This window comes from Gorilla gorilla, chromosome 7 (assembly GCF_029281585.2).
Source record: "Gorilla gorilla gorilla isolate KB3781 chromosome 7, NHGRI_mGorGor1-v2.1_pri, whole genome shotgun sequence".
Classification (NCBI taxonomy): domain Eukaryota; kingdom Metazoa; phylum Chordata; class Mammalia; order Primates; family Hominidae; genus Gorilla; species Gorilla gorilla.
In genome coordinates, this window is record NC_073231.2 from 100,477,581 (window position 1) to 100,621,759 (window position 144,179).

Consider the following 144,179-nt stretch of genomic DNA (forward strand, 5'->3'; position numbering starts at 1 on the left):
TTTTTTTTTCTTTTCTTTTGCATTGGGGACTCACCCTGTTACCCAGGCTGCAGTGCAGTGGTGCAGTCATGGCTCACTGCAGCCTCAAGTTCCTGGGCTCAAGCAATCCTCCTATCTCAACCTCCTGAACAGCTGGGAGTACAGGCATGCATCACCGTGCCTTGCTAAGTATTTCTATTTTTGGTAGAGACTGAGTCTCACTATGTTGGCTAGGCTGACCAGGTTATTTTTAACCTCTGATTTTCTCCGTCGTAAGTGGGGCAAAAAACAGTACTTCTACCTCATTTGGTTATGAGAATTAAATGAGATAAGAGCTTAGAATGGTGCTTGGTACACAGTGTCTGCTTAACAAATAAAAGCAATCTTATTGTTTATGATATGTAAAGATCTCCTTCTCCTTTCTGCTGTCACTCCCGTCAACTCCATGGCCTACTCCTCAGAGAGAATCAGTACTAATGGCTTTTTTCTTTTTCTTTTCTTTTCTTTTTTTTTTTTTTTTTGAGACGGAGTTTCACTCTGTTGCTAGATTGGAGTGCAGTGGCGTGACCTTGGCTCACTGCAACCTCTGCCTCCCTGGTTCAAGCGATTCTCCTGCCTCAGCCTCCCGAGTAGCTGGGACTACAGGCGTGTGCCACCACGCCCAGCTAATTTTTGTAGTTTTAGCAGAGATGGGGTTTCACTATGTTGGCCAGGATGGTCTCAATCTCTTGACCTCATGATCCGCCCACCTCGGCCTCCCAAAGTGCTGGGATTACAGGTGTGAGCCACCGTGCCAGGCCAGTACTAACGACTTTCTATATTGCCCTCTAGAATGTTTATCTGATTCAAAATATTATTTGAAGAAATGAATTCTGGATACAATATGATACTTTCTCAACTAGCTAAAGCAAGGATACACATTTGGACAAGAAAGGGATGTGCTATTACTGGGAGCAGTTCTTTGATTTCAGAAGTGTTTATTCTTTCCTCTAAGGACAGCAGAATTGATGGAAACCCCAGGCAAATCCTTTTTCCACTAAGTTCTAAGCAGGAGCAAGTTCTACTGCTTGTATACATAAAAAGAAGAATTTAACAATAGGCGTGAAACAGGCCATGAGAAACATGATTGTTAATTGAGGGAGCCTAGATTTTTTTTTTTTTTTTTTTTTTGAGATGGAGTCTCGCTCTGTCCCCCAGGCTGGAGTGCAGTGGCGCTATCTTGGCTCACTGCAAGCTCTGCCTCCCGGGTTCACGCCATTCTCCTGCCTCAGCCTCCAGAGTAGCTGGGACCACAGGGGCCCACCACCACGCCCGGCTAATTTTTTGTATTTTTAGTAGAGATGGGGTTTCACCATGTTGGCCAGGCTGGTCTTGAACTGACCTCAGGTGATCCGCCCGCCTTGGCCTCCCAAAGTGCTGAGATTACAGGCATGAGCCACCACACCTGGCCATTTCACACACTTCAAACAGACATAAAACAGGGCGACAACTATTTCCTGGTTTTTAGGTTACATTTTGCCAGAATAATAAAATTGGCCCTTTATCAGCCAAATGGATAGGTGAGTAGGCAGGCTACAGGGATGCACAGGGCCTTAGGAAAGAAGAGAAACAAAACTTCCTTTCCTTCTTTAAACATTCACCCTTGTCAACCCCACCTTGACTTAAAAGATAAGGCGTGCTGCTGTGCTTTCCTCTCTTTGGGCTTTGGAAGAGGCAGGGACTTACTCCTGGGCAAGGGGCTTGGGGACAGGGGTAACTGATACCTTGATGGCAAAAGGCCAGCAGTAAGGAGGGAGGAATTCTCTTGGTGGCATCTCTTTTTACCTGGATGCCCAGTTAAATGGGATCAGTTTTGTGATCCCCAAGGATCAGAGGGATCTTATAAGCCATGCTGTGCAGATTAATGGCGCATTTCCCTATCTGTATTTTTCTGTGTATTTCCCTATGACATAGCAGTCAGTAAAGTCTTGCTCAAATGCCTCAATGGTGTCTTTTGTCTATGCTAAGGCCAGAGAATCATCAGCCTTTGTGGTTGTCTGGAAAGAACCCTCCTCACTTGGAGATTCCTCTTCAGTAGTAACCTTCCTGGTTCTCAGGTTTGTTTTCCTTAGGAAGCTTTTGTACACAAAAATCTCTCTCCTTAAAACCTATGAAGTGTACATCATCAACGTCCCCATTTTTACAGGTAAAACTGAGTTCTTGTGAAGTTAAGGAACATGCCCAAGGCCACAAGGTAGCAAATGGCAGAGCCAACTATTAAACCCATACTTTTCCTCATGATCTGTAATAATCGCTATAATAAAGGTTCAGGCCAGTAATTTCTTTAAATGTGTAATGCACAGAGAAATGGATAATTATAATTTATTTATTTATCTTGACCATCACTTCTCCTTGCCTCTCCACTTCAGAGGCTAGACTCGTCCAGGGAGTATAAAATGTGGTGTCTTTTACAAATGCATCTAGTATGAATAACTAAGAGTATCAGTGGCTTTTGGTAGCCTCAGAACACAGGTTTCTACTTTGATTTGCTTTTTAAAAATTGAAATATAATTCTCACATACCATAATATTCACCCTTTTAAAGTATATAATTCAGTGGTTTTTAGTACATAAAAAGATTTGTTCAAGCATTGCCGCTATATAATTTGAGAATATTTTCATGCTTTGATTCACCATAGAAGATTTTGTTTTGTTTTTTGAGATGGAGTCTTGCTCTGTTGCCCAGGCTGGAGTGCAGTGGCCCGATCTCAACTCGCTGCAACCTCTGCCTCCCAGGTTCAAGTGATTCTCATGCCTCAGCCTCCTGAGTAGCTGGAATTACAGGTGTCTGCAACCATGCCCATCTAATTTTTGTGTTTTAGTAAAGACGGGGTTTCACCATGTTGGCCAGGCTGGTCTCCAACTCCTGAACTCAAGTGATCTGCCCACCTCAGCGTCCCAAAGTGCTAGGATTACAAGTGTGAGCCACCACGCCCAGCTTAGATTTTCTTATAAGTACAAGAGAATAACTAAGTATGTGCAATTAAAACACTAACAAAGATCTAGAGGGCTGAGCGCAGTGGCTCACGGCTGTAATCCCAGCACTTTGGGAGGCCGAGGCAGGCGGATCACCTGAGGTTGGGAGTTCGAGACCAGCCTGACCAACACAGAGAAACTCCGTCTCTACTAAAAATACAAAATTAGCGGGCCATGGTGGCGCATGCCTGTAATCCCAGCTACTGGGGGGCTGAGGCAGGAGAATTGCTTGAATCCGGGAGGCGGAGGTTGTGGTGAGCCATGATTGTGCCATTGCACTCCAGCCTGGGCAACAAGAATGAAACTCTGTCTCAAAAAAAAAAAAAAAAAGAAAGAAAGATCTAGAGATCTCAAATGAACCTTGAGTCAGTAAATGTAGTGCTGCTACGTAGTCTTAAAAGGGGAACTGCACTGCAAGTAATAAGATTATGACATATATCGTGATGGAGCTTTGCGTGGTCATATGGCCATCAGGATAAACACATGAGTAACAGAAGGCTGTGTTCTGAAAGCATGAGTCTTATAATTCCATTACAGCTTGGTCCAATACTTAAGAAAGAAAAGTGCTAAACTATTAAATAAATTCCATTAAGAACTGCTGAAGAAAATTACAACTACTGGTTTCCTATTTTGTGTGTGTTGACATGATGGGAAAAAAAAAACACTGCAGTTCAATATGATAATCACATATTAAGACAAGAAAACCAGAAAAGCTAATGTAATCTTACAAATTAGGTGATGTATGTAAAATCATTTTGGGAGTTCCAAAGGATTTACAAACATGAGCTAGTGTTACCAGGTAAACAAATTCAAAAGATATCATAGCTATATAATAGGAGCTATTGACCACACACTTAACTTATAATTTTATGGAAATAAAGATTTATAGTAAAAATAGTTGCACTTATACGGCATTTCTCATTCTTTTTAAAAAGTTATACATGTACAAGGAAAAATATTCAAATACCACAATAGTATAAACTATGCAAAGTATTCTTTTTTTTTTTTTTTTTTTTTTTTTGAGACGGAGTCTTGCTCCGTTGCCCAGGCTGGAGTGCAGTGGTGCGGCCTTGGCTCACTGCAAGCTCCGCCTCCCAGGTTCATGCCATTCTCCTACCTCAGCCGCGGGAGTAGCTGGGACTACAGGTGCCCACCACCACACCCGGCTAATTTTTTGTATTTTTAGTAGAGATGGGGTTTCACTGTGTTAGCCAGGATGGTCTCAATCTGACCTCGTGATCCGCCTGCCTCAGAGTCCCCAAGTGTTGGGATTACAGGCGTGAGCCACCGCGCACGGCCTAACTGTGCAAAGTATTCTTGACACATAGGCCCTCAATTCTTATCCTCAAAGGCAACCTGAGTTTCTAGTTTTTAATATACCCATATGTTTTATGAATTTTATGTCAATGTATCTGTTCACTTTTTTTTTTTTTTTTTTGAGATGGAGTCTCCGCCTGTCGCCAGGCTGGAGTGCAGTGGCGCCATCTTGGCTCACTGCAACCTCTGCCTCCCGGATTCAAGCAATTTTCCTGCCTCAGCCTCCCGAGTAGCTGGGACTACAGGTGCGCGCCACCATGCCCGGCTATTTTTTGTGTTTTTAGTAGAGACGGGGTTTCACCATGTTGGCCAGGATGGTTTCGATCTCTTGACCTCGTGATCCAACCACCTCGGCCTCCCAAAGTGTTGGGATTACAGGCGTGAGCCACCACACCTGGCCTACCTTTTTTTTTTTTTTTTTTTTTTTTTTTTGGAGATGGAGTCTACCTTTGTTGCCCAGGCTGGAGTGCAGTGGCGCAATCTTGGCTCACTGCAACCTCTGCTTCCTGGGTTCAAGTGATTCTCCTGCCTCAGCCTCCCCGAGTAGCTGGGACTACAGGCGTGCACCACCATGCCCAGCTGATTTTTTTTGTATTTTTAGTAGAGACGAGGTTTCACCATGTTGGCCAGACTGGTCTCGAACTCTTGACCTCAGGTGATCTGCCCGCCTTGGCCTCCCAAAGTGCAGGTGTGAGCCACCATGCCCGGCCTTACATTTTTACTTATATCTTTGGAATAAAAATAATTGAATCTCAAAAAAATAAAAAAAGATTATGACATATAGGTACCACTGTGTCAACAGTGAAGCCCCAGCAGACACATTTGTATTCTGTCCAGTTCAAGAGCTGCTCTCCAAAAGTGATGAGAAAAAGGGTCAAAGGAGGGTAATGAAGATAATTAAAGAGCAGGAAAGTAAGATTCACAATGAAAACTTTAAAGAGTTACCAGTTATTTAGTCTAGGAAAGGTGAGTTAAGAACAACCTTAAAGTATATGAAAGGATTACTATACAGAAAATGGTGACCTTTTCTTTCACCCTCTTTCATTCACTAAGGAAAAAACAAAGAAAATGGGTTTATTTTACAGTACAAGTAGTTAGATTAGCAGAAAAAAAAAGTCATGACACAGAGCCTTGTCAACCACCAGCAAGGCGGTGGCAGCAAAATGTCCTCTGAGGCTTAAAAAAATTATTTTTAATTTGAAATAATTTTAGACTTACAGAAAAGTTAAGAATTCCCTTATACAGATTCCCCAATGTTAACATTTTATTGCATTTGCTTTATCATTCCCTTTACATATATTTTGTCTGAACCTTTTGAGCATAAGTTACAGACATGATTCCTCTTTACCCCTAAATACTTCAGTAGATACTTCCACCAACAAAGACACTCTCTTGCCCAACCACAGTAATATTACAACAAATGGGAAATTAACGTGGATATAATACTATTATTTAATCTACAGATCTTTTTATTGTTTTATTTTTTACTTTTTCTGGTTCAGGATCATGTCTCTTAAAGTCCTTTAATCTACAAAAGTTCTTCTTCGGTCTTTGTCTTTGATGGCTTTAATGTATGTAAGAGTACAGGCCAGTTATTTTATAGGCTGTTCCTCAACCTGGGTCTCTGGTGCTTAAAAACAAAACAACAGAATCTCAACGTTTTGAGAGTTTTAGGTGTGGTCCTGAGCCAATACTTAAATAAGCCTCTCTCCTCAAGGTTCTTTCCAGCCACCTTACACAGATTATCCTTAGTGAATTAGATTTATAGATGGTGGTGATAGACAGTGAAACATTTTTGTATTCAGAACTGTCTTGAATTACATATATTCCAACCCCTCCACCACATTTTACAATTTTAATTTAACAAAAGTAAGTTTGTTGAAGAACGAGCACCTACTCTTTAAACATTTAAGTCTTAAATTACCTGTAGACTCCCATTTTGACAATCTCACCCCTGCAGTGATGACCTATGCCCTAGGCTCAGAAGACAAAGATCTGCAAAAATGGGTGTTACTCATTACAATCATTCAACAAATATTTGTTGAGTGCCTAGTATATGTCAGGCTCTGTTCCAAGCCCTGGGAATACATTTGAGAACAACAACAACAACAACAAAATCCTCATCCTTGAAAATCTAGTTGGAAAGATTAACCTTTTTTTTTGAGATGGAGTCTCACTCTGTCGCCCACGCTGGAGTGCAATGGCCAGATCTCGGCTCACTACAACCCCCCGCCTCCCAGGTTCAAGCGATTCTCCTGCCTCAGCCTCCCGAGCAGCTGGGATTACAGGTGCGCGCCACCCCGCCCGGCTAATTTTTGTGTTTTTAGTAGAGACGGGGTTTCACCATGTTGGTCAGGCTGGTCTCGAACTCCTGACCTCGTGATCCGCCTCGGCCTCCCAAAGTGCTGGGATTACAGGCGTGAGCCACCGCCCCCGGCCCAGAAAGATTAACTTTTAAATTTAAAAAAAAAAAAAATCAGAAACCGGGATTAGACTTCCTTAAGCCATTCATGCCGGAGGTTGCAAATTCTTTTTGTGAAAAATCACACCTTAGCGATGACCTTGAGCAGTAGGATGTAAACAACTCCCACAAGCTTAGCGTTCCAATAACGGAACACAAGGCATAAACTAAACAGGAAGAAGGCAAGTCTGTGTGAATATGGTCAACTCCAAGACTCAAGATTCTAATGTGGATACTACTGCGGAATTCCTGGTAAACGCGCTGATTTAATAAAGTCTTCGGTTTATCCAAACGGGCTACACAAATGATTAATCCAAACTCCAAAGACCTAGAAAGAACAGGCGGGGCCGGGTTTCCTCAAGTGTTCCAACCACTTTTTCAGCAAGAGTCACCTGCTTGGCGACGAGCCTCCGGACCGCCCCGCGCTACCTGGTCCACCCGGCGGGGGCCACGCACGGGGTTCCGCGTCCCTGTGAGGCGGCACCTCCTGGGCCCAGCAGAGCTGAGCACCTGGGAACCGCGCACCGAGAGCCCCACGGGGAGGTGGTTAGGGGGAACCGGCTCCTCCAGGCGGCCTCGCCCACTGCAATGCAATCTGGGTGGTTTTTCCAGGTCCCTCCCTGCCTTGTTCCGCGCCCAGTCCCTGCCCCCGCGACGCCCGAGGGCCTGGACGGGTAGCTCGGAGTTACCGGGGCTGGGAAGGAGCGAGGCTACTGCAGTAAGCCAGCCGGAACCCATTTATGACTCCGCACTCTGAAGTTCAGGACAGGGAAGCACCCACCTCTGGAACTCAAGCAGCGGACGAGGGAGGTCCCGAGCGCCGTCGCAGCGCTGCGAGTGTGGGACCCTGGCCTTCGCCCGCTCTCAGGGGACGCAAGCTGCCACCTGTATCACGGGAGGCCCCGCCTCCGCCTGCACCTTCTCCTACCAGGAAACGAGACGGCGCGGGCCTCGGGCTCCTCTCCCCCCTCCCGGGAGCCTGAACCCCCACTGGGAAAGCCAGGCCTCCAGCTTCCCTTGACACGCGTCCTGAAAGGTTACCGGATTTGTACCCGGAGTGGGTTCTGCAGGGATAGGTCCATGGTTGCCCGTTTCACGTCATGAATATGAACGGGGCTGGACACCTAGAGCCGAATTATTAATACTTCAGACAGAATTCTGTTCCCAAGAACAAATCGCTTTGAGATATAAAACCCGAGAAAACTTCACCTCTAGCGCTTTTCTCTCTAAAATGTCAACAAGACCCGACAACATACTGCCACCGATCTGGTGGCTGGGGGTGATGGTTGGGGCACGAGCCTCTGGGCAGACCAAGCTGAGGTGGAGCAGGGAGGTTGTTTGGGAGCTTGGTCAAGTCAACACACTCCAATAAAATGCCAAAAGCATGAGCAGAGAGAATGGGGTCAGGGCGCAGAACCTGGGAAAAAACCTGCGTGGCCAGATTTAAGAAAATTTTTATTAGGCATGCGGATAGATGCTTTTCATTTGGAGCCCAAGGCAAATAAAAGGAAATGGGCCCCAGCTCTGGAGGATGTTCCAGCTTCGAACTAGCAGCCAGGACCAAACCAGACATAGCATTCAGAGTTGACAGAAAAAGAAGCGGGCTCCATTGTGCCTGAGTTTCCTTGCGGGGTCCCCCAGCTGCTTTGCGCGCGATAACTGCGTCCTGGGTAGTGACTAGGTGGTTGGGCGTCCAGCCCCTGGCGTCCGGCTCTGCAGTGAGCGGGGTTCCTCTCCGGAAGGTGGGCAGCGCGGCGGGTTTGGGACGAGCGTGCACCCGGGCTCCGGCCCGGAGAAGGGGGGGCTCGCAGGATTTCTCCTGCTGTTTGCACTGAAAGTTGTGTTGGCTCAGGAGCTGCTTTTCCGGGGATCTGCAGTTGCCCCCGCCACCTCCTGGCTGCGGTTGGCAGGTCCCTCCCTCAGCAGTTCGTCCTCCGCCTGCGCCGCGCCCTGGGCAGCTCCGCGCCCCGGGCCTCACCTCTGGCCTCCTTTCGCCTCCCTGCACCTGGCCTTTTGGCTTGACCGTTCAGAACCTTCGGCTTCGTTCCCCGCAGCCGGTATTCTCCGAGCCCCCCTGCACCTCTCAGTTACCTCCAGTGGGAACCCCTCCCCCCAGCGACTCCGAGCCCTTTACCTCTCTGAGCCCTTTCCCGGTCTGGCCTCGTCTACCCTCTGGGTGGCAACCGCCTCTTCCCCGCCCCTCACGTCTCCCCCTCCTCCTCCCCTGCCCTCGCCTCTCCATTCATCCAGCCATTGTCTCCCGCCCCTTCCTCCCCCTCCCCAAGCGGCCTCCTCCCCCACCGCTGCCACGTCGTGGTTTGAAGGAGCCAATGGGCCGGCGCCGCCAGGTGTCTCTTACCTGCACCACGTGGGGGAGGGGGAAGGGGCGGGCAGGTAGAGCCACATCCCAAAACAGAAAAGCTTTCAGCCATTGCGTGCCTCCCGGCGGGGCAGCCTTGCTCCAGGCTTTTTGCATAGACGCCCGGGCAACTGAATACAAAAAGGGCAGGCCTCCTGCGCCCTCCTTCCCACCCCCCTTCCTGCCCTGGGCGTGGAGCACCGACCAGGTGTGGGCTTGGGTGGTTGGTTACCGCCTTTTGCACTAGCAGTAGCAAGGAAGGGGGGTGGGCGCTCTTTCTTTTTCTCTTAGAAGAGGGTTTAGCACAGGTTTTTTCGTTCTCACTTCCACACCACCTTACCGCCTCCCGACCCCCCCTCTCCCCCTCCCCACCTAACGTCATGACGGCCTCTCCGGATTACTTGGTGGTGCTTTTTGGGATCACTGCTGGGGCCACCGGGGCCAGGCTAGGCTCGGATGAGAAGGAGTTGATCCTGCTGTTCTGGAAAGTCGTGGATCTGGCCAACAAGAAGGTATTTCTCCACATTTTCGTCTAAATGCAAGGAATGGGGCAAGAAGTTTGTGGTAGAGGTTTGGGCGGGGAGGGGGGTGGAGGTAAGTAAATAAGTGCTCTTGTTTGCCCACTTGTGAGTCTGGACCCGAGGCCTAGGGAAGCTAGAGTAAAACCAAACTTATTGGCCAACTGCCTTGGAGCCATTTCAGTCCTCCGCAACTTGGCTCAGGTGGAGAGGCCGGCGCTACCGAGCCGGGTTCTTTGCCCGTCGGGGGACGCTCCGCCGAGACGAGGTGGGGTCTCGGAGGCCCCGGAGTCCACTTCCAGGGCTTTTCGGACCTATCGGGTGGGGGGTGGGGCGGGGGGCAGGAACGCACCGGAACCGATGGCGAGTCGAGAGCTTTGATTCTGCGTCCGGACCCCAAGAGAGGCGCGGGCCGCCCCAGCAGGGGAGCGAGGGAGGAGGGTGCAGAAAGAGGCTCCGAAATTGGGGGAAACTGACCTGTGCTTCTCTACCTTTGGAGGTGGGACAGTTGCACGAAGTACTAGTTAGACCGGATCAGTTGGAACTGACGGAGGACTGCAAAGAAGAAACTAAAATAGACGTCGAAAGCCTGTCCTCGGCGTCGCAGCTGGACCAAGCCCTCCGACAGGTGACAACCCTGGGTCACGCCACCCACCCCAGCCTGGGCCCAACCCCACCGCACCCTACGCCCTCTCAGGGCGGCCCACGCGTGTTCCCGGAGCAGGGTGGCGAGACGCCTGCCCGGCCGCGTGGGTGGGAGCCCAGCCTGAGGGCCGGGGCGCACCGTTTGGGCGGGGGTCGCTGCTTCTCTTCACCTCCCAGCCCCCAGGGTTTGGGACCGACATTCACTAGTTTTCGAGTTGCTTCCTGAGTAGTTACTGGAGCTGGAGCGTCAGCTCCATTTTGCCAATTGATTGACGTGCGGAGTTTGAATCCTAGCGCCCCTATCTCCAGGTCCAGACCCCAGAGGCGCCGCTCCCCTGCGGGGTTTGGGCCCACAGCCTTCGGGCAGGGGGCGCTGTGGCGTAGACGTGCAGGCGGGCCCGGCGGGTGTGCAAGAAGTAGCACAGTTTGGGTTGGAACCTGAAGGTGCCTGCCTGGTTTCAGGCTTCTGAACTCCCAACGAAAGGCTCGGTCCGTCATTATTTCTTTAGTGGCCTTGGTCACAGTGCCAGGGAGGTTTTTCAGGTCCGAACGTGCAAGTCTGCCCGTTGGGTCACTGCGGAACTGATGGAATCCCCTTAGTAGGACTGAGGTGACCTAAAAACCGGCTATTCCGGGGTGCTGACGGGTGCCGGATCGGGTAGGGCGGGGCGCTAAACACCTGTGCACAGATGAATGCTCTGCGTTCTCACGACCTCTGCCCTAGCACACGAGCTTCGAGTTATAGGAGAAAGCTATCCTTTCTGGGGTGTATTCATCCAAGACTTTCCAGATCTGTATACCCAATACCCGTATTTGTTTATTAGAAGCTGGCATCTTTCTTAAGCCTGGCACATCCAAACATATAAAAAGTAACACTAGGGAATGATGTAATCTGCAGGCAACCTGCTGATGAAATGAGACATCTGACTTAAGTCTTGAATGAATTTTTTTTTGTAAAAACAGAGGGGAGAATGCATTGACAAGTTTCTCCTGGGCGCGAACTGCGGATTGATTGGAAAGCTTCCCTACCTCGAGGAAGCTAGACGGTTCGTGGGAAAGGAGTCTGTCCAAGGTTGCCCCAGCACCGGTGTCACCCATCAGGGCCCTTATTGCGGTTTTCTCCGGCTATCACCAAGGGGAGCTACTTTGCAGAGTTTGTAAATCGTGCATCAGTTGCATCCCTATGTGTATCTTGTTCTTGCAGTTTAACCAGTCAGTGAGCAATGAACTGAATATTGGAGTAGGGACTTCCTTCTGTCTCTGTACTGACGGGCAGCTTCATGTCAGGCAAATCCTGCATCCTGAGGCTTCCAAGAAGGTAAGAGTGCTGGCTTCTGGGAAAAAAATGGTTGGAGCTTTGGGGTGACTGGAGGTTTTTAAAAATTTTTGGTTTATTCAAGTTTCTCTGTTCTTAAAAAGATGCATATAGGGAGTTATTTAATGAGTACAGAATTTCAGTTTGGGAAGATGAAAAAGCTCTGGAAATGGATGGTGTTTATGGTTGCAAAATATGTTAATGTACTTAATGTTTTACTGAACCATACTCTTAAAAATTATTAAAATGGTAAATTTGGTGTTATGTATATACAAAGATACTCTTTGGTGACTTAAAATAGTCTCTTTGTTTACGTCCAATTTTCAAGATGCATGACACTCTTCCCTTTTCCGAAGCTAATACAGAGTGTGAATTTTTGACATTTAAAATAACTACAAAGAGAGGAAAGAGCTATTCTTTAGTATGTCATAATATCCCCATTTGTGTTGGAAATGCTATATCCTAGAAAGGAAGGAAAAAATTAAACATTTAAAGTTGTATTTCTAATCATTTCATTACAAAGGCTACTTAAATAAGACAACCTTATATCTAGTGAAACCACAATCGTAGCACTCTTTTTGTCTGATTTTAAGTAAATGTTCAAAACGTTCTTGCATCAAAACAAAAGGGTCAGCCTCATCTTTTACCTTTGCTCATTTTTCTGACAGAGAGAGGATTACAGAGTGAGAGAAATACAGTCTTACTATAGGTAAAATGTGATTTCTCTCCCTGGGATAAATACTGAGGGGCTGTAGGAAAAGGAACAGCAGAGACAACCCACCCAGTGTAGCCAATCATTGTTAATACACTGTCTCTTAACAACTTAAATTAGTTTGAGCTGTAACTTTTTATTGTGGTAGGCAGGCACTGAGCTTGAAAAGTTGGAAGTAGAATATATTTAGGTACCTGTATAAGGCAAGGCTTGCAATGAAAGATGTAGACTGACAAATGACAACCCAGGCAAGTAAGTGCAGATTTTATTTCGTTTAATATATTATGACAATTCAAAAAGTTTGAAGGAGTAACTCAAGTTGTTATGTCTTCAGAAAATCACTCCTTTTATACGAGTCTTAGTAATTATTTGACAAAAGGGGAAGAATTTTTTTTAAAAATTAAATGCTACATCCTTACCAGAAATAGTAATATGTAAGGATTACTTTTTTACTCCCAAACTCACATGACAGAAGGACAAGACTTAATCTTTTCCCTGTTGGGCCAGAGGAAAATAGCTGTTTTCATTATTTAGGTGGACTGCTTTGGGTGTAGGAAAACATCTGGAGAAAAATTAAGACTTTTTCCTCAGCCACTGCTATTAGAATTTTGATTAAATACAGAAACTAAAACAATTAATGTTATAGTGAAAGTAATTCTGTATATTCATTAAAGAAAAGGGAAAATGGCAAAACATGAAATAATCCTGCCACTCAGTATATTAAAATGTTTTTCTCTAACATGAATGTATTTGGATATATTCTTCCAGATTTCTGTAGACAAGCATTATTTACAAAGAGCATTCATACTGCATAAGCCTTTTAGCCTACATTATTTAATAGAACATCAACATTGTTATAACCACTAAATAAAATACTCAGTATTTTAAATGGACACAACAATTTAAACTGATTATTGTTGAACATGTGAGTTATTGTCCTTACAAATAGCTTTTAAATGAGCATTTTTGTAGGTAATAGGGAGGTTTCATGGTTCTTTTAGTTGTTAACTTTTTTAAAAGCTGTGACCATGATGCAGCAATACTGATTTCAAAATTCAGCATGAACAGATCACATCTAGTAAAATCCAATAGAAGGAACTTGGAGAGGAGATATTTTGCATGAACATTTAACATTTAAAAGTCTTAATTTCCTTGATGTTCTAATGTAAAAATGGGTAAAAATTCCCAGCAAATTAACACAATTTCAAAATTTTAAGAAAAATCTAAATTGAGTTTTTAAAAGGATTACCTTTAAAAGTTATCCAATGCTGGGTTATTTTGTTAAGAAAAAAAAAACGAAAGAAACAATAATGTGATATTTGTCCAGACAGTTGAGCTTTGCTTCGTAGCCACGGTAGTGGTCCTAATAGCTAAGAACAGCAGGTAACCATTTCTCCTTTGCCTTTGGGATTTGTGAGTTTGTTTTTGTTTCTGTTTGAAGTCTAATTTGAGTTCACAGGTACAGCTACAATATTGTTCAAGAAGACTAATGTGGGACTATTATTTGGCACAGAAATAAGCCTTTTCAGTTAATCAGGAATTTACTATTCTAATCTCACTTATTACTGAAAATATGCATTATTAGAACCCAATAGTTAGAACTACCCAGTTTTACAATCTAATCCCACACCTGTGTGAAAACTGAAAGGGCTGCTAGTGCTGCCTGAAAATACAGATGTTCTAAAATGGTTATGGCTGGAAAAAAGTAGTATTAACAGCCAGAAAATATGAAGTATAACAGCACAAATGTATCACAGCTTCAGAATTATTTTGAATGGAATGCATACTGGAGCACAAACATTGTAATCCACTGCCTTAAAACAAGAGGAATTTTTTTCATGAGACTTGTACATAGGATCTAATATAGAAACAGGACCAACTTTTAAAAATAAATCCACTCTTACATTAAATTTTAAATTTTTTCCATTGTAAAATATGATTATATTCAATTTTTAGGTTCCTAATTGTGAAAGAAACATTGAACCAAATTCACCTAGTTAACATTATCTACCTTGTCCTTCCTCAGAATGTACTATTACCTGAATGCTTCTATTCCTTTTTTGATCTTCGAAAAGAATTCAAGAAGTGTTGCCCTGGTTCACCTGATATTGACAAACTGGACGTTGCCACAATGACAGAGTGTATCCTTTAAATCATTACTCAAGAATCATTTGAAAAGATAGTTCCAGAAAAAAATGGTAATTCAAGAAACTTTCAAACATTTTAAATTTTGTCAGCATATGGGTAAAATTGGCCTATCCAAAATTTGTTTACTCTGCTGAGAAACTAAAATACAATTATAGACATCTTTGAAAGTGGTTATAATTAATCAGATGGTTGGATGGATTTGGAAATGGATTTTTTGGTGGGGTGATCACATGTCGAATAGGATTCAGTTTCAGCTATGTGATGTGTGTGTGTGCTGCAGAAAGAACATGAAGACTTTAGTGCAGATTCTAAGGCCACTTTTTCTTGGTTACTGTGATTTTAGGGTTTATTTTGGCTTCTTTGGAATGAAGTCAATAATTTTTTTAATTGGTGGATATATCCCCTTTACAAACTGCTGTTCATTGGTCCGGCTTTTAGCCTCCCCTGAGTTTTTCAAATACAAGATTATGCTGATTATAATAAGCCATCTTTGGAGATGATAAAATGGGGTCTGGATTGTCCCCCACATTCTTTAGTTACCAAAATAATATATTTGATGCATGATATATTGTAAAAGTAATTTTATAACTACAAATCTATAATCATGAATGACCCGTCATCTTACATTCATTAAGTCTTTCAAATGCTAACTAATAAGCAGGCGTGTGCTAATATATCAGATGTAAAGTTGAGTAATTGTTACCTTGAGTGGCTTCCCAAAAGCCACTGTGAGAGTCATCATGAAGTTAAAACTAAGTTACCTTCAGTAGCTTGTGGGTTGTAGATGCTTATTCCCAAACTTTCTCATTCATTTTCAGGAACTAAAGTCTGGTTTTTGTGTTACTTCAGGATTTTTTTTCCTGATTGAAGTTTGCTCGCATATATTTCATAACTACTTGTAAACAGGTCAAATCCGTTTTCATTTGCCTTCTTCTTGGAGTCAGTTAGCTGGAATTTTGGCTTAGCATGACCAGTAGTGTTGGGAAGAGGGTGGAATAAGTTCATTGTGACAATTCTTACAAGAATTTTGTTAAAAAGGTTAGTACACCAGAAAAATTCTCACTGGTTTTTCTGTTGGTTTGAATGTTGTATTAGACAGCTCAAGCTTCCATAACAAATACCATAGACCAGGGAGCTTAAACAAGAGAAATTTACTTTCTCACAGTTCTGGAGGCTGGGATGTCCAAGATCAGGGTGTCAGCATGGTCAGGTTCTGGTGATGGCTCTTCCTGGCTTGCAGGTAGCCAGCCACCTTTTCTGGGGGGATAGCAGGAGGAGTTATCTTCTTACAAGGTCACTGCCCTATCTAATTAGACGCCTCCACCCTTTGACCTCATTTAAAGTTAACTTCTAAAGACCCTCTCTCCAGATAGTTACCTTGGGGGTTGGGCTTCAACATAGGACTTTGGGGGAGGTGGAGGACACAATTCAGTTCTTAAGTATATATTAAACTTTTTAATGTGGATAGTTGGTCTTCCACAAAATAGAGAACCAGAGTACCTACTGAAAAATTAGAAGACAGTGGAGGAAAAATCTAATAAGCTATCTTAATTTAGAAAAAGACAACTTCTGGCTGGACATCGTGGCTTATGTCTGTAATACCAGCACTTTGGGAGGCTGAGGAGGGAGGATGGGTTGAGACCAGGAGTGCTGACACCAGCCTGGGCATTATTGTGAGAACCCATCTCTACAAAAAGTAAAATGAAATAAAAATATTTAAAAAAACGAAAAAGATAACTTCAGTAGGAAAGGAAGTATATTAAGGATTGTTGTGCCAGGGCAATATAGAGAAACCCCATGTCAACAAAAAATAAAAAAATTAGCTGGACGTGGTTGCATGAGACTGTAGTCCTAGCTACTTAGGAGGCTGAGGTGCAAGGATTGCTTGAGCCCAGGAAGTCGAGGCTGCAGTGAGCTATGATTGTGCCACTACACTCCAGCCTGGGTAACAGAGCAAGACCCTGTCTCAAAAAAAGTGGATTTTATTCTTAAATGTTTTAATATTTAATATCGTACTTGTACATGTCTTTCTCATTTAACAAGTTAGAAATGCTAATAAGCTTTCTTAGCAACGGTTTTTGTGTTATATTGCTGCTGTGGTCAGTTATTTTATGACTACTATTCAGAGGAATACTTATTTCCCTGACTAGGCTACCAGACCAATTTCTGAGGCTAAAAGCAATTATGTCCAATCTGAATATCAACTTGTGCTCATCTATGCAAAGTATTTCTACAATGTCTGAATTGAATTGTTCTGTTCTTTCAGAGCATTAAACATTTTCCTTGCCAATATGGAAGTGACGCTGAATTGGGAGATCTGTAGTCATTAAACATTCTTGATGGTTTTGTCAAGTGGACAGAAGGTCATTTGCTCTTGAGGAATTACCTGTTTCACCTGGTAAACCAGTGGGGGAGGGAAAGGGGCTTCTGTAAACACCTGGAGAAGAGCAGCTAAGAGAATGTGCAGGTTGAAGTGTTTAATTTTTTTTGTCGTGAAATACTTGTATCCTTGGTTGGTTGTTTTAAACGAGGATACAGAAATATCAATTTGGACCCTCAGTGATGTCACAATATTCTAAGTGTTTTGGAAACATGCTTTATTAACTTTACATCCAAGTAAATTTAAAATTCTTAATAAAAATCCATTTTTGGCTGGGCACGGTGGCTCATGCCTGTAATCCCAGCACTTTGGGAGGCCGAGGCAGGTGGATCACTTGAGTTCAAGAGTTCAAGATCAGCCTTGCCAACATGGCGAAACCCCGTCTCTGCTAAAAATAGAAAAATTAGCCGGGCATGATGACGCACATCTGTAATCCCAGCTACTCAGTAGGCTGAGGCAGAAGAATCACTTGAACCCAAGAGGCAGTGAGCCGAGATCATACCATTATACTCCAGCCCAGGTGACAGAGTGAGATTTAAAAAAAATTATTTTTCATTTTTTGGAGATGGGTCCTCATATTTTGCCCTGGCTTCTCTCAAACTCCTGGCCTCAAGCTATCCTCCTGTCTTGGCCTCCCAAAATGCAGGGATTATAGGTGTTTGCCACCATATCCTGGCCTCATTTATTTTTTAATTAGTAGGCTTTATTTTTTTGAGATGTAGTCGTGCTATGTTACCCAGCCTGGTCTCAGACTCCTGAACTCAAGCAATTCTCCTGCCTCAGCCTCCTGAGAAGTTTGGATTACAGGTGCATCTGCTGTACCTGTAATCTCAACTTTTTTTTATTATTATTATTTCTTTTTTTGAGACAGAGCCTCCCTCTGTTACCCAGGCTGGAGTGAAATGGCGTGATCTTGGCTCACTGCAACCTTCGCCTCCTGGGTTCAAGCGATTCTTCTGCCTCAGCCGCCCAGGTAGCTGGTATTACATGCGCCCGCCACTATGCCTGGCTAATTTTTGTATTATTAGTAGAGATGGGGTTTCACCGTGTTGGCCAGGCTGGTCGCCAACTCTTGAGCTCAAGTTATCCACCCATCGCGGCCTCCCAAAGTGCTGGGATTGCAGGCGTGAGCCACTGCACCCAACCCCAACTTTATTTTTTAGACCAGTTTTAGGTTTAGAGCAAAATTGGGCAGAAAGTATAGAGTGTTCCTATATAACCCTTGTTACACACATACACACTCTCACTCACTCCCCCACTGTCAACATGCTGCACCATTGAGCAGAAAGTATATTGTTCCTATAGAACCCTTGTTATTCTCTCCCTCTTCCTCTCCCTGCTCCTTCCCTTCCTCTCCTTCTCTCCCCGTGCCCCCTCACTGTCAAAGTGCTGTACCAGAGTGGTACATTTATTACACCTGATGAACCTACATTGACATGTCATTATTACCCAAAGTTCATAGTTTACATTGGGGTTTACTTTTGGTCTTGTACATTCTATGGATTTTGACAAACGTGTAATGACATCTATCTACCATTGTGGTATCAAAATACATTGTAGCAATAGCATAGTATTTTTTTGTTTGTTTGTTTGTTTGTTTTACCTGCTACCTTAAAGTCTTTTATCCCTAATAGAATAGTTTTATTGCCTTAAGAATCCTCTGCACTTTGGCCAATCATTCCTCCCTTTCCCTTAACCCCTGACAACCACCAATCTTTACTGTCTCTGTTGTCTTGCCTTTTCCAGGAGGTCATATAGTTGGAATCATGTAGTATGTAATCTTTTCAGATTGTCTTTTTAGCTGGTAATATGCATTTAAGATTACTCCATGTCTTTTTGTGGCTTTATAGTTCCTTTTTAGCACTGAATTCCATTGTTTGGATGTATGGTTTGTTTATCCATACATGGTTTGTTTATCCAAACATGGTTTGTTTATTCGCCTACCGAAGGACATCTTGGTTGCTCTCAAGTTCTTGCAAATATGAATAGTGCTGTTATAAACATCACGTGCAGGTTTTCATATGGACATAGGTTTTTTTAATCATTTTTATTTTTTTTTGAGACAGAGTCTTGCTCTATTGCCCAGGCTGGAGTGCAGGGGTGCGATCTTGGCTAACTGCAAGCACCGCCTCCCAGGTTCACACCATTCTCCTGCCTCAGCCTCCCGAGTAGCTGGGACTACAGGCGCCCGCCCATGGCTAATTTTTTGTATTTTTAGTAGAGACGGAGTTTCACCATGTTAGCCAGGATGGTCTCGATCTCCTGACCTCGTGATCCGCCCGCCTTGGCCTCTCAAAGTGCTGAGATTATAGGCGTGAGCCACCACTCCCAGCCTAGGTTTTTTATTTATTTTGGTAAGTACCAAGGAGTGTGACTGCTGGATCATACGGGAAGAGTGTCATTTTTTATATCTCACTGCAATTTTTGTGTTTAAGGCAGACTTTTTTCCAGGGGGAACGGTGAGGGAAAGCAATGAGGCCTTGCATTTAAAAGAACAGTATGTGGAGCTTGAATAATATGCAGTATTTCAAGGCATTTATGGAAGATGAAAGAAAATTATAGTGTGGTCTTTTTTTTGGCAAAGTCTCACTTTTGCTCAGGCTGGAGTGCATTGGTGCTGTAATGCTATCGTGGCTCACTGGCCTCAAACTCCTGCACCCTAGGCTCAAGTAGTTGGGACTGCAGGCCTGCACCACTGTGCCAGGCCAATGTTGTGTATTTCTAATGGAAGAGGACACTAAAACCCAAGTTGTAGAGTCACGAAGTCTGAGCTGAGTATACCCTGCTACACAGCAGCTTTGCTTTCCTGGGAGTTACTTGTGTCTACCGAGCCAAACTTTAATCTTGAGTATTCCAAAATGAAAGCTTTGTAAGTGAAGTGCTATGTAAATGAAAAAGTAGGACCATTTTGATGACGAAAGGGTTTAGGAATTTTTTTTCTTTTTTTTGAGATTGAGTCTTACTCTGTTGCCCAGGCTGGAGTACAATGATGCAATCTTGGCTCACTGCAACTTCCACCTCCCAGATTCAAGCGATTTTCCTGCCTCAGCCTCCCAAGTAGCTGGGACTATAGGAGCCCTCCACCTCGCCTGGCTGATTTTTGTATTTTTAGTAGTATTTAACCATATTAAACAGGCTGGTCTTGAACTCCTGACCTCAGGTTATCCACCCACCTCAGCCTCCCAAAGTTCTGGTTTTATAGGCGTGAGCCGACTTGACCAGGAATTGAGTGTAGTTCTGGTTCTTACTTTTGGCACTTCTTTCCCTCTTTTGTCTTTGTATTTGTTCTAAAACGCTTTTTTTTTTTTTTTTTTTTGAGACAGAGTTTCTGTCTTGCCCATGCTGGAGTGCAGTGCGCAATCTTGGTTCACTGCAACCTTCACCTTCTGGGTTCAAGCAATTCTCCTGTCTCAGCCTCCCAAATAGGTGAGATTACAGGCATGCGTCACCATGCCCAGCTAATTTTTGTATTTTTAGTAGGTACGGGGTTTCACCATGTTGGCCAGGCTGGTCTGGAACTCCTGACCTCAGGTGATCTGCCCTCCTCGGCTTCTCAAAGTGCTGGGATTACAGGCGTGAGCCACTGCGCCTGGCCCTAAACACATTTCTGATGTTGGTGTTAGGCCTTTGAGTTATTCCAGTTGCATTGTTGTCTGCTTTTGAATTATGTGATGCTAGCTGAGAAGACCTCATCTAGCAGGTCAACTGGATTGCATGTTGTAAGCTTTTTACTTAATCAAGTGAGGATGGTGAGGGTGTGAGATGATAGGGACTGGGGCTTCTGTGGTTTTTTTTTTTTTTTTTTTTTTGAAATTATCTTAGATCCCTTACGGAAATTAATACTAGTTGTCTCCTGCTGAAAGGACATTTGTGTAAATGGCTTCTTTTATTCATTTTCTTTTAAACCCATTTTTTTCCCCACTAATGTTGGATGGAATTACTTCCTGATTTCTTAACCTGCTTTTTGTTAGCTGTTTGTCAGGAACTTACTTATTCTCACTAATCAAGACTTCTAATATTGTATTTACTTCCCTTTGCCAAGCATTTATTAAGATCTTATTTTTCTGAAAGTATGGTAAGGAGGACAGGTGAAAAAAACTATCAATTGACTTCTTACTACATGTGCCATGAACGGCTCAGTGGAGAGCTTTCATCGCCATTTTATCACTAGGGAAACTGAGGCTTAGAGGCTTTGTCTTTAAGTTCTATGCTCTAGCATCCAACAATATACAAGGTGACATATTTTAGAATGTATACAATCATTTGAGGCACGTGGGCTACCTCAAATAGGTTATCTCCCTTTTAAGTTAATATCCTGTGTTTCCTCGGCACATATCAAATCATTAAAGCAGTAAAGTTAATTTTGTAAAATATGTATTCCATGATAGGGTATTGCATTTGTATGTGCTGTTTGATGTGATTACGATTGCCATTTCACTAGGGCAAATTTCCATTATCAGGAAAAAAAAAATCACTAAACTGCTCATGCCTACCCATTCAAAGGTTATTAGGGTGTGTATGTTTCATCACTTCTTGGGGGGTGTAAAGGATTTGGGTGTGTGTGCACATATGTGTGCTCTATTATCAGTGTGTGACATTAGCCTGTTTTTCCTATAGGTTACAATTGGGGATAATAGGATAGTAGTTAAGAACGTGAACACTGGGGGCAACTTATTTGAATCCTCAGCCTCAGATTCCCCATCTTAAAATGGGTAAGACTATTGTATAAGGATTAATGAGATAATGTGTGCTGCCACTTAGCTGGTGGTTGGCCTGCCCCACACTCTGCAATGTTGACTGATCCTGTGGACCCCACCAGGTTGTCGGGTGTCTCAGAACAGGAAAAAACAGCTGGCAAGGGACTTTGAAAAGGACTTCCTTATTGTTTTAAAACCTTATGTAAACCATTTTACACATATAAATTTTTTTAACCTTATGTGAGACTAGATGTAGACCTTTCAAAGCATCAGCTACATGTTAGTACAGGTAAACTTGAAGGTTAGGAGTTTATTCTAACAGTGAAATGAGCTGGGGCTTTATAATTGTACAGACCTTCCCTGCCCTGCTGTAAAGGTGAAGGCAAACACCGAATCCTCATTGGTACTTTTCTGTGTATGAAAGGGTTATATATATATATATATATATATACACACACACATATATATATACACACATATATATACATATATATATATATATATATATATATATATATATATATATAAAATCAAGTATACAGTTAAGCTGGGCCAGTAGTTGACCTTGTTAGCTGGAGATGGAAGGAATTATCTCTGGCATCACATTGGCATAACATGAGCCAAATCGGCACTGACACTGGCCTGTCACCTGCAGTGAGTGAAGTGACTAGAAATACTGCATATTCCTTGCCAGCCCTCAGACTGATGTTAATTATGTGTGGTTTGTTTTAATTATAAAATATTTTGGCCTGGTACAGTGGCTCACGCCTGTAATCCCAGCACTTTGGGAGGCGGAGGCAGGTGGATAACGTGAGGTCAGGAGTTTGAGAACAGCCTGGCCAACATGGCGGAACCCCGTCTCTACTAAAAATATAAAAATTATCTGGGTGTGGTGGTGGGTACCTGTAATCTCAGCTACTCAGGAGGCTGAGGCATGAGAATCGCTTGAACCTGGGTGGCGGAGGTTGCAGTGAGTCAAGATCGCGCCACTTTACCCTAGCCTGGGCGACAGAGTGAGACTCCATCTCAAAAAAATAAAATATTTTACTTTTAAAATGGGAGTTTGGAAATTCCAAGTTAATCCTTTTGTTTTAGAAAGCTTCGGAAGACTTGTTATCAAGGAGTCTCCTTTTCCTAATTTGTTTATCCCATATAAATGTCTTTTTCCAAAGTAAAGTTTTTCATCTCCTTTGTTGAATGAGACCCTGTCTCCATCTTCTTTCTTCTAGGGTATAATTGACTTACTAGGTTTGTTGGAAATCCTTCTGTGTGACTCTTCAGTACAATAATATCTCCAAGAAGTAATATTTGTTAGGTAGGGATCTTATTTTTTACCCTCTAAGAGTAAGAGGCTGGGTGCAGTGGCTCATGCCTGTAATCTCACCACTTTGGGAAACTAAGGCAAGAGGATCACTGGAGCCCAGAAGTTCAGGACCAGCCTAAGCAACACAGGGAGACCCTGTCTCTACAAAAATAAATCTAAAAATTAGCTAGGTGCTTAAAAATAAGCACACTCCTGTAGTCCATGCTACTTGGGAGGCTGAGGTGGGAGGATCACTTGAGCCCAGGATGTCAAAGCTATAGTGAGCCGTAATCACGCCACTGCATTCAAGCCTGAAGATCCTGCCTCAAAAAAAAAAAAAAAAAGTAAGCTGAGAAGTAAGGTTTAAAACTAAGGTTGTATTCAACCTGAGAAAGCTGGTTGGGAGAAGACAAAACTAGGGTTTTAAGTATGTGTGTATCTGTCTGTGAGGTTTTTTGGTTTTTTGTGTGTGTGTGTGTGTGTTTTTGTTTGTTTGTTTGTTTTTTTTTGATACGGCATCTCACCCAGGCTGGGGTGCAGTGGTGCGATCTCAGCTCATTGTGACCTCTGCCTCCTGGGTTCAAAGGATTCTTATACCTCAGCCTCCCAAGTAACTGCTGGAATTACAGATGTGCATCACCACACCTGGTTAATTTCTGTATTTTACTTTTAGTTTCACCATGTTGGCCAGGCTGGTCTCAAACTCCTGGTGTCAAGTGATCCACCCGCCTCGGCCTCCCTAAATACTGGGATTACAGGGGTGAGCCACCACACTTGGCGTCTCTCTCTTTTTTTTTTTTTTTTATTTTTATATTTTTTCACTCCTCTCAGCTCATACCTAGGTTTTAGATTTTTTTTCCCCCAGCATTTTATTGCTGGTGTTAAATAGTTTTGGTTGTCTTGACTTCTCATTGTATTTTCTTATGGTGACATTTTTTTGTTTCCTTCAAAGCTCACTTTAAAATATATCAGGTTATATGTAGAACTTACACTTAAAATTATGCAACCAAACTGGGCACGGTGGCTCAGGCCTGTAATCCCAGCATTTTGGGAGGCTCAGGCGGGCAGATCACTTGAGCTCAGGAGTTTGAGACCAGCCTGACCATCTGGTGAAACCCTGTCTCTACAAAAAATACAAAAATTAGCCAGGCATAGTGGCATTCGTCTGTAATCCCAGCTACTTGGGAGGTCGAGGTTGGACAATCATTTGAACCCAGGAAGCGGAGGTTGCAGTAAGCCGAGATCACGCCACTTCACTCCAGCTTGGGCAACAGTGAGACCCTGTCTCGAAAAAATAAATTAAGCAAACAGCTAGGTTTGGTGGCACACTCTTGTAATGCCAGCTACTCCAGAGGCTGAAGCGGGAGGGTCGCTTGAATCCCAGGAGTTCTGGGCTGCAGTGCGGTATGCCCATCCAGTATCCAGAGTAGGTTCATCATCAATATGGCGACCTCCGGGAGTGGAGTGGAGGGTTGCCTAAGGTGGGGTGAACTGTCCCAGAAACAGAGCAGGTTAAAACTCATGCTCATGTGCTGATCAGCAGCGGGATCGCACCTATGAATAGCCACCGCACTCCAGCCTAGGCTACATAGCAGGACCCTAGTCTCAAAAAAAAAAAAAAAAAAAAAAAAATTTATTTATTTTATTTTTTTTTTTGAGACGGAGTCGTTGTCTGTCGTCCAGGCTGGAGTACAGTGGCGCAATCCCGGCTCACTGCAAGCTCCGCTTCCCGGGTTCAAGCCATTCTCCTGCCTCAGCCTCCCGAGTAGCTGGGACTACAGGCGCGTGCCACCACGCCCGGCTAATTTTTTGTATTTTTTTAGTAGAGACGGGGGTTTCACCATGTTAGCCAGGATGGTCTCGATCTCCTGACCTTGTGGTCCGCCCACCTCGGCCTCTCAAAGTGCTGGGATTACAGGCGTGGGCCACCGCGCCCGGCCTATAAAGGCAACTCTTTTAAGAGTAACATCTCTATCACATGATTTTAGAAAATTCAGTTTTTAGATAGAAGACTAATCAACTTTTCTCTTTTTTTCTTGCTGTATTTTATCAGCTACTCCTTTGTTCATTAGCATAGGTATTATAAGTCTGGCAGCATGAAATTGTGTTACTATACAATAAATGAAAGTAAACAAAAGGAATGGATTTAACATCTTGTGAGGATTCTATGGCAAGGAAAAATGGCTTTCAGATGACACTTCAAATTGGAGTAATTATAAAATAGTTTAAACTTGTCTGAGTTAATGTATTATCTTATTAAAAACTTAGTTTAAAAAGATATTTACAAGTACAAATTGGATGTTCTGAAACCAGATGTGACCATTTTTAGGTAGTTGGGAAGGATAACTTTTTAAAGTAGATAAGCTAATATTGATAAACCATAAAATTTCTCTCTGAATTATATCCTCAGCTAATGTAAGTGTGGATTAAATCCTCAAGCCTGTTTCACTAGTGGTGGTCATAAGGAAAGTGTCCCTCCTGTTAATATATAGACCAAGTCTCTCTAGACTCCTCTAACATGCATATAAAGTTTTACTTGCTCAGTTGCAGCCTGAAATGATGAGTTTTGTTCCCACTGCCTCTGCCTGTACCCTTCCTCATTTCCTTGAGGCATTTCTCATTTGTGAAGCTGGCTAAGCCTGTTTGTACTGTTGTGACTGCCTTGAGGGCAGAATGAGTAAGTTGCATGAGGAGCTATAAATCAGGAGGCACAGACTCATCTTTCCTTTCCTCAAGATCAGACGTGCAGCAAGTAATCCAATATATACTTATAAATTGATAGGGGAAAGAATTGCTACTAAAACTTTTTTTCTCATTCCTCTCTGTTACTCGTTTTCAGTGATGCTAAGGATCATAGATGGAAGAAACTGGCCTATTGAGGCTGTGTGTGTGTGTGTGTGTGTGTGTGTGTGTGTGTGTGTGTGTGTGTGTATGTAAGTAAGGAGATGGCTTGGGCATTCAGGAGGTTGGGTGACTTTTACAAGTTGTTACACAGCTTAGCGCCGCTGATCCTGGTGTGTGACGCTGATCCTGGTGTGTGATGGCTCAAAGGGAGACATGTTGGGACGTGTTATGTGGCACCAAGGTAGTAGCCAAATGTCAAGAACATTTTCTGAGTTAAAAAGTAGAATTCATTAAAATGATTCTTCAGCTACAAGTCTATTTCTAACCAGGCAGGAATGCTTTACATTTTTACTTTTGATCTCTGTCTTCTTCAGTTGGCTTTTATCTATGAATTTATAAAACTTCTCACACACTATTGCTCAATAGTCAAATCATAGCTGTCGTGTAATCCCACCTCCATTACCCATCAGCCAGGTGACTGGATGAACTACTGAACATCACTCAATCCCAGTGGTTTGTTTGAGATGGAGTCTTGCTCTGTTACCCAGGCTGGAGTGCAGCGGCCATGATCTCGGTTCACTGCAACCTCTGCCTCCGGGTTCAAGTGATTTTTGTGCCTCAGCCTCCTGAGTAGCTGGGATTATAGGCGTCCGCCACCACATCCGGCTAATTTTTGTATTTTTAGTCAAGACAGGAGTTCACCATGTTGGCTAGGCTGATCTCGAACTCCTGACCTCCAAGTGATCCACCCACCTCGGCCTCCCAAAGTGCTGGGATTACAGGCGTGAGCCACCATGCCTAGCCTCACTAAATCTTAGTTCTACAGCTGTTTGGTTTTGCTGTAATTTATCTGTCAGTGTTATTATGAGAATTGGAAGAAATAGGGAGTGGTTGGCACAACATGGTGTCCAGTAAATGCCACCATTTAAGTCAGTAGATCCTTGGAAGCTATAGAGATGTTGATAGGTGGAAAGAGATCAGAGGAAGATGGGGGCCTACACCCAGGAAATGTTACGACAGTCGAGAAAATAGCATAACATTTTAGGAATAGTATCTAATGAACTCTTAAATTGATGATTGTGGCCTAGAACAGTTTTGGTGGGTCATTTGTGGCCTAATTTGGTTAGGGGATTAAGATAAGTGTGCTTTCCTTATAGGGTGGTACCTGAGCAATGTTGAGAAGGCTAGGTAATCCTGCCATTAATAGATGAGAGGAAAGCTTAATTTGAATGGAATATACTTTTATACTCCTTTCAAGTCTAAATTTTCCCCATATTCTTTTTTGAGATCGATTGACAAACATTCCTGTGGCATCCTTTGTATCTGGCCATCTTTTTGCAATCTCCATTCCTCTGTAATAGGTCACAGGTCAATAACATTTTGCTATAAGGGGCTAGAAAGTCAATGTTAGGTTTTGCGGAGCACATTAGGGTCTGCTCACCCAGGTGCACCTTGTTTTAGTGCGCTTCACTTTATTGTGCTTCACAGTTGTTGTATTTTGTCTTTTTTTTTATTTTTATCTTTTATTTTTGAGACAGGATCTTGCTCTGTCACCCAGGCTGGAGTGCAGTGGTGTACTTATCGACCTCCCAGGCTCAAGCAATCCTCCCACCTCAGCCTCCTGAGTAGATGCAATGACAGGCCAATTTGTTATTTTGTAGAGATGGGGACTCGCTATCTCAGGCTGGTCTTGAATTCCTGGGTACAAATGATCCTCCCACCTCGGCCTCCCAAAGTGCCAGGATTACAGGCGTGAGCCACCGTGTCTGGCCAGTTTTGTTTTGTTTAAAAAAAAAAAAAAGAAAATGGAAGGTTTGTAGCAACTCTGCATTCAGCAAGTCTATTGACACCATTTTTCCAACAACATTTGCTCACTTGTCTCTCTGTCACTTCTCAAATGTTTTCATTATTCTGTTGTGGCGATCTGTAATCAGTGATCTTTGTTACTGGTGTAATTGTTTTGGGGCATCATAAAGCAGGGCCATATTAGGTGGCAAACTTAATTGGTCTGTTGTGTGTGTTCGGCTGCTCCAACTGGTGGTTACCCCATCTCTCTCCCTCTCCCTGGGACTCCCTATTCCCTGAAACACAATATTGAAATTAAGCCAATTAACCCTACAATAGCATCTAACCATTCAAGTGAAAGTAAGAGTTTCATATCTCTCACTTTAAATCAAAAGCTAGACATGATTAAGCTTAGTCAGGAAGGCATGTCAAAAGCTAAGGGAGGCCAAAAGCCAGGCCTTATGCACCAAATGATTTGTCAAGTTGCATAAAGGAAAATTTCTTGAATATTCCAGTGAATATATGAATGATAAGAAAGCAAAACATCATAGGGTGTTACCTGAGCAAAGATGAGAAGGCTGGGTACCACTTGTCATTTATAGAAGAGAGGAAAGCGTAATTTGAATGGAATATACTTATTGCTATGATATGGAGAGAGTGTGAGTGGTTTGGATAGATCAAACTAGCTACAACATTTCCTTAAGCCAAAGTGCAATCTGGAGCAAGGCTTTAAGTCTCTTCAATTCTATGAAGGCTGAGAGAAGTGAGGAAGCTGCAGAAGAAAAGCTAGCAGAGATTGGTTTATGAGATTCAAGGAAATAAGTCAGCTCTACGACATAATTCAAAGTGAAGCAGAAAGTGCTTATGGAGAAGTTGTAGTGAGTTACCCAGAAGATTTAGCTAACTGATGAAGACAGCTACACTAAACAGATTTTCAATGTACTAGAAACAGCCTTCTCTTAGAAGATGATGCCATCCTGGACTAACATAGCTAGAGAGGATAAATCAATGCTTTGCTTCAAAAGCTGGTTCTCTTGTTATAGGCTAATGTAGCTGGTGACTTTTAAGTTAAAGCTAATGCTCATTAACCGTTCTAAAAATCCTAGCGTTCTAAAGAATTATGCTAAATTGGCCAGGGGTGGTGACTCATGGCTGTAATCCCAGCACTTTGGCAGGCCGAGGTAGGTAGATCATTTGAGGCCAGGAGTTCAAGACCAGCCTGGCCAACATGGTGAAACCCCATCTCTACTAAAAAATACAAAAATGAGGTCGGGTGCAGTGGCTCACGCCTATAATCCCAGCACTTTAGGATGCTGAGGCAGGTGGATCAGCTGAGGTCAGGAGTTCGAGACCAGCCTGGCCAACATGGTGAAACCCCGTCTCTATAAAAATACAAAAATTAGCTGGGTATGGTGGCGCGTGCCTGTAATTCCACCTGCTCGGGAGGCTGAGGTAGAGGTTGCAGTGAGCTGAGGTTGTGCCACTGCACTCCAGCCTGGGCAACAGAGCGAGACTGTCTCAAAAAAAAAACCAAAACAAACAAACAAAAAACCAAAGAAAACCAAGAATTACACTAAGTCAACTCTGCCTGTGCCCTCAAACAGCATCACAGGCTACCGAATCTTTGATGAAAGGAAGAGGCAATTGATGTGGCAAACTTCATTGTTGTCTTATTTTCAGAAATTGCAACAGCCATCCCAACGTTTAGCAACCATCACCCTGATCTATGAGTGGCCATCAACATCTAGGTAAGATCCTCCACCAACAAAAAGATTGACTCACTGAGGGCTCAGATGATTAACATGTTTTAGCAACAAAGTTGTTCTGTTGTTTTTTATTTTTGGAGACAGAGTCTACCTCTCGCCCAGGCTGGAGTGCAGTGGGGTGTTCTCAGCTCACTACAACCTCCACCTCCCGGGTTCAAGCAATTCTCTTGCCTCAGCCTCCTGAGTAGCTGAGATTACAGGCATGCACCACCACGCCTGGATAATTTTGGTATTTTTAGTAGAGATGGGGTTTCACCATATTGGCCATGCTTGGTCTCGAACTCCTGGTCTCAAGCGATCCTCCTGCCTCAGCATCCCAAAGTGCTGGGATTACAGGTGTGAGTCACTGTGCCCGTCTGCAACAAAGTATTTTTGAATTAAGGCATGTACATTTTTTAAAAGACATAATGCTATTGAATACTTAGTACAGTCAAAACATAACTTTTGTATGTAGTGGGAAACCCAAAAAATTGTGTGACTTGCTTTATTGTGATATTCACTTTAATGCAGTGGTGTAGAACCAAGCCTACCATATTTTCAAGGTATGCCTCTATTTGATGGAAATACATCCTTATTTTAGAGAGAGTCGCAAAACTTCATGTGAATTGCTGGTTTCACCCTCAAACCAAGTTTGAGCTATGTGTTTCAAAGAGTATACTTTTGGTAAAGAAGCACATTGGCCTGTGTTGGCTCTGAGTGCTTGAATTGTTTCCAGAATTTGCTGTCTAGAACTAGCATCTGCTGTCATCAAAGGTGGACTATCCTACAGGGCTCCAAAAGTGTTCTATAATAGAATTTCTAAGCAAAAGTGGCATTGTGGAAGTAATGTCACATCAATAATCTGTGGTGTCCATTTCAAACATTAGGCCAAAGAAAAAGTCATTTAATACCTTGTAGTGTTGATAATGTCACCATATCATGAAGTCGGCATGGTCATTGCCTTGTGTGTGCTGTAAAGATTCAGAGGATGAAATATTCTAATTAACTTTGTTGCATACTTTGATTCAAAACGAAATGAAAATGCTCAGTATTCATTTGCTACAACTGGGTAAATAAAAGTTGTATTCCTGGTAATATCTCAGCACTGGATTGATTTGGCTCTTTTACCCAAAAGGGCAGTTGGAGCCTAAGTTGAATGACTGACTGATGGGAGGCAGCCATTCTGAGATTTCTAAAGGAAGCTCAGCTAGATCCATCTTCCTTCTCTTGGCTTGGTATAGGTTTAATTTTGATTTAGAAGTAACCTGATTTTACCTTTCCAAAGTGTTTCCTTAATTTAATCTCACAGATTTAAATTTTGAGAAGAGTAGTTCAGTCTCTCGATATGGAGCCTCTCAAGTTGAAGATATGGGGAATATAATTTTAGCAATGATTTCAGAGCCTTATAGTAAGTATTGCTTTTATAGTAGTGCAGTCCCAGAATTCGTACTATTTTTCTCTTACCTATACTCAAATTTCCTCCTACAACTTTGTCTCCCTAATCACTAAAATGATGACTTTTGTGTTCTCATTTTTAGATCACAGGTTTTCAGATCCAGAGAGAGTGAATTACAAGTTTGAAAGTGGGACTTGGTAAGTGCTTGAGTACTATTTATTTGAGCTTTTTAACTTGTTTTTTTTTTTTGTTTGTTTGTTTGTTTTTGAGACAGAGTCTTGCTCTGTCGTCCAGGCTGCAGTGCAGTGGCACGTTCTCAGCTCACTGCAAGCTCCGCCTCCCGGGTTCATGCCATTCTCCTGCCTCAGCCTCCCGAGTAGCTGGGACTACAGGCGCCCGCTACCATGCCTGGCTAATTTTTTTGTAGTTTTAGTAGAGATGGGGTTTCACCATATTAGCCAGGATGGTCTCAATCTCCTGACCTCGTGATCTGCCCGCCTCGGCCTCCCAGAGTGCTGGGATTACAGGCGTGAGCCACCTCACCCGGCCTTTAACTTGTTTTTGTTCATATTGTGCCTCTTAATTCTTGTTATATTTGAGAAACTTTACTAATCCTTTTAGCTATCCTTTCTTGCTGTTTGGTCATCTGTAAAAGAAGGTTGTATTACTTAGAGCTTGATATTGGGAATAAAATGTAATGACTTACTGGCATCTTTAGTCACCCTGACCTTAAGTATATTATATGCTCATATCTGTGATTGTTATTTTGGTCTCCCCAAACTATCCAATCTTTCACTTAGAAAATTTCCAAAGGAGAAATTGTAGGCTTTAATACAGTTCACAATTTTTACTGAGATAAAATTTTACATACATTCTATAAATACATTTATTTATTTATTTATTTATTTTTGAGACACTTGCTCTGTTGCCCAGGCTGGAATATTGCGGTGTGATCTCTGCTCACTGCAACCTCCGCCTCCCGGGTTCAAGCGATTCTTGTGCCTCAGCCTCCCCAGTAGCTGGGATTACAGATGTGTACCATCATGCCTGGCTAAGTTTTGTATTTTTAGTAGAGATGGGGTTTTGCCGTGTTGACCAGGCTGGTCTCAAACTCCTGACCTCATGTGATCCACCCACCTTGACATCCCAAAGTGCTGGGATTACAGGTGTGAGCCACTGTGCCTGGCTATATAGGTTTCTACTTTAAAGCCAAGGAAATAGCTGGGGAGAAGTATGAAGTGGTGTCTGTTAGTGATCACAGGTAGACCTGTTTGTTTGTAAATCACTCTAATGAATTGAGTGTGTGCTTGGTCTCTGAAGTGAATAGAAACTTCTGACAGCTTTGCCCATAGAGAGAGACTTTGAGGCCGATTAGTTGTGGAGAAAGTGACTTATTAAGAAAATGTCCTAGGAGAACTGAAAATGTGAACGTGGGAGGGATAAGACATCAAAAGGTGTCAAAATATATAATAAGTGATTTGCAAATGAGTCATTAAGGTGTAGGGACTCACAGGCATTTCTATGGACATTCTCTGGGATGGCTCCCTGGTTTGATCTGGGGGATATTTTAATGGCAGACTTCCTACCGTGCACACACATTCCTCATGTGGGTTAATTGTCAGCTTTATTCTAATCCTAAATTCGGCTGCTAAACTGGATTTAAACCCCACATGTATACTGTCTAGATTTGAGAATGAATTCAAACCTATCTTTTGGGGTTCTAGGAACTTTCAGGACATGAGGGTGCCAAGCAAACATTTCCTCAGCTTTTTTTTTTTTTTTTTTTTTTTTTTTGAGATGGAGTCTTGCTCTATTGCCCAGGCTGGAGTGCAGTGGCACAATCTCAGCTCACTGCAGCCTCCACCTCCCAGGTTCAAGTGATTCTCCTGCCTCGGCCTCCCAAGTAACTGGGATTATAAGCGTACACCACCATGCCCGGCTAATTTCTGTAATTTTAGTAGAGATGGGGTTTTACCATGTTGGCCAGGCTGGTCGCAAACTCCTGACCTCGGGTGATCCACCTACCTCAGCCTCCCAAAGTACTGGGATTACAGACATAAGCCACCACGCCTGGCCTTCCTCAGCTTTGATAGATAGATGGTTTGCTGAGTGAGCTAGCTGTGTTGGGCCTGCACAGGCAGCCATGTTTCTATAATGAACCACCTAAACAGTACTTTGAGTTGTACCCACATAATTTTTTAGGTTATAAGGAAAATCAAGTAGTATTGCTAGTCTGTCTGAACACCAAATAATACATCGTGTGTAACTAGGCAGTTGTCTTGCAGGGGGTAATAGGTGTCTGACTTGCTAGCATTTATCATGCAACCTGAAGTTTTGCTTCATCCACAGCAGCAAGATGGAACTTATTGATGATAACACCGTAGTCAGGGCACGAGGTTTACCATGGCAGTCTTCAGATCAAGATATTGCAAGATTCTTCAAAGGACTCAATATTGCCAAGTTGGTTTTCTTAAATATCTATTTTACTTAACAATCCCAAGGGGATAATGGATTTTCTATCTTTTTTTTCCTCACTGTATTTTTTTTTTCTACCTGCCATCTGTTTTATTATTCTCAAAGGGGAGGTGCAGCACTTTGTCTGAATGCTCAGGGTCGAAGGAATGGAGAAGCTCTGGTTAGGTTTGTAAGTGAGGAGCACCGAGACCTAGCACTACAGAGGCACAAACATCACATGGGGACCCGGTATATTGAGGTATGTCCTCAAAACCTGAACCCCTGGACATCGTGAATGAGAATTAACATAGGACGGAAGGCTCAGAAACATTAACTTCTCTGTCTTTTCTCAGGTTTACAAAGCAACAGGTGAAGATTTCCTTAAAATTGCTGGTGGTAAGTGCCTTTTACATAACATGGCTTTAGTTAATAAGAATCTAAAAATTTTGCATACTTAAATTTAGCAAGAGTAGATGAATAGGGTCATGAATGGTTTTTATTTTCTAATGGAACATGGGAATAGATTTTCTTCCCCAGAGGTAGAAGCTTCCAATAATAACAGTGAGCTTAATGTATAACACGTGTCCTAAGGCTTGAGCCAACTTACTATAGTTAAATAGCCATTAAAAATAGTACTATATGAAGGTGAAAAGGTGATATGAAGTTGTATGCATATGGAAAGGCTAGGTTTTTTTGTTTTGTTTTTTTTGGAGACAGAGTTTCGCTCTGTCACCCAAACTGGAGTGCGGTGGCACAATCTCAGCTCATTGCAACCTCTGCCTCCCAGGCTCAAGCAATTCTTGTGCCTCCGCCTCCGTAGTGGCTGGGTTTACAGGTGTGTGCCACCATGCCTGGCTAACTTTTTGTATTTTTAATAGAGACGGGGTTTCACCATGTTGGCCAAGCTGGTCTGGAACCCCTGGCTTCAAATCGATCCTCCTGCCTCAGCCTCCCAAAGTGCTGGGATTACAGGCCTGAGCCCCTGTGCCCGGCCAGGAAATGATATTCTTGAAAAGAGTCAGAAAACTGCTTTCAAACGGCCACGCTGCAATACCTGGGATTGTTGCACATGTGCTTCTAATTTTTCTCTAAACTTAACACATGAGTCACCAGAAACATGGTAGTTTTGGGTCTCATAGTATTTTTGGATGTGTGTTTACAGTAATATGGTTAAAAACAGGGTGGAACAGGTGTGGTTTTTATCCAGTTATTTAGTGATTAATAACTTTAAAGGAAGTAACATGCATAAAACGTTGACTGCTTTTTGTCTGTTTTTTTCTATACATATATCTACTTTGTAAGTTTCTGTTGCTCATTGATATTGTTTTATAATTTCCTTTTAATGTATATTAACATCATCCTACATTACTCAATTTTCTTAAATGTTAATTGCTACATAGTATTATATGTACCATAATATAAACATCTCTGTTGGAGCTGGGCACATGGCTTGTGCCTGTAATTCCAGCTACTTGGGAGGCTGAGACAGGGAGGATTGCTTGAGCCTTGGTGTATTTTGAGAATGGCCTGAGCAACATAGTGAGATTCTGTCTGTAATAAATAAAATATCCCTGTTGAGCATTTAGAACTCATTTCCAACTTTTGACTTTAATATGTTGTAAATATTTTAAAATCTCTGTATGCGCCACTCATTGGGATAAATCTCTAAAAGCAGGATAGCTGAATCAAAGAATTTTGGACCTTTTCAACAGCCATTTGACACCTATTGCCAAATTATATGAAGATGACTTTCACTGTGTAAAAGAACATTTGTATTCCTACATTACAGAGCCTGGGTGAAAATTTTGCAGCTTTAGAACTTACAGGAACAGCATCCTATTAACACAATCTGCTGGTATATTTTTGCTCCAGTTCATCTTTAGATAAACTCTAAGGCTTCAAAATTCAGGACTTTAAATTTAGGAGCATTTCCAGAGTTCCCAAGCAATGTTTGATATTGTTTGGGGTCAAATATATTTGGGGTTGCTGTGGTTTTACCTAAATCCTGACATTTCATGATAGATGCATTGCAACTTGGAGATGGCAAAGTCAATTAATGTTTATATCGTTTCTGGGATTTCATTGTACATGGGCACTGCGATAAGAATTTGCTATTAGGGGCTGGGCTTGGTGGCTCATGCCTTTAATCCCAGCACTTTGGAAGGCCAAGGCAGGCGGATCACTTGTGGTCAAGAGTTCGAGGCCAGCCTGGCCAATATGGTAAAACTCCATCTCTACTAATAATACACAAATTAGCCAGGAGAGGTGTGTATATGTGTGTGTGTGTGTGTGTGTGTAATCCCAGCTACTCCGGGAGGCCGAGGCAGGAGAATCAACTTGAATCTCTGCGGCGGTGTTTGCAGTGAGCCGAGACCGTGCCACTGCACTCCAGCCTAGGAGACAGAGTGAAACTGTGTCTCAAAAAAAAAAAAAAAAAAAAAAAGAAGCAAAAAGAAGAACTTGCTATTAGGGAAAATGTTACTAGTTTAGTGTATGAGTTTCAAAGATATGCATTTAAGTATTTGCTATATGACAACACTGTACAAAATGTTTTATGTTGGGCAGAATGTTGATCAATATTGAAAGTAGGTACCCCATATATTCATTATACTATTCTTTTTACTGAGAATGAACCTTTCTTAATTTAAAAAAAAAAAAGTAATTGAGTTACTTGCAGATGGTTTTCTTGGGAGCAAAAGAGTAATCAGGAAAAGTTTTTTTAACCCAAAGTGCTTTATATCTATTACCCTACTTAATTTTCATAATTTATGACATAGGCAATCTTACAGACAAGAAAAGTAAGGCACGGAGTTGAACTTGACTAAGATTATGCCCTAGTAAACAGTAAAGCCAAGATTGGACCCAGGCATTCTGGCTTCAGGACCTGTGCCTTTAACTACCACAATGACTTACTAGTGATTGGCCCATGATTTAATTGTCTTGCCAGCTTCCTAAATTAAGAAGGATGTTTTATGAAAAAGGGGAGGAGTTTCAAATTTAGAAAATTCTGATTTCTAGGATGTTATTTTGCGTTCAGTAGGAGTATGGGTCTTCATTATGAACTCAAGACATTGGCAGGACTTTTATCACTTTAAAATCGGTAAAGTTGATGTCTTAACTATTTCTCTCCCTGCTTCCTAATATTTGTTTTCCCTAGGTACTTCCAATGAGGTAGCCCAGTTTCTCTCCAAGGAAAATCAAGTCATTGTCCGCATGCGGGGGCTCCCTTTCACGGCCACAGCTGAAGAAGTGGTGGCCTTCTTTGGACAGCATTGCCCTATTACTGGGGGAAAGGAAGGCATCCTCTTTGTCACCTACCCAGATGGTAGGCCAACAGGGGATGCTTTTGTCCTCTTTGCCTGTGAGGAATATGCACAGAATGCGTTGAGGAAGCATAAAGACTTGTTGGGTAAAAGATACATTGAACTCTTCAGGAGCACAGCAGCTGAAGTTCAGCAGGTTGGTTTTAAAAACAAGTATGTTGTACCTTTGCATTAATTTCTATTCTTTATCTCTGAAAATAGTCCTACATTGCTCATTATGTTAAAATAAAACTGGCAAAATACTAAAAGTGTAACTGCATGAAAATAGTTTTGATTCTATAACCAAGAGATAGCCGCTGTTATCCTGCTGTACACACACACAACACATACTACGTATTTTTACAGAAATGGGATACTGCTATAGCTGGATTTTTGTATTCTGTTTTAAAACTATGAAAGCTTACCTATGTCTGAAAAGTTTCATCTTTAAATATCTCATGGAAGTGCATACTTTATCTAGAAATTCCTCTAGTGTACACTTAGATTGATTTTTTTCTACCAGAAGAAATTTCTATGTAAAATGCTTAAAAACCTTTCATCAATCTGATTTCTGTAGCATTGGATATAGAGCGTGAGCTTTTAAGGTTTTTAATGTGTTGCCAAATGTTATTTCCCAAAAGGCTTCATCGGTTTCATACCCTGCTGGTGAGCTCTGTCCTGTTTTACTAGCTTTCAGTGTGTGTGTGTGTGTGTGTTTGAGATGGGGTCTTGCTCTGTCACCCAGCCTGGAGTGCAGTGGCGCAATCTCGGCTCACTGCTACTTCCGCCTACCCCAGTTGAAGCAATTGTCCTGCCTCAGCCTCTGAGTAGCTGGGATTACAGCTGCCTGCCACCACACCCAGCTAAGTTTTGAATTTTTAATGAAGATGGGGTTTCGCCATGTTGGCCAGGCTGTTCTCGAACTCCTGACCTCAGATGATCGCCCACCTCGGGCTCCCAAACTGCTGGAATTACAGGCATGAGCCACCACGCCTGGCAACTTTCAGCATTTTTGAGGCACAAAATGAGGCAATCACTTCCTCAAAATGTACTAAGATCTAGGCATTAAACCATTTATAGAATCTCAAGCTTTTCAACTGTTCTTGACTTACCAGCTACCAGTTGAACATGTCTTCAGGGGTCAGTTTGCCTTTGTAGCATAAATGGTATAGACTGGTTTTCCAACTTGCTCTATTTGTGTCCCATAGTAGAATAGTGATTCATATGATTCCACAGATCTGCTTTGTAAGTATTTAGGATACTTACTTAATTATTTCTGTGAGTTCATCAGTTTTGTGTAGCTTCTGCATCCCATTATATGTTGTGATTTTAAATAATTATGCAAAGTTAAGAACCTTTTTACCTACTACAATGCCAAAATTATTTTTGTACTTTAAATAAATATAGTTGAAATTCTAAATTATTTTTGTGTTACATTGTGCTGGTGCTTTTGAACCCTAAACTAGCTACATTCTTACAATTTAAAATTTAAATCTGGCCAGGTGCAGTGTCTCACGCCTGTAATCCTAGCACTTTGGGAGTCCAAGACGGGCGGATTGCCTGAGCTCAGGAGTTCAAAACCAGCTTGGGCAACAAGGTGAAACTCCATCTCTGCTGAAAATACAAAAAAAATTAGGCAGTCATGGCAGTGTGCGCCTTTAGTCCCAGCTACTCGGGAGGCTGAGGCAGGAGAATCGCTTGAACCCGGGAGGTGGAGGTTGCAGTGAACCGAGATCACGCTGCACTCTAGCCTGGGCGACCAAGCAAGACTTTGTCTCCCGCTACCAAAAAAAAAAAAAAAATTATACCTTTTTGAAAATGTCATAAGTGCTGAATCTCTAAAATGTGCTTGAATTTTCAAACATGACACACATTTTTCCCAAACCAGGAGAAAAAACTCGATGTGGTTGCAGATCTTTATTTGGAAAGAGAGTTTGTCTTATGAAATCATGGCCTAGAATAAGCTACTGCAGAGCCTGGGCTACTGTGTTGGTTTGGAAATAGAGTAGGCTGCCTCTCTATGATTCTACTATGAGTTGCTTTTGGGTGTGCATTTTCTCTACTTCTCCATCCTTCTTGATTTATTTAATAAGTTTTGAACTAGTCATAGGTTCTTCCACTGTCTTTTCTTCATTACTAGTCATTTTATTCAATAAATATTTGAGCACCTCTTAATTGTCAGGTATTATGAGATGCTTCACCATTTCCTGTCCTGAGTTTATCTATTACTACACTAATTTTCTATTCTTGTTCTTCTAATGTTTTTGCTGTGTCTGGATTGTTTATATAACTTCTTATTAAAGTCTTCTTGTCTCTTTTTCATGCCATTTCTCTGGTGGTGTGGTTTGATTTTTGTCCCCTCTTACTCAGATAGCAACTGAGCAGGGTGTGAGTGCGGAAATTAGTGCATGTTTTGGGGAAGGGTTCATTGATTCTTCTATATTGTCAATTTATGGGATGTTAAAGGCTAGAGTGATTAAGTTGTTCAGAAAACCTGGAGATGCCACAGATGGCATTTGCCTAAGGACTTCTAGTATTATGAACTAGTTGGCATGCTCTGAGACAAAAGTGGAGAAGAGCCTTGTAATATGAGTGTTGCCTAAGGGCAGTCTTTTGTCTAAAATTCACCTAACCTATCATCATCCATTTCCAAGACAGCTGAATTCCATGAATCTTGAAGATATTCAAGATCTTTTGTCTTAACACTGTCTCAAATTCACAGGGAAACTAAACTACTATTCATCTTTATGATCAACAAATGATTCTTTTCAGGTCTTTATACCCACCCATTCTGTCTTGTGCTATTATTTAGCATTATACTTTAATATAATCCAAAGTGATTGTTTGGCCTGTGATTCTTTTACTGGGTCATTCTCTATTTCTTGGGTTTGGAGGTGGAGTATGAAGGTAATGAGGGGAATACTGTGTACTTAGTGAAATGATACATTTCTACTTTTGCTACAAAAGTCCACATTTAGTGATATGTTCAGAATTGTATAAAAGTGGCAGCTTTAGGGATAATAGTCCCTCACAGATAGTGATACATTGTTACAGGTAGACACTAACTGTTTAAGTGTTTTGTGTTGTGTGTGGTGTACACCTCACAGTGTATTTGACAAAAATGAGTATCATGCTTTCCCTGCTGGAATGCATGAATCCCTTTCTCCATTACTTCTCAAAATTGCATGTACTTCTGAATCACTTGAAGATTTAGTTCAGATGAAGATTCATATTTATTAGGTCTGGGGTGAGCTGGATTCTGCATTTCTAACGAGCTTCCCAGTGATGCCATTGCTGATCTGCAGAAAGCAGGGGAGTAGCACAGCTCTAAATTACTTCTGTTTTGCTTTGAGTACAGGTGCTGAATCGATTCTCCTCGGCCCCTCTCATTCCACTTCCAACCCCTCCCATTATTCCAGTACTACCTCAGCAATTTGTGCCCCCTACAAATGTTAGAGACTGTATACGCCTTCGAGGTCTTCCCTATGCAGCCACAATTGAGGACATCCTGGATTTCCTGGGGGAGTTCGCCACAGATATTCGTACTCATGGGGTTCACATGGTTTTGAATCACCAGGTAAGAAAGATACTTAGTGGAAAACTTATTCACTTTTTCTCACTACATATGAGAAATATCTAATATTAGATATTAGTCTTTGATAAATAAAATTAGTCTGAGATAAATTTAGATGAAATTAGCCTTTGATAAATAAAATTAGTCTCACTTACATCTAATTAAAAAGTACGTAATCCTCAGTTACACACTAAGTCTTTAAGGAAAGACTTAACTGTAAATACAAGAGGTCTTTAGAATGAACTGAAAATAATGCTGTCATTAGTATAATAATTCAAATTCAGCTTTGATTTCTTCATCACATATATCCATCACATTATCAATAGCGTCAAGTAGGCATGACATATATTATCAGTCTTGACACAATTTTTCTTATTTTGGCTGTTCAACTCTGCAGCTCTGCTGTAGTGTTACAGCAATCATGGATGCTGTTTATTTTAACAAATAATCATATCTGTTCCAGAATATTTTGTATCCATAGACTATTTAGAAATGGCTTATTTCATATTTAATATATACATGTTAGACATCAAATTACATTCAATAGAAACCAAACTCAGTGAGGACTTGAATCCATACCACCTAGAAAGAACAGTATGTGTGGATCATAACAGGCTCTCAAATGTATTAATGAATGAGTTGCTGAGAAGCCTGTATAAAAATCTGACTGAATTCTTCCATATGCAAATGTAAAGTATTTCCTAGCTTATTGTCACCTAATTTTTGGTTAAAGAAAATTATATTTGCTGGAAAATTTAACAGTATTTTGTGCTGTCATAAGCAAGATACAATTCTACAAACCCATAAGCCAGGTGGTTCTAGTTGAAACTTTGGAACTTTTTTTTTTTTTTTGAGACAGAGTCTCACTCTGTCGTCCAGGCTGGATTGCAGTGGAGCAATCTCAGCTCACTGTAATCTCTGCCTCCTGAGTTCAAGCAATTCTCCTGCCTCAGCTTCCCGAGTAGCTGGGATTACAGGTGCCCACCACCATTCCCGGCTAATTTTGGTATTTTTAGTAGAGACAGGATTTCACCATGTTGGCCAGGCTGGTCTCAAACTCCTGACCTCGGGCAATCTACCCGCCTTGGCCTCCCAAAGTGCTGGGATTACAGGCGTAAGCCGCCGCACCTGGCCTGGGACTCTTAATTAAATGCAAAGCTGTATTAATTTTTGAAAATGTTTTCTGAGGATTAAGGGTTGAATGTAGGCTTATATTGAAAATACTGAATTTTTTTTTCCCCTAAATTGCTAATTTCTCACCTTTTCACTTGGAGATTTGGTCACTTTCATAACTGTAATCTTGTCTCACTGGAAAGCCTGTACCATTGGATTCAAGGAATCAGAAACCATCCTGAGCCCTTGCCTTCTATACCAGTTTTCTGCATCAGCACATGCTCATTCTAAATCTTCAGTCAATATTGATATTAAATTATACAACTTGTTATCTGACCCTCTCAGCATGCTTCACTGGTAGCAGTTCTTTTGAATAAAATTGCCCACATTTAAGCATCACCAGGGAATTATTTGGTTTCTTATTGAGTCACCACTTCTAATAACCCAGAGGCCATTACTCTTTGATTAACAACAGTATTTGTCTCTCTTTGCCTCGTGTGACCTATTGTGATTACACTTGGGAAAAGGTTCTTAGATGATGCACAAACTCTTAGGTGCCTTGAGGATGTTAGGTTTCCATCTTGGACTGGGTTTGTTGCTAGTTTCCCTGGTGTGGTAACTCTAATGGTAACTTGCATGGTAATAATTTCACAGTCCTTAAGAGACTTACTGAGGAAACCATAAAATAAGAAAGTAGTCCTATAAGCTGATCATGTCTTTTTCTCCCCCATAAAACATTCATGCTCAATAAAACTAAGGCGTTCTGCCTCTGTGGAACACAAATCTACAGGCTTGGTTTGAAATAGGGGGTTTTAGCAAGCTATTACTAATAGAAAATGTCTATTAGTAATACCTGTTTGACCAAGGTAGAGCTGTAAGGAGTGAGAGAAGGGCTCCCAAGCAAGGCTGATGATACACACAGTTCTCACAAATCATCACTGGGCCTTGCACCTCCCAAATCATCACTGGGCCTTGCACCTCCCAAATTCCTTGCCCCCAAGCCACATTCCAACCTAGGTCTCAGGGATGAGGGAAGATTGAAAGGGATATGGCAGGTCAGTGATGGACTGGAACTGAGAGCCAAAAAAGAATACCGGTTCAGTTTCCTGTAGGAGGGTACCTAAAGCTCCAGTGCTGGTTCTGTTACTAGCTTTTCTCAATTGAATGAGATTTAATCGAATTTTTCAGAAGAGAAAAAAACTAGTATACGATCCTATATTTTGAAACAGCAGTCACAAGGAGACCCTTTCAAACCCTTGTAAATTTGATACTAATTAACAGAAGTGAAAAGGGCTCATTTTCAGCTATGAGCTCTCAAAACTGTTTCTTAAAGGTTTTGTTGGCCATTCTGGTGATCAGGTAATGAAATGCAAGTCAGGTTCCAGCAGATCACACCATCACCCGGATTTTGTGGCTAAAATATCTGTATTATGGGTGATTGTCACTTTGCATGTTTTGTAAGCAACCATTTCCTTGTTGAAGGAGACAGTCTCCTTTTGTTTTTATTCTTCCCCCACACACTCAGGGCCGCCCATCAGGAGATGCCTTTATCCAGATGAAGTCTGCGGACAGAGCATTTATGGCTGCACAGAAGTGTCATAAAAAAAACATGAAGGACAGATATGTTGAAGTCTTTCAGTGTTCAGCTGAGGAGATGAACTTTGTGTTAATGGGGGGCACTTTAAATCGAAATGGCTTATCCCCACCGCCATGTAAGTTACCATGTAAGTTTATCTTGGGTCTTGGCGCTATTCTACGCTATATGCTGGTAGGTGCTTAAGCTGCTTTCGTAACTTTCTGTGCCCCTGGTTCTTTCTGAGGCAGGTGAGGTGGTTATATAAGGCTCTCCCATCTGTAATCAGTAGTACCTGGTAATCATTTAAGACCTTGGTTGTGGACACCCATAATTAGAGATGCTACAAATACCTGCTTTCAAATTATATTCCTGCTTTTCCAGTGATAAGCACTTGATTTCTGAAGCTTAGTGTGCTCCAGATAAGCACTGACTCTGGGAGGCAACCTGGCTATATAGATAATTTTAGTACGCATTTAAAGGCAAAATAAAAGTATGGCTGGATTCTTTTTCTTATTTTTTAAAACGTATTAACCTTTAAGAAGGGCAGTTTGATGCACATGTTGCATTTAACTTTTTGAGCATCAAGTATTTTTTTAACATTTTTGAGCATTTCTGTTGCTCTCCAGGATATCTGGAATGAGCAAGTTAGCAAAAACAAAAAACAAAAACAAAAAAAACCACATAGATTAATTAGCCAAAGTTTCCATTGGATCACAGGATCAGTGCTTAATTTCAAGCCATGCTCTTGCTCATTGGCACCTGGGTGCAAGCCATCTGGAATCCTATTTGAGGGGAATAAGCCCTGTAGTCTACGAAGTTCTAGTTAGTGAATAAGGAACATATGGGGATCTGATGTTAAAATTTGAGTCTTTTTTACACAATTTCTCCTTTAAATAAGATGTACCTTCTTAGGCCTGTTGGGTATGTTTAAAGAATATAGTATTTGCAGTACAGTTCAAAGATAACTAAGAAAGTAAACTGGATTATGTGCTTGATTCCAATAAAGCGGGGGATTTGGGCACCTCACTTTCTAATAAGATGGACCTATACTAATAATCTTGTTTGGTAAAGTATTATTTGTAGAACATTCAGTGGGGCTTAATCCTTTTTATCTTTTAGCATTTTGAATTTCTAAATGCTAATATTCCATTTACCTGCTGCTTGCTGTTGGTGAATATCTTAGAGTTGATCATTAATAAGTATGAAGTTTTGGAAATTTATAATTGGGTTAAGAGATCTTACAGTAATCTCAGTTGTATGTCTTCAGTATATAAACCACTGGTAATGTCAGTAGCTTTTACGATATCCTTCAGTGATAATCTTTCAAACATTGTAAGATAAAGCATCATGTGTGACCCAAATTCTGCTTTTGGAATATCCTTTCACTTGTCCCTCCTCCTGGTCATTACAGATTTTTCCTCTGAAGACTTTCATTTTTACCCATTTTTCCTCACAAGCCCCCAAATAAAAAAGATTTAAAATCCATGTGTCAGCCAGGTACAGTGACTCACACCTGTAATCTCAGCACTTTGGGAAGCCAAGGTGGGAGGATCACTTGAGGCCAAGGGCTCAAGACCAGCTTGAGCAACATAACGAGCTTATGTTGCATTTAACTTTTATGCAACTTCTTAAAGTTTGTTAACTTACTTTCTTAAGAAGGAACGTTTTATGGTTAACTTCATTTTTGTAGTCAGTGCATATACACTACTTTAGATATATAAGATTAGCTATCCTAGGCTGGGCATGGTGGCTTACACCTGTAATCCCAGCACTTTAGGAGGCTGAGGCAGGTGGATCACGTAAGGTCAGGAGTGGCCAACACGGTGAAACCCCGTCTCTACTGAAAATACAAAAAATTGCCAGGAGTGGTGGCGCACATCTGTGATACCAGCTACTGAGGCAGGAGAATCGCTTGATCATGGGAGGCGGAGGTTGCAGTGAGCTGAGATTGTGCCACTGTACTTCAGCCTGGACTGTCTCAAAAAAAAAAAAAAAAAGCTATCCTTTTGTTTGAGGAATGCCCAAAACATTGCAGCCCAATCTATTTGCTTATCGAAAATTTCTACCTTTGTTTTGAAGCTGAACAGACTTACACCTACTATGTGTGTGTGTGTTTATGCGTGTGTGTTTTTTTGAGTTTTTTTTGGTTTTTTTTTTGAGACGGAGTCTTGCTTTTCTGCCAGGCTGGCATGCAGTGGCTCAGTCTCGGCTCACTGCAACCTCTGACTCCCAGGTTGAAGTGATTCTCCTGCCTCAACCTCCTGAGTAGCTGGGACTACAGGAGTGTGCCACTATGCCCAGCTAATTTTTTGTATTTTAGTAGAGATGGGGTCTCACCATGTTGGCCAGGATGGTCTGGATCTCTTGCCCTTGTGATCTGCCCACCTCGGCCTCCCAAAGTGCTGAGATTACAGGCGTGAGCCACCACACCCAGCCATGTGTGTTTGTCTTATTGGTGTGAGGCACTGTCCTGTAATGAACTGCTTGATAGTTTTGAAATCAGAATATGAACCGGGCGCGGTGGCTTACGCCTGTAATCCCAGCACTTTGGGAGGCCAAGGCAGGCGGATCACCCGAAGTCAGGAGTTCGAGACCAGCCTGACCAACATGGCGAAACCCTGTCTCTACTAAAAAAAATACAAGAAATCAGAATATGAGCACAGGCTGTATAACTTTCTGTGAGACTTAGGTGCCTCAATTTGTATTGTTGGTCTTTCTTTTGCACAGTTTTTGATGAGTATGAAAGAGGCACTCAAGTTAAATATGAGATCAGTATGTTGGTCTTTTTTCTATATGCCCATATTTAGCTTGCTGTCTTATTCATCTCCATGGAAATGTAGAAACTCATAAGAACAAAAGACAATTTGAAGTCAGCTTGGAGATTTTTATGGGAAAAAGTTATTTCTTGGGCCTCTGCTGATTGCAAAATGTGGTGGTTCTAGGTATGAAGCTTAAAGTCAGGGACCCCATATTCATTCAGCATCTCAACTTAACTCTTCTATTGGGTATAAATGGCCCGGATAGTTGTGTTCATTCCACAAGTGAAAGCTAGTGACCAGCCGCTGGTCTTCTGTTTCTAAACCTAGAAGATGCTGGATAACCAGAAGACAATGGAGTTTGGGCCCATTTTTTAATTTAATCTGTGCCAGCTTTTTATTAGTTGATTCCCAGGAAGACTTAGGCATCAATTCCTTTGGGACTATTTCCCAGGTTGGATTTTTTTCTTTTTAAAGGTCTGAAAATATAAATTAGCTTCAAAGCCCATCATGTGGCTAGCCTTTAGGTGAGAATAATGCAGAGTTGATCTGCTTGTTTCTTTTAGGTCAGTTCCTTCTGGCACCGTCTATGCTTTGACCTAATATGTGGTAGTGGCCAAGAGAGGTTTATCATAACACTTCTCATTTGATGCTGTACTGACGGGTAGATAGCAAGAGGGAGTAGAAGCATAGCTTAAAATTTAAAATATTTAGTAGCCTCTAGTATGAAACTTAAACGTCAGTTCCTTGTTTCTTTCCTCTGAGAGTTGGTTTGTAGTAACTGGCACTCAGGAACATGAGGGAAAAAAATTACATATTGTGAAATGGTTGAGAAGACATGAAAATCCACTTGATTTTGGTGTTTCCGAATTTCAGGCTAAGAACTGTTTTTTAGGTTGACAGGGTGGAATTCAGATACTTCTATGTATTAACTATATAATCAAAAGGAAATTGCTTGGGATAGGATAAAGAACTGTGGTCTCTTTCTTTAAAATGTGTAGATGGAACAGTGACTCTATGTTTTTAGTGCTAGCACGTGCATGTCAGCTGTTACAAATATGTCTCAAAGAATCTCTCTTTGCATATCTAGGCCTGTCTCCTCCCTCCTACACATTTCCAGCTCCTGCTGCAGTTATTCCTACAGAAGCTGCCATTTACCAGCCCTCTGTGATTTTGAATCCACGAGCACTGCAGCCCTCCACAGCGTACTACCCAGCAGGCACTCAGCTCTTCATGAACTACACAGCGTACTATCCCAGGTAAGGCTCTGACAGAAGTGGAAATGAGGGGCAGAAACAAAGGACTCCTTTGATAGCCAGTGCCTGAGCTCACAAAAGAATATTGTCTGCCATGTTGAAGGTTAGCGTGGCAGGCCACAGCCTCTAGTCATATCTCTGACCAAGAAGATTGTTTCAAGACAAAGCAAAAGCAGTATAGTTTTTAACCATATACTGACAGCATGATCTTTTAGGTCACCTATGTCTACAGCTTTCCTTTTTTACCTCTCCTGTCATAGGAACCCAAGTGAGTAGTGATGTAATCACTGCAATAGGATGGCAATATCAGATGAATGAATCATAAAACAGGAAAATTCATAACAGGAACAATGCTATTTTGAAGTAGTATGAGTTCATGTTATGGCACAGTGAATAAAAACTGTTGCTTTAAATATTCCAGGGCTTATATTCTTTTCCTCCTAAATCTTTAAACAAATCTATAAACCAATCCAGAATTAGATTATTTAGTGTTTTCTTAGAGTCTGTATATTTTAAGTCTGTCTTTTTAGTTGTGTTCAATTTCTCGGACATAGCATACTAGCATATAATGGAGAGAATGTTGTCAGTCTGGGAGTTGGGAGACTGAACGTTAGCTTCTTTCCAAGCTATTTAGACGAAATATTTGGAGTACATGCACGAGCATGTAAATGAGGCTTATAATAAGTGTCTTGGACCTAACCTGTCTGATCCTACAGCTATGTTGCATTGTATTTTCCTTCCCTGTCCAATACAGAATTTTCCACTAGGGAGTAAGAGTTAGGGGTCTCATAATAACAGGCAAGTTTGTAGCCACTTTTAGTTATATTTTTTATTTCGTTAGAAGTTTTTAAAACATTCATGCTATTGAAAATATTTTTTATTCCACTGGAGAAGAAAAATAAGAAAAAGGCTATGACAGTTGTCAGCTAGCTGTCTTCTGAAGGTTTGAAAAGGCTAAGAAGCATGAGTAACTGTTCATGATGGAATACTGTGCCAGACATGTAGCCCAGCCCCAATCTGCCACCCTCTCTGGACCCTGTGATAATTGCTTATGTCATCAGAATGTCAGGAATGGAATCCTTGGTGTCTCCGAATGTCTGCCAGTGTTCTTGTTCCTATAGTGTAATTGTAGAATATCCACTTCCATCACTACTTGCCACCTGAGTAGTGGTACAGGAAGGAGTTTCTTGGAAATGAGACCATGAATCTTGAAGCCCCAAAGGCAGAAGGAACTGACATTTATGGCTTAATAGCTCCTGTAATGTTGGATGTGGGCCTGTAGGTCAATTTTTTTTTTTCTACCAGTAGTTTTAAAATTTGTATTGTGCTCATTATTAAGTCTGAGTATAGGAGTGTAGTGAGTAAAAGTAAAGACTCCCATTTTATACACCTCCGAGTCTAGAAGTAACTGTTATTATCAGTTTGGTAATACACGTGTATGCTTCTAAATAATGTGACATCTTAATGAGTACTGTCTAATCGTTCCTTCTTTCTTTTTTTAAAACTTGAAAATGTGTCAGTGACTTCTTCTGTGTATATTTACCTCATTCTTGTAAATTCCTCAAAATGTCCAAAGAGTAAAAATATAATTTATTTGTAGATATCTGTACTTTTAATTTTTCTCTGTTAAAGCTCATGTTGATCTTTAAATACTTGATTTTATCTCTCTTTCTCAAACTTTTTTTCCCTGACTAAAGATGGGATTTTGCCATTTTGCCTAGGCTGGTCTCAAGCTCCTGGGCTCAAGTGATCCACTGCCTCAGCGTCCCAAAGTGCTGGGGTTACAGGGGACATGCTTGTATTTCTGTAGGACAGTTTTACAGAAGTGGAATTTTAAAAACGAAGGTCAGGTGCATTATATATAAGCTAATACTTCCAAATTAACCCCTAGAGTGTGTTATTTTATTTTACATTTCCCCACTTTTAGTGAAATTACCTACATAACAACATGAAAGCATTCAAACATGGGAATTATATGCTCTTATTTATGCTGCAAATCTGGTATGATTTAAAAAGCATATGCCAAAGATGTTTTATAATTTTGATAGAAAAACATCAATTTCTGTTTTTTGAGTCGGAGTTTCACTCTTGTTGCCCAGGCTGGAGTGCAATGGAGTGATCTTGGCTCACCACACCCTCCGCCTCCCGGGTTCAAGCTATTCTCCTGCTTCAGCCTCCTGAGTAGCTGGCATTACAGGCATGCGCCACCATGCCTGGCTAATTTTATGTTTTTAGTAGAGAAGGGGTTTCTCCATGTTGGTCAGGCTGGTCTCAAACTCCCGACCTCAGGTGATCTGCCCGTCTCAGCCTCCCAAAGTGCTGGGATTACAGGTGTGAGCCACCACGCCCGGTGAAAAACATTAATTTCTAACCTGGCATAACTACTGGGCATTTGAGGCCATTAAAAAACTTTGTTATGTAAATGCTCAAGTATGTTTTGGCCTCCACTCTGATAAGTGGGAAATCTGAAACAGCATATTCTAGGGATATTATTAATCAGAAGCTCTTGTGTTTTTCTTTATTTTTAAATTTCTTCCATTAAAAAAAAGCCACAAGTGGTGGGTCATGCCTGTAATCCCAGCACTTTGGGAGGCAAAGGTGGGAGGATCACTGGAAGCCAGTAGTTAGACACCAGCCTGAGTCTCAAAGTGAGACTCTATCTCTACTAAAAATAAAAAACTGTGGCTCACGCCTGTAATCCCAGCACTTTGGGAGGCCGAGGCAGGCAGATCACGAGGTCAGGAGATAGAGACCATCCTGGCTAACATAGTGAAACCCCGTCTCTACTAAAAAATACAAAAAATTAGCCGGGCGTGGTGGTGGGTGCCTATAGTCCCAGCTACTTGGGAGGCTGAGGCAGGAGAATGGCGTGAACCCGGGAGAAGGAGCTTGCAGTGAGCCAAGATCATGTCACTGCACTCCAGCCTGAGCGACAGAGCAAGACTCCATCTCAAAAAAAAAAAAAAAAAAAAAAACAAAAACTGGCTTGGCATGGTGGCTCGCTCCTGTAATCCCAGCACTTTATGAGGCTGAGATGGGCAAATCGCTTGAGGTTAGGAGTTCGAGACCAGCCTGGCCAACATGGTGAAACTCCATCTACTAGAAAATACAAAAAGTAGCTGGGTGTGGTGGTCAGTATCTGTAATCCCAGCTACTAGGGAGGCTAAGGCAAGAGAGTTGCTTGAACCCAGGAGACGGAGGCTGCAGTGAGCCAAGATTGTGCCACTGCACTCCAGCCTGGGCGTCACAGCAAGACTCCGTCTCAAAAAATAAATAATAAAAATGGCTGGGTGTGGTGGCTCACCCCTGTAATCCCAACACTTCGGGAGGCCAAGGCAGGCAGATCACGAGGTCAGGGGTTCGAGACCAGCCTGGCCAATATGGTGAAACCCCATCTCTACTAATACCAAAATTGGCAGGGCATGGTGGTGGGCACCTATAGTTCCAGCTACTCGGGAGGCCAAGGCAGAAGAATCGCTTGAACCTGGGAGGCGGTGGTTGCAGTGAGCCAAGATCATGCCACTGCACTCCAGTCTGGGTGACAGAGCGAGACTCAGTCTCAAAAAATAAAAATAAATGACGCTGTCACAACAGCATCTGGAAGAGCAGGTGAAATGAAAGCATGTATGCCTCATGTGGTTTGTTTTCTCTTTTTGGGCTTTTCACCCCCTTCTCTACCTCAGAAGAGGGTTTCAGTTACCCAGTGACTCATACCTTAGCCTAGGGCAGAAAAATATTTAGAAGGGCTTTCTATTTGGGTCCCCTCTGATTATCAATGCAAAATCAGTTACCTCACATCTTTTCTCTTTCATTACATCAAGCTCTACTTTTTCTTCTGACCTCTCATTTTTCTCAGAAAAGAATATTCTCCTTTGCATCAAAGCTGTTGCATAGGTGGGAGACATGCTGATTCTTCAAAGACTGAATGACATACATACCTTCTATGCATCTCTTGCCTTTCGTACAACACTATAAATTACAAGTAACATCATCTTTTTTGTCTTTGTTTTTTGAGATGTAGTCTGGCTCTGTCACCCAGGGCAGAGTGCAGTGGCGCTACCATGGCTCACTGCAGCCTTGATCTCCCAGGCTCAAGCGATCCTCACGCCTCAGTCTCCCAAGTAGCTGAGACTATAGGCATGCACCACCTCACTTGGCTAATTTTTTGACTTTTTGTGGAGACGGGGTCTCACTTTGTTGCCCACGCTGGTCTCAAAGTACTGAGCTCAAGCAATCTTCCCATGTCAGCCTCCCAATGTGCTGGGATTACAGGTGTAAGCCACCATGCCCAGCCAAGTAACAACATTTTGCGCCAACAAAGGAAGCACAGGAAGTTTTACTTTTTTTAATGAGTGATGTAGTCACAAGTAAACTGTGCATGCTTGTATAAAAGCTTTATGGTGAGGAATAACCATTGTCTTTCTTGGGGTAACCATTTGTTTTAAAACCAACTTTTGTTATAACCTAATGAATGAATATATATATGTGTATATATACATATATATATTCATTATTCAATATATTCATTATTCTATATATATATATATATTTTTTTTTTTTTTTTGAGACGGAGTTTCATTCTTGTTGCCCAGGCTGGAATGCAGTGGCACAATCTCAGCTCACTGCAGCCTCCGCCTCCTGGGTTCAAGCAATTCTCCTGCCTCAGGCTCCCAAGTAGCTGAGTTTACAGGCATGTGACACCACGCCCAGCTAATTTTGTATTTTTAGTAGAGACAGGGTTTCTCCATGTTGGTCAGGCTAGTCTCCAACTCCAGACCTCAAGTGATCCGCCCACCTCGGCCTCCCAAAGTGCTGGGATTACAGGCGTACCACCGCGCCTGGCCTATGAATATGTATATTTAGTAATATGTATGTGTTACTAAACACATCGATCTTTGGTTTGTTGTGTTACTGTGTTCTATCCTGGAGTTCTTTGTAGTTGAACCAGAAGAATACCAAGCCTCTGAGAGATGCTTACATTTCCTATTTTGAACTTGCTCTTCTTATTCCAGTTTATTTTTTTACTTGAAATTTTTATTGAGATTCACATGCAGTTGTAACAAATAATACATGGAGATCCCTTGTACACTTCGCCTAGTTTATCCCAATGGTAACATATGGGAATCAGTTTGCTTTCTAATTTGCTTGTTGTTGCAAGTGTTCTCATAGGACCAAGAAAAAAGAATTCTTGATTTAAAAGTTTTCTTACAAGTTAAATATTTAGTATCACAAATGCAAACAAGAATTTAGCATCCAATGAAATGATGCTAGAAATAATAGTAATAGTGATGCAATATGAAGCAATATTATAATATGAGAGAAGTGCCAGGTAATTTTTGTGGGTGGTCATGATTATGATTATCAGGTTTTTTAGTTTGGATTAGGTTTCTAAATGATGTAAGGAAGAACAACTGCCATGGGCAACTCACTCTCTACTACTAGTCAGCGAGAGTTCAGTATGGCTTTCAGGGAGGAAATGACCCTTTGCTAATGTAAAAACTTTAATGGCGCAATCTCAGCTCACCACAACCTCCACCTCCCAGGTTCAAGCGATTCTCCTGCCTCAGCCTCCCGAGTAGCTGGGATTACAGGCACGCACCACCATGCCCAGCTAATTTTGTATTTTTAGTAGAGATGGAGTTTGTCCATGTTGGTCAAGCTGATCTCGAACTCCCAACCTCAGGTGCTCTACCCGCCTCGGCCTCCCTAAGTGCTGGGATTACAGGCGTGAGCCACTGCGCCCGGCCTTGGGGTAGATTTAAGTTTAGTTACCAAACTTTTTTGACAGCACATAAATTTGCCGGGTATTTGGGTGAGATAGAGTCTTGGAAGATTTATTTATTTGTGCCAAAGTGTTTTCCTATTTATTTGTTTGGTTCCTTAGACTTTCTCTGAGTGGTAGAAGCGCAGGCCTGGAGAAGCCTGTATGGACTTTTAGGAGCACTAACAGAAATCCAGCGTCCAGAGGTAGTCATCAGTCCATAGACTGCTGTAGTTATTAAATCCATGAAGAATCTCGAAAAGTTAACCTTGTTAATTTCAGATGAAAATTAAAGTCAGTTTAAAGGTTTCCTACATGAAAACTGACTTTAGGTTTTACACTGGCAAGGATTGAAACAGTATGTCTCCAGTTACTCCCAAATATGTGGTATTTGTAACACTAGGGATGTTAATGTTGGTAAAATGGTTCTGTGCGGTCATTTTACAAAGCAGTGATGATTAGATTTTTCTGCAGGGTTTCTCAAAAATGTGAAACAATATGTAGTCACTCATTCAGAGGGGAGACTGTAAGGGAGACTGTAATTCTCTAATCTTCCACTTAATCAATTTCTCTAACCATACATATGATACTTTGGCCTCTCTTTTTTAGTGAAATTATAGCAAGTCCACAGGGCGTGGTGGCTCACGCCTGTAATCCCAGAAATTTAGGAGGCCGAGGTAGGAGGTTCGCTGGAGCCCAGGAGTTCGAGACCATCCTGGGCATACAAAAAATTTAAGTTGGGATGGTGGCACCCATTTGTAGTCCCAGCTACCTGGGAGGCTGAGGCTAGAGGATTGCTTGAGCCTGGAGATTGAAGCTGCAATGAGCTGTGATCGTGCTCATTGTGGTGTGGGAGACAGCACAAGCCTGTCTTTAAAAAAAAAAAAAAAAAAGAGCCATATATATCTATATATGGCAAATCCTCAAATTGTGAATATTATCAATACTCTCATACTTCTGACTACCTTTATTTTAGAAATCACCTGATAATATTAATTAGTATTACCAATGTTTGTATTTTGTGATTATTAAATGGAGGAAGAGTATTATAAGTCTTGTTATCAACATAGCATATATTATGAGTATGTTGATGTGGGCATCTTGGCATCCAGTATGTTCATATCTTGTTTTACATATAATTTTATATGATTTATTAGGCTACACTGTATATTATAAAACTAGACAATATATGTCAGGGTCTGGAAAATATAGCGTAGGGAGAAATTTGTGGATAGTCCAATAACAGAATCTTGGCCAATTAAATTGATATTGGCATACCAGTGGGCTGTGCGGGAGCTTGAGGCTGCAGTGAGCTGTGATTGTGCCACTGCACTCTAGTCTGGTTGACAGTGAGACCCTGTCTCAGAAAACAAAACAGTAGGGTTGGGCATGGTGGCTTTCTAATCCCAGCACTTTGGGAGGCTGAGGAGAGCAAATCAACTGAGGTTAGGAGTTCGAGACCATCCTGGCCAACGTGGCAAAACTCCATCCTGAAAAAATAAAAAAATTAGCCAGGCATGGTGGCAGATGCCTATAATCCCAGCTATTTGGGAGGCTGAGACATGAGAATGGCATGAATATGAAAGATGGAGGTTACAGATTGTGCCACTGCACTCCAGCCGGGGTGACAGGGAGACAGAGTCTCAAAAAAAAGCCAACAAAAACAAAACAATGGGCTGGGAGCAGGTAGTCAAAGCAAAGGAAGATTGAATGGTAAAATTCATAATTTTAAAGGAAAGGATATCATAACTAATCAGGGAAATGGAATTTTTATTTACATTGTGCTTGGAAAAACTTAATAATACCTATATATGTTGTTTTGTTTGAGACAGAGTCTCCCTCTGTCACCCAGGCTGGAGTGCAGTGGTGCAATCTCAGCTCACTGCAACCTCTGCCCCCTGGGTTCAAGCGATTCTCTTGCCTCAGTCTCCTGAGGCACCCGCTACCCTGGCTAATTTTTGTATTTTTAGTAGAAACAGAGTTTTGCCATGTTGGCCAGAGTGGTCTCGAATTCCTGACCTCCAGCGATCCACCCGCCTCGGCCTCCCAAAGTGCTGGGATTACAGGCATGAGCCACCAGGGCTGGCCTACGTTACCTATATATGTACAGAGGATATTAAGTGCTGCAGTGGAGGAAGTCTTCAGCAACTTTATAATATATTAACTCATGTATTTCATTCAGTAATTTCCTAACATGATCTTGGTGCAGCTTACTGAAGGAGCCTTGGCTGTGATCCTAAGTAATTAATGTCTTTGCAACTGTGATGCTCTAGCAGTTTTCTGGATACAAGCCTTTGGAACAGCCCCTCTAGTATTAATTTCTTTCCCTTCATTTCCTCTCACATCCCTTCAGCTCTTTGTTCAGGTAACCCTAAGGTTGCTTATCCAGCTCAAGGACAGTCTCCTTGTTAGTTTATTTGATGTGGTACAGTCTCCAAAACTGTAGGACCTTTGAATACACTGTTACATTGACTTGGTCATTTGTCCCTAATCCTTCGGTTCCTCTGTGGTCGTATCAATTTTTGAACTTTTATATCTTTTGAGTACAAGTTACATTATTGACACAATGTATATATGATATGTTAATAAATACTGGCACTTGAGAATCTGAAATGTAAAGGTATAATGGAGGTAAAAATCTAAAACAGTGACATTATTGAACATAACTTCAGATGAGTTACTAATTGGCATAGCTCTTTTTTAAGAACTTTTTATTCTTATTTGGCGTGCAATTAGAAAATTTCATGCTTAATCCTTACATTTCTCTAAACTACTGCCATAAAGCCTATACACATGATTTTTATTACAGCTTTGAGATAATTTGATAAAATTTACCTATTTTAGGTGTTCGGTCATTTTTAGTATATTTACAGAGTTCCAAAATTTACAATTGTAGAATAATTTTACAATCTAATCTTTACGTAATCATGTAACAGTCTAATTTTAGAATATTATGTCACTCCAAAAAGAAACCTTATGCCCATTAGTTAGAAACTCCCATTTGCCTGTCCTCTATCTCTTCACTGACCCCTCTCCCCACCCCTAAACAACTATCAATCCATTTTCTATTTCTATAGATTTTCCTATTCCAGATAATATTTCAGTTTCATTCATATTGTGACATATATCATCCCTTTCATGGTGAAATAATCCATTGTAGAGCCATACCACATTTGGTTTATCCATTCATCAGTTGATGGCTATTTAGAGTTGTTTACACTTTTCGGCTATTAAGAATAATGCTACTTGAAACATACGCATTCATGTTTCTGTGTGGACATAGGTTCTCAGTTTTCTAGGGTATATACCTAGAAGTGGAATTGCTGGATAATATAGTAACTATTTAGCTTTCAAGAAACTGCCAACCAAGCTGTTTTCCAAAGTGGCTTCACCATCTGACATTCCCACTGACAATATATAAAGGTTCTAATTTCTGTAATTGCTTTCCAGTTCTTACTGTCTTTAATTTTACCCATTTTCTTGGGTGTGGGTTTGCTATCTCATTATGATTTTGATTTGCATTTCCTTAATGAGCATTGGTTTTGAGAATCTTTTTATGTGATTCTTAGCTATTTGCGCATCTTTGGAGAAATGTCTACTCAAATCCTTTGCACATTTTTAAATTGGATTATTTTCACTTGTAAATTTTTTTCATATATTCTAAATATGAGATCTTATAAGACATCATTTACAAATATTTTCTCCAATTCTGTAGGTTGTCTTTTCATTTTCTTGATAGTGTCTTTTAAAGTATAAGTTTTTAATTTTGATTGTTAATTTATTCTTTTTTCCCTTACACTTTTGGTGTGATGTCTAACCCAGGGTCACAAAGATTTACTACTATGTTTTGTAAGTGTTTTGTAGTTTTAGCTCTTAGATTTAGGTATAATTCGATCTGAGTTAATTTTTTGTATGGTGTGAGGTAGGGGTCTAAAATCATCCCTTTAGAGAAAAACAAAGTCATCCTTTTACGTGTTGATAGTCCATTGTTCCAGCACCATTTATTGAAAACACCTCTTTCCCATCAAATTGCGTTCTAATAACTCTTATCAAAAATCTATGACCAGCTGTTTTTGTGCCATCAAAATGGTGCACATGAATGTCCTGACCATTGCTCTTAAGAGCATCAACAATGTCAAAACAAGAGGCAAACATCAGGTTCTTAGAAGGCTGTGCCCAGTGTTATTGTCCAGTTTCTGACTGATGATGAAGCATGGTTACAATGGCGAATTTGAAGTCATTTGCGATCACAGAGCTGGGGAAATTGTTGTGAACCTCACAGGCAAGTTAAAAAAAATGTGATCATCCTCAGATTTCATGTGCAACTCAAAGATCTAGAAAAGTGGCAGAATTATCTGCTTCCATGTCATCAGTTTGGTTTCATTATACTGACAACTTCGGCTGGCATCACAGACCATGAAGAAGCAAGATGAAAACACACAGGAGGGAAAACCCTGGGATTCATGTTCTTGGGGATATAATACATGCAAATAAAATGCCTCAACAGACAAAAACAAAACCAATTGATAATAAGTGTAAAGGTTTATTTCTGTTCTCTCAGTTACATTCCATGGGTCTATATGCCTCTCCTTATGCTAGTACTATACTGTAATGATTGCTGTAGCTTTGTAGTACGTTTTGAATTTGTGAAGAAAAAGTCGTCCTACTTTTTCTTTGTTGACTATTCTGGATCCTTTTTATTTCCATATACATTTTAGGTTCAGTTTTGTCAATTTCTGTACAAAAGGCAGCTGGAATTTTGATAGCTATTGCATTGCACCTGTAGATCAATTTGGTGGTATGGCCATTTTAGCAATATTAATTCTTACCCAGGCATGGTGGCTTACGCCTGTAATCCCAACACTTTGGGAGGCCGAGGTGGGCAGATCACTTGAAGCCAGTAGTTTGAGACCAGCCTGGCCAACATGGTGAAATCCTGTCTCTACTAAAAATACAAAAATTAGCCAGATGTGTTGGCACATGCTTGTAATCCCAGGTACTTGGGAGGCTGAGGCACGAGAATTGCTTGAACCTGGGAGGCAGATATTGTAGTGAGCTGAGATCGAACCACTGCACTCCAGCCTGGGTGATAGCGAGACTCAGTCTCCAAAAAAAAAAAATCATATTTATGAACATGGGCTGCCTTTCCATTTATTTAGATGATCTTTTTTCTTTTAACAATGTTTTGTAGTTTTCAGTGTGCAACTCTTGCACTTTTAAATGTTTCTCTAAGTCTATTATTTTTGATGCTATAGTGAATGGAATTGTTTTATTTTTGGTTGTTGTAGTGCATAGAAATGCAGTTGATTTATTTTGTGTATTGATCTTATGTAACCTTGCTGAACTGGCTTATTAGATCTAGTAGTTTTTTAGTAAATTCTTTTTTATTTTTCTACATATAAGTTCATAGTTGTCTTTATCTTGCCATTTTTATAATGTAAATTATTTTTGCTGATTCTTAGTAATCCACAAAAGACCTTAAAATTTAGAATTTGGGGTTTTTTTGTTTTGAGACAGAGCCTCACTTTGTTGCCCAGGCTGGAGTGCAGCCGATCTTGGCCCACTGCAACCTCTGCCTCCTGGGTTCAAGTGATTCTTGTGCCTCAGCCTCCCAAGCAACTGGAATCACAGGCATGTGCTATGATGCCTGGCATTTTTTTTTTTTTTTGACGGAGTCTTGCTCTGTCGCCCAGGCTGGAGTGCAGTGGCGCCATCTCAGCTCACTGCAAGCTCAGTCTCCCAGGTTCATGCCATTCTCCTGCCTCAGCTTCCTGAGTAGCTGGGACTACAGGCGCCCACCACCATGCTCGGCTAATTTTTTTGTATTTTTTAGTAGAGATGGGGTTTCACCGTGTTAGCCAGGATGGTCTTGATCTCTTGACCTCATGATCCACCCACCTTGGCCTCCCAAAATGCTGGGATTACAGGCGTGAGCCACTGTGCCCAGCCTAATTTTTTTTGTTTGTTTGTTTGTTTGTTTTTTGTTTTTTAGAGACAGGATTTCACTGTGTTGGCCAGGCTGGTGTCAAATTCCTGGCCTAAAGTGATCACCCACTTTCATCTCCCAAAGTGCTAGGATTACAGGCATGAGCTACAATGCCTGGCTAATTTTTTTTGTTTTTTTGTTTTTTTGTATTTTTAGTGGAGATGGGATTTCACCATGTTGGCTAGGCTGGTCTCAAACTCCTGGCCTCAAGTGATCTGCCCACTTTGGCCTCCCAAAGTGCTGGGATCACAGGTATGAGCCACTGCACCCGGCCTAGAATTTAGGTTGATGAAAAATTCTTACTTTCATGTCCTGTCAGGTAGATATATGACTTTTTAAATTTTTCTTACGATTCCTTGTATACAGCAGGTAATCATAGCTGTGAAAAATAAGGATAAGAATCCAAATTGTGTTGTATTTAAGCTTCATCAGAACAGACGGTACCTTAGATGCAGAATATAATTGTCATTTATAAGCTTAAATTTCTAGTTGTGCAACATTTACTTTGGCTAGTTTTATCTGGATTATATTTTGAGAGTACTAGAGACCTCGGGCTTAATTTATAGAAGATCTTTAGGCAAGCGGAATAGAATATGGCAGGATAAAGCTGTGAAAGTAAGTTGTATGCTGTGAAAATGACCTTTTATATCTAGTCTGGAAAAGTCTAAGTAATCAAATATGTGCAGAAGTCCCGATGGTCCTTGAGTATTAGACTTGCTATCTTTCTGAGCAAACACCATCTTTGAGTGAATGCTAGTTGTATAGGAGGAAAGCAATGAACCAGAAGTCAAGAGTTTGGGTGATTCTTGTAGTTTGGCAAGAGGTAACTTATGTGACCTGTTGAGAAATTATCTAACTCTTAGTTTATGTTTCCACCTCTGCAAAAATGAAGAGGTATGGCTGAATAGTGGCTAATGTCCTACTCAGACCAAAAGTTTAGCATTTCTTCTTTCTCTAGTCTCACAGTTGCCCATAAATTGACTTGAAATCTCACATTGTGATCACATAGTAGCCTTTAAAATATATTTATATCAATGTCTGGGTTTGGCTCTCTTGAGTTTCTAATTTTTAGTTTGTTGGGGTAGTATCTCATAATGGAGAGTTGTTTAAAAAACAAACAAACAAACACAAAAACTCCCCTGCTGATTCTTACTTGCAAATTAGTTAAAGACCACTGCTTTAGCAACATAGAAGGTTAAGGGCAGCTTAATGTAAAGTAATAGTTCAGGCTCCCATTATTTTTAAAATGATGAAATATGATGGTGACGGAAGTAGCAAGAATGAAGTAATGTTACAGCATTTTTATGGTTTATGAAGTAATTTGGTATGTTAAGTCACTGAAGCTGAAGAGCAGTTCTGTGAAACTAGGAAAGTGCTGATCACCCCCCAGTAAGCAAATGAAGGAATTAAGTGATTTAAGCTTGCTGTGCTAATTAGAGACAGAGTCTGGGACTGGAGGCACATCTGACTCCATTCCTATTAAGCTATCTGTTAGGATTATGTATGATAGATAATCTCAAAGACTTTTAGTCCCTTCTATTATGTGTTTAATTATCCTTGAAATGGGACAATTACCAACTCAGAAAGGTGAATAAAGGTTAATAATCCAAAGTTGCAAGTCTATATTACTCTTTAGGCTGATGACTTTTTAAAAATTCCCTATATATTTTCAATTATGAGTTTTAATTATATTAAACTATATATTATGTAAAATGAATTGTGTAATAAAGATTTTTAATAATGGCCACCAATTGAGGTAGAAAACAGACTGGGTGGGAACAGGGTGAAACTAATTGCATAATATGGTAATGACTCAAGTTGTCACATAAAGTTGGGTGTTTACTTGGCTGGTGTTCCTTGGAGGTTATGGTTGCAGATATACCGGAAGACCCACTCATTAATTTTCTCCATTGTGTTAATGGTGATTGATTTAATTTTTATGTATCTCTTCCAACGTCTGCCACCCCCATTTTTTAAAAGGCAGGAAAATATAACCCATGGGCACTCTAGTACTTTGATTTGCTGTAGTACTGCTGTGCTATTCCTCATGCTCCTATATATAGGTAGAACAGTCTATTCTTCGGTGCAATCACTTTGGATACTTCTGGTCTCTGTGGCTGTGGTTCCCTTTAGTTCTTTGTATACGTGCCTCTTCATGCCTTAGTGTTCTTGGTAGCTAGCCGGTGAATCGTCAGAGAGCTGGGCCTCGGAAGTGGTGCTTTGCGGTGGAATTGACATGAGGCTTACTTCTGTCCTTCTCTTAAGAATCTCAGGGATGTGAGGAAGCCCTGTATGTAATTCTGCACTACTCTCACTGCCTTTCAACTTTTGGCTTTCGTGGAAATGTGAGACAGAACTGCTGTGGTGTTTTCACCTGTCTTAGGAAAGACAGCTCTGAGAAGTATAAGAAAGGTTGCCTTGAGAAATTCTGTTTCCTTAAGTAACTAATGTTTTTGTAGTAAGTATTCAACATTGTCTATTCCTATTGGTTCACTGTGCTTTCTCTCCCTTTAGCCCCCCAGGTTCGCCTAATAGTCTTGGCTACTTCCCTACAGCTGCTAATCTTAGCGGTGTCCCTCCACAGCCTGGCACGGTGGTCAGAATGCAGGGCCTGGCCTACAATACTGGAGTTAAGGAAATTCTTAACTTCTTCCAAGGTTACCAGGTCAGTAGCTTGAAGGAGAATAATCCTCAGTGCCCTTATTACTTAAGTTGATTTGCCTACAGAATGCAGCCAGGAAAGAAACAGATTCTATGAAACTCGTGTGTGTATGTATGCTAATGGATTTGCTTATGGAAACAAATAGATCTGGAGTCACTGTGGGGACCAACTTCAGACTCATCCCCTTGTCAAAAATTAAGGCTTTTCCATGCTGTCTTAAGTCTTCCAACTTAATCTGTTGGTTATTTTTTGAAAAGTGAGCTACTTTGGGAAAGCTCTTTAAGACATGCAGCAGTATGAGTGTTTACATCTAGAATAGGATTGGCTAAGGGGTTTTATTCAAAGTCAAGTGTCAAATCCTTGACTAAACCAATAAGTACTTAAACATGGGTTTTAAAGGTGAGTATTTAAACATGGCCAGAGGCCTCTGGATAACCTGAAAAAAAAAAAAATTGCCTAACTCCTAGGACACTCATGAGTCTTTAGGTGGTAACACCTTAGAATGAGCTCTCAGGTGTTGGGCGAGCCTTTCATGTTTATTCTTGTGACTAATGTTTGCTCTTGGCAGTTTTTTTCTACCCCAGTCTGTGTCCATCAGCTGTTTTCTCACATATGCTAAAGAATGAGATGATTTTTAGTAAGAGTTCTTTAACAGTGAACATTGCCATTCCATCTAAGCAGATAGCTTTCTTTCCTCAAGTCACATAATTACCTAAGTCTTGAATTCCTTCTTTCCTGCCATTTCTAAAAAATAAGTAACTTACAGTCTTTTTATTGTACTAATAGCAAAAATTGTTCTCTTTCCTCCTGGATCTGAACGTTGCTTGAGTCTTTGGAGTGGAGAAGCTGTTTTCGGAATAATAGTCACATTCTAAAATAGCCCTTGAGCACTTTCAGTACAGCATTACAAGGGTTGTGTCTGTAGAGGCTATTTGGTGATTAGCATGGGTTTACGAGCTTGGCATCTGTGAGTCATGGAGGACTGTGATCTCAGCTAAAATTATCTCAGGGGCGATGCTACCAGCCCAAACCTACCAAGTGGCTGTCATTTTCTCAGGGGCTTTTAAACATATGAAGGACACTTTCTGACAAAATCTATGGCTGATAGTGAAAAGCTGAAGGAAGGTGGAGGTCAGTAGATACTCACTCCTCCCTAAGCAATTTTGCTGCCTTTGGAAGACTTTGAAAGGGGTTAAAAAAGTTACTTTTTAAACTTCCTATCTGATTCATTAGATTATAAAGGAAGATTTTACTAAAAGCTTATTAAAAAGGTTGCTTATTATGGAGAAAACATTTTGACTTGTGTATTTTATTTTTTCCATTGTTTTCCAAGTGAAGAAAGTTCAAAGAAAGTTTCAGGTTTTAGTACTCAGCTGAATTAATTTCTTTTTCATTTGTTTGACTAACAAACTTTTACATTCACACTGAATAGAATTAGGTTGCCTTACATATAAATTAGTAATGAGATTAAGCAAAATTGCTCTTTATTATTAAGAGTGTCGGCCAGGCATGGTGGCTCACGCCTGTAATCCCAACACTTTGGGAGACCGAGGTGGGTGGATCACTTGAAGTCAGGAGTTCAAGACCAGCCTGACCAACATGAAACCCCGTCTGTACTAAAAATACAAAAACTAGCCAGGCGTGGTGGCATTCGCCTGTAGTCGCAGCTACTCAGGAGGCTGAGGCAGGAGAATCGCTTCAACCCAGGAGGCTGAGGTTACAGTGAGCCAAGATCACGGCACTGCACTCCAGCCTGGGTGACAGAACGAGACTCTGTTTCAGAAAAAAAGTGTCATGCCTGGCATTTGTGGGTATTTATTTTACCACAACCATGCAATCGGGATTATTTCTATGTTTATGACTAAAAGATTCACATTCTTCAAAATTGAGATAACATAACTTCAGTCTGTAGCAGTTTTTCTTTGTAGTAACTACTTAGAACCATTCAGGGTTGGAATAGAGTTGTCTAGTATAACCAGAAACATAACGATTGTGCAATATTATTTCATCTCAAGGCATTTGGCCTTGATTTCTGAAGTGCCTGGAATTTATGAACTGGAACAGTGAGTTAGGATTACATAGGAACTTCGGTTATCTAATTCAACGTATCAAATTATTCTGATATCTTCTTCAGTAATTTGAGCTTTGAGGCAGTCATAATGCATTCACTCAAAAATCTTTACACCTAACCCAAGTTTGTATCATTCTTACATAAAACGTGTATTTTCTACTGTCTTGAAGAGTACATGCCTTCTTGTTTCGTGTTCTCAGTTAAATTCACTACAGGGTTCCATCTTCTTTAGATTTGGCAACCAAGATGATAAAATCAGTGGATGACACTCTTTGAAAACTGTTCACTTAAGTGTAATCTGTGTTTGCCTAGAGTGCATGTATTGGCTGTTGCCAGTTTAATGGGAGGTTTTAATTTTACTTCTAGTTATTTTATATATAATTATATAATAACTACATAACTAAGCAAATATCCAGGCAATAATTGGTTGAGTAAATAAAATTTCTTTTTCTCTTTTTTTTTTTTTTTTTGAGACGGAGTCTCACTCTGTCACCCAGGCTGGAGTGCAGTGGTGCAATCTCGGCTCACTGCAACCTCCACCTCCTGGGTTCAAGCAATTCTCCTGCCTCAGCCTCTCAAGTAGCTGGGATTACACACGTGCCACCAAGCCTGGCTAATATTTTGTATTTTTTTGGTAGAGATGGGGTTTTACCATGCTGGCCAGGCTGGTCTCAAACTCCTGACCTCGTGACCCGCCTGCGTTGGCATCCCAAAGTGCTAGGATTACAGGCATGAGCCACCGCAGCTAGCCTATTTTTCTTTTCTATCTGTTCTGAAGCTGAAGAGATTTGATGGTTTCTGATTCTGTCTGTTAAAAACACATATCTTGATGTAATAATGGCATATATAATTTTATAAATTGTCTTTAAATATAATTTTTTTATGTATTTTCCCCCAACCTTTAACAAAATTTCTTACATAAAACTACTCTAGGCCAGGTGCAGTGGCTCACACCTGTAATCCCAGCAGTTTGGGAGGCTGAGGCAGGTGGATCACCTGAGGCCAGGAGTTCAAGACCAGCCTGGCCAACATGGTGAAACCCTGTCTGTACTAAAAATACAAAAAGTAGCCACGCATGGTGGTGCATGCCTGTAGTCTCAGCTACTCAGGAGGCTGAGGCAGGAGAAGTGCTTGAACCCAGGAGGTGGAAGTTGCAGTGAGCTGAGAATGTGACATTGCACTCCAGCCTGGGTGACAGAGCAAGACTCTGTCTCAAAACAAACAAACAAAAAACTACTCTTTGTGTCTTCCATACTTCATCTGGGGTGGAGGTAAAGCCACAAAGACCAAGGATTTACAAACTACCATGAAAATACTTGGTAATGAGGATGTCGTTCTGGTCCATAAATGTGTGTATATTTTAGATGATGTGTTTTCATACTGAATGGACTCTCAGGTATCCTTACATAAGTCCTTTAACATTTTCATTTGCTCTTTGTACTACCCTTTACCATCAATGCCTTTTACATTTTCAATAGATGCTAGTTTTTGTTTCTCTTCAAGTACTGATTATTGTTTCTTTGGACCTCTCACTACTTGCTGCCCTGCTGAGAGAATTAGACTGATATTACAATACATCTAACACTATCTAAAATTCACTGCATTGTTTGGAGATACTGGGTATTGGGCTTATTGTACAATCCCTTGCAAATAACTAGTGCTCAAATACTTGATATGTAATCATACTTGCAGTAGCATGAAAACAGTACTAGGCAAGATCTGAAGAAATTGGCCTCCTAAGTTCTTGTGGTATGGTGTTTTGTATGTGTGTGTAATCCATGTTTTCAATCTAATGTCCATCCTAGAAGGGACTTTTATGGTATTTAAACATGTTAAGAAATAAAGATTTGGGTTAGTAGATATGTATATGGCTTGTACCTGTGTTTGTTTCCTCCTATCTAAATGTCCTATACTTTTGTTGGTAGATCTATTTAGCTGAAATATTATCCATAGTGACAGTTTGTCCGTCTTTTGATCTTGTTTGTTTTAACTTGCATTTTAGTATGCAACCGAGGATGGACTTATACACACAAATGACCAGGCCAGGACTCTACCCAAAGAATGGGTTTGTATTTAAGGGCCCCAGCAGTTAGAACATCCTCAGAAAAGAAGGTAAGGCTTTATGATGTGCAAGTTAAATTATAAAGGGCCAAACAAATAGAGATCAAGATTCTGAAGGCATTTAGAAATCAACTGAGAGAATCCTTTTCTTTAGTGTAATGTAAAATATCAGATATCCTGGAAGGAATGGAGACTAGAATTAAATTTGTCATCTAGGTACATAGAATCTAAGCAACATTAATGGATGAGAGTTATTTGTTACTGTGGGGCGAGGGGAAACTTTTCCCTTTGGACATGAATTTACTATCTCTCATGTGGAGTACAAGTTGGGTATTCTTTTTTTTAATTGAGGTAAAAATTACATAACATAAAATTAACCATTTTAAACTCATTTACAACTCAGTGGTTTTTAGTATATTCACAAAATCGTGCAACTACTACTTCAATTTAGTTCTAAAACATTTTTGTCACTCCCTGTTTTCTCTCCCAATAGCTCCTGGCAACTAATCTGCTTTCTGTCTCTATGGATTTGGCTATTCTGGATATTTCATATAAATGGAATCATACATGTGACCTTTTCTGTGTTTGTCTTTTTAGGTTCACCCTTGTAGGACATGTTAATGCTTCATTTGTTTTTATGACTGAATAATATTTCATTGTATGGACATACGACATTTTATTTATCCACTGATGGACATTTTAATTGTTTGCACTTTCTGGCTATTGTGAATGGTGCTGATGTGAGCACTCATGTATAATTATTTGAATATCTGTTTTTAATTATCTTTGGTGTGTACCCAGGAGTATAATCACTGAGTCATGTAGTGATTCTTTTGGATTGGGTATACTTTTTCCTGTTTCCTCTTTTATGTTTTATTTTTATTTTTTTTGAGACAGAGTCTTACACTGTTGCCCGGGCTGGAGTGCAATGGCATAATCTCAGCTTACTGCAACCTCTGCTCCCGGGTTCAGGTGATTCTCCTGCCTCAGCCTCCCGAGTAGCTGGGATTACAGGTGCCTGCCACCATGCCTGGCTTATTTTTTTGTATTTTTTAGTAGAGACAGGGTTTCACTATGTTGGCCAGGCTGGTCTTGAACTCCTGACCCTGTGATCTGCCCACCTCAGCCTTCCAAAGTGCTGGGATTATAGGCGTGAGCCACCGCACCCAGCCTGTTTCCTCTTTTAAAAAGATTGTTGTAAAATATACACAACAAAACTTAACAATTTTAAAGTGTCCAGTAGCATTAAGTGTACATTCACATTATTGTGCAACCAGGTACCGCCGTCCAGCTCCAGAACTTTCTCATTTTCTCAAACTAACATTCTGTATACATGAAACAAGAATTCTCCATTCCTCCTTCTCCCCAGCCTATGGTAACTACCATTCTACTTTGTCTCTGTGAATGTGACTATTCTAGGTAGTCCTTCCTAAGCAGACTGATTTGTCCTTCGGTAACTGGCTTCGTTATTTCACTTAGCATTATGTGTTTAAGTAGATTTGGGCATACGTTTAAATGTGCTTTAATCCAAAATGATTGGAAAGTTTTTGTTGCATGTCTTTTTCCTTTTCTAGAACTAAATGTAGACAAAAGGAACCGTGATAATTTTCTTTGAAAATAGTCTTCTAGATTAATGTTTTCTCCTCAGTCCCCATTAATCCACAATCTTTTCTTAAAGGATACTGGCATTCTTTGAGGCTTCTTGGGAGATGTAGTTGTAGGGATGTGTTTGGGAATTGATACTGGTTTTTCATCATTTTTGAGTTGTTTTCTGAAGCTGGCATGCTGGCATGTCATTTTCCAATTCTATTAACATTTTCATGGCTGAGGACCCTGTGGGTTTTAACCATGTGGATTCTGAACTGGAAATGAGGTTGCCAATACTTTGTCATCATTGAGAAATAAGAATTTGCATCTTAGCCCTTTGCTCTGAAGTGTGGAAACCCCAGTTCTAAGTTGGAAGTGAAGATTTTTTTCAGATCTGTCATTTTCAGTGAGATTTCAGTATATCTTGGTCCTATCAAGGAGTGTCACGTCCGAATGCTTTGCGGTGGTAATGGGTGTTCTCTAGTCTTTGTCTCAGTGGTGAGAACCCATTTTTCTAGCCTGTTGATATCCATTTTGGTCCATATTTTCTTTTCACATGTTCATTGTTGAACACCATGTTGTTTATGAATTTGATTAACACATAGTCTATATTTTTAAATGAGTATACTGAATAAGAAATGACTGGAAATGGAAGCTTTTGACATTACACCAGAAATGTCCTAAACTGACTACGAACCATTACTCACCACCTCTAGTTTTCTACCCTGTGTTTATATATTTGGAGTCATGACAGAATAACAGATCAGGCGCTGTGTTCAAATCCAGATGTCTGCATCTTTTCATCATAATAAAGTCAGGTTAATGTGCCTCTCTATTGCAAATTTTTAAAAATACAGATCTGGCTAAGAGCAGTGGCTCATGCCTGTAATCACAGCACCTGGGGAGACTCAGGTGGGCAGATCACTTAAGCCCTAGGAATTTGAGAACAGCCTGGGCAACATGGCAAAACCCTATCACTACGAAAAAAATACAGAAAATTACCTAGGTGTGGTGGCATTTACCTCTGGCTACTCCGGAGGCTGAGGTAGGAGGGTCAATTGAGTCCAGGAGGTCAAGGTTGCAGTGAGCCATGATTGTACCACTGCAGTCCAGCCTGGGTGACAAAGAGCAAGACCCTGTCTCAAAACAAAAAAAGCATAGATTACTGTGTGAAATACTTGGTATAATTTATCTTATTTAATTATCTTACCAACTCTAGGAGATAGGATTATAAAAGTATTGGGTGCTCATTGCAAAGAATTTGGAACAGAGAGACAGGTATAAAGAAGTCACTAATAATCTCACCACCCAGAAACAAGCATAATAAATACTTCCTTTCATCCTCTCATACCCTCATGCAATTTTGAACCTTGTTTCTTTCCCCTTAACCTTGTATTGTTATATATATATTTTTCACTGCCTCCTTATCAATATCAAATTCATTATCATAACCGAGTGGCTCATGTTCTTATAAGTACTTATATCCACAGTTTCATTTGAGACCCACCATAACCCTGCAAGGAGGCATCATGGGCCCATTTGACAGATGAGGAAATGAAACCCAGAGAGGTTAGGCAACTTACACAAGTCATACAGCTAATGATCAAGCTAACAAAAAGATCCAGGCCTTCTGCCTTCACTCTGAGGACGCTTTTCTGTTAACCAAACTGTAGCATGGCAAAGTGCTTCCAGTGGACTGCATGGTGGCCACCGAGATACGTCCACATCCTGATCCCTGGAACCTGTGACTATTACCTTCTATGGAAAAAGCTGTAATGAGGCTCTTGAGAGGAAAATAGATCATGAATTATGTGGGTGGTCCCTAGATACAATCACTCGTGTAAGAAAGAGGCAGAGGGAAATCAGACAGACACATACAGAAGAGGAGGCAGCAATGTGACGAGGGAGGCAGAGATGAGAGAGCTATTGACACAGCCCAGGAGTGTTCCCAGCTACCAGCAGCTGGAAGAGGCAAGGACCTGACTGCTCCCTGGAGCCTCCAGAGGACGCGCAGCCCCACCGACACAGTTTCTCATTCCTGGCCTCCAGAATTGTTAGAGAATGAATACCTCTTATTTTATGCCACCCAATTTATGGTAACAGCAGTGACAGTAAACTAACAGTATTTTTAAAAATATGTTAAGAGGGCCGGGTGTAGTGGCTCACGCCTGTAATCCCAGCACTTTGGGAGGCTGAGGCGGGCGGATCACGAGGTCAGGAGATCGAGACCGTCCTGGCTAACACGGTGAAACCCCGTCTCTACTAAAAATACAAAAAATTAGCCGGGGCGTGGTGGCGGGTGCCTGTAGTCCCAGCTACTCGGGAGGCTGGGGCATGAGAATGGGGTGAACCCGGGAGGCAGAGCTTGTAGTGAGCCGAGATTGCGCCACTGCACTCCAGCCTGGGCAACAGAGCAAGACTCCGACTCAAAAAAAAATGTGTGTGTGTGTGTGTGTGTGTGTGTGTGTGTGTGTGTGAAGAGGGCCGGGTGCGGTTGCTCATGCCGGTAATCCCAGCATTTTGGTAGGCTGAAGCAGGTGGATCATCTGAGGTCAGGAGTTTGAGACCAGTCTGGCCAACATGGCGAAACCCTGTCTTTACTAAAAATAGAAAAAAATTAGCTGGGTGTGGTGGTGTGTGCCTATAATCCCAGCTACTCAGAAGGCTGAGGCAGGGGAATTGCTTGAACCTGGGAGGTGGAGGTTGCAGTGAGCTGAGATCACGCCACTGCACTCCAGCCTGGGCTACAGAGCAAGACTCCATCTCAAAAAAAAAAAAAAAAAAAATTGAGCGAATGATCTCATGGCTGGCTATAGGATCAGGTAAAGAAAGCTAACACCCACAGCGAGGTCTGGTAAAGAAGTCACACTATTCTGTCTTCTCTTGCCTTGTCCCATCAACCCAGCCAACACACGTTGACTATCCCACTGAATCAGTGGAGATATGCCTCATTTAACCATTCAAGATGCCCACGAGCCTTTCTGGGAAGGAGATTGGGTGTCTGGCTGGAAGAAATTCTTCCTCAGATCGCCAGAAAGGGGGTGTTTTTCTCCAGTTACTGTTACATTCCAAGTTGCCTTCTTCTTTTTCTTTTTCTTTTTTTTTTTTTTTTTTTTTTTTTGGTCCCCATAGAGACAAGGTCTCACTATGTTGCCCCAGTCTGGTCTTGAACTTCTGGGTTCAAGCTGTCTGCCTGCCACAGCCTTCCAAAGTGCTGGGATACAGGCATGAGCCACTGTGCCTGGCCAAGTTCAAAGTTTCGTATCTGTTAGGTCTCAAAGGCAATGTCAGCCCCCAAATTTAAATCTATTAATGATATTTTGGCTTGTACATGGTAGCTTATGCCTGTGCATGGAAGATTGCTTGAGCCTGGAAGTTCAAGAATAGCCTGGACAATGTGGTGAGACCTTGTCTCTACAAAAAATTAAAAGATAGCCAGGTGTTGTCATGCACGCCTGTAGTCTAAGTTACTCGGGAGGCTGAGGTGGAAGGATGGCTTGAGCCCAGGAGGTCGAGGTTGCGGTGAGCTGTCATCGTGCCACTGCCCTCCAGCCTGGATGACACAGCGAGAGTTGATGAATGAAAACAAGTTTTACAAACTAAAGTTTTATATTAATACATAACTTTTGCTGTTATGATTATAATAATCATAGGGACATAGGGTTTTTTTGTGTTTTTCTGAGATGGAATCTCACTCTGTCACCCAGGCTGGAGTGTAGTACTTAGATCAGTGTTATCTTTCCCCTTTTTGTTATTGGACTGTCAGCCTTAAGCAACAGGGCTTTGCTTTTTTGATAGGTGTGTTTTCTAGGCCTTCCATAGGATCTGTTCTAAAGAGTTCAGATTACATAAACTTTCTAAATAACGAGAAATTCCTACTGAGAAATTTTATGCAAAAATAACACAGTATTTACCTCTGTCTGGACGGTTACCAGTTAATTACATGAAAATATATAAAAACTGTATTTGATCATTTTGTAACTTTATGTTGCAAGTTCTTGTGTAAGATGATTAAAAAGAACAAACTTTTTATAAGATCTTATTTTTTCCATTTAGATAATCTGAGTCTAGAATAACGGTAAAAACACATAGGAAGTACTTATAGTTTCCTGAGTAGCTGGGACTACAGGCGCCCACCACCATGCCTAGCTAATTTTTTCTGTTTTTAGTAGAGATGGGGTTTCACCATGTTAGCCAGGATGGTCTCAATCTCCTGACCTCATGATCCACCTGCCTCGGCCTCCCAAAGTGCTGGGATTACAGGTGTGAGCCGCCACGCCCAGCCTTCAAGTGAGCCTTTTACCTTAGCCTCCCTGGTAGCTGAGATTATAGGTGTTCTCCACCATGCCTGGCTGTAGAATTGCAGGGTTTTTAAGGGATTATAGGTTCATTCTGTAGCATATAGCACCAGTGGTGAAATCCAGATATCTTTAAAGACTTCTTTATATATAATACTTTAATGACAGTGTATTACAAAATAAAAACATGTTTTAACACAGATCTTATTTGAAAGGGAAATCAGATTTGTAAATGTCTGCAGTTGTAATTCTCAACTTCGCTATAGCTAAACGGGAAGAGGAAACATTTTCTCTATCTCCTTCTGAGATTGATTGTTTTTTTTTTTTTTTTGCTAGCAGTTAGGAGTCTGCAGTTTCTCTTTGTTGTTGTTTTGTTGTTGTTGCTGTTGTTGAGACAGAGTCTTGCTCTATCAACAGGCTGAAGTACAGTGGTGCAATCTCAGCTCACTGCAACCTCCACCTCCCGGGTTCAAGCGATTCTCCTGCCTCAGCCTCCCGAGTAGCTGGGACTACAGGCACACACCGCTACTCCCAGCTTATTTATTATTTTTAGTAGAGACAGGGTTTCACCATGTTGGCCAGGATGGTCTCCATCTCGACCTCATGATCTGCCCGCCTCACCTTCCCAAAGTGCTGGGATTACAGGCATAAACCACCGCTCCTGGCCTCAGTTTCATTGTTACGCAGTCAAACTCCACTGGCATTAAAAAGCGGTTCGAGAAGGCTAAACGTTTAACTTTAACTTTTCCTGGCATTTCCACATTTTATCAGAATATGAAGGCTTAATTTTCAGCATCTACAAAAATGCTATTTCCTAGTATAAATGTGATAGGAATGAAGAAGTTGGTACTCATTGACTCTAATAACTGACAGTCCCAGGGTTGACTGATGTAGCTGGATCCAAGGGTTTGCTCATCCAAACTCACTCTCTGAAATACCCCTAGCAACGCTTGGCCTTCACTGGCCTGGCTTACGTCCATCCTAAAACCACAGTGACCTGGGATATGCAGGGCTCTAACTGGCCATGCCTGGGCCCCTTGTTTGGCTCAGTGGTAAAACTGCCTCTTAGGGGCTTGAGATTAGGTGATGGGGCAGTTGTTTTCAATTCAGGTGCTACTGCCAAAAGAGGGGTAAAATAGATACTGATCAATAGTGTTGGGTCATTGATTTTCTTATCTGAATTTAGTGTCAAAGGAGAAGCCTTTCAGCATGTGGTATTTTAAACTGAGTGCCAAATTGTGGTCACTTTGGAAACCACATTTAAAAGATGCATCCTAACCAGTGTTTCTGTGTTTTTTAAATACCTGATTTTAGATTTGTACCATTTGTAGAATCTGTGTTATTAAGGCAGATTTAATCTTGAAATAAATTAATTTTCATGTCCTTCTGAGACTTTTTTTTTTTTTTTGCTAGCAGTTAGGAGTCTTCAGTTTCATTGTTAAGCAGTAAAACTCCATTAGACATTTCATACTGGCCATATGAGATAAGACTGAAGTCTAAAACATTCCTGTTTTTCATTTACATGTCAAAGTATGCATAATGGCCATGTGTGGTGGCTCACACATGTAATCTCAGCACTTTACAGTACTTTAGAATGCCAGGCAAGAGGAACACTTGAGGCTGAGTTTGAGACTAGCCTGGACAACATAGGGAGACCCCATCTCTAAAATATATATATATCTCTTTTATTTAGCCTAGGGCCAGGTGTTTTGACTCACACCTACAATCTCAGCACTTTGAGAGGTCAAGGCAGGAGGATTGCTCGAGGCCTGGAGTTTGAGACCAGACTGGTCAGGATGGTGAGAATCTGTCTTTACAAACAATTTGAAAATTAGCTGAATATAGTGGTGTGCCTGTAGTCCCAGCTGTTCAGGAGGCCGAGGTGGAGGATACCTTGAGCCCAGGAATTTGGGGCAGCAACGAGCTCTGATCTCACCACTGTACTCCAGCCTGGGTGACAATGCAAGGTACCATCTCTTTTTGGAAAAATAAAATAAAATAAAATAACTGCAGTGAGCTATGATTGGATCGTACCACTCCATACTCCATCCTGGGTGATGGAGCTAGACCCTGTTTCAAAACAATATATAATGCCTACTAAAAGTTCTTATTTTAAGGTTGTATGGTATATAAGTAAAATAACATAGTGGGACCAATCTGTATTAGTTTAAATCCTGCATCTGCCCATTACTAACTTAATCATTCTGTGCTTCAGTTTTTCCTTCTCTAAAATGGGGATAACAAGGTAATCTAAAAGGTTGTATGTGGGGATGAAATAAATTTATCCATGATCCATATAAAGGTGCTAATCATCAACTAGTCACAGGCATATAGAGCCCATATGTTTGCTGTTATGTCATGCCTTATTGCCTTTTTTTTTTTTTTTTTTGGAGACAGAGTCTCCCTCTGTTGCCCAGGCTGGAGTGCAATGGCATGACCTTGGCTCACTGTAACCTCCACCTCCCAGGTTAAAGCAATTCTCCTGCCTCAGCCTCCCAAGTAGCTGGGAATATAGGCACGCACCACTACGCCCAGCTAATTTTTGTATTTTTAGTAGAGATGGGGTTTCACCATGTTGGCCAGGCTGATCTCAGACTCTTGACTTCATGTGATCTGCCTGCCTCAGCCTCCCAAAGTGCTGGGATTACAGGCATGAGCCACCATGCCCGGCCCCTTATTGCTTCTTATTAAGTGTCTTAGAAATTATTTGGAATTTCTTATACTAGAATTTAACTTTAAAATTTTGTCTAAATAGTTTTGTTTATTTTGGTAATGATATTGAACCTCTAAGGAATGAATGAAATAGTCTCTCCAGAAAGGAGCTGAGCCGAGCAGGGAGTCGGAAACCATACATGTTAAACTAAACACATGATACTACAAAGGGTAGGAGTGGTGCAGAACGCCAACTACTGTGTAAACCATGGAAACTTCCTTGGCTAGTGCTGTACTCCCAAAGCCCTTGCCATGTAAATGCCAACTATGTCTGTGTGAAATAATAACTTGGACCATCTTAAGGCTTTTTTTCCACAAAGTCCTTGTGGAATTTGAAATCATTTTTGTGGCTGCTGAGAATGACATTTAGAGACTATAACATTTCCTTTTATTCACTGTTTTTTTTTTTTTTTCAGTGTTTGAAAGATGTATGGTGATCTTGAAACCGCCAGACACAAGAAAACTTCTAGCAAATTCAGGGGAAGTTTGTCTACACTCAGGCTGCAGTATTTTCAGCAAACTTGATTGGACAAACGGGCCTGTGCCTTATCTTTTGGTGGAGTGAAAAAATTTGAGCCAGTGAAGCCAAATCGTAACTTACAGCAAGCAGCATGCAGCATACCTGGCTCTTTGCTGATTGCAAATAGGCATTTAAAATGTGAATTTGGAATCAGATGTCTCCATTACTTCCAGTTAAAGTGGCATCATAGGTGTTTCCTAAGTTTTAAGTCTTGGATAAAAACTCCACCAGTGTCTACCATCTCCACCATGAACTCTGTTAAGGAACCTTCATTTTTGTATATTCCCGCTCTTTTCTCTTCATTTCCCTGTCTTCTGCATAATCATGCCTTCTTGCTAAGTAATTCAAGCATAAGGTCTTGGAATAATAAAATCACAATCTTAGGAGAAAGAATAAAATTGTTATTTTCCCAGTCTCTTGGCCATGATGATATCTTATGATTAAAAACAAATTAAATTTTAAAACACCTGAAGATAAATTAGAAGAAATTGTGCACCCTCCACAAAACATACAAAGTTTAAAAGTTTGGATCTTTTTCTCAGCAGGTATCAGTTGTAAATAATGAATTAGGGGCCAAAATGCAAAACGAAAAATGAAGCAGCTACATGTAGTTAGTAATTTCTAGTTTGAACTGTAATTGAATATTGTGGCTTCATATGTATTATTTTATATTGTACTTTTTTCATTATTGATGGTTTGGACTTTAATAAGAGAAATTCCATAGTTTTTAATATCCCAGAAGTGAGACAATTTGAACAGTGTATTCTAGAAAACAATACACTAACTGAACAGAAGTGAATGCTTATATATATTATGATAGCCTTAAACCTTTTTCCTCTAATGCCTTAACTGTCAAATAATTATAACCTTTTAAAGCATAGGACTATAGTCAGCATGCTAGACTGAGAGGTAAACACTGATGCAGTTAGAACAGGTAATGATGCTGTCGGTGTTTAACACTATGTTTAGCTGTGTTTATGCTATAAAAGTGCAATATTAGACACTAGCTAGTACTGCTGCCTCATGTAACTCCAAAGAAAACAGGATTTCATTAAGTGCATTGAATGTGGATATTTCTCTAAGTTACTCATATTGTCCTTTGCTTGAATGCAATGCCGTGCAGATTTATGTGGCTGCTATTTTTATTTTCTGTGCATTACTTTAACACCTTAAAGGGAGAAGCAAACATTTCCTTCTTCAGCTGACTGGCAATGGCCCTTTAACTGCAATAGGAAGAAAAAAAAAGGTTTGTGTGAAAATTGGTGATAACTGGCACTTAAGATCAAAAATAAATTTCTGTATACTTGATGCCTTAAGATGCCCAAAGCTGCCCAAAGCTCTGAAAGACTTTAAGATAGGCAGTAATGCTTACTACAATACTACTGAGTTTTTGTAGAGTTAACATTTGATAATAAAACTTGCCTGTTTAATCTCAATGTTTGCGATTTTTTTTTTGTTTTGTTATTAGAAGAATTGTGCTGATGGAAGTACATAGATAAGCCATCTCTTCCTAAGATGGTGGTAGGGTTTTTCTCTAAACTTATGTATAAAAGCTACCAGTGATATCTACTCAAGATGGCCTGGCATGGTGGCTCACACCTGTAATCCTAGCACTTTGGGAGGCCGAGGCGGGTGGATCACGAGGTCAGGAGTTCAAGACCAGCCTGGCCAAAGATGATGAAACCCCATCTCTACTAAAACTACAAAAATTAGCCGGGTGCGGTGGTAGGTACCTGTAGTCCGAGCTACTTGGGAGGCTGAGGCAGGAGAATCGCTTGAACCCGGGAGGCAGAGGTTGCAGTGAGCCGAGATCATGCCACTGCACTCTGGCCTGGGTGATACAGCAAGACTCCATCTCAAAAAAAAAAAATTTCTAACATTTTATAGCAACATATATTATCAGTATCACTTGACATGCAAACTCTGTTGTTAGTGTGTTTCAGTTCTGAAATTAGATTATAACCCCAAGGGCAGGGATTATGCTGTACCTTTATTTCCCTCAATGTCTAGCACTTTTTTTTCTTTTTACTTCATAACATTTACATCAAATGTCTGTATTTCTGTTCACCCAGTATGTTCTTCATAAGCATTCATTGAGTGTAGCTTAGTTAACCCAGGAAAGTCTTTCAGCCCTAGTCCTTGCCAACATCACCTTATAAGAATGAAGCCATTTTATATTAATACTTTTGGTCTTTGCCGTCACGTATGGTAAAGTTCTCTAGATAAGCTGGAGTCCTCACCCAAGTTTTCCTTGCTCTAATATCTCTGGTAGGCATTTCATGTTTTTCAGGCTGTTACCTACCTTAAGTAGAATCAAAGTTTCCTGAGCAAAGCTAGTGTTATTCATCTTGGTACAGCACCTGGTACAGCTGCTCTCTTCATGCAGAAAAGAAAATTGGCAGAAGGAAGTGGAGTAAGGGTGATGAGGAAGGATGGGAGAATGAGGGAAAAGAGGACTGGGATATGTGGAAGAATCTTAAAGTTCCACCTCTTATGTGTATAGTCTTCCTCTCCCTGCATTCTCCAGCTCTCGAGGAAAACGAAAGTAGACAGAATGAACATCCATGTACTTTTTTTTTTTTTTTTTTTTTTTTGAGATGGAGTCTTGCTCTCTCGCCCAGGCTGGAGTGCAGTGGTGTGGTCTCGGCTCACTGCAAGCTCGCCTCCCAGGTTCATGCCATTCTCCTGCCTCAGCCTCCAAGTAGCTGGGACTACAGGCACCCGCCACCACGCCGGGCTAATTTTTTGTATTTTTAGTAGAGATGGGGTTTCACCATGTTAGCCAGGATGGTCTTGATCTCCTGACCTTGTGATCCGCCCGCCTCGACCTCCCAAAGTACTGGGATTACAGGCGTGAGCCACCGCTCCCAGTCGACGTCCCACTTTTTTACATCTGTTACTATAATGCCATGAATTCATAGGTTCCAGGAGCCCAGGCTTTTTTCCATTGGTTCTCACACAGTGTGCTGCTCTGGGTGGAGTGGGCTAGCGCTTCAGTTGAACCCAGGTACCTTTCTCTTTGGCTTCCTTTTCTGATCATTTTCCTTCATGCATTGCGGGAGGCTATCTCAGCTCTTAGAGTGATTAATATGCTCAATACACACACTGATTCTATTGGCAAGAATCTTATCCTTGTTTACAACAATGCCAACAGCATGTTGGGTAACATTACAGACTCATCCAGTTTTGCCATGGTAGCTTTCATGTGGCATTCCTTTTGTTTTGTTTTGTTTTGTTTGTTTTAGAAAGGGTTGCTCTGTTGCCCATGCGAAAGTGCAGTGGCGCAATCATGGCTCACTGTAGCCTCAATTTCCCAGGCTGAGATGATTCTCCCACCTCAGCATCCCAAGTAGCTGGGAGACTACAGGCACGTGCCACCATCCCAGCTTTATTTATTTATTTATTTATTTAGAGAAGGAGTTTCACTCGTTGCCCAGGCTGGAGTGCAATGGCACAATCTCGGCTCACCGCAACCTCCACCTCCTGGGTTCAAGCGATTCTCCTGCCTCAGCCTCCCAAGTACATGGAATTACAGGCATGAGCCACCACGCCTGGCTAATTTTTTTTTTTTTGTATTTTTAGTAGAGACGGAGTTTCTCCATGTTGGTCAGGCTGGTCTCAAACTCCCGACCTCAGGTGATCCACCCGCCTCAGCCTCCCAAAGTGCTGGGATTACAGGCGTGAGCCACCGTGCCCAGCCATTTTTTTTTTGTTTGTTTGTGTTTTAAGAGATCGGGTTTTGCCATGTTTCTCAGGCTGGTCTTGAACTTCTGAGTTCCAGCGATCTTCCCACCTCAGCCTCTGAAAGTGCTGGGATTACAGACATGAGCCACCTTGCCCAGCCCCAGACTCTTAACCAGATCTCAAGTGAACTGAGAACTCACTTATCACCAACGGGATGGTACCAAATCATTCAGGAGGCATCTGCTCCCATGATCCAATCACCCCCCACCAGGCCCTACCTCCAACATTGGGAATCACATTTCAACGTGACATCTGGAAGGGACAAACATCCACACAGGCAGTGGCTCATGCCTGTAATCCCAACACTTTGGGAGGCTGAGGCAGGTGGATCACCTGAGGTCAGCAGTTTGAGACCAGCCTGACCAACATGGTGAAACCCTGTCTCTACTAAAAATATAAAAATTAGCCAGGCGTGGCAGCACACGCCTGTAATCCCAGCTACTCGGGAGGCTGAGGCAGGAGAATCGCTTGAACCCAGGAGGCAGAGGTTGCAGTGAGCCGAGATTATGCCACTGCACTCCAGCCTGGGCAACGAGAGTGAGACTCCATCTCAAAAACAACAACAACAACAACAACAAAATGAAGGGATCTGGAAGAGAAGTAGACTTGAAGACTGGTCAATGTAGTTAGTACTCTCCTAGGTGCTCCTTCGTCTACTCTGGCTCTTTTCCTAACATTGCATAAATACAGCTCATTTGTTTACAGCATCAGAGTAGGGCTTCTAGTGCTCCTTTGGTCTGCCTTTTTACTTTATATCCAGCTTGCCATTAATTTGGCAGTTGCTTTATATTGTTGCTATTCTAAAAGTGAATGCTGATACATGGATAATAAATCTGCCTGTTTTACACTTGAATTTGAGCTAGTGTCTTATAACTGAAACCCTTTTGAAACTTAGCAGAGTCAACACTACAAACACATTTTTAAAGATCAATGTAAAATACTCAACTTGTTCTGGTTCTCAGCCTCCTTTGTGATTCATTCTTTCCTACATGATTGGTGTTAATCATGGTTCTATCCTCAGTCATCTTCATCTATTCATTCTCTCTGGGCAAATTCATTCATTTATTACCACGCTCCTCTGTGGATCTATAGACTCCTCTACCCAGCACTGTAATGGACATTTCCATCTGGATGTGTCCCACGCATTTCAAACCCAACATGCTTAAAATGGAACTTATCTTGCTACATCCAAAATCCTGCTGCTTTCTGGGTTCTTTTTACTTCACTAACCAGCACCATATACTGCCAGGTCTTAAGGAGATCTTTTTTTTTTTTTTTTTTTTGAGACGGAGTCTCCATCTGTAGCCCAGGCTGTAGTACGGTGCTGCGATCTCGGCTCACTGCACCCTCTGCCTACCAGGTTCAAGTGATTCTCCTGCCTCAGCCTCCGGAGTAGCTGGGATTACAGGTGCATGCCACCATGTCTAGCTAATTTTTGTATTTTTAGTAGAGATGGGCTTTCACCATGTTGGCCAGGCTGGTCTCAAACTCCTGACCATAGGTGATTCACCCGCCTCAGCCTCCCAAAGTGCTGAGATTACAGGCATGAACCACTGCACCTGGCCCAGGAGGTGATTCTTTATTATTATTATTATTATTATTATTATTATTATTATTATTATTATTATTTGAGACAGAGTCTTGCTCTGTCACCCAGGCTGGAGTGCAGTGGTGCTACTTCAGCTCACTGCAACCTCTGCCTCCTGGGTTCAAGCGATTCTCCTGCCTCAGCCTCCTGAGTAGCTGGGATTACAGGCGCCTGCCACCACACTCGGCTGGTTTTTGTATTTTTAGTAGAGACGGGGTTTCATCATGTTGGCCAGGCTGGTCTCGAACTCCTTACCTCAGGTGATCCACCCCTCTCTACCTCCCAAAGTGCTAGGATTACAGGCGTGAGCCACAGCGCCCAGCCCAGGAGGTCATTCTTAACCTCCTCTCCTTCATCATCCTAGACAATAGCATCTCACCCATGTTTTGCCTTAATATTGAACTCCATGCATCAAATTTTGTTCCTGTCTATTGGCAGTATGTTTTAAATAATTTTTAAAATTAAAAACACATATCTGATCATGTGCTCTTGGAACCTTTTAATAGCTTCCCATTTGCTGTGGGAAAAAGCCATACATGTACATCCTGCATGACATTGCATAAGCTGATTTCAGCCTTCTTCTGTTGCTTTCTTGCAAGGCACTTTTTCCCCTCATGCTCTATATTCTGTGATACATTTTCCAATTGTTTGTGTGGGAGTGATACACCTTTGTCTGTTTCCTCTACCTGAAACATTTTTTTCTGCTATCTCTCTCTTAACTGTTGCCCACTTAGAAATCTTATCTTCCTGGGCAGACGCAGTGGCTCATCCCTGTAATCCCAGCACTTTGGGAGGCCGAGGCAGGAGGATCACTTGATGTCAGGAGTTCGAGACCATCTTGGCCAAATAGTGAAACCCTGTCTCTACTAAAAATAGAAAAATTATCTGTGCATGGTGGTGAGCGCCTGTAATCCCAGCTACCCTGGAGGCTGAGGCAGGAGAATTTCTTGAACCTGGGAGCTGGAGGTTGCAGTGAACCAAGATCGTGACACTGCACTCCAGCCTGGGCAACAGAGCAAGACTCCGTCTCAAAACAAACAAACAAACAAATAAACAAACAAACAAAAAGAAATCTTCCTAAGGAAGACATTTCCTGATGAAATAGGCTCACAGTAAGATCTCCCTGTAACCAGCTTTCCATATTGTTAATGGCAGTGTGTTTCTTGTTCCTCACTAGTGACTAGTCAGTGCTTAAGATATATACAATATTTGCTGAATTAATAAATTTATATTTATTCCTTCATGTGGAAACTAATGTGATTATATATATATATATATATATATATATATATATATATATTTTTTTTTTTTTTTTTTTCCTTTAGACAGAGTCTCACTCTGTTGCCCAGGCTGGAGTGCAGTGGCCCAATCTCGGCTCACTGCAACCTCTGCCTCCCAGGTTCAAGCCATTTATCCTGCCTTAGCCTCCTGGGTAGCTGGGACTACAGGCATGTGCCACCAAGCCCAGCTAATTTTTGTATTTTTAGTAGAGACAAGGTTTCACTATGTTGGCCAGGCTGGTCTCGAACTCCTGACCTCCTGATCCATTTGCCCCAGCCTCCCAAAGTGCTGGGATTACAGGCGTGAGCCACCACACCCGGCCGATTCTATATGTTTTTTTTTTTTTTTTTAAACCGCACCTGGCCGATTCTATATTTTTTTTAAAGAATTTTTATAAATGTAAATGTTGCTAAATAGCAAATACTATGTTTCTGTCTTTTTTTTTTTTTTTTTTTTTGAGAGGGAGTTTCATTCTTGTTGCCCAGGCTGGAGTGCAATGGCATGATCTCAGCTCACTGCAACCTCTGCCTCCCGGCTTCAAGCAATTCTGCCTCAGCCTCCAGAGTAGCTGGGATTACAGGCGCCCACCACCACGCCTGGCTAATTTTTTGTACTCTTAGTGGAGAGGGGGTTTTACCATTTTGGCCAGGCTGGTCCCGAACTCCTGAACTCAGGTGATCCAACTGCCTCAGCCTCCCAAAGTGATGGGATTACAGGCATGAGCCACCGCACCCGGCCAATATTATGTTTCTTTAGCACCATTTTGTCAATTTTTAAAATGTTAGTGGTAATCTAATTATTAATGGTATGCTTTTACATGGGAATATAAATTCAAAGAGTCACTTTTTCACTGAAGTGCACAAAGAAGACAGTTTGGTATGAAATGTACTTCTACATTATGATTTGGGCTGCATCTGCCATCTACTGGACACATCATGCTGTTGGCTTTTCAGGTTTCTATTCTCAGCCAAGGTGCCATCCAGGATTCTAACAGGATTTAAAATTTGTTCTGTTTTTAAATCATATTATAATTGATGGGAAATTGATGTTTTTTAACTGTGTTTATTTTAGACTGGTCAAGTGAAGCAGTGTGAATGGAGAAGAAACAAATTTGTAACTGGTTGTGATCAATTAGTTGTGAACACCATGGCACTTGAGCCAGCCTTTACTGTACTTAAAAAAAGAAAAAGAAATGTCATAGTAGTTTCCATGTTACACATACTTTTTTTAACTTTTAAGTTCAGGGGTACATGTGCAGGTTTGTAACACAGGTAAACTTGTGTCATGGGGGTTTCTTGTACAGATTATTTCATCACCCAGGTATTTATCTTAGTACCCATTAGTTATTTTTCCTGATCCTCTCCCTCCTCCCACCCTCCGCCCTCTGAAAGGCCCCAGTGTGTGTTGTTCCCCTCTATACACATACATTTTTATAGTGATGTCACAAATTTGGTAGAAAACTTTTTTTCCCAAAAATCATTGTGCTCCTTTGCTTTTAAGATACCTACAATTTGGAATGTGATGCATCCTCGATGCATCAGTCTGGACATGCCTAGTAAATGATCTGCAGTGGCTGTCTGGCTGAAGAGTACTTCAGGGACAGCTCCAGGACTGCACTGGATCTGGCCTGAGCATCCAGGTCTGGCCTAAGCTCTTTGTAGGGTGGAAAAACAGCAGAAACAACTTCATCTGTCAGGGCTTTAGGAATAGCAGATTTTTTTGTGAATTAACTGAATTGAGGTACTCAGAGTCCACCTGCTATCCAATTGCATCCCTTTTTCAAAATAAGAAAGTATTTAATCCACCATTTACACATACCAAGAAGGCCTAAGTGCAATTAATAGCAGGTGTCTTCTAATGTGGCAGTCTCAATCTCTATAAATAGGGTTGTTTGAGTTAGCAAAAACAAAATACCAAACCAAAACAAAACCCAGGATATTCAATTACATAGAAATTTCAGATAAATAACAAATCATTTTTGGTATAAGCATGTCCCAAATATTGCATGGGACATGCTCATACTAAAGTGTCCTGAATTTTTTATCTGGAAACCCTAATATAATTCACAAATATTTAAAGGGCTTACTATCTGAAAGAAGAGAGGCAAGAGTCTTGGTACAAAGTCAGCAACCTATGTTTTCTTTGCCTGGGACAAACTTGATAACAGGCCACTTAGTTCCAATGATGTTTTGCTTTATGAGTATTGCTTCATATACCAAGTTGATCAAAAATCTCTACCTAGAGTAGTTTTCAACTATAAGAAAATTTGTTTTTCAAAAAAACGTCCTGACCAGGTGCAGTGGCTCATGCCTCTAATTCCAGCACTTTGGGAGGCCAAGGAGGGTGGATTGCTTGAGCCCAAGAGTTCAAAACCAGCCTGGGCAACATGGTGAAACCACATCTCTACAGAAAAAAATATATATATAATGTATATACGTATATTTTATATATGTATATATGTATATTTTATATATACACACACATAATATATCTATATTCAGAAAAATACACACACACACACACACACACAGAAAAATTAGCTGGGCGTGGTGGCGTGTGTCTGTAGTCCCAGCTACTTGGGAGGCTGAGGTGGGAGGATCATCTGAGCCTGGGAGGTCAAGGCTACAGTGAGCCATGATTGCACATGTGCACTCCAGCCTTGACAACAAAATGAGACCCTATTTTAAAAAAAAAAAGAAATAAAGAAAATGTCCTAAAACATCTAATATATCCAATTCAAGAATATTTAAATAGAATGCTTTTTTTTTTTTTTTTTTTTTGAGATGGAGTCTCGCTCTGTTACCCAGGCTGGAGTGCAGTGGCATATTTTGGTTCACTGTAACCTCCGCCTCCCAGGTTCAAGAGATTCTCCTGCCTCAGTTTCCTGAGCAGCGGGGACTACAGGCACTCACACCATGCCCAGGTAATTCTTGTGTTTTTTTGTAGAGACAGGGTTACACCATGTTGGCCAGGCTGGTCTTGAACTCCTGACCTCAGGTGATCTGCCCACCTCGGCCTCCCAAAGTTCTAGGATTACAGGTGTGAGCCACCGTGCTTGGCATTTTTTTTTTTTTTTTTTTTTTGAGACAGAGTCTCGCTCTGTCACCCAGGCTGGAGTGCAGTGGTACGATCTTGGCTCACAGAAGCCTCCGCCTCCCGGGTTCAAGCGATTCTCCTGTCTCAGCATCCCAAGTAGCTGGGACTACAAGCGTCTGCCATGACGCCCAGCTAATTTTTTTATTTTTAGTAGGGACAGGGTTTTGCCATGTTGGCTAGGCTGGTCTTGAACTCCTGACCTCAGGTGATCCGCCCGCCTCCGCCTCCCAAAATGCTGGTATTACAGGCATGAGCCACCGGGATTACAGGCAGGAGCCACTTGGGAGCCCAAGGTGGGCGGATCACCTGAGGTCAGGAGTTCGAGACAAGCCTGACCAACGTGGTGAACCCCATCTCTACTAAAAATAGAAAAAACTTAGCTGGGCGTGGTGACAGGCACCTGTAGTCCCAGCTACTCAGGAGGCTGGGACAGGTGAACCCCATCTCTACTAAAAATAGAAAAAACTTGGCTGGGCGTGGTGACAGGCACCTGTAGTCCCAGCTACTCGGAAGGCTGGGACAGGAGAATTGCTTGAACCCGGGAGGCAGAGGTTGCAGTGAGCCGAGATCGAACCACTGCACTCCAACCTAGATGACAGAGTGAGACTCCGTCTCAAAAAAAAAAAAAAAGATTTTAATCAACGGATAATTAATATTTTATTACATAATAAAGATGAAACACAATTCCATACCTTTCATAGAAGCTGAACCGACATAAGGATTTCTAACTAATTATGTTCTTTTACTACTAATGAGGTGAAGCATGTGCCAGAATAATGTTTCTTGTTTTTTGTTTTTTTGCTGTTGTTTTTTTGACAGGGTCTCATTCTCAGCCAGGCTTGAGTGCAGTGGCTTGATCACAGCTCACTGCAGCCTCAACCTCTTTGGCTCAGGTGATCCTCCCACCTCAGCCTCCCAGGTAGCTGTAACTACAGGTGCACGCCACCATGCCCAGCTATTTTTTGTATTTTTTAGTAGTGGCGGGGCTTCACCATGTTGCCAAGGCTGGTCTTGAACTCCTGGGCTCAAGCAATCTGCCGGCCTTGGCCTCCCAAAAAGCTGGGATTACAGGCATGAGCCACCTCGATCAGCCTCAGAAGAATGTTTTAAAAATAGGCTGCAAGTATTTTTTTGGTTTCAAGTAGAGAAGTTTTAAGGCCTTTTGTTTTATATTGTTCTTATATCTTGGCAGCACTTTTTCCTGGGCACATAGAAAGCACATGATTAATTTCAAGATGGAAATATCAGAAATCATGTTCGACTCATCATTTATCACATCCAATTTGTCATCAGGCCCTGTAGATTTCATTTCCAGCATCTTTTGAATTCATTCTCTTTGAACATTTTTATTTTCATTGCCTCATACCAGGCCTTTATTTTCTTACTCAGTTTACTATAAAAGCCTCCCAAACTACATTTGCTAAAGACTTAACTTTTTAAAACAAAGAACATTTCACATTATGTCCTTAAAATATCCATTGCATAGAGAAGAGGTCCTCAAACTTCTAGAGAAGGCAGAAAATCACACTGCTCTTTGAATAGCTCATAAGTAAAAGACAATTTGGGAAAATTTGGGTTCTTTAGGATTGGTCAGGGTGAGGCAAAATGTAATGAAATGCTCCTTCACATCTTGCATAAGAAACTAGCAGCCCATGGTTTTGCAGTGATAAAACAATCAGAGTATCGTCTGAAATCATCTTACGACCATGTGTCCACTAGCTATCTGGAAACAGCTGGCCTTAGGAATTAGGAAATGGCCTACTGAAAACTCAGCTGTAATGCCTGCTGCAAGGCAACATCCTGAGTAGTTCAGGTTCTATTCTTCTTGAATGAAATATAGATTTTTAATAAAAACAGCCTATTTTTCTCACAGTAAGATTACACTGGTTTGAGAATAAGATGCTCCACTCTCATTATCCTTATGTGTTTTTTGTTTGTTTGTTTTGTGTGATGGAGTTTCGCTCTTGTTGCCCAGGCTGGAATGCAATGGCATGATCTTGGCTCACCGCAAACTCCACCTCCCAGGTTCAAGCGATTCTCCTGCCTCAGCCTCCCGAGTAGCTGGGATTACAGGCATGCGCCACCACGCCCGGCTAATTTTGTATTTTTAGCAGAGATGGGGTTTCTCCATGTTGGTCAGGCTGTTCTCGAACTCCTGACCTCAGGTGATCCACCTGCCTCAGCCTCCCAAAGTGTTGGGATTACAGGCATGAGCCACCGTGCCCAGCCCTAATGTGGGTTTTTAGGGTTCAAGAGAAGAATGTTTCTACTAGGGCATAATTATCTCTATCTTATCTTATATTTCCATTTGTTATTTTAAGAAGCTATTTTTTTTTCTATCATTTTTCTTTCCCCTGTTATTGTAGAGGTCAGGCAAACTTAAAATTTAGTCCATTAGTCAACTTGAGGTGACCGTGAAGGAACAATAGGATATTAAGACTCTAGACTTAGAAAACAGCAGACCTCAATAGCCACTATATGTTTTCCAAGAGGTGCAGCTCTTTCAGTCAGCTGATCTGATAAGCAGGATACTCAGGTACTGTTGCTCAAGTCCAGGGACCCTACCATATCCTGTGGTTTTCAGGGTCCTTATATTCTGTGCTCTCTTGGCTCTGGCACCAGGCCTTTTCTGGTCCACTGTTTCTAACTCCTGGTAAAATGTTGTTTTAAGGCAAAAAAACATCTTTGCAGGGAACCAGACATAAAAAGAGTTCCTGGAGGCCCCGCGTGGTAGCTCATGCCTGTAATCCCAGCACTTTGTGGGGCTGAGGCCGGTGGATCACTTGAGGTCAGGATTTCAAGACCAGCCTGGGCAACATGGTGAAACCACACCCCTCCACTTCTCTACTAAAAATACAAAAAATTATCCGGGCGTGGTGGTGCGCACCTGTAAACCCAGCACTCTGGGGGGCCAAGGTGGGCGGATCACTTGAGGCCAGGAGTTGGAGACTAGCCTGGCCAACCAACATGGTGAAATCCCATCTCTACTAAAAATATGAAAATTAAGTGGTGGCTTGCGCCTGCAGTCCCAGCTACTGGGAAGGCCGAGGCACGAAAATCGCTTTAACCTGGGAGGCGGAGGTTGCAGTGAACCTAGATCGAGTCATTGCATTCCAGCCTGGGCGACAGAGCGAGACTCTGTCTCAAACAAACAAACAAACAAAAGTTCCTGGAACCGTTTCTGCACATCACTGAAAAATGATAGCTTCTCCCCAAATATCCTAACTTAAAGGTGCTATTAGGAGAATCTTGCTGCTTGCTAATAATGGGGTGTCCATAATTACCCCATGACTTCAGTGAATTCTCGTGCCTGTTTCTCCCGATCTAAAATGGGTATATTTCATTTACTAAATTTACTTCTGAGTACTGTTGGGGAAAAGATCCCGGTGTTTGTTGAAGAATGCTAGATATAATGCAAGTTAAACACAGTTTAACAAATTAAAATTATTCCCTATTGCTGTGTAATATCTAATTGCACACTGCTCTACCCCAGACCATTGTATTATCTCTCCCCGCCCCCGCCCCCGCCCCCCCCCCCCCGCCCAGAATATCATGAAATGCAACATATTTTCTAAACCAGTTTTGGTGATTTAAAACAAGTTCCAATCACAAGCTTCTTTCTTGTAATGGTCAAGTGGCCTACGAAACCAAAGCGCCAACTGAGAACGTTTTGCTGCTGCACTCTGAAATCCCAGCGAGAACGCAGGCAGCGATGGCAGTTCTGGAGCACCAGGTTCCACTTCTGCCTCTGACCGGCTTTGTGATTTCCACCACATTAGATCTGAGTTTCCTCCATGTAAAATGGGGCGGGAATGGAGGCTGGACCTGGGAGGTGTCGCTGATGATCGTCTCTGACTCGCTAAGTCGCGGAGTCACAAAAGTGGCGGAAAGCATGCCCTCACTTTTTGGGTAGAGTAGGACGAGGGGCGGGGCTGCAGCGAGACCCACCAGTCTCGCTTTCCAGGGGAGGCGGCGGCCAGGAGCTGCTGCTGTGGGCGGCACCCCGGGCGTGGAGTCTCCTTCCTGCCCGCGCAGGCCCCGGCGCCCCAGCGAAACGCTCCGGCCGCTCCCCTCTCCCAACACTCTGGTTCCCGGGCCGCCTGCGGGGACGCGGTTGGCGGCGACACCGGAGGGGGGTGGGTCAGGAAGTGGGGGCGCGGCGGCCAGGAGCGGGCCCCCGGTGGCCGAGGGGTTCGGCAACGCGGAGGGAGGGAGAGTCCGGGCCGCGCGGGAGCCGCAGGGCGTCCTAGCCTCTGCAGAAACGATGGCGGAGGAAGAAGGTGACTGCCGCGGGGTCCAGCGCGCCAACGGCTGCCAGTGGTCTCGGGAAGGAGGGGCGGGGGCGCTGGAGGTCTGGGTTGGAGCTGCTGGTGGCCGCGGCCGCGGTGGCGGCCGCGGCCGCGCGGGGAGGGCGGGAAGGAGCGCGGCGCCCAGGAGAGGGCTGAGGAGAAATTCAGGAGAGCGGAGCAAATGGCCCGAAGTTTTGTCGGCAACTGGGAAGCAAAGGTGGAGCTGAAAGTTGGGAATCCGTAGCAAAAGAGAAAGCTCTGCGGGGAGTGGTTGGGAGGGAGGGAGGGCCCTGAGCAGATTCTTGGTGAAGTGGGAGGCGCAGTTTGGTTTCGAAGATGCAGGTTTAGGTACTGAGTGCATATTTGGAATGCGATTTTTAAAGGGCTGTGGATATTGACAAACCCAGAGGCACAGGGGGCTAGGGGACATTCACCACGGGGATAAAGAGGCAGGGATTTGGGATAAACATGGCAAGATTAATTGGGAATGGGCGAACACGCAGAAACTGAAGAAAGCCAAGTACACTTAGGTTTAGAGGAAAATGGTAAAGAGCAGAGCCATCTAAGTATTATAGTTTTGGGAGATGATGAGGCCAGGAGGCCTTTGAGGGTCAAAGTGGGTGAGCTGGAGAAAGGTTTCCATGCCGCCTTCAGGATCAATGCTCAGATAAGTAATTCATTCAGCAGTATTTTATTTATAGAAAATGATAAGTATGAGACAAAAATGGGAAGTTAGATGAAACTTATCGGTTAGTGATAAACAATACAAGGAATACTCATGGCATAGTAACTTCATGATAACCCCTACTAGTTTCAGGAAGTGAGAAGCAATTAGATTTTTGCATTCTGGTGGAAAACACAACTTTTTACCTTATGAGTGGAGCTGTGGATGTGATAGTAAATTGATCTAATTTAGACTCAAGCCCCCCCCCCCCTTTTTTTTTTTTTGAAATGGAGTTTCGCTCTTGTTGCCCAGTCTAGAGTGCAAAGGCGCGATCTCGGTTCACCGCAACCTCCGCTTCCTGGATTCAAGCGATTCTCCTGCCTCAGCCTCCCTAGTAGCTGGGATTACAGGCATGCGCCATCACGCCCGGTTAATTTTATATTTTGAGTAGAGACGGGGTTTCTCCATGTTAATCAGGCTGGTCTTGAACTTCTGACCTCAGGTGATCCGCCCACCTCGGCCTCCCAGAGTGCTGGGATTACAGGCGTGAGCCACGGGTCCAGCCGACTCAAGCCTTTCTGAATCAAGAGTGCAAGGAAGGAGTTTAAAGGATTCAGCGGAAAGCAATTTTTAAAAATTAAGCATAAGAAGCGTTTACTGATGTGTGACTTGCTGACCTGTCCCTATGCAGGCTTGGTTCATATTTGTTTCCATTGAGTTTTCAGAGTGTTAAAGCTGGTCTGAATTTAAGACATTCTAACTAAAAACAGCTTCAAAAACAAAGCTATTTGTCGTTGGTGAGAAAGAATGTAATTCCATTTGTTTCCTTTGTTCTGTCTGTGGTTACAGTATATTATCATTTGAAATATTTCTTGATGTATTTTTCTTTTCTAATTGCAAATTTATGGGGGTAGGTTGATATACTAGCTTGTAGGTTCCTATGAGTATATTCATGCTTAAAGCATTAAAAAAGTTAAGACTGCATTAAAAAATCAGTACTACAATACTGAAAGTCTTTAATACATCATGCAAAATGAAAAATTATTTTAGACTATGGTTGTACTTAAATAGATCTGTGGAGCCAATATTAAAAGATTGTACCGTTTTGTAAATTTTACTTTTGTGATATAAAATGATAAATGGGCGGGGCATGGTGGCTCATGCCTGTAGTCCCAGCACTTTGGGAGGCCAAGGCAAGTGGATCACTTGAAGTCAGAAGTTCGAGACCAGCCTGGCTAACACAGTGAAACCCCATTTCTACTAAAAATACAAAAATTAGCCGGGTGGAGTGGCAAGTGTCTGTAGTCCCAGCTACTCAGGAGGCTGAGGCAGGAGAATCACTTGAACCCGGGAGGCGGATGTTGCAGTGGGCCAAGATTGCACCGTTGCACTCCAGCCTGGATGACAGAGCGAGACTCCACCTAAAAAAAAATAAAATTAAGGCCGGGCACGGTGGCTCACGCCTGTAATCCTAACACTTTGGGAGGCCAAGGTGGGCGGATCACGAGGTCAGGAGTTCGAGACCAGCCTGGCCAATATGGTGAAACCCTGTCTCTACTAAAAAATACAAAAGTTAGCCCGGCATGGTGGCGCATGCCTATAGTCCAGCTACCCGGGAGGCTGAGGTTGCAGTGAGACGAGATCGCTGCACTGCACTCCAGCCTGGGTGACAGAGTGAGACTCCCTCTCAAAAATAAAATAAATAAAATGATAAATGATTTTTGGTTGTAGAATTACATATAATTCAAAAGCAGTTAAATACATCTTATATGGGACAATTAATGGGTTGTAATTTATTAAAATATTGCTTTATTCAACACATTTTTAATTCCATAAATATTTGTATTCATACCCTATTAGATGCAAGGATATAATAGTCAACAATGAATGAGTAAATTTTCATTTATTATAATGCTAGTAATAATAATACATATAGCAAACCTGTCTGTCTATGTGCCAGGCATTCTGAGTGTTTTATGTTTATTTGTCACTCTATACTTTTTTTCCCCCAGAATCCGTATTATCTTTTGTTCGCTGTGTTAAAATTAGACTAAATAGTCTGTGTATTTTACTTGTATCCAGGTGTTCTCCGTGTCCCATCTTGCTTACCATTCACATTCACTTGGATCCTCTTCATTGTCCAAGTAAATACTCTGGGAATCTGGTCTTTAAAAAAATGTCTTCCTTGATGCAATAGAGGGCCAGGGTGTTTATATTTATGCTTTCTGAAAGCAATGTTAGAGCAAAGAAAGAAGTGACAACCTTGAGTAGAGCAGTATTAACATTTCACTTGGAAACTGCTGTGTCTAGCCTGGATGGACATTTGAAAGTCTGTTTGTAGCCCTACTATTTCATATGAAGATGACTGGACTGAAGTCTGAAATAGCAGGTTACTTTTGTGGATGTGTAATCATCTTCATTTAGTTTGAGTTTTTCTTTACAATGCTAAAAATATCAGATAGTGAAAAGGAGTGGCCGGGTGTGGTGGCTCACGCCTGTAATCCCAGCACTTTGGGAGGCCGAGGCGGGTGAATCACGAGGTCAGGAGTTTGAGGCCAGCCTGGCCAACATGATGAAACCCCTGTCTCTACTAAAAATACAAAAAATTAGCTGGGCGTAGTGGCGGATGCCTGTAATCCCAGCTACTCGGGAGGCTGAGATAGGAGAATTGCTTGAACCCGGGAGGCGGAGGTTGTAGTGAGCTGGGATGGCACCACTGCACTGCAGCCTGGGCAAAAAGAGTGAAACTCCGTCTCAAAAAAAAAAAAAAAGATAGTGAAAAGGAAACCTGAATTACATCGCAGAGCTTTCCTGTCAGAACTGATAATCTCATTTGTCCATTGCTTTGGCCTTTGCTTTTTTCCACCTAGAGATGTGTGACTTTGTTTTTCCATTATGAAATTATATGAAAAGTTAGCTTTAGGGATAAGGTTGAAGAGATGAGCTAAAATGAATACTGTATTTATCGAGTTGTACTTTTGGCTCTTACAGTTTAATGCCACTAAAATTGATATGTCTTAAAATCAGTGCACGCATTCAGTATGACAATGTGTTTTTTTTTCCCCTTGAAAAACCTATTAAGTAGTGTCTTCAAACGTATGGCATCTTAGAATCAGGAAAATATAATATTATAGATCTTTTATAGATTACATATTTGTATGGTCCTTGATCATTGCTAATATAAGTTCTTGAGAGATGATTGTTGAGATTTGTATACTTCATAAATTACTTGAAAATCTATGCAAAATTTTTGTGTAAGTTGTACTTTTATAAACAAAAATCATTTATGGACACAAAGAGAACATGTTTAATTAAAGTCCTGTAAAGCGATTTATTTGATAAAGAACATTTTTAAAAAGGAAAATGATAATTTTTTGTAAGAACACATTTTATGTGACTATTCCCCTCCCAATTTATCACTAAGTGTGTATTTTTAGACTCTAATGGAAAAGACCCACCTACCTAGCCCACTGGTCACATATAGTATATTTGTTGACCATCTCAATAGATTTGTTAATTTGACTTCTGAAATTATCCAATTAAATGTTTTAAAGTCCAATGCTATTACGTGATTAATCATGCAGGTGTACCTGCAAAGGAAAGTTCTTGTAGTTATATCTTCCCCTTGTATTCTTTTAAAATAAAATTAAAAACAATAATTTGCTTTTGAAGACTTTATTTGATTTTGCATAAATATGCGTTCTTGTTGACTGCTTCTAACTTTTACTTTAACCTAGAGCAGGGGAATATTAAAGAGGCATAATGAGGAAGGAATATAGTAATATTTACTAATTGACCTAGATTTATATACAGAAATACTCAAAGTCTGGGGTATGTTTTTCTAATAATGACATTTTTTGTTTTTTTGTTTTGTTTCGTTTTGTTTTTGAGACGGAGTCTCCCTCTGTCACCAGGCTAGAGTGCAGTAGCGCAATCTCGGGTCACTGCAACTCCACCTACTGGGTTCAAGTGATTCTCCTGCCTCAGCCTCCTGAGTAGCTGGGATTACAGGAGTGCAGCACCACACCCGGCTGATTTTTGTATTTTTAGTAGAGACAGGGTTTCGCCATATTGTCCAGGCTGTTCTCGATCTCCTGACTTCAGGTGATCCACCCACCTTGGCCTCCCAAAGTGCTGGGATTACAGGCGTGAGCCACCATACCCGGCCTAATAATGTCATTTTAAAATATTTTCATTGATTTCACTACTTAACATGACTACAGAATAAATGGTAGTATAGAAATGGGTAAACATTAGATTCATCAGTCTGAATCCACTAAATGTACAGCTTTTTTTTATCACTATGCCAGTGTTTAAAGATATTTTAGTGAACATACAAGTTTGCTATGAAGCTATTTTAAGATACATTTATTTTATTCATTTTCCACAGTAAAGCTAGAGAACATCCATCTGATCAGCAGCAACTGATTCATTTCTCCTTCTTTGACTTCTATGTTTATTTTCACATTTCATAGCCTGAAGTTATTACTAAGAGAAAGGAAGAAAACTGTCTTCCACTTCCATGAGAAAGATAAATTATTGTATCACTTTATAACTTGGCAGGAACACTCTGTACTTATAGTATCGTAATCTATCCCACAAGATGATTAATTCTAGGGAGGAAAAGTATAAATTGTATATAGTACATTCCTGTTTAACTTGGAGTTTAGTTTACTCGTTTGGAGGTAACTTCTGCATCACATTTTCTAAAACTGGAGCTAGAAGAGGAAGATAGTCTAATCCTGGGAAATTATTTTGAGACCTTCTCATATATCGGTATCTTTGTAGGTTCAGCGTATTTTCTAATACCTAAATCTATAAGATTGTGCAATGCTAATGATAACACAGCACTGAAATTCTGCAGAACTTTTAGGGTTATTTAAAAACAGAAGTGTAGTTTATGATGAATGTATTATGTTTTGATTTTTTTTTTGAGATAGAGTCTTGCTGTGTCACCCAGGCTGGAGTGCCCTGGCACGATCTCGGCTCACTGCAAGCTCCGCCTTCCGGGTTCACGCCATTCTCCTACCTCAGCCTCCCAAGTAGCTGGGACTACAGGCGCCCGCCACCATGCCAGGCTAATTTTTTTGTATTTTTTTTTTTTAGTAGAGACAGGGTTTCACCATGTTAGGATGGTCTCGATCTCCTGACCTCGTGATCTGCCCACCTCGGCCTCCCAAAGTGCTGGGATTACAGGCGTGAGCCACAGCGCCCGGCTAGGTTTTGATTTTTAAAGAACAGTTAAACCATAAATTATGCATTTGATACTTTAAGGTAACTAGAATTATGAGGTGAATAACACCTTGAACCCCAGTTTGGAAAAGAGCTTACTTATTTTGGGATATTTTGAAAATTCCATCATCTTGGGAGAAGAGCACATTGGTTTACTATTAGGATTGTCAAAACACAGATTGGGGAGTGGAACTTAAATTGTCTTTTTTTGGACAAAAGATAATTTTGCAGGGATGCCAAAATAATTATGAAAAGGTTATCTTTGATACTAATAGGTCTTAGTGGTACTTTTGCTTTAGAATAATAAAGGTTAATTGGCTCAGGATACAGATTAAAACAATTTTATACACACATTGCAATAATGTCTTAAATATTTTAAGGACCACCTGTAGAGCTGCGCCAAAGAAAAAAGCCAAAGTCTTCAGAAAATAAGGAATCTGCCAAAGAAGAGAAAATCAGTGACATTCCAATTCCTGAAAGAGCTCCAAAACGTAAGTTAGATAGACTTGGAATTTGTGCTACTACAAAAATAGTTTACGCTAGAAAGTATATTTTATATCAATATTTTAAATATACATATTTTGAGATTAAGTATATGCTCAGCTTTCACTAGGTTTTGAACAACCCCCAAATCTCACTGGCTTATGACAAACATTTATTTCTAATTAATATTACATGTTGTGGCTGCAGTTTGGCTGTTGTAGTTTTATGTGTTGCGAAGGAATAGTCCGTATTTGGGAAAGATTTTTCTTGTGATGTAGGAAAAGAGGAGGCAGAATCATGCAATGCCTCTTAAAGTTTCTGCTGACCTGGCACACTGTCACTTGTACGCACCTTTTATTGGCCAAAGCAAGTCATATAATCAATTCAGACGATGGGATGTGAAGTATACTTTGATTACAGGGAAGTGTTCCAGGTCACATGGTAGTGGGCAGGGATGTATAAGATTTTTACAGGGAAGGAGAAAATAGTTGTGAATAATAATATAGTTTACCACACCCTGTCCTTGTGATTTATTTCCCTCCCTCAGACAAAATACACTTACTTTTTCCCACACCCTAAAACTCTGTCTTATCTAGTCACATCCTTAATCTTGAACCCAAAGGCTTATCTACATCAGGGCCAGCTATGACTCATTCTAATCCAGAGATCTATGAACTAAAAAGACAGGTTATCTGTTTTATGTCAGGGGTTCCCAAGACCACCCGCATGTTTGGTTATTAGCTGGAAGGACTCACAAGTTTCAGAATGAAGTTGTATTTACAGCTATGATTGATTGATTGATTGATTGACTTTTGAGACAGAGTCTCGCTCTGTCACCCAGGCTGGAGTGCAGTGGCACGATCTCAGCTCACTGCAACCTCCACCTTCTGGGTTCAAGCTATTATCCTGCCTCAGCCTCCTCAGTAGCTGGAACTATAGGCACACGCCACCACGCCTGGCTAATTTTTGTATTTTTGGTAGAGACGGGGTTTCACCATGTTGGCCAGTCTGGTCTTGAACTCCTGAACTCAAGTGTTCCACCTGCCACAGCCTCTCAAAGTGCTGAGATTATAGGCATAAGCCACTGTGCCCAGCCTACAGCTATGATTTATTATAGCAAATAATATAAAACAAAATCAGCAAAGGGAAAAGGCCTATTTTGGTGAAATCTGCAAGAAACCAGGCATAGGCTTCCAAATTTCCACTCCAACAGAGTCACACAGGATGGGCCTGATTCCTTCAGCATCAAATTGTGACATTTGTAAAGTTTTATCTACCAGGGAAGCTCATTAGTGACTCAGTGCTCAGGGTTTTTACTGGGGGTTGGTCATGTAGGTATCCTCTGCCTACCATGTCCCAAAATTCTTGACTCCCAGAAAGAAAGCATAAACTACATTGTTTGTACAAAGACGATAGGCACTGTTATCAGTTAGAGAATGGTGGGAACTCTCCTGAAATTGAAGTTCCTAGATGCCAGCCAAGAGAGCCTACCTTGCAAGCAGGGCTTTCTTTTTTTCCTTTTTCTTTTTTTTTTTTTTTTCTTGAGACAGAGTCTCACCCTGTCACCCAGGCAGGAATGCCATGGTGCGGTCTCTGCTTTACTGCAACCTCCATCTTCTGGGTTCAAGCAATTCTTGTGCTTCAGCCTCCCGAGTAGCTGGGATTATAGGCATGTGCCACCACACTTGGTTAATTTTTGTATTTTTAGTAGAAACGGGGTTTCACCATGTTGGCCAGGCTGGTCAACTCCTGACCTCAGGTGATCCGCCTGCAAGCAGGCCTTTCTCAGGAAAGCGGTCTCAGACCTGCTGTGTTGACTCTTTTCTGCACATCCCCCCACTCTCAGTATACACTGTTGGACAGGGACAGGATATCCCCTTGCTCTGGGATAAGGAATCTGTTGTGTTTATGCCCCAGTTGTGTTCCTGGGGAATTGTTTTCCAGTTCATTGTTCTCCATGGTCCTTGATTTTACACTCTGGAGATCTTTTCTCTTCCATTTTCCTCTATAACCATATCTAAAGATGGGTTTGGAGAATGTGTCATCCTTAAGGGCTAAACAGCTTTCTCAGATTGCTTCCTCTGCCTAAAAGTTGAGGCCTATATATACATTTGCTCAAGATAAAAGCTGTGGGTAATCTACAAATCTAGTTGAGGGGCTGGCCGCAAGAAAACTATATTTGGGAGCTGGAAAAATGAAGATCTATATTATGTCGTGACAAAACATTTGATAATACTGTTTCCTGTGAATAGTTGACAATACTATTTTTTTCTATCATTTTAGATAATGAGATTGCAAAACAGAATGTTACTAGAGTGCCTTTGTTATTAACATCTGCATTTGACTACAGGAAAGAGATCTGGGTTTAGAATAGAATTGGACTATTTGTAAGTGGGTATAAAGAAGAAAATAGAGAATCCCAAAATTCTGGGACTTGTAATGTTGAAGTGAGAACAGTTTATTAACCACGCATGGTGGCTCACGCCAGTAATCCCAGCACTTTGGGAAGCTGAGGCAGAGGATTGCTTGAGGTTAGGAGTTCAGGACCATCCTGGACAACATAGTGAGACCCTGTCTTTATTTAAAGAAAAAAAAAAGAAAAAGCTGTTTGTCTTTTTCAATCAATAAAAGTTAAAATCAAGAAATGGGAGGCCAGGCACGGTGGCTCAAGCCTGTAATACCAGCACTTTGGGAGGCTGAGGCAGGTGGATCATGAGGTCAGGAGATCGAGACCATCCTGGCTAACATGGTGAAATCCCATCTCTACTAAAAAAATACAAAAAATTAGCTGGGCATGGTGGCATGCGCCTGTAGTCCCACCTACTTGGGAGGCTGAGACAGGAGAATCACTTGAACCTGGGAAGTGGAGGTCGCAATGAGCCGAGATTGTGCCACTGCATTCCAGCCTGGGTGACAGAGCGAGACTCCATCTTAAAACACACACACACACACAAATTTAAACTTAGGCAATATAGTGAGACCTCATCTCTACAAAAAATTAGAAGAAAAAAAAAATCAGCCAAGTGTGGTGGTGCGCACCTGTAGTCCCAGCTACTTGGGAGGCTGAGACACAGGAATTGCTTGAATTCAGGAGGTGGAGATTGCAGTGAGCCGAGAATGTGCCACTGCACTCCAGCCTGGGCAACAGAGGAGACTCCATCTCAAAAAAAAAAAAAAAAAAAAAATTTAAGCCTAGGCAATACAGTGAGACCTCATCTCCACAAAAAAATTTAAAAAAAAAAAATTAGCTGAGAATGTGGTGGTTCATGCCTGTAGTCCCAGCTACTTGGGAGGCTGAGGTAGGAGGATTGCTTAAACCTGAGAAGTGGTGTTTGCAGTGAGCCAGGATCGCGCCACTGCACTCCAGCCTGGACGATGCAGCAAGACTCTGTCTCAAAAAACAAACAAAAAAAAAGTTAAAAAATTTGAAGAATACAACGTAAGAAAGAAAATTAAATAGTCTAGAAATATCGACTACAAAACAGTATTTCCTCCCCAACTACAAAAATATATTTTCAGGGTAGAAAATGTGGAAAGTAGAGAAAAAAAAAACAAAACTGCATCCATAATTACAGTAGATATAAATACTCTTAAAATTTTGGCATAAGTGTGGCTTTTTTCTATGTACTTATAGTTTTTTTTTTTTCACTTTTTGTGAAATTGAATCCTGCATTTTTTTGTCAACATATCATTGGCTTTTTTATGTGCATTAAATATTACTTAACTGTGTTCTATATTCTGATAGTGACATTTTATAATCTGTTTTTAGTTTTGTGTGCCTGATCACCATTTTACAAATGAAGGGACTGGTGCACATGGAAGTTATCTGATTAGGCTGGTTTGTGACTAACAACTTAAAGTCAGATCCTTTACTTTTCAATTTTCAAACTAAAATGGTTGTATTTTAAGAGGTTGAGACTAGGAACCAGAGCTCCTTATTTTCTCTAAAATACATGTACTTATACCAAACACTGAAAGCTTGATGTCTACTCCATCTTTGACTCCTTACAAAAGTAAAATATTTAGTAATGCTGGGCGTGGTGGCTCATGCCTGTAATCTCAGCACTTTGGGAGGCCGAGGTCGGGGGGATCACCTGAGGTCGGGAGTTCGAGACCAGCCTGACCAACATGGATAAACTCCATCTGTACTCAAAATACAAAATTAGCCAGGCGTGGTGGCGCATGCCTGTAATCCCAGCTACTCGGGAGGCTGAGGCAGGAGAATCACTTGAACCCAGGAGGCGGAGGTTGCAGTGAGTCAAGATCACGCCGTTGCACTCCAGCCTGGGCAACAAGAGCGAAGCTCTGTCTCTCTTTTTTTTTTTTTTTTTTTTTTTTTTCCTGAGACGGAGTTTCGCTCTTGTTGCCCAGGCTGGAGTGCAGTGGTGTGATCTCGGCTCACCGCAGCCTCCGCCCCCCCAAGTTCAAGGGATTCTCCTGCCTCAGCCTCCCAAGTAGCTGGGATTACAGGCATGCACCACCACACCCTGCTAATTTTGTATTTTTAGTAGAGACGGGGTTTCTCCATGTTGGCCAGGCTGGTCTCAAACTCCCGACCTCAGGTGATCCACCAGCCTCGGCCTCCCAAAGTGCTGGGATTACAGGCGTGAGCCACCACTCCCGGCCAACTCTGTCTCAAAAAAAAAAAAAAATTAGTATTAAGGTTAGGCATTTATATATAGAAATTGGTTGAATATACTTTTTATAATAGTTCCTGATAAGTAGGATTAATTTGTCATTGTCTAAGCCTTAATGAAAAAAACAAACAAACCCAAGAAATCCATTTAGAAATTTCTAAGTGCTTTTGCCAAACTGCCACCCTAGATTACTTTTCTTACTAGTTTTTATAGTTCATATTGTCTCAACATTGCTTTAATGATTTCATATATTTTTTCAGGTATGCTTGTGTAGCATAATAGTAATAGCAAATATTTGCTGAGCTCTTACCGTATGTCAGGAACCATGCCAGATGCTTTACACATGCTACTGGAAACAGAAATTTTATTTTATTTTGAGATGGAGTTTCGCTCTTGTGGCCCAGGCTGGAGTGCACTGGTGTGATCTCAGCTCACTGCAACCTCCACCTCCCGGGTTCAAGCAATTCTTCTGCCTCAACCTCCCAGTAGCTGGGATTACAGGGATGCGCCACCACACCCAGCCAGTTTTGTATATTTAGTAGAGATGGGGTTTCACTATGTTGGCCATGGTTGGTCTCAAACTCCTGACCTCGGGTGATCTGCCCACCTCAGTCTCCCAAAGAGCTGGGATTACAGGCGTGAGCCACCACACTGGCAAAACAGAAATTTTGAAACACTTGTATCATATTGATGCTAATATTGGATTTATTGCAGAGTGTTTTTGTTTGTTTGTTTGTTTGTTTGTTTGTTTTGAGACGGAGTCTCGCTCTGTTGCCCAGGCTGGAGTGCAGTGATGCGATCTCAGCTCCCTGCAAGCTCCGCTCCCTGCAAACTCTGCCTCCCGGGTTCATGCCATTCTCCCGCCTCAGCCTCCCGAGTAGCTGAGACTACAGGCGCCCGCCACCACACCTGGCTAATTTTGTTTTTGTATTTTTAGTAGAGACGGGGTTTCGCTGTGTTAGCCAGGATGGTCTCAATCTCCTGACCTCGTGATCCGCCTGCCTTGGCCTCCCAAAGTGCTGGGATTACAGGCGTGAGCCACTGTGCCCGGCCTGCAGAGTGTTTTGCAAACATTTAGAATATGATTATTTATTGATATTTAATTAGTTACTCTATACTAGTTTGCATAACAGCACAACTGCAACATGCTATGCAAACTATTATGTATTAAATAATGTTATAAAAATAACTAAAATTTTAGTTTAGCTAAAAAAAAATCAACAAGTTGATTTTTACTGTCAGTCATTTGGTAACAGAACACTGGGTTTTAGGCCTTTAGTCCCTTATTTTTTTTATTATGCTTATTATACTCAGTGGCTGTAGCAAGACTGAATCATCTTTTGTATACAAAATCCAAATGTGTCTTATGTTATTTCATTAAGAAGCAGGTACAGGCTGGAGGCAGTGGCTCATGTCTGTAATTCAGCACTTTAGGAAGCCAAAGTGGAAGGATCTGTTGAGACCAGGGATTCAAGACCAGCCTGGGCAACATAGCAAGAATCCTGTCTCTACAAAAATAAAATAAAATTTAAAAAAGAAATAGTTTGTGTCCATATATAATAGTTGTATGTGATCTTTTAAAACATGATAATCAAAACTTATTGAGTTGTACGTTTTACATGGCTTTAGGTTTATAGTGAGTTATTCTTCAATGAATAAAAAATCCTGAAAGGAAAAAAAAATGTCTGAATGAACCTGTACCTTTTTTAGATATTGGGTCATACATTCCTTTGGATTACTTTTTAATATTCATAGACTAATTTTTGTACCATCTTACCCTTTTCTTTTTTCTTTTTCTTTTTTTTTTTTTTTTTTGAGACAAGATCTGGCTGTGTCACCTAGGCTGGAATGCAGTGTTGCCATCTTGGTTCACTACAACCTCTGCCTCCTGGGCTAAAGCGATTCTCCTGCTTCAGCCTCCCAAGTAGCTGGGATTACAGGCACCCGCCACCACCACATGGGCTAATTTTTTGTATTTTTTGTAGAGACATGGTTTCACCATGTTACCCAGTCTGGTTTCGAACTCATGAGCTCAAGCAATCTGCCTGCCTCCGGAAGTGTTGGGGTTACAGACCTGAGCCACCACACTTAGCTTCATCTTAACCTTTTTTTTTTTTTTTTTTTTTTTTGAGACGGAGTCTCGCTTTTTTTTTTTTTTTTTTTTTGAGACGGAGTCTCGCTCTGTCGCCCAGGCTGGAGCGCAGTGGCATGATCTCTGCTCACTGCAAGCTCTGCCTCTGGGTTCACACCATTCTCCTGCGTCAGCCTCCCGAGTAGCTGGGACTACAGGCGCCTGCCACCACGCCCGGCTAATTTTTTGTATTTTTTAGTAGAGACGGGGTTTCACCGTGTTAGCCAGGATGGTCTCGATCTCCTGACCTTGTGATCCTCCCACCTTGGCCTGCCAAAGTGCTGGGATTACAGGTATGAGCCACCGCGCCAGGCCCATCTTAACCATTTTTAAGTGTAGCGTTCTATTGTGTTAAGTATATTTATGTTGTGACACAGATCTTAGAACTTTTTCCTCTTGCAGAATATAGACTTTAAATTTTATCTTATCTTATTTTTGTATTTTATTATTTTTTTGAGACAGAGTCTTGCTCTGTTGCCCAGGCTGGAGTGCAGTGGCACGCTCTCTGCTCACTGCAACCTCTGCCTCCCAGGTTCAAGTGATTCTCCTGCCTCAGCCTCCCGAGTAGCTGGGATTACAGGCACCCGCCACCACACCCAGCTAATTTTTGTATTTTTAGTACAGACAGGGTTTCACCAGGTTGGCCAGGCTGGTCTCAAACTCCTGACTTCAGGTGATCCACCCGCCTCGGCCTCCCAAAGTGGCGGGATTGCAGACGTGAGCTACCGCGCCTGGCCTATACTTTAATTTTTAAAACAATTTTAGATTTGCAGAAGAATTGAGCAGATGGAGTTCCTGTATTACACTCTCCCACATATGGAGTTTCCCTTATTATTAAGATTTTACATTAGTATGGTACGTTTGTTACAATTAATGAAGCAATATTGATACATTATTATTAACTTAAGATCATATGTTATTCAGATATTCAGATTTCCTTAGGTTTTACCTAATGTCTTTTTTTTTTTTTGAGACGGAATCTTGCTCTGTCCCCCAGGCTGGAGCGCAGTGGCATGATCTCGGCTTACTGCAACCTCCACCTCCCTGATTCAATGATTCTTGTGCCTCAGCCTCCCGAGTAGCTGGGATTACAAGTGTGCACCACCACACCCAGCTAATTTTTGTATTTTAGTTTCACCATGTTGGCCAGGCTGGTCTCAAACTCCTGACCTCAAGTGATCTGCCTGCCTTGGCCTCCCAAAGTGCCACCATGCCCAGCCCCTAATGTCTTTTTTTCTGTCCCAGTATCCCATCCACAATACCACATGACACTTGGTTATTATGTCTGTTAAGCTCCTCTTGGCTTTGATACTTTCTCAAGCTCTTGTTTTTGATGACCTTGACAGTTTGAGAGATATATTTATAGGATGCCCCTCTGTTGGAATTTATCTGATGCTTTTCTCACAATTAGACTCGAGTTGTGGGTTTTGGGGACAAAGACCATAGAGGTAGAATGCCATTTTTAATCACATCATATCAAGGGTACATATTACCTTTTGATTACTTTTAATATACTTTTTCAGATGTATTATTTCAACGCTTTGCAAAGATTTTCATTGGCTGTCTTGCAGCGGTTACTAGTGGTATGATGTATGCTCTCTACTTATCAGCATACCATGAACGGAAATTCTGGTTTTCCAACAGGCAGGTAAGAAGAAAGAATTTTGAGCATATGAAAGTTATTTTCCCAGGGAACCAGAATATATGTATGATAAGTATGACAAGTGCTGTCTTATTTATGGCTATTAGGAACAAAATGCTCCAGAAGCTGTTTTGAGAATATAGTTACAGTATCAACCTTAAAATACTAATAGTGTATTTCATAGAATAAAACTATGAGGGTGCTCCCCTTTCTGCAATGAACTTATCAGGGACTTTTGATGACAGTGAAATGTTATGGAGTTTAGTCAGCCTTTTCATAGTTTTGATAGATAGTTCACATTTCAGAAACAATCTGTGGAAGTTTTAGTATTAAAATATTTTAATTGTTAGATCACATGATTAGAATGTTTTTGAGGGTGTTGAAAGGGATTAACAGGCATCACATAGTATTAAGATTTTGCCTCATATTACTGTGTTTAGTGTTTGGTTTTCAATCATGTATATTTCCACAGATTCTTCAGTCACTATAGTTGTATTCATAATTTCATAGTTTGACTTTTGAATAAGTTTGTTTGCAAAGTCCTCTTGGCTTTGTAGAGTTTTTAAATTTTTGAGCCCAAACTGGGTTTTTTGTTTTTCTTATTTTTTAGTCAAGCTGACCGAGTATTTTAAAGCAATTGGTTTAATTAACACCATCAAGACATTTAACTGAGTAATTACTAACTATATCTGTCTTGATTTAGCTATTACTGTAGCATATATTATTTCCCTGAAAATGTTATGCAGATTAACTGCAGTTCTCAACAATGGATGTATGATAGAATCATCTAGGGAGCTTTCAAAGATAACCTCCCTCTCAGATTCTTAGGTAGGGGCAGTGGGACAGGCTGCGATCAGTATGTTGATAAATATTTTCAGGTGATTATGTTATATAGGCAGAACTGAGAATAACCAAAGCTTTGAAAACTAGAAGGCCTTCATTAAGAACTTTGTTTTACAAAGCTTTGTGTATGGGTCAGGAGCATTGGCAGAATCTGGGAGCTTTTTCAGAATCATAGACTTTCAGACCCCACTTTAAAATCCGAATCTACAGTTTAATAAGGTCTCCAGGTGTTTCATATACCCAGTAGATTTGAGAAGCACTGATTGAGAGTTTACATCTTTGAAATCTTAGAAACAAGTATTTGCATTCATAAAAAAAAATTTTAAAGTAATTTATTTAGGTCGGTAAGCTCTTAGTTCATTCAGGCTGCTATAACAAAGTACCATAAGCTTATAAACAACAGAATGGCTTGTAAACAACAGAAATTTATTTCTCACAGTTCTGGAGGCTGAAAAGTCCTAGATCAAGGCATGGGCAGAGTTGGTGTCTGGTGAGGGCTTGCTTCCTGGTTTATAGCAGGGATCATCTTGCTGCATCCTCCCGTGGTGGAAGCATGTCTTTTATAAGGACATTAATCCCATTCATGAGGGAACTGCCCTCATGACCTAATCACCTCCCAAATATCCCACTTCCAAATATCTTCTCATTGGGTATTAGGTTTCACCATATGTATTTTAGGAGGACACATGTATTCAGACCATAGCAAACTCAAGATGGGGAAAAATAGATCTGAAAAGACTTCCTCTTGGAGAGTCACAATATATAAGATATACTGAAACTCTGAAAAGTCTTACAATAAAGCTGTTTGATTTTGTTTAGTCTTTCTCAAAACTTATTTAACTACAGAATTCTTTTTTGGTAACATCCGTTAACATTTTAGGAAGTTCTATTGATCAAACTTTGTGAAAAGTGCTCTAATATTTTTATTTTTGTATTAATTGATACATATTATGCATAAAATAATTCATTTGATTTTAAAAGATTATAGATTCATAAAATTTTGATTCAGTCTAAAAAGCACAAAGCCTCCTAATGTGATTTTTACTATTATTTTCTTTGTTCTATTAGCCTGATTGTAGGAATTTTAAGATTTGCTATACCTCTGGAAGTTCATGTGAAGAGCACTGATTAAGTATCTGCTGCTCTTGCAAAGTACTAATTAAAGACTTGCTGTTCTGCATACATAGAGATGTGGAACAGTAATAGAAAATATGACTTTCTCCTTAAACTTTTTATTATGGACTTCTAACACTTCAGATATCATTTGTTATTGCCTGTCTCACTATTCTTGCTATTCTTAGGGCATGTCTTGTGGTTTTTCCTTCTAGATTTTCCGGATATATATTATATATAACAAGTGATGACTTGTGATTTACAATTCATTTTAAACCTTAATGTTTCATTAAAATTATTGCCAGATTACTAAAAAGTTAAGTTCCTCATTAATGGGGCCACTAGTAATTAAAGAAAATTCAAACATGTCTTTGAATAAAAGGATAAATATTATTAATATGTTAATTTGGAAGGTGAGGAGGGAGACAGAAGATTGAGGCTGAAATTTATTTTATTTTATTGTTATTATTTTTTGAGACAGAATCTCACTCCGTGTCCCAAGGCTGCAGTGCAGTGGTGTGATCTCACCTCACTGCAACCTCTGCCGCCTGGGTTCAAGCGATTCTCCCACCTCCCGAGTAGCTGGGATTACAGACACACACCACCAGGCCTAATTTTTCTATTTTTAGTAGAGACAGGGTTTCACCATGTTGGCCAGGCTGGTCTCAAACTCCTTACCTCAAGTGATCCTCCCGCTTTGGCCTCCGAAAGTGCTGGGGTTACAGGCTTGAGCCAACACGCTGGGCCAGAGGCTGAAATTTAAAACCAAGTAAGGGCCAGGTGGTGACTCAAGGCCTGTAATCCCAACACTTTGGGAGGCCGAGGCGGGCGGATCACGAGGTCAGCAGATTGAGACCATCCTGGCTAACACGGTGAAACCCCGTCTCTACTAAAAACACAAAAAATTAGCCGGGCGTGGTGGCGGGCGCCTGTAGTCCCAGCTACTTGGGAGGCTGAGGCAGGTGAATGGCGTGAACCCAAGAGGCGGAGGTTGCAGTGAGCAGAGATCGCGCCACTGCACTCTAGCCTGGGCAACAGAGCAAGACTCTGTTTCAAACAAAACAAAACAAAACAAAAACTTCAAATAATCCAGCCTGGGCAACATTGTGAGACCCCCTTCTTTACAAAAAAATAAAACAAAACAAAACAAAAACGCTGGCCATGTGCCTGTAGTCCTAGCTACTGGGTAGCTGAGGTAGGAGGATCATTTGAGGTTTCAGTGAGCCATGATTGTGCCTCTGCACACCAGCCTGGGTAACAGAGAGAGACTCTGTCTCTTAAAAACAAAAAAATTAAATTTTAGGTCTGGGCGTGGTGGCTTATGCCTGTAATCCCAGCACTTTGGGAGGCTGAGGTGGGCGGATCATGAGGTCAGGAGACCGAAACCATCCTGACTAACACGGTGAAACCCCATCTCTACTAAAAATACAAAAAAATAGCCGGGCATGGTGGCGGGCGCCTGTAGTCCCAGCTACTCGGGAGGCTGAGGCAGGAGAAATGGCATGAACCCATGAGGCGGAGCTTGCAGTGAGCCGAGATCGCGCCACTGCACTCCAGCCTGGGCGACAGAGCGAGACTGTGTCTCAAAAAAAAAAAAAAAAAATTAAATTTTAAATAATGATTTCATTTTCTTTTAGGAGCTTGAACGGGAAATCACGTTTCAGGGTGACAGTGCCATTTATTACTCCTATTATAAAGATATGTTAAAGGCACCTTCATTTGAAAGAGGTATGATAATCACAGTTATATTTTTAATAACAATATTTTCCTTTTTCTTTTCTTTTCTTTTTTTTTTTTTCCGAGACGAAGTCTTGCTCTGTCACCCAGGCTGGAGTGCAGTGGTGCGATCTTGGCTCACTGTAACCTCCGCCTCCCGGTTCAGGCAATTCTCCTGCCTCAGCCTCCCTAGTAGCTGGGATTAAAGGCATGCACCACCATGCCTGGCTAATTTTTGTATACTTAGTAGAGACGGGGTTTCACCATGTTGGCCAGGCTGGTCTCGAACTCTTGGCCTCATGATCTGCCCACCTCAGCCTCCCAAAGTGCTGGGATTACAGGTGTGAACCACTGCGCCTGGCTGTAATATCAATATTTTTCTTAAATAAAACTTTGTTTTTCTATTTTAGAACCTTTCCTCCTCCTTTTATTTTTACTTTACATGTAGTAATTGTGCATATTTATGGGGAGTGATATTTTGATATTATACACAATGTATAATGATCAAATCAGGGTAGTTAGTATATCCATCACATTGGACATATATCACTTCCTTGTGTTATGAATATCCAAAATCAACTCTCAGCTTTTTGAAAATATACACTAAATTGTTGTTAACCATATTCATTCTATAGTACTACAGAATACTAGAAGTTATTTTTCCTATCTAGCTGTAATTTTGTATCCATTAACCAGTCTCTCCCTATCCTCCCCTCCCCTCTACTCTTCCCAGCCTCTGATAACTTCTGTTCTGCTATATTGGGACCTTTCAATGTGGGGATTTGTCTCAGGATATAGATATTTCTCTTTATTGTGCTAAATTTTTAAAAAATGGAAAATGCAGCATGGAGTATTCTATTTGGGATCTTTCTTGATAACAATATTAAATATTTAAGGACTAATGAATGACATGTTTATTTAATTACTGTGAAGCAGAATAAATAATCTGGAGAAAAATCTTTCTGTCTTTAGGTGTTTATGAACTGACACACAATAACAAAACTGTATCTCTGAAGACTATAAATGCAGTGCAGCAAATGTCTCTATATCCGGAACTTATTGCTAGTGTTTTATATCAAGCCACTGGTAGCAATGTATGTATTTTTCGTTGGACCCTAATATTTATTTTCTCATGTATTCATGAATCCTTAGACTATTTAATGCCATCCTATTGTCTTGTTCTCTTTCTGTTTTTTCCACATAGGAGATTATTGAGCCAGTGTATTTCTATATTGGCATTGTTTTTGGATTGCAAGGAATATATGTTACTGCTTTATTTGTTACAAGTTGGCTTATGAGTGGAACATGGCTAGCAGGAATGCTTACTGTTGCGTGGTTCATTATTAACAGGTAAGAAAGCTGTTTTAATTGATTTTTAAAAACTTTTTGTGGCTGTAGTAGTCAGAGTTCTGAAAATGCCTCCCCTCCCCAACAGTCCTCACTGTAATCCTCAGAACCTATGAATATGATGAAATGCCATTCCCATGATTATGATACTTTGTATAGCACATTAGACAGATTGGAAAGATTACCCTGTGGGCCTGGTCTAATCACGTGAGCCCTTAAAACCAAAGTGCTTTCTCTAGCCTGTGTAGAAAGAGAGATCAGAGGATTTTCTGCACCACTGCAGGCATGAAGCAAGGAGGAAATGAATTCTGCTAGTAACCAATGAGATTGTAAGAGGACTACAAGCCCCTGATGAAAACTGTAGCCCTGGCCGATGCCTTGATTTTAGCTTAGGGATACTGAGCAGAGCATCCAGCCATACTCTGCTGGCCTTTGTGAGATAATAAATTTGTGTTGTTTTATGCCACTATATGCAAAAATTGAGACATAATATACCAGCATATTCTTTTAGATCTTTTTCTTTTTTTATTCATCCTAATCCTTAGAATCTGAATTTTGGGTCTTCTAGGTAAATGTGTGTGTGTATGCATCTATGTATTTGTATACGTATTTTTTACCAAAATCAGGTCTATTTGCAATACTGTTTTGGTTTTGTTTTGTTTTTGGTTTTGGTTTTTGTTTTTTTGAGACGGAGTCTTGCCCTGTCGCCTAGGCTGGAGTGCAGTGGTGCGATCTCGGCTCACTGCAAGCTCCACCTCCCAGGTTCACACCATTCTCCTGCCTCAGGCTTGGGAGTAGCTGGGACTACAGGCGCCTGCCACCACACCCGGCTAATTTTTTTGTATTTTTAGTAGAGACAGGGTTTCACCATCTTGGTCAGGATGGTCTCAATCTCCTGACCTCGTGATCCACCCGCCTCGGCCTCCCAAAGTGTTGGGATTACAGGTGTGAGCCACTGCGCCCGGCTGCAATACTGTTTTTTTTATGCTGCTTTCTCTATTCAACTGTCACTGCCTTTCCATTTCAATAACTTTTTATCTTATCTAATACCCAGACCTTATTACAGTTTCCCTGGTTGACCCTAAAATACTCTATATAGTTGATTTATCCAAATCAGGATTTAATCCAGGACTCCATAGTGCATCTGGTTGTTATGTTCCTTAATACTCTGTAAATCTAACATAGTCCCCCTTTTTATGTTTAAGAGACTAAGTCTTGTTGCATCCTGTGGTGTCATTTAGCTTTTACCTTTATCTCCTGTGTTTCTGTAATCTGAAAGTTATGTGTAAAGGCTTGATGGGTTCAAAATAAACAGTTCTGGTTGAAATATATGGTAGATTATATATTTTTCATGTTCCATGACAATAGAAATTATAGTTAATTGATCAACCCCTAGTGAAGCTGAGATTGACTACTGGTTTGGGGGAATGGCAGTCTGATCTCTCCATTGAATAGTTATGTTTTTCTCTAATAACTGGAGAATAATCTGTGTGGTGTTTTTTTAGCACCAAATGAATGTCCTTTTTACCATTAAGCATTTACCTAACAGTTGTAACACCAGTTTATAACCTTTGCCTTAAAGTAGTAATTTTATTAGGGTTTGTAAAATTATATTTTTCTATTTTCATTAGCTACATTCTTCATTCTTCAAAAGTAGAATTTTTCCTCATTAACCAGGGCTTTTTGGTTACCTTCAAGTCACTATTAGAAAGTGAAGACAAATGCTTAATTTCAATTTACCAATTTCTAAATAAGAGATTAATTTAATAGCTTTCTCAGATAGTGACAAAAACCTTTGATTCTGGTGTTCTCTTCTAAGCATCTTTCTGTACTTATAGATTTTTATTGATTCAGTGATTCATTTTAATTGATTTCATTGATTCAGAACATTTTGATCAATGTTCTTCTGTTGCTCAAATTGTCACAACCTTGGTTAATAGGAGTACCTTTCAGGCCGGCTCCTGAGTTCTTTTGACACAACTTTGTTAATCTTTGAAAGCTTTCTTGTTTTCTGGCTCAACAAGGTGAGTAGGTTTGCACTTTTGCTGCAGAAGATTTGTAAATAGCCATTTCTCATTGGAGCTTTGGTTCCTTTTAGTATAGAATGGAATTAGAAAATCCAGTCTGGCAACTAGGAGGACAAGATGATTTTTTGTTATGTCAGAAAGTGCCTGTTAGAGGACATTTTGAGTTGCTGTGTACTTTTCTAAAATTCTATTAGGATTTATTTTTAGAAAGACAGAAAGTTATAATAATACTCATAGACTAGGTTTAGAAAGTCTTATATTTTATGGCCGGGTGCGGTGGCTCACGCCTGTAATCCCAGCACTTTGGGAGGCTGAGGCAGGTGGATCATGAAGTCAGGAGATCGAGACCATCCTGGCTAACACGGTGAAACCCCATCTCTACTAAAAATACAAAAAATTAGCCAAGTGTGGTGGCGGGCGCCTGTAGTTCCAGCTACTCCGGAGGCTGAGGCAGGAGAATGGCGTGAACCCAGGAGGCGGAGCTTGCAGCGAGCTGAGATCTCGCCACTGCACTCCAGCCTGGGCGACAGAGCGAGACTCCGTCTCAAAAAAAAAGAAAGTCTTCTATTTTACTTATTTATTTTTTTTACTTTCTTTTTGAGACAGAGTCTTACTCTGTTGCTTAGGCTGGAGTGCAATGGCACAATCTTGGCTCACTGTAACCTCTGGCTCATAGATGCAAGTGATTCTCCCACCTCAGCCTCCCCAGTAGCTGGGACTACAGGCACATGCCACCATGCCTGGCTATTTTTTTTTTTTTTTGAGATGGAGTCTTTCTCTGTTGCCCAGGCTGGAGTGCAGTGGCGCGATCTTGGCTCACTGCAACCTCCACCTCCCAGGTTCAAGCAATTTTCTTGCCTCAGCCTCCCGAGTAGCTGGGATTACAGGCACATGCCACAATGCCCAGCTAATTTTTTTTGTATTTTTAGTAGAGATGGGGTTTCACCATATTGGCCAGGCTGGTCTTGAACTGACCTCAAGTGATCCACCCACCTCAGCCTCCCAAAGTGCTGGGATTACAGGTGTGAGCCACCGCGCCCGGCCAATGCCTGGCTGATTTTTATATTTTTTGGTAGAGTTGTGGTTTCACGATGTTGCCCAGGGTGGTCTCAAACTCCTGACCTCAGTTGACCCGCCTGCCTTGGCTTCCCAAAGTGCTGAGATTACAGGCATGAGCCACCATGCCCCACCAAAAGTCTTTTATTTTATTTTATTTATTTATTTATTTTTTGAGATGTAGTCTTGCTCTTGTCGCCCAGGCTGGAGTGTAATGGCACAATCTCGGCTCACTGCAACCTCTGCCTCCTGCATTCAAGTGATTCTCCTGCCTCAGCCTCCCGAGTAGCTGGGATTACAGGTGCCCACCACCACACCTAGCTAATTTTTGTATTTTTAGTAGAGGTGGGAGTTTTGCCATGTTGGCCCAGGCTGTTCTTGAACTCCTGACCTCAAGTGACCCACCCGCCTCGGCCTCCCAAAGTGCTGGGATTACAGGCGTGAGCCACTGTGCCTGGCCAATTCTTGTATTTTAAAGTGAAGTGGGGTCAGGTGTAGTGGCTCACACCTATAATTCTAGCACTTTGGGAGGCCCAGGTAGGAGGATCACTTGAGACCTGGAGTTTGAGACCGGTCTGGGCAACATAGTGAGACCTCATCATCTCTACTTAAAAAAAAAAAAAAAAAAAAAAAAAAAAAAGCCAGGCTTGGTGGTGTGTGCCTGCAATCCCAGCTACTCAGGAAGCTGAGGCAGGAGGATCACTTAAGCCTGAGGCTGCAGTGAGCTATTGACTGTGCCACTACACTCCAGCCTGGGTGACAGAGAGAGACCCTGTCTCAAAAATAAATGAATGAATGAAGTTGTATTTAATACAAATGATTATTGTATTATTTAAAATATAGGCTTTCTAAAAGGATTGCTTTCTTGGCTGCGTGCGGTGACTCACGCCTGTAATCCCAACACTTAGGGAGGCTGAGGCGGGTGGATCACTTGAGGTCAGGAGATCAAGACCAGCCTTGCCAACATGGTGAAACCCCATCTCCTCTAAAAATACAAAAATTAGCCAGATGTGGTGGCAGGTGCTTGTAGTCCCAGCTACTCAGGAGGCTGAGGCAGGAGAATTGCTTGAACTTGAGAGGCGGAGGCTGCATTGAGCTGAGATCATGCCACTGCACTCCAGCCAGGGTGACAGAGTGAGAGTCTGTTTCAAAATAAATAAAAATAAAAGGATTGCTTTTTTGATTGTGTGATGTATTAGTTATTGGTGCATAACAAATCACCCGAAATTTAACAGCTTAAAACAACAAACATCTCACATATTTCTGTGGGTCAGGAATCCCAAGAGGTTTAGATTGGTGGTTCTAGCTCAGGGTCTCTCATGAGGTTTCAGTTATGATGTTGGCTTGTACTTGTCGTCTGAAGGCCTGGCTGGGCTGAAGCATCTGCTTCCAAGCTCACTCATGTGGCCATTTCCCAGAGGCCCAGTACCTTACTGGCTTTTGGCCAAGGAGGCCTTAATTTCTTACATATGGGCCTCTCCATAGGGCAGCATGCAACTTGGCAGCTGGTCTCCCTTACAGTGAATGATCCAAGAGAGTATGAGAGAGTGTGCCACAATGGAAGCCAGGTATCTGTTATAACCTCATCTTAGAAATGATATAACATCACTCCGCCATATTTTGTCAGTCACACAGACCCCTGGTACAGTGTGGGAGGTGACAACACAGGATATTAATACCAGGAGGCAGGAATCATTGGGACCGTCTTGGAGGCTGGCTACCACATTCAATTAACTTTGCTATTAATTTCATTTAATCCCTATATCTGTCTTCATATTTGAAGAGGAAAAGATACTTTCTCATGTAAACATAATGGTTTTAAAGAATAAGACTCTCTTATGCTACTTAAACAAAAGAATAAGACTCTCTTTAGAGATCTTTGTGAGAATTGTAAGAAATAAAATAAACAGAAGTCTGACTGCCTTATTTGATGTCACTGATGTATGCTGTATTGCTGGAGTAGAAGTTAGATAGAAAAATTGACCTGGTATATTCTACTCAAATGTATCTTTTGACAATTGAAATGTTCTTAATAGCTAAGTTTTAAAAAATGCGTTTGTTTGCTTTTTGTTTATATTTTATTGGTATGTATCTTGTACTGCAAAATACATTTTAATGCCATGAAATATGCTGTCTCTTTATTCATCAGCTTTATAGCTTATATTTATATATGACGTCTTAGAAAAGTATAAAAAGATATTAAAGTCATTCCATTATATTATGATTATTCGTGTTCTTAATGGTATTTTATGTTACTTGTTCCTTAACACTGGAAGGGGAAAGCAGGGTTATAAAATCGTTCCTGTTTGTTCAAACTAAAAGGTGTAGTTATACTAGAAAATTCAAAGAGATTTCAGGAAACGGCATTGTACAGATAGTAGTAGGGGGAAAAAATCAGAGTTGAGTGACTCCCTTTGAAGACTTGCCACCAAAATGGACTGACAGTGTCCAGGCTCCACGTAGAAGCAATGTGGAAATTGTCTTGTTCCCCAGTGATCTTCTCATCTACAAATACATACCTAGGTTTCACTTTCAGGGGAAATATCTTTATATTTGAGGAGTGCTGAAAATATGTTTGATTAAAAGTCTGTATTAAATTTAATCTTTGGCAGAAAAGCAACTGTACATTGTAACATTACAGTTGTACAATGGTAACAATTAAGGAATAAGATGCAAGGAAATATACATGTCCCAGAGATACAATTGGCAGACAGTAATGGAACACATGATACTGATTCTGTGGTGATGATGTTGGTATACTCAGGCTGCTGGTGGAGGTATAAGTTTTTTCAATTTTAGGGAGCAGTTTCTCCCAGGAATTCCGTTTTATTCCAAGGAAGTAATTCAAAAAGAAGGAAAGAGTTTGTTACTTGGATTTATGTATTGTAGCATTGTTTGTAATAAAATTTTTTTTTTTTGAGACGGAGTTTCGCTCTTGTTTCACGGGCTAGAGTGCAATGATGCGATCTCGACTTACCGCAACCTCTGCCTCCCAGGTTCAAGTGATTCTCCTGCCTCAGCCTCCCGAGTAGCTGGGACTACAGGCATGAGCCACCACGCCCACCTAATTTTGTGTTTTTAGTAGAGACAGGGTTCCTCCATGTTGGTCAGGCTGGTCTCAAACTACCGACCTCAGGTGATCTGCCCACCTCAGCCTCCCAACATGCTGGGATTACAGGCGTGAGCCACCATGCTTGGCCATTTTTTTTTTTTTTTTTCAGATGGAGTCTGGCTCTGTTGCCCAGGCTAAAGTGCAGGGGTGCAGTCTTGGCTCACTACAATGTCCACCTCCTGGATTTAAGTGATTCTCCTGCTTCAGCCACCTGAGTAGCTGGGATTACAGGCACCCACCACCATGCCCAGCTAGTTTTTGTATTTTAGTAGAGACAGGGTTTCACCATATTGGCCAGGCTGGTCTTGAACTCCTGAACTTAGGCGATTCACCTGCCTTGGCCTCCCAAAGTGCTGGGATTACAGGCGTGAGCCACCATGCCCAGCTTGTTTGTAATGATTTAAAAAACAATACGTTTATAATTTATAATAGTAATATAGTCATTTGTAATAATATAAAAAATCAGAGGAGAATGGTTAGGTAAGTCGTAATACATTAGTACAAGGGAATGTGCAGCCATTGTATTGACATTGTACAGGTGGTTTTCAGCTTTCACATATTACACATTGACATGCCAAACTTAGACATATGTCATCTAACTCCTTGTTTCTCAAACTTCAGTTATAGATATTTAAAACTTAAGTTATTATGGATTCATGTGTTGACTTAAATAATTTGAATTATAATGCTACTTAAATATAAAACATAAAACTAGGTAAAGCTCCTTATACTTAAATGTGCTATAAAATTGAAACTAATTTACCAATAAAATTATAAACCAGTAAAATATTACTTGAAAATACTAATTTATATAAAAGTGATATTTTACCGAAACCAAATTGCAAACCCTCAGTGTAAATGTGATACCAGTGTAGCAACAGGTTCATTCGTTTCTTTTCTTGCTTTCTTTCTTTCTTTCCTTTTCTTTCTTTCTTTTTCTTTCTTTCTTGGAGACAAGGTTAGCAGGTCCTTGCAACTGTAATACACCTGTACAACTGGGTGCTGCGAATGACTCAGTTCTCATCATTTTGGCTCCATTAGTCTACTACAAACAATTTTTTTTTTACCATAGTGATCAGAACATTGGTTTTTTTTGTTGCTGTTGTTTCGGGTTTTTTGAGACAGAGTCTCACTCCCATCACCCAGGCTCAAGTGCGGTGGTGTGATCATAGCTCACTGCATCATCAACCTCCCTAGACTCAGGTGATCTTCCCATCTTAGCTTCTCTAGTAGCTGGGATAACAGGTGTACACCACCACGCCCTGCTTTTTTTAGTAAAGGTGGGGTCTCGCCATGTTGCCCAGGCTGGTCTCGAACTCCTGGGCTCAAGCGATCTGCCTACCTAAGCCTCCCAAAGTGTTGGGATTATAGACATGAGCCACTGTGCCTGGGTGATTGTTTTGTTTTTATTTGGCAATGTATCATTTATTATTAAGACTATGTCATTTTTTTCTGATTAGCCCAAACCAACTAAAGTGGTACCGCATTGCCAACTAGACGTTAACACCACACGAAAGTGAGCACTGAAGTCTTTGGCAATAGTGAGTTCCATGGGGGTCATCCATGTGATGTATAGTGTTTATACTATGATGGTGGTTTTTTTTTTTTTTTTTGAGACAGAGTCTCGCTCTGTTGCCCAGGCTGGAGTGCAGTGGCGCGATCTCAGCTCACTGCAAGATCCACCTCCCGGGTTCACGCCATTCTCCTGCCTCAGCCTCCCGAGTAGCTAGGACTATAGGTGCCTGCCACTATGCCCGGCTAATTTTTTTTGTATTTTTAGTAGAGATGGGGTTTCACCATGTTAGCCAGGATGGTCTCGATCTCCTGACCTCATGATCCACCCGCCTCAGCCTCCCAAAGTGCTGGGATAACAGGCGTAAGCCACCGTGCTGGGCCTATACTATGATGTTTCTAAACATTAAAATGAAAACACGAAATTAAACTCAAAGAGAAGTTGCAGATCTCTGTGAATGTATCAGCAGGTCTGTGGACTCCAAAATTGATCTAATTACTGTTTTGAACTGTTAGTTTGTGCTACAATCTGCCAGACTCTGCTACTGCAGGAAAAAAGTGGGTCTCATTTGATTTTGTCACCTCCCACTGTTAGCCTTCTGGTTCTTACTCCCACCACGCATTGTCAGGGGAAGAGAGTGAGTAGCATAGGTGTCGGGGGAGGTGGTAAAGGGGAGGCTTGTCCAGGATGTCACTTGTGGGTGCAGGGAATGACTGGCAGAGATCCTACTCAGTTTGTGCAGCAGACGCTGGAGAAGGATTCTTCCCATCTGTATTCCAGACACCTACCTTGTGTTTCTGGTGCAGAGTTTTAAAGATTTGACTGCATTAATATGTGAGTTGGGTAGGGGTGGTAGGTAAACCTTTGGGAAGGGAACTACTGAGTTCAGCTTCCTGGTCCTGGGCTGATGGAGTGGTTGCTGGGGTCCTTCTGCCCCACCTCTTACCTTATGATATGTGAATTTCTTGTTTGTCTTTTAGAAAGTTACCTTTCAAAAAAATTTTTTGGGATAATATTATATGAAAATAGGTAATCTTTAGAATAGGGATTCCCAACTCCCAGGCCACAGACCAGTACCCATCAGAGGTCTGTTAGGAACCTGGCCTCACAGCAGGAGGTGAGTAGCAGCAGCAGCAGCAGTGACAATGATGATAATGATGATGATGACGATGATGATGATGATGACAACTGCAGATTTATCTGTATTTACTGCCATTCCCCATTGCTTGCATTACTGCCTGAGCTCCGCCTCCTGTCAGATCAGCAGAGGCATTATATTCTCATAGGAGCACGAACCCTATTGTGAACTGTGCATTTGAGGGATCTAGGTTGTGTGCTCCTTGTGAGAATCTAACTAATGCCTGATGATCTGAGGTGGAACAATTTCATCCCCAAGCCATCTCCCCAACTCCCCTGTATTAGTCTGTTTTCACACTGCTGATAAAGAAATACCCAAGACTGGGAAATTTACAAAAGAAAAAGGTTTAATGGACTCAGTTCCTTGTGGCTGGAGAGGCCTCACAATCATGGCAGAAGGTGAAAGGCACGTCTCACATGGTAGCAGACAAGGGAAGAGAGCTTATGCAGAGAAACTCCTCTTTATAAAACTATCAGATCTTGTGAGACTTATTCACTATCACGAGAATAGCACGGGAAAGACTTGCCCCCATGATTCAATTACCTCCCACTGGCTCCCTCCCACAACACTTGGGAATTGTGGGAGCTACATTCAAGATTAGATTTGGGTGGGAACACAGCCAAACCATATCACCCCACATCCATGGATTGTCTTCCAGAAAACCAGTCCCTGGTGCCAAAAAGGTTGGGGGCTGCTGTTCTAGAAGATGTTGGGCACGGGAGTTCAATGTTGCAAAGAAATCAACATTGAGACAAAGGTCCCTGAGCAAGGCTAGTTTACTTTCTGCAGAAAGGGTGCACTCGTCAGCAGTCCAGCCTCGAGAGCACACTGAACAAAGGAGTGGAGGACATTTATAACCTTTACATCCTGATGCAACCCCCTAGAGCTGTGTCCCGTTCCCATTGACTGGGATGGGACCTCACACTCTAAACTTAACTCGATTGGCGAATAATTTAAAACTTTCCTAAATAGGGAGAAGGGAAAGAGGACAAAAAAAAGAGGAAGTTAGTGATAAGAGGTCAGAGGGGTTTCCAAATAAGGAATGGCATGCATCCTAATTTGGGACTCATTTAGCCTTATCTCAACCTACTAGAACAAGTTGGAGCAGCCTTGGAATATACACATACAAACATTTAACCAGGGAATGATAAACCTTTTATGGATTAAGAAACTTTGAAGAAGAACTTCTCTATTCCCTACAGAAGACATGATGTTCATTAAATGGTATTGGGACAACCAAATCTGGAAAATAAATCCTTATTGCACATACATTAAGATAAATTTCAGATGGATTAATGAGCTTAAACAATGAAATCAATAATTACTATATAAAAATATTGGTTCATGTTTTTTGTTTGTTTGTTTTTGACCAAGTCTTGCTCTATCACCCAGGCTGTAGTGCAGTGGTGCAATCTCAGTTCACTGCAACCTCTGCCTAGTGGGTTCAAGTGATTCTCATGCCTCAGCCTCTTGAGTAGCTGGGACTACAGCCATGCACCACCACAGCCAGCTAATTTTTGTATTTTTAGTAGAGATGGGGTTTCATCATGTTGGCCAGGCTGGTCTTGGACTCCTGGCCTCAAGTGATCCACCTGCCTTGGCCTCCCAAAGTCACTGTGCCTCGCGTGGTTCATGTTTTAAAAAATTATTTGTCATAGACAAAGTTGGAAACAAAGTGTATAACAATAGGAAATTGGTTAGATTATAGTAGATCTACACGATGGTGTGTCATGGTCATTAACTGTTCTTGAAGTATGTTTATTGACATGTATATCTTGGAAAGATGTTCATAATATATTGTTAAGTAAAAAATAGTTTGTTAGAGAATTAGAAAAGAGCTAAGATTTGCTATAATACTGAATGTTTACTAGGTTCTAGGCACTGCTAACTTCCTTGCAGCTTTTGTTTCATTTGACTCTCACATGTGATCCTGTTTTTGCATATATATGTGTATCTGTGTGTGTGTGTGTGTGTGTGTGTGTGTATATATGCAAACCTATCTTCTATGAATGTATATGTGAATAACTATTTTAATGCTTTTTTAACCGCTTTATTGAGGTATAATTGACATAGAATGAATTGGACATACTTAGAGTGTCCAATTTGATCAATTTAGGCATTTGAATATACCCACAAAATCATCAACACAATCAATATAATAAACATATCCATCACTACCCAAAATTTCCTTTTTTTTTTTTTTTTTTGAGACAGGATCTCACTCTGTCACCCAGGCTGGAGTGCAGTGGCGCAATCTCGGCTCACTGCAGCCTCCACCTCCCAGGTTCAAGCAATTCTCCTGCCTCAGCCTCCTGAGTAGCTGGGGTTATAGACGTGCCACCATGCCTGGCTAATTTTTATATTTTTAGTAGAGACTGGGTTTCACCATGTTGGCCAGGCTGGTCTCAAACTCCTGACCTCAAGTGATCTGCCTGCCTCAGCCTCCCAAAGTGCTGGGATTACAGGCGTGAGCCACTAGGCCCAGTCTCCAAAATTTCCTTTCTAATACCTCCCTCTTTTCTTTCTTTCTTTTTTTTTTTTTTGAGACAGAGTCTCACTCTGTTGCCCAGGCTGGAGTGCAGTGGCATGATCTCGGCTCACTGCAAGCTCCGCCTCCTGGGTTCACGCCATTCTCCTGCCTCAGCCTCCTGAGTAGCTGGGACTACAGGCGCCTGCCACCACGCCCAGCTATTTTTTTGTGTTTTTAGTAGAGACGGGGTTACACTGTGTTGGCCAGGATGGTCTCGATCTCTTGACCTCATGATCCACCCGCCTCAGCCTCCCAAAGTGCTGGCATTACGGGCGTGAGCCACCACGCCCGGGACCTCCCTCTTTTCTTACCCAACCACCACTACTATGCTGTTGTCCCCAGGAAACCTGTGTCTGGTTTCTTATTTATTTATTTATTTATTTATTTATTTATTTTTTGAGACTGAGTCTCACTCTGTCGCCCAAGCTGGAGTGCAGTGGCACGATCTCGGCTCACTGCATCCTCTGCCTTCCGGGTTCAAGCACTTTCTGCCTCAGCCTCCCAAGTAGCTGCGATTACAGGTGCGCACCACCACGGCCAGCTGATTTTTGTATTTTTAGTAGAGATGGGGTTTCACCATGTTGCCCAGGCTGATCTCGAACTCCTGGGCTCAAACAATTCACACGCCTCAGCCTCCCAAAGGGCTGGGATTACAGGTGTGAGCAAGCATGCCCAGCATAATTTGCTTTCAGTCTCTATAGATTAGTTTGTGTTTTCTAGAATTATATATTAATGGAGTCATACAGCATATACTTTTTGGTGGTGGGGCTCCGGCTTTTTTTACTCAGCATAATTTTGGTATTCATGTATGTTGGTTATATTAATAGTTCATTCTTTTTTATCACTAAGTTCTATTACATAGTATGGATATATCATAGTGCATTTATTCAGATACTGATGGACATTTGGGTAGTTTCCAGTTTTGTGGGGACATATGCTTTCATTTCTTTTGGGTAGAATGGCTAGGTCATATGGCAGGTGTATATTTAACTTTTAAGATACTGCCAAACTGTTTTCTAAAGTGATCGTACCATTCTATTTTTCTATCAAAATTGTGTGAGAGTTCCATGTCATCTATATTCTTGTATTTCCCTGATGATTAGTGATATTGGGTACCTTTTCATGTGTTTATTGGTCATTCAAGTATTTTGTGAAATGTCTAAGTATTTTGCCCATTTTAAAAGCTTAGATTGCTGGGGGCAGGGTCTCACGCCTGTAATCCCAGCACTTTGGGAGGCTTAGGCAGGCGGATCATGAGGTTAAGAGATCGAGGAGATCATCCTGGCCAACATGGTGAAACCCCCTCTCTACTAAAAATACAAAAATTATCCGGACATGGTGGCACGCGCCTGTAGTCCCAGCCACTCAGGAGGCTGAGGCAGGAGAATGGTGTGAACCCAGGAGGGGGAAGTTGCAGTGAGCCGAGATTGTGTCACTGCACTCCAGCCTGGGTGACAGAGTGAGACTCCATCTCAAAAAAAAAAAAAAAAAAAAAATAGAAACCTTGTAGCCCACAGCCTTGCTAAATTCATTTATTAGTTTTAGTATTTTTTTACGATTTTTTTTTTTTTTTGTGACGGAGTCTCGCTCTGTCACCCAGGCTGGAGTGCAGCGACGTGATCTTGGCTCACTGCAAGCTCCGCCACCCCGGTTCACGCCATTCTCCTGCCTCAGCCTCCGGAGTAGCTGGGACTACAGGCGGTCGCCACCATGCCCGGCTAATTTTTTTGTATTTTTAATAGAGACAGGGTTTCACCATGTTAGCCAGGATGGTCTCGATTTCCTGACCTCGTGATCTGCCCACCTCGGCCTCCCAAAGTGCTGGGATTACAGGTGTGAGCCACAGTGCCCGGCTTTTGAAGATTCTTGAGGGTTTTCTATGTACACAGTATCTTCTGCAAAAAAAAAAAAAACCTGACAGTTTTACTTTCCTTTGCAACTTGATTCCTTGTGTTTCTTTTCCTTATCGTACTGTACTGGCTAAGCTATGGCAGAAAATTTAACAATGCTGGCGTCTGAATGGATGAGATTATAGGTGTTTTAAGATTTTTCTTCTTTTTGTTTGTATACATTTTCGAATATTTCTTTAACAAACGTATACTGCTTTTATAATAAAATATTTTTCAAAAAAGAATAAGTATGAAGAAGGGAAAACATGCAAAATACATTTAAGTTTAAAAAGCAGAATGTAAATTAATTGAAGAGTTTTGATTCTGTAAAATATTTATATAAGGGATAAATACTTGAATGGATTATAGGGCAATGGAGATCCTTGATTTTTTATAATAGTGATTAGTATTGTTACACATATTGACAAGAACAAAAATATTTAAGTGTAATTATTTTTTACCCTGTTTTTATCTCTTTCTTCCTAGGAAATTCTTTTGTTTTTGCTTAGCTACTGAACTGTTGTGCTAAACAGAAAATGGTCAAAATATAATTTTGAAGACTCACAGAGAGGGCTGCAGATGACTTGACATAAGAAAGTGCGGTGGCTCAAGCCTGTAATCCCAACACTTTGGGAGGTCGAGGCAGGTGGATCACGAGGTCAGGAGTTCAAGACCAGCCTGGCCAACATAGTGAAACCTCATCTCTACTAAAAATACAAAAAATTAGCCAGGCGTGGTGGCAGGCACCTGTAGTCCCAGGTACTCAGGAGGCTGAGGCAGGAGAATCGCTTGAACCTTGGGGGGTGGAGATTGTAGTGAGCTGAGATTGGGCGACAGAGCCTGGGCGACAGAGCAAGACTCCGTTTCAAAAAAAAAAAAAGAAAAGAAAGTACATTGTGCTACGGGGCGTGGTAGCTCACACCTGTTATCCCAGCACTTTGGGAAGCTAAGGCAGGCAGATTGTTTGAACCCAGGAGTTTGAGACCAGCCTGGGCAACGTGGCAAAACACTGGCTCTACTAAAAATACGAAAAATTAGATGAGCATGGTGGCATGTGCCTGTAATCCCAGCTACTTGGGGATACTGAGGTGGGAGGATCATCTGAGCCTGGGAGGTCGAGGCTGCAGTGAGCCGTGATCGTGTCACTGTACTCCAGCAATTGGGGAGGGAATAGGAAAAAAGTTATTAGTGCTTAGAGGTCTGAGACTAGGAAAAGAGATGAGTAAAAATGATTTTTAAGATTTATTATGTATGCTGCTATTATATAAGGAGAAAACTGCTTTCTCAGAAATGTTTTGTTCCTTTGTTTTCATGGCATTTTGAAGTATGTGTTTGTTTCTTTTGGCTGTGATAACGTGCCGAGCCTGGTTGGATTTATTGCTGTTGTAACTTTGTCTTCTTGGTCTGTGAGGATGTAACATTTGTAATTTTGATTATTTGCAAACAATTCAGTAGTTCCTGATTGGTGTAATTGGAAATACAATTACCAACTCTGATACCAGTATTCAGGAGTGTGTTACTTGGCCGTTGAGGGAACCAAGTTAACATGCAAGCATGTTCATCATTATTACTTAAGAAAGTTAGGCAGCAATTTTCATAAACTTTCAAAAAAACAATAGCACCTTTATTTTTGTGTAGAAAATAGCTCTTGAGTGTAACAGAGCCAAATTCTATGATTGCTGGATAGGTAGTCCCCTTGTGGTATGTGGATATGCACACAACACAACAAGCTCTCAATGAAAATTGATTGAGGAGAAATTTAGGAGGAACCTACAAAGACATTCCTATATTTCTTTTTCATTTTTTTGAAATACAGTCTTGCTGTGTCACCCAGCCTGGAGTGCAGTGGTGCGATCTCTGCTCTCTGCAACCTCCGCCTCCCAGGTTCAAGCAATTCTCCTGCCTCAGCCTAACAAGTAGCTGGGACTACAGGCACGCTCCACCACGCCAGGCTAATTTTTGTGTTATTAGTAAAGACAGGTTTCACCATGTTGGCCAGGCTGGTCTGGAACTCCTGAGCTTAAGTGATCCACCTGCCTCAGCCTCCCAAATTGCTAGGATTACAGGCATGATCCACCGTGCCCGGCCTGACATTCCTATATTTCTGATTCTGGGAATTTTCAAAAGTCTCTAAGTATATCACATATAAGACTGTGATATTAATTCTGGGGAACTTGCTGACTAAAAAGATTATTGAATTAGATATCAAAAGATAAGCATTTTAATCCCAATTATGCCACCTACTAGCTGGATGGCTTTGATTAAGTTACCTTACATTTCTGAACTTCATACTCCTTTTGTAAAGGGAAATAAGAACTTTGGATCTACCATGCTGCTAATTATGTGGTGCAGATTGTACACTCTAGTGAAGGGTAGCCATCTGGTTAAGGGAAGGGAGGGTGGGGCTGAAATCCGGGGTACTCTGTGCAACAAGCTGTGTACCTTAGCATGGGGTCTGTCCAGAGAAGGCATGCCTTCTTCAATCTCTCACAGAGGCCCATCTGTTTCACCAAGTAGTGCACAGTAGCTCTGCAGCTTCTTGGGGGCGGCGGGGGCCGGGGATGAGACCCTATTAATTTGCTCAAAGATGCTGTATAGACAATGGTGGATCTGGGCTGGGTGCGGTGGCTCATGCCTGTAATCCCAGCACTTTGGGAGGTCGAGGCGGGTGGATCACCTGAGGTCAGGAGTTTGAGACAACATGGTGAAACCCTGTCTCTACTAAAAATATAAAAATTAGCCGGGTGTGGTGACGCGCACCTGTAATCCCAGTTACGCAGGAGGCTGAGGCAGGAGAATCACTTGAATCCTGGAGGCAGAGGTTGCAGTGACCCGAGATCGTGCCACTGCACTCCAGCCGAGACTACAGAGCGAGACTCCATCTCAAAAAAAAAAAAAAAAAAAAAAAGGACAATGTTGGATCTGGCTATGCCTACCTCACAGGATTGTTATGGAGAACAATGAGATTTGTGTTAAAGTACTTTGAAAAGTATAGTGTAACACAAATATAATGTCTTATTTTTACTGTTCATCTGTGGTTTATTTTAGGGTAGATACAACAAGAATTGAATACTCCATTCCTTTAAGAGAAAACTGGGCACTACCATATTTTGCATGCCAAATTGCTGCACTTACAGGCTATTTAAAAAGCAACTTAAATACTTATGGAGAGGTAAGATACAAATCTGTTTTATCTATTGCAGCTAATTCTGATGTATTGCAAATGTGGTACATAATAGCAAATAAATTTTAGTCCTAGTAAGAATTAAATCATATTTAATGAAGCCTGGTTACTACATAATAAAAGATATAGTTAGGTAGTTTTCTTACAACACTGTTACTCTGTAATCTGATTAACAGTAAATTAGGAGAAAGGAGATGTTTTATCATTTTAATATAGTTAACTTGACAAATATATGAAAAATATCTTATTTTGAAAATCTGTTCCACTGTTATTTTATCACTTCTCGGACTTCTGGAACATTGATGGCCTTCAATCACCATGATTTAAAGATATATTAAACAAGATGTAAAGAGTGACCACAAATGACAGGAGTGTTAACATCCAAGTTAACACAACTTGGATGGTAGCACTGCATATTCTGTTTCTTCTCATGTTTTCTGTGACTGAGGTATAGGTAGGTTGGTAAAAATTTCAGGAGACTGTCCCCGGTAGTTTAGATTCTTACATTATTATTGTTATTGTTGTTGCCACAGCCCTTTTGGCAGTTGGAAGAAGCCTGTGGAGTCTGTCTCAGGATAATGATTTTAGGCCAGACATTGTGGCTCATGCCTATAATCCCGGCAATGTGGGAGGCTGAGAGGGGCGGACCACTTGAGGTCAGGAGTTTGAGACCAGCCTGGCCAACATGGTGAAACCTCATCTCTAATAAAAATTCAAAAATTAGCCAGGTGTGGTGGCACACGCCTGTAATCCCAGCTACTTGGGAGGCTGAGGTGGGAGGATCCCTTGAACCTGGGGGGCAGAGGTTGTAGTGAGCTGAGATCGTGCCACTGCCTTCTAGCCTGGGCGACAGAGAGACCCTGTCTCCAAAAAGAAAAAGAATAAGGATTTTAAATGCATAAAATGATTATAGAGGCAACCAGTTATATTGAAATTGACTGAATTGTAACAGTCCTTTGATAGTCTTCTTATCTGGGGTTAAGAATTACTGGCTAGAAAAAGACAGCAGAGATTATTAAACCTGGTTGTCCAGGAAGCAGGATGCACTTATGGGTCCTTTATAAAAATCTCTGAAAAATTGTGCTATTCTCCTTTCAGTGGTGATAAATGTCCTGAGCATAGCAAACTTTATTATTTCATTTTTATAACTAGCATTTCTTTTTGCATGTAAAATAACATGAACACATTTCAGCTTTGTGATCTTCCTTTATGTTGTATTTGTATAAAGATCTTTCTGCACAAGAGTATATTTTCTTTTTTTTTTAGACAGAGTCTTGCTATCTGTTGCCCAGGCTGGAGTGTGATGGCGTGATCTCTGCTCACTGCAACCTCTGCCTCCTGGGCTCAAGCGATTCTCCTGCCTCAGCCTCCTGTGTAGCTGAGATTACAGGCACCCAGCACCACACCCAGCTAATTTTTGTATTTTTAGTAGAGACAGGGTATCACTGTGTTGGCCAGGCTGGCCTCGAACTCCTGAACTCAAATGATCCACCCGCCTCAGCCTCCCAAAGTGCTGGGACTACAGCCGTGAGCCACTGTGCCTGGCCAAGAGTATATTTTCTTTAATAGTCAGGGAGTCTATGATTGAATATTTTCCTGTTTGTACAGCTGTCAGGGAAGAATAGTTTTTCAATTGTTAAGTAAAAGAGTTTCGTATAGGCCAGGTGTGGTGGCTCACACCTATAATATTACGCAGCACTTTGGGAGGCTGAGGCAGGCAAATCACCTGAGGTCAGGAGTTCGAGACCAGCCTGGCCAACATGGCGAAACCTCTCTCTATTAAAAATAACAAAAATTAGCTGGGTGTGGTGGTGCACAGCTGTACTCCCAGCTACTTGGGAGGCTGAGGTGGGAGAATCGCTTGAACCCGGAGGTGGGGGTTGCAGTGAGCTGAGATCACACCACTGCACTCCAGCCTGAGCAACAGAGTAAGACTCCATCTCCAAAAAAAAATAGAGTTTGGTATAGAAAAATGAACTGCCTAAGTTTCTTTATATTTATCTCTTTGTTTCTTTGAGACGTGGACTCGCTCTGTCACCCAGACTGGAGTGCGGTGACGTGATCTAGGCTTACTACATTTTTGACCCCTCACCCGGCTTCCCCCAGTAATATCTTGCATGACCATAATACCTTGTCAAAGTCAATAAATTGACATTGATATAATACTGTTAATTCAGGCACTGACTTTCTTCAGATTTCACCAGGTTTTACATATACTGCTTTTGTGGAAAGTGGGTGTATAGTCATATTAGTTGTTGTCACATGTATAAATTTGAGTAACTGTCATCATAATCAAGACACAGAACTCTTCTGTCACCACTAAGAAAATCCTGTGTACCTTAATAATCACATCCTTCCTGTAACCCAAACCTCTGGCAACCACTGATCTATTCTCTATCACTATAATTTTGTCACCTTGAAAGGTTATATAAATGGAATCAAATCATGTAGTATGTAACCTTTTAAGATTAGCTTTTTTCACTCAGCCTAATAATGCCCTTGACATCCATGTGAGTTATTATATGTGAATACTTTGCTCCTTGTCATCGCTGAGTAGTATTTTAGCAATTTTTTTTTTGTTTTTGAGAGGGAGTCTCTTGCTCTGTTGCCCAGGCTGGAGTACAGTGGGACAATCTCAGCTCACTGCAACCTCCGCCTCCCAGCTTCAAGCGATTACCATGTATCGGCCTCCCTAGCAGCCAGGACTGCAGATGCACGTCACCACACCCAGCTAATTTTTGTATTTTTAGTAGAGACGGAGTTTCACCATGTTGGCCAGGCTGGTCTTGAACTCCTGGCCTCAAGTAATTCACCTGCCTTGGCCTCCCAAAGTGTGTCTGGAGTTGGTTCTTTCCAGTGGGTTCATGGTCTCGCTGACTTCAAGAATGAAGCTGCGGACTCTTGCGGTGACTGTTAACAGCTCTTAAAGATGGCATGGACCCAAAGAGTGAGTGGTAGCAAGGTTTATTGTGAAGAGCGAAAGAACAAAGCTTCCACAGCATGGAAGGCAACCCAAGTGGTTTGCCACTGCTGGCTGGGGTGGCTAGCTTTTATTCCCTTATGTGTCCTCTCCCATGTTCCATTTTTGTCCTATCAGAGCACCCTTTTTTCAATCCCCCCTGTGATTGGCTACTTTTAGGATCCTGCTGATTGGTGCATTTTACAGAGCGCTGATTGGTGCGTATTACAAAGCACTGATTGGTGCATTTTACAATCTTCTTGCTAGCTACAGAGTGCTGATTGGTGCAGTTTTACAGAGCGCTGATTGGTGCATTTTACAATCCCCTTGCTAGCTACAGAGCTCTGATTGGTGCGTTTTACAATCCTAGCTACAGAGTGCTGATTGGTGCATTTTACAATCCTCTTGTAAGACAGAAAAGTTCTCCAAGTCCCCACTCAACCCAGGAAGTTCAGCTGGCTTCACCTCTCAAAAGCGCTGAGATTACTGGTGTGAGCCACTGTGCCTGGTCTACATGTTCTTTTTTTTTTTTCTTTTGAGACAGAGTTTTGCTTTTGTTGCCCAGGCTAGAGTGCAATGGCACGATCTCAGCTCACTGCAACCTCTGCCTCCCAGGTTCAAGCGATTCTCCTGCCTCAGCCTCCCAAGTAGCTGGGATTACTGGCCTGTGCCACCAAACCCAGCTAATTTTGTATTTTTAGTAGAGACAGGGTTTCTCCATGGTCAGGCTGGTCTCGAACTCCCGACCTCAGGTGATCCGCCTGCTTCAGCCTCCCAAAGTACTGGGATTACAGGTGTGAGCCACTGTGCCCGGCCCATGTACTTTTTTAAAATCACATATTTTATATTTTGCTTCCCATTCTTGAGGCTAAGTTTCGTGGTCCCTGTTGCCTCAGGATATCCAACTTCAGTTCAATCTTTTGTGCAATTATCTGGAGTCATTCAGAAACATTTGTGGTTGATTATTGAAACCTGTTTGATGTATCACATAAATCCTATGTGTAAAAAGTTCACACTACAGGCACAGTAAAAGTGAAGCCCTGTGAGACACAGCAAGCAAGGTCAGGGTAGGCAAGACTGCACAGAACCTTGAAAATGCTCAGGGAAAGGAATAACTTTGCTAACTCTCCAGGTTGTGTTTGATACGTAGTTCTATCTTTAAGACATTTTTACTGTATGCTCTTAGAGTAGTTTGAGAGTCAACCCTTGAAATTAACAATTTGTTTTAGTATGTTGTAGGTTTCCCCCAGAATCTCAGAAGCAATCTCCAAATGCCCAGTACATTAATTAGGCTGGGTCTAGATTTGAGCCTTCATTGCTTTCTGGAACTGGTTTCTCTGGGGATGATGGTGTCTGGTTATTACAGTTCTGGTTGTTCCACGTTAGAAGGCTTCCAGAACCCTTGCCGTGTGCATAGCTATGGTGACAGGAAGAGCAGAAGCTTATGTCAGAACCCTTCTGTGCTTTGCAGTTGGTGTTATTTGCTCAACAGGTGGAAGTTTGCCATTTCTTACATTTGGTTCTCTGGTCTTAATCTTATTCAGGATGCTGGAAAATTATTTTATCTGCTGATGGCTGAGATATTTCTGACTCTGGAATTTATCCTTGAGTATAGTCAGCTGAGTATGAAAGACTTAGTTTCAGAGAGCACAGTTCTTATCTTAGGTTTCTTGACTGACCTTTATTGTCCTTCTCCTTCACTGTTCTTATCTGAACAAGGTCATTTGACACTACAGCCAGTGAAGGGATCCAGAATTTAAAAGCAGGTCCATAGAAGAAGGAGAGGCTGTTGTTGAATATGTTATGGGATTTGTCACAGACTTGGTAACTTGCCAAGGGATCACATGGGAGATGACATTTTGAAGGACAGAATTGACTTAGCCAGGCAGATTTTCGGCAAGGGCAAGGACATCCCTTGTGTTTAGTATTTAGCAGAGGAAAACAGCTGAAAGTTTAATATGGCTGACAGTACAGGCATTGTGGAAAGATAATACTTCTGTTGACAGGAAATGAAAAAAGCAAAGACATGGGCTGTGATATAGGCTGAGATGTAAGCAGACTGTTTAAATGAAGTTCTTAGGAAAATAAGTTCTGAACCCTGATGAATACCAACATTTAAGTTATTTGGACAGAGAGAAGTTAACATAAATTGTTAACCAAGTATAAAGTCATTAACTTGCTAAATGAAAGGGTAATAAGAGCCTGAAAGTTTCATAGAGATCACAACTGCAGAAAGCAGCTACCACCACCAGGACTGAGGGAACAAAGGGAAAAATAGGAAATTATTAAAACTTGAAGCACCATGGAAGTGAAATGTTATTTTCACAGCAAAAGGAGTTGCCGCCACAATAACAAAAGCTCACCAGCCAGGTCTAGCAAATACCACCCTTTCTTATATTTATTGCTTTACTTCTTTTGGGATGAAAGAAAATTATATTGAATTTTCTTTTTCTTCCCCTTTGTCTTCCTGAAATTCTCAATGTGATGTTGAACATTGAAGGACAAGTAGTTGATTTCTCTCAAGTGCCTTATTTGAGCTCTTGTCGTTTTTGTAAGGATTTAATAATAATTATGTGATTTAAAAACAAAGTTTCAATAATTATATAGCTTAAAGTTGAACGAGTAACAGAGCTACAACTTTGAGGTAACAGTCTCATAGGCTTTTATTGTAATAAAGTTATTGATATTTAGTTTCTTTCGTTTGTTTTCCCTAGAGGTTTTGCTACTTGTTGATGAGTGCTTCAACTTACACATTTATGATGATGTGGGAGTATAGCCACTATCTCCTGTTTCTTCAAGCAATATCTCTATTCCTGCTAGATATCTTTTCAGTGGAGCAAAGTGACAAGGTATTATGGCAATTTGAAATGGTGATTTTAAGAGAATAAATGTATTTATAGCATTGTATCTTAAAACCTCTCTTTTCTTCATCCATACACTCATATGGGAACCCCGATGCATACAATATTTAAGTTATTTGGACAGAGAGAAGTTAATATAAATTGTTAACCAAGTATAAAGTCATTAACTTGCTAAACGAAAGGGTGATATCAGCCTGAAAGTTTCATAGAGATCGCAACTGCAGAAAGCAGTTAACTGCTAGGGAAAAAGATGAAATTATTAAAATGTAGAAATGTAGAACAGGGACCTCACGGAGCTGATACTCAGACTTTTGAGCTCAGAAATATCAGCTTTGCTCAAAAGTAGGGCCCTTCAGAAATGGGACCCAGGCATCTGAGGATGTGGCTATGGCTGGCTGGTCTTGGGTTTCTTGAGCTGGAAGATGTGATGAAGCTGGTTCTTGAAGTGTTGGAAAAACTGCAGCTGCATCCAGTGCTTCCATAGGAAGTAATTGCTCTGTTGGGGTGAAGAAGCATCCTTGAGGTGAGATCACAGGACCCTCAAGCCATCAGGAAGCAAGAGGAAGGAGCCAGGCTTGCACTTTCCCTCTACCATTTCCTACTGGCAGAGCTTCATAGGGAACCAACAGGAAAAGCAGAAATGTAGATTGCAGAGTCCCAGGCCCAGCATTGCCAGGCAAAGGATAGAAAGGGGAGTTTGGAGCTAAGAGAGTTATTTGGTAACTGGCACGCATCTGTAGAACCAGAGCCCAAATCAAAAATAGAACGTAAGCCAGGTGTGGTGGCACATGCCTGTAGTCCCAGCTACTCAGGAGGCCAAGGCAGGAGGATTGCTTGAGCCCAGGAATTCAAGTCCAGCCTGGGCAACATAGTGAGACCCTATCCCTACAAAAAATTTTTAAAAATTAACTGGGTGGGGTGGGGGCTGAGGCAGGAGGATCACTTGACCAGCCTGAGCAACATGGTAAGATCCCACCTCTAAAAAATTTAAAAAGGGAATAGATCATTACCAACACCCAGAAGACTCCATCATGCTCTCTCTCCCAGTCATTACTTCAACCCCCAACAGAGTAGCTACTGTTCTGACTTGTAACAGTGAGGTCTCTTTTTTTTTTTTTTTTTGAGACGAAGTCTCACTCTGTTGCCCAGGCTGGAGTGCGGTGGCTCAATCTCAGCTCACTGCAACCTCTGCCTCCCGGCTTCAAGCGATTCTCCTGCCTTAGCCTCCCAAATAGCTGGGATTACAGGCGCCTGCCACCATGCCCAGCTAGTTTTTGTATTTTTAGTAGAGACAGAGTTTCACCATGTTAGCCAGGCTGATCTCAAACTGCTGACCTTGTGATCTGCCCGCCTCAACCTCCCAAAGCTTTGGAATTACAGGTGTGAGCCACCGCACCTGGCCAAGGTATCTTTTTTTTTTTTTTTTAAATGGCTCTGGCCATTGACTGATTTTTTTTTCTGTCTTTTTGTTTGTTTTTTATTTTATTTTTATTTATTTTTACTTTTTTGGAGACAGGGTCTCACTCCGTCACCCAGGCTGGAGTGCAGTGGCTCAATCACAGCTCACTGCAACCTCCGCCTCCCAGGCTCAAGCAATCCTCCCACCTCAGCCTCCTGAGTAGCTGAGACTACAAATGCGTGCCACCATGCCCGTCTGATTTTTCTTTTCTTTTTTTTTTTTCTTTTTTTGAGACAGAATCTTGCTCTGTCACCCAGGCTGGAGCGCAGTGGTGCGATCTCAGCTCACTGTATCCTCCGCCTCCCAGGTTCAAGTGATTCTCTTGCCTCAGCCTCCTGAGTAGCTGGGATTACAGGCATGCCCCACCACACTGGGCTCATTTTTTTTTTGGATTTTTAGTAGAGAATGAGTTTCACCATGTTGGCCAGGTTGGTCTTGAACTCCTGGCCTCAAGTGATCCGCTCTCTTTGGCCTCCCACAGTGCAGGGATTACAGGCGTGAGCCACTGCGCCCAGCCCCAGGTGATTTTTCTATTTTTCATAGAGATGGGGTTTTGCCATGTTGCCCAGGCCAGGCTGATCTAAAACTCCTGGGCTCAAGCCATCCTCCCGCCTCTGCCTCCCAACGTGCTGGGATTATAGATGTGAGCCACCGAGTCTGGCCTGTTTTTTAGCATATAACTATTTTCTGGGAGATCTTCTAATAAAACATTGCATTTAACTTTGTTATGCTCACTAGTTGGACCAAAAACAATACTCTGATGGTGCATTTCATGGCAGTATATTTTCAGTGGGCAGGTTTTGCGGCTGCTGCTAAAAATTACGATTTTTGATTTATGTAATTTGAGGTTGCATAGATGAATTTTAATAACAGGGCAAACTAAGTGAAATTAAGAAGGTTCTTCCAGTCTGATTTAGACACTGATGCTTTTAAAGCTCTTTATTTTGTTTCCAGAGAGTTTTAAGAAAACAGTGATAAGGGCCGGGTGTGGTGGCTCACGCCTGTAATCTCAGCACTTTGGGAGGCTGAGGTGGGCAGATCACAAGGTGAGGAGATCGAGACCATCCTGGCTAACACGGTGAAACCCCGTCTCTACTAAAAATACAAAAAAATTAGCCGGGCGTGGTGGTGACACCTGTAGTCCCAGCTACTCGGGAGGCTGAGGCAGGAGAATGGCATGAACCCGGGAGGCAGAGCTTGCAGTGAGCCGAGATTGCACCACTGCACTCTAGCCTGGGCGACAGAGCGAGACTCCATCTCAAAAAAAAAAAAAAGAAAACAGTGATAAGTTCATTACACACTATTTTTTATATATATATTATATATATGTATGTATGTATGCGTGTGTGTGTGTGTGTGTGTGTGTGTGTGTGTATATATATATATATATATATATTTTTTTTTTTTTTTTTTGTCCTGAGACAGAGTCTTGTGCTGTTGCCCAGGCTGGAGTGCAGTGGTGCAATTTTGGCTCACTGCAACCTCCACCTACTGGGTTAAACGATTCTTGTGCCTTAGCCTCCCGAGTGGCGGGGATTACAGGTTCCTGCCACCATGCCCAGCTAATTTTTTTTGTTTTTAATAGAGATGGGTTTCACCATGTTGGCCAGGCTTGTCTCGAACTCCTGACCTCAATGATCCACCCACTTTGGCCACCGAAAGTGCTGGGATTTCAGATGTGAGCCACCATGCCCGGCCAACATTAAAAATATTGATTGAACATTTGCATAATACTTTCCTAAATTATAGTAGAGCATTAACTGTATAATTATAGTTAAATCTATATAAAACAAATGAAAATATGTATGATAAAATATAACTTATTCTCACTTATTTTATTTTTGTCACAACAGGTTTATGAAGTTTATAAAATCTACATATTTTCCCTCTTTCTGGGATATTTACTACAGTTTGAGAATCCAGCTTTGTTGGTGTCTCCTTTATTAAGTTTAGTAGCAGCCTTAATGCTTGCTAAGTGCCTTCAGGTAATTAGAATTGTCTTTTTATTGTTCTTATTTTGATTTTTTTTTTTTTGAAATGGAGTCTCACTCTATTGCCCAGGCTGGAGTACATCTCAGCTCACTGCAACCTCTGCCTCCCGGGTTCAAGTGATTCTCCTGCCTCAGCCTCCCAAGTAGCTGGGATTACAAGCATGCGCCACCACACCCAGCTAATTTTTGTATTTTTAGTAGAGACTGGGTTTCACCATTTTGGCCAGGCTGGTGTCAAACTCCCGACCTCAAGTGATCCCCTATCCTTGGTCTCCCAAAGTGCTGGGATTACAGGCTTGAGCCACTGTGCTCGGCCATTCTTATGATTACTTTTTAAATTGTTAATTTTTTAACACCTCACTTCTTTGTTCATATGATTTTTCCTCCACAGCTGAATGTGAAGAAAGGAAGTTTTGTAGCTAAAATAATAAAAGTGATTAATTTTTACTTGGTGTGTACTCTGACAATAACATTGAATATTATAATGAAGGTAAGTAACTCTCTGGGATTCATATAGTAAAACAAAATGAATAATGAAATATATTGGACTACATTTTAATGAGAATAATGAGATAGCATGTAATAGAGTTTGAACAGTATAATTTTGAGTTAAACAACAATCATAACTAGCATATTGGGTAAGAAAGTAGGATTCTGATTCTTTTCTGTATGTAGTTGAAAAAGGGAATGCATATTTTTCATTAAGTTAAAAATGTCATCATTACCCAGTTAACATTAAGCAATATATGGAATAAAGTGAGACAAATGAAAAGTGTTTAGAAAAGTGGGTGAGTTACTTGAGGCTGGTGGGATAAGGTTGAAATGTTGATCACCTGAGGTCAGGAGTTTGAGGCCAACTTGGCCAACATAGTGAAACCTCATCTGTACTAAAAATACAAAAAATTAGCTGGGCGTGGTGGCGTGCGCCTGTAATCCCAGCTACTTGGGAGGCTGAGGCAGGAGAATTGCTTGAACCTGGGAGGCAGAGGTTGCAGTGAGCCAATATCGTGCCATTGCACTCCAGCCTGGGCAACGAGTGAAACTCTGTCTCAAAAAAAAAGAAAAAAGAAATGTTCTTACTACCCCATTGTAGTTTATGCTTCAGCATAAGGTCATGGGATTGATTTATGTCAGTAAATCTCCTTGCTTCATAGTCATACCGTATATTATTTATTCATATTTTTGTTTTGTAGTCTTGTTGTGTTTTCTGTCTCTAGTATTGGGAAAAGCATGTGTTTGTAAGCATAGCTAATATTTCTTTGTTTAACTGGTGTTTTTCTCTTCTAGATGTTTGTCCCACACAAAGAAAATGAGCACATGCTGAAATTCCTTGAAGTAAAATTTGGACTAAATATGACCAAGTAAGTTTTAGATTATGTAAGTTTACCTAAATCGATACCACTTAGAAAATAAAGATAAAAAATACTCGATGGCCAGGCATAGCGGCTCACATCTGTAATCCCAGCACTTTAGGAGGCCGAGGTGGGTGGATTGTGACCACTTGAGTCCAGGAGTTTGAGACCAGCCTGGGCAACATGGCAAAACCCCATCTCTAAAAAAAAGACAACCAAACAAACAAACAAAAAACAAAAAAAATTAGCTGGGTGTGGTGGTGCATGCCTATGGTTCCAGCTATTCAGGAAGCTGAGGTGGGAGGACCACCTGAGCCTGGGAGGTGGAGGTCATAGTGAGCCAAGATCACGCCAGTGCACCCCAGCCTGGGCAACAGTGAGACCCTGTCTAAAAAAAAAAAAAAAAAATACCACTTAGAATGTATTTGCCATATTGTTAAATTTTAACATTTTGTTCTAAACCCAGTGATTTGAAGTAGACATTCTTAGTCCATCAGTGAGCATTCCTGAACATCACTCCATCTCTCACATCTTTTCCCACGGCTAGGGATTGAGGATTGGAGTTTAGAGATGGATGAGAAATGAGGATGCAGATAAACACATATGCAACCAGGAGTCTTTTTTTCTTTTTTTTTTTTGAGACAGAGTCTTGCTGTGTTGCCCAGGCTGGAGTGCAGTGCCACGATCTCGGCTCACTGCAAGCTCCACCTCCTGGGTTCATGCTATTCTCCTGCCTCAGCCTCCCGAGTAGCTGGGACTACAGGCACCCGCTACCATGCCCGGCTAATTTTTTGTATTTTTAGTAGAGACGGGGTTTCACTGTGTTAGTCAGGATGGCCTCGATCTCCTGACTCGTGATCTGCCCGCCTCGGCCTCCCAAAGTGCTGGGATTACAGGCATGAGCCCCCTCGCCTGGCTCAACCAGGAGTCTTGTTGATCATACTTAGAGTTGAAAAATGTTTATGCTGATTCATACTGCTCAAAAGGTTTATATTTCAGATTTTATGATTTATCTTAATAAGTAGGTATCTCTTTTTAAAATGGGTCCTAGTTGAATTACATTTGTCAATATACAGTAGGTCTATCCAATAATAATATGTGAACCACTTATGTAATTGTAATTTTCTAGTAGCTGTATTTTAAAAAATACAAAGAAACAAGTGAAATTAATTTTAATATATTTTCTCTAATATATAAAAATAATTTGTAAACAATGTAAAAATTATTAAGGAGATATTTTGTTCTTCAAATCATTATTTCGCTCTTTTTTTCTTTGAAATCCTGGGTGTATTTTGTACTTAAAGTATGTCTCAATTTGAATTGGCCACATTTCTGCTGTTTAAAAAATGCATGTCTCTAGTAGCTACCGTATTCAACAATGCATTTGTAGAGGTTAGCCGGCCGAATTGTTTGTTGTCTTCTAGATAAAGATAGAAACCAAAATTCCCTAAAAGCTATATTGGGCTTTAGAGATGGTCACGTTACTTGGTAATAAAAAGCAGCAGTTTTACGTTTATTAGAGCAGTTTTAGTGAGAGCACATGCTTTGTTTACTAATATGATACTATTATCTTCATTTATAAAGGATAGTACCTTGCTAATATAAGTAAACGGGTTTAGGAAATGTGTTTTTTCTTACTTTTTGCTGATATTAAAAAAATACTTCTGTGTTCAGTTTAAAACGTCTATGAATTTAATATCATGCTTTTTGTCTTCTATAGGAATTTTACAATGAATTGGCTCCTCTGTCAAGAATCCCTGCAGGCACCATCTCAAGATTTTTTTCTGCGATTGACACAGTCTTCTTTATTACCTTTCTACATTCTAGTGTTAATTATTTGTTTTCTTTCTATGTTGCAAGTTATTTTTAGGAGGATTAAGTAAGTAACTATGAGAATCAATCATATTACTAACATAAATTATGGAAATATATAAAATACTTATTTTTAATGTTCTTCCAATATTTCTGTATTTGTTTTAGAGCTTCTAATTCCATTGTCTTTTCATTGACATGGAAAATATCATTATAAGATGTGTTGGCCAGGTGCGGTGGCTCATGCCTATAATCCCAGCACTTTGGGAGGCCGAAGCAGGCAGATCGCAAGGTTGGGAGTTTGAGACCAGCCAGGCCAATATGGTGAAACCCTATCTCTACTAAAAGTACATAAATTAGCCGGGCGTGATGGCGCGCGCCTGTAATCCCAGCTACTCGGGAGGCTGAGGCAGGAGAATCGCTTGAACCCGGGAGGCAGAGGTTGTGAGCCGAGATTGCACCACTGCACTCCAGCCTGGGCGACAGAGTGAGACTCCCTCTCAAAAAAAAAAAAAAAAGTTGTATTGACCAGAAAAATTTAAACTTAGTTTTTTGTTTTTTTTTTTTGGGACGGAGTCTTGCTCTTGTTCCCCAGGCTGGAGTGCAATGGCACGATCTCGGCTCACCACAACCTCCACCTCCTGGGTTCAAGCGATTCTCCTACCTCAGCCTCCCGAGTAGCTGGGATTACAGGCATGCGCTGCCACGCCCAGCTAATTTTGTATTTTTAGTAGAGACGGGGTTTCTCCATGTTGGTCAGGTTGGTCTCAAACTCCCGACCTCAGGTGATCCACCCGTCTTGGCCTCCCAAAGTGCTGGGATTACAGGTGTGAGCCACCATGCTCAGCCCTAAACTTAGTTTTATATATCTAAATAGGTAATGTCCAGATTTAATATAGTTAAAGACTTAATATATAACTGATATTTAAATAATCAGTTAAACTTTTACAGACTGATTTACTAATTTATACAAATTTTTACTTAACGTAAGAATAATTTCTTCTATTTAACTTAAATGAAGTTAGCAGTATAAGTAATTTTAAATTATAAAGTTTGAGGCCAGGTGCAGTGGCTTATGCCTGTAATTCCAACAATTTGAGAGGCTGACGCAGGAGGATTGCTTGAGGCCAGGAGTTGAAGACCAGCCTGGGCAACATAGTGAGACCCCCGTCTCTTAAAGAAAAAGAAAAAAAAAAGCTATAAAGTTTGACTAACCTTTGATGTTTTTATCATGTTTGAAACATGGTTGTGTATAATTTCTTCATTTTAAGAATTTAGTTATTCAAATTATGATTTAACTATATTAATTTAGCAATTGCTAATTGATTCATAATTGATCTTGGAAGAAGAACCTACAAATCTTTATTATTCTTTTCTTTTTTTTTTTTTCCTTGAGACAGAGTCTTACTCTGTCACTCAGGCTGGAGTGCAGTGGCGTGATCTTAGCTCACTGCAACCTCTACCTCCCAGGTTCAAGCGATTCTCTTGCCTCAACCTCCGGAGTAGCTGAGATTACAGGCATGTGCCACCATGCCCGGCTAATTTTTATATTTTAGTAGAGATGGGGTTTCATCATGTTGGCCAGGCTGGTCTCGAACTCTTGACCTCAAGTGATCCGCCCACCTTGGCCTCCCAAAGTTCTGGGATTACAGGCATAAGTCACTGCCCCTAACCCTTTTTTATTTTGCTGAAAATTCATGTTTAGTCTTCATAGAGTTTGTTGTCTTCAGGTTCTAAAAGCCATTCGCAGAAACTCAGAGACATATGTTAGGTATTTAACTAGCAGAATATACTTTCAAATTTTAAAAGATCACCTATATTTTTTGTTATGACGAAATATAAAATTTTAGGTATGTCCTTCAAAGATGATAAACAATGTATCTTTGGTTTTTTACAAATATATTTTCAAAGTATTAAAAAATACATTTTCTTTTTGTAGTGGTAAGTCCCTGAAGGAAACTGTTACTCTTGAAGATGGACGAATTGGAGAAAGACCAGAAATAATTTATCATGTAATTCACACTATTTTATTGGGTTCTCTTGCAATGGTTATAGAAGGGTAAGTGTACTTTATTTGATCCCTTTGTTTTAACAAAGATTGTTGGCTGAGTGCGGTGACTCACGCCTGTAATCCCAGCACTTTGGGAGGCCAAGGCGGGTGGCTCACCTGAGTTCAGGAGTTTGAGACAGTGTGACCAACATGGTGAGACTCCATCTCTACTAAAAATACAAAAATTAGCTGGGTGTGGTAGCTACTGGGGAGGCTGAGGTGGCAGGATCTCTCGAACCTGGGAGGTAGAAGTTGCAATGAGCCGAGATTGTGCCACCGCACTCTAGCCTGAGCGACAGAGCAAGACCCTGTCAAAAAAAAAAAAGTCAGAAAACCCACAAAGATTGTCTTTTTTTTTTTTTTAGAATCTCGCTCTGTCACCCAGGCTGGAGTGCAGTGGTGCAATCTCAGCTCACTGCAACCTCCGCCTCCCAGGTTCAAGCAATTCTCCTGTCTCAGCCTCCTAAGTAGCCAGGATTACAGGTGCGCACCACCGCACCTGGCTAATTTTTTTGTATTTTTAGTAGAGACAGGGTTTCACCACATTGGTCAGGCTGGTCTTGAACTCCTCACCTCGTGATCTGCCCGCCTTGGCCTCCCAAAGTGTTGGGATTACAGGCGTGAGCCACCGCACCCAGCAAAGATTGTCTTTTTTAATGGTAATAAGTAGATACATCCAAGAATGCATTCATAAAACTTCATAAAAACTCAAAACCTATAAACTTTCTTAATTTATCTGGAGTTTACAAAGGTGTTTATATTATAATGAACTGACATTTACTTATTCATTCATTTGTTAAAAAACTATTGAACATATTCCAAGTTCTAGGCATTGTGCTAGGTGCTAAAGGTACCTCAATAAGCAATAGTGGAACAGACAGTCTCTAACCTTATTTAACTTATGGCCTAATGGAGGTGACAGATGTCAATCATACAAAAATAAAATTACAACTTTGGTAAATGAAGGAGATGTACATGGTGCTATAAGAACATATAAAACAGAATTTGACTTAAAGAGATCAGAAAAGTTCTCTAAGGAAAAAGTGCCTGAGACCTGAAGGGTGAGTAGGAGTGGACTAGGTGAACCAAAGAGGCAAGAGTACTGCAGGTAGAGGGAATGGCATATGCCCAGGCCTGGGCAGGAAGGATCATGGCACATTGTTGGCGGGAGGAAAAGGAGCTCAGTCTGGCTGAAGCACAGGGAGCATGTGGCAGGCTTTGTTGAGGACTTTGGAGTTTTCCCTTTTATCCTTTCCTTACCTTATTTCTTTTATTGTCTTTCAATGGCAAATGACATTTACAAAATATATATATAGGGCCCCATTTAATGTTCAATAAGGTAGAATTTTTATATTTCACTTGCTTGATCATTTTAGTGTTCTGTATACCTTAAATTTGTTAAGGCAAAATAGGTATTCACATGTTAATATTTAGATAAGTTATGTAATAATTTTTTAGGGAGTTTGAATCCTTGAAACATATCTTGCACTATTTATTTTTAAGTCTTTAGTTTTTAAACTTCCCTTGTTCCTGCTTCTATAGAAAATCATGCCATCTTGTTAATAAACTTTATTAAAATGTATTCATTCAGCACAAGTTTTTAGTTTTTTCATGCTCTTTTAGCAATAGTGGGAGATATAGCTATATACATGATAGGATCCCCCTTCCTTAGAAGCACACAGTCTAGGAATGTGTGCTTGGTCAGAATGCAATGGTCAGAAATTCCTAAGACCATCCTTACTTCTGTCACCAACTGCAAGTTTGGGAGTCCCACAAACTACCCTCAGGCTTGATAACTAACAAGGACTCACAGAACTTAGGAAAGTCATACTCAAGTTACAGTTGGTTACAGTGAAAAGACACAGATTAAAATCAGCGGAGGAAAGAGACCCATAGGACAAAGTCCAGGAGACACCAAAGCACAGAACTACTATTTGTTCCCTCCCAGTGGAATCGTGCAGACAGCACCTGTTTTCCTCTCAGAAACGATGTGTGACAGTACACACGGAGTACTGTCAATCAGGGAAGCTCACCCATGCTTTGTGTTTAGGGTTTGTATTGGGGCTCAGTCATATATATGTGGTTGACCACCTGTGTGGCTGACCTTAGCCTTCAGCCCTTCACAGGTTGAACTGACACCACATGCTCCAAGGCTCCCACCATAAATCACACTGTTAGCATAGACTCTTATGCACGACCCAAAGGACCCAGGCAAATGAAGATGCTCTTATCAGGCAAGAGGTTACCTCCTAGGAGTTGAGGGCAAAGGCCAACTCTCTTTTTAGGCAAGGTTAATCCTTTACTGCACAATAAGTAAGATGCATGGGAATAAATTTCATAAAAGGCAATATATGAGGCCAGGCATGGTGGCTCATGCCTGTAATCCTAGGATTTTGGGGGCCTGAGGCGAGCGAATCACTTGAGGTCAGGAGTTTGAAACCAGCCTGGCCAACATGGTGAAACCCCGTCTTTATTAAAAATACAAAAAAATTAGCTGGGTGTGGTGGCAGGCACCTGTAATCCCAGCTACTTGGGAGGCTAAGGCAGGAGAATCGCTTGAACCCGGGAGGCAGAGATTGCAGTGAGCCAAGATCATGCCACTGCACTCCAACCTGGGCAACAGGGTGAGACTCCGTATCAAAAAAAAAAAAAAAAAAAGGCAATATATGAAATCCTTTGCATATTAAAGTTAATTATTCTTAAGTTGTAATTCATATAGGAGCATCTTATCTTTCTTTAATAGATGAAAGAAGAAAATGTTACCATCTTTAGAAGTTTGGAGCTTTAAATTCTTCAATTAGGTTACTTGTGTACAAACTAAATGTTTAATAGAATTGAAGATTATTATACTTAAGTTTTTGTTTTTTGTTTTTGTTTTTTGAGACAGAGTCTTTGTCGCCCAGGCTGGAGTGTAGTGGCGTGATCTCGGCTCACTGCAACCTCTGCCTCCCAGTTCAAGCGATTCTCCTGCCTCAGCCTCCCAAGTAGCTGGGATTACAGGCATGCGCCACCACGCCTGGCTGATTTTGTATTTTGAGTAGAGATGGGGTTTCTTCATGCTGGTCAGGCTGGTCTTGAACTCTTGACCTCAGGTGATCCGCCTGACTCAGCCTCCCAAAGTGCTAGGATTACAGGCATGAGCCACTGCGCCTGGCCTTGTTTTTGTGTTTTTGAGAGACAGGCTGGGTGTGGTGGCTTATGCCTATAATCCCAGCAATTTGGGAGACGGAGGCAGATGATCACTTGAGCCCAAGAGTTTGAAACCAACTTGGGCAACATGGCGAGACCCCATCTCTACAAAAAAAAAAAAAAAAAAGCCGTGGCATGCGTCTGTGGTCCCAGCCACTATGGAGGCTGAGGTGGATGGATTGCTTCAGCCTGGGAGTTCTAGGCCACAGTGAGCCATGATCACGCCACTGCACTCCAGTCTGGGTGACTGAGTGAGGCTGTGTCTTTAGTTAAAAAAAAAAAAAAAAAGACAGGGTCTCATTCTGCCACCCAGACTGGAGTGCGGTCACTCCAGTGCCATCACAGCTCACTGTGCTCTCGAACTCCCAGGCTCAAGCAATGCTCCCATGATATCCTTCCAACTAGCTGGGACCACAGACTGGTGTCACCATGCCTGGCTAATATTTTTTAAAGTTTTTGTAGAGATGAGGTCTCACCATGTTGCCCAGGCTGGTCTTGAACTCCTGGGCTCAAGCCATCCTCCCACCTCAACCTCCCAAAGTGTTGGGATTATAGGCATGAGCCCCTGTGCCCAGCTACATTTAAGTTTTTTTAAAATTATGATAAAAAAAGTACATAACATAAAATCTACCATCTTAATGTTTTTTAAGTATACAATTCAGCAGTGTTTAGTATATTCACACATTGTTGTACAACAGATCTGCAGAACATTTTCATCTTGTAAATCTAAAACTGTATATCAATGAACAACTCTTGTTTTTTTCCCTACCCTCAACCTCTAATAATCACCATTTGACTTTCCACTTCTTTCTTTTTTTTTTTTCTTGAGACGGAGTTTCACCTTGTTGCCCAGGCTAGAGTGCAATGCTGTGATCTTGGCTCACCGCAACCTCCACCTCCTGGATTCAAGCGATTCTCCTGCCTCAGCCTCCTCAGTAGCTGGGATTACAGGCATGCACCACCATGCCCAGCTAATTTTGTATTTTTAGTAAAGATGGGGTTTCTCCATGTTGGTCAGGCTGGACTCAAACTCCCAACCTCAGGTGATCTGCCCGCCTCGGCCCCCCAAAGTGCTGGGATTACAGCCATGAGCCACCGCGCCCAGCCTTTATTTTCCATTTCTATGAATTTGTTTACTTTAGATACCTCATGTAAGTGGAATCCTATAGTGTTTATCTTTTTGTGACTGGCTTATTTCACTTAATGTCACGTCATCAAATTTCATCTATGTTGTAAGATGACAGGATTTTCTTCTTTTTCAAGGCTAAAAAATATTTCACTGTGGATACAAGGGGTCTTCAAAAAGTTCGTGAAAAATGCATATTGTGAAAAAACTATGCATGTATTCCAATTTTTTTGTGTGTGCCAAAACCATTGTGCCCCTAGATCAGCTGCAAACAAGAGCAGAGCTTTCCTTTTTTTTTTTTTTTTTTTTGAGACAGGGTCCTGTTCTCTTGCCGAGGCTGGAGTACAGTGGCGCCATCTCGACTCACTGTAACCTCCACCTCCCAGGTTCAAGCTATTCTCCTGCCTCAGCCTCCAGAGTAGCTGGGATTACAGGCATGTGCCACCACGCCTGGCTAAATTTTGTATTTTTATCAGAGATGGGGTTTCACCATGTTGGCCAGGCTGGTCTTGAACTCCTGACCTCAGGTGTTCCACCCGCCTCAGCCTCCCAAAGTGCTGGGATTACAGGTGTGAGCCACTGCACCCAGCCTCTTAATTTTTAAAAATTAAAAAAAGAAATTCTTTTGTAGAGACATGGTCTAATTGTGTTGCCCAGGCTAGTCGTGAACATCTGGCTTCAAATGATCCTACTGTCTTGGCCTCCCAAAGTGTTGGGATGACAGGCATGTGCCACTGTACCCAGGGATATTTCTTTATTTTCTCCATTCCATGGCTTTGCTGTTTTATAAAACCACAGAGGTTAACATTTATACTCTA

General features: G+C 41.4%; 2 protein-coding genes across 9 annotated transcripts in view; both read left to right on the top strand.

Moving 5' to 3' along the window:
• Window positions 1–9,249: 9,249 nt before the first annotated feature.
• Window positions 9,250–75,743, top strand: ESRP1 (epithelial splicing regulatory protein 1). 7 transcript variants are annotated; one of them, XM_063709378.1, is made up of 16 exons: window positions 9,250–9,642; window positions 10,148–10,276; window positions 11,498–11,611; window positions 14,347–14,461; window positions 30,532–30,630; window positions 30,761–30,815; window positions 32,968–33,078; window positions 33,199–33,331; window positions 33,426–33,468; window positions 36,230–36,531; window positions 39,733–39,951; window positions 42,587–42,785; window positions 46,484–46,652; window positions 60,911–61,061; window positions 65,132–65,241; window positions 74,204–75,743. In XM_063709378.1, exons 1-15 carry the CDS (start codon window positions 9,511–9,513, stop codon window positions 65,204–65,206), a joined length of 2,046 nt encoding a protein of 681 aa, XP_063565448.1. In that variant the 5' UTR covers window positions 9,250–9,510; the 3' UTR covers window positions 65,207–65,241; window positions 74,204–75,743. The 7 variants fall into 7 exon arrangements, with proteins under 7 accessions (XP_063565448.1, XP_055205379.1, XP_018888263.1 ...); XM_063709376.1 differs by having other exon boundaries at window positions 9,402–9,642; window positions 42,587–42,773; XM_055349404.2 differs by lacking the exon at window positions 65,132–65,241 and having other exon boundaries at window positions 9,366–9,642; window positions 42,587–42,773.
• A 12,404-nt stretch (window positions 75,744–88,147) lies between these two features.
• DPY19L4 (dpy-19 like 4) overlaps window positions 88,148–144,179 on the top strand; it is a 72,150-nt gene continuing 16,118 nt past the window's right edge. Inside the window, exons 1-13 of one of the 2 annotated variants that reach the window (XM_031014119.3) lie at window positions 88,148–88,296; window positions 94,582–94,692; window positions 102,976–103,100; window positions 106,688–106,778; window positions 107,739–107,860; window positions 107,971–108,116; window positions 124,427–124,550; window positions 130,236–130,370; window positions 133,695–133,826; window positions 134,224–134,322; window positions 135,120–135,193; window positions 136,905–137,063; window positions 138,936–139,055. In XM_031014119.3, the coding sequence (XP_030869979.1) occupies window positions 88,281–88,296; window positions 94,582–94,692; window positions 102,976–103,100; window positions 106,688–106,778; window positions 107,739–107,860; window positions 107,971–108,116; window positions 124,427–124,550; window positions 130,236–130,370; window positions 133,695–133,826; window positions 134,224–134,322; window positions 135,120–135,193; window positions 136,905–137,063; window positions 138,936–139,055 (1,454 nt within the window). In that variant the 5' untranslated portion in view covers window positions 88,148–88,280. Of the gene's footprint in view, window positions 88,297–94,578; window positions 94,693–102,975; window positions 103,101–106,687; window positions 106,779–107,738; window positions 107,861–107,970; window positions 108,117–124,426; window positions 124,551–130,235; window positions 130,371–133,694; window positions 133,827–134,223; window positions 134,323–135,119; window positions 135,194–136,904; window positions 137,064–138,935; window positions 139,056–144,179 lie in introns of those variants that run through there. The other variant, XM_055349409.2, reaches the window with a different exon arrangement.

Bases quoted from the DNA above. Each gene is read 5' to 3' on its own strand.
- ESRP1 (XM_063709378.1), top strand. From the start codon at position 9,511: ATGACGGCCTCTCCGGATTACTTGGTGGTGCTTTTTGGGATCACTGCT. The intron at 30,631-30,760 runs GTAAGTATTGCT...TCTCATTTTTAG, and splicing joins AATGATTTCAGAGCCTTATA to ATCACAGGTTTTCAGATCCA. The intron at 30,816-32,967 runs GTAAGTGCTTGA...CTTCATCCACAG, and splicing joins AAGTTTGAAAGTGGGACTTG to CAGCAAGATGGAACTTATTG.